This window comes from Talpa occidentalis, unplaced genomic scaffold (assembly GCF_014898055.3).
Source record: "Talpa occidentalis isolate TD23 unplaced genomic scaffold, MPIMG_talOcc4v2.1 talOcc4.4, whole genome shotgun sequence".
Taxonomy (NCBI): domain Eukaryota; kingdom Metazoa; phylum Chordata; class Mammalia; order Eulipotyphla; family Talpidae; genus Talpa; species Talpa occidentalis.
This window is the reverse complement of record NW_023604295.1, coordinates 102,179,522-102,321,112: the sequence shown is the minus strand read 5'-3', so window position 1 is coordinate 102,321,112 and position 141,591 is coordinate 102,179,522. Positions and strand designations below refer to the sequence as shown.

General features: G+C 41.4%; 2 protein-coding genes, 1 long non-coding RNA gene and 1 other non-coding gene across 16 annotated transcripts; 2 read left to right on the top strand and 2 right to left on the bottom strand.

Annotated features, from left to right (window-relative positions):
- The first annotated feature begins 59,170 nt into the window (after positions 1–59,170).
- LOC119256940 (uncharacterized) lies at positions 59,171–61,498 on the top strand. Its single transcript, XR_005127931.2, has 3 exons — positions 59,171–59,305; positions 60,199–60,250; positions 61,287–61,498. It is a non-coding gene; the product is annotated as an uncharacterized LOC119256940 (long non-coding RNA).
- Positions 61,499–67,361: 5,863 nt separating this feature from the next.
- On the bottom strand, positions 67,362–75,561 carry ANAPC13 (anaphase promoting complex subunit 13). 4 transcript variants are annotated; one of them, XM_037525954.2, is made up of 3 exons: positions 75,505–75,561; positions 73,187–73,312; positions 67,362–69,365 (listed from the first exon to the last, which is right to left on the bottom strand). In XM_037525954.2, the coding sequence occupies exons 2-3, from the start codon at positions 73,283–73,285 to the stop codon at positions 69,240–69,242; spliced, it is 225 nt and encodes a 74-aa protein (XP_037381851.1). In that variant the 5' UTR covers positions 73,286–73,312; positions 75,505–75,561; the 3' UTR covers positions 67,362–69,239. The 4 variants fall into 4 exon arrangements, with proteins under 4 accessions (XP_037381851.1, XP_037381852.1, XP_037381854.1 ...); XM_037525955.2 differs by lacking the exon at positions 75,505–75,561 and adding an exon at positions 75,152–75,256; XM_037525957.2 differs by lacking the exon at positions 75,505–75,561 and adding an exon at positions 75,102–75,145.
- CEP63 (centrosomal protein 63) lies at positions 75,290–120,512 on the top strand. Of its 10 annotated transcripts, none has more exons than XM_037525953.2 (15): positions 75,290–75,592; positions 88,724–88,792; positions 89,229–89,406; positions 97,160–97,255; positions 98,133–98,255; positions 100,594–100,707; positions 105,473–105,706; positions 105,935–106,080; positions 106,984–107,121; positions 109,813–109,927; positions 110,752–110,949; positions 112,640–112,726; positions 116,781–116,992; positions 117,822–118,101; positions 119,978–120,512. In XM_037525953.2, the coding sequence occupies exons 2-15, from the start codon at positions 88,749–88,751 to the stop codon at positions 120,134–120,136; spliced, it is 2,124 nt and encodes a 707-aa protein (XP_037381850.1). In that variant the 5' UTR covers positions 75,290–75,592; positions 88,724–88,748; the 3' UTR covers positions 120,137–120,512. The 10 variants fall into 10 exon arrangements, with proteins under 10 accessions (XP_037381850.1, XP_037381842.1, XP_037381846.1 ...); XM_037525945.2 differs by having other exon boundaries at positions 75,290–75,596; XM_037525949.2 differs by lacking the exon at positions 75,290–75,592 and adding an exon at positions 75,682–75,703.
- Positions 85,930–86,033, bottom strand: LOC119258318 (U6 spliceosomal RNA). The gene has a single exon (XR_005128189.1). It is a non-coding gene; the product is annotated as a U6 spliceosomal RNA (small nuclear RNA).
- Positions 120,513–141,591: the final 21,079 nt, after the last annotated feature.

Here is a 141,591-nt window from a genome sequence, read left to right as displayed (position 1 = left end):
CTGCAGGGGTACAGATAGGTTGGGGGCATCCTAATGTGGGTGACACAGAGAACTTATCCAGCCTGTGTCCCAAAGCCCTCCAATGTTCTTAGTTTCCTCACCATCCAATGTATAGAGTGTATGGATTTAAGGGGGTGTGTGTGTCCTGGAAGGGGTATGTGTGAGGTAGCAATAGTCCAGCAATGCATAAGCAGAATAAATTAAAAAAAATTTTTAAAGGTTTTCTTTTTAAAGATTTATTTATTTTTATGCATACAAGAACTAGGGTGTAAGCCAGAGATGTGGAGGGTGAGAGGATCCACCAGAGATAGAGTTGGAAACAGAACAGGCAGACTGACTGAAACACACTGCTGAGGGGAGCAGTGGGTGAGACAGGAGAGGTCTGCCTCACCATGTGGGTTTCTCTGTGGCTGGCTGGGGATTGAACTCATGCTGCAGAGGCTGCAGATTGCTTCATAGTGCAGTGCTTAATCCCCTGCTCCAACAGGGAGGCCCAATAAAAATTTTGTAATAAAACGCTCAGTATTTTTAATCACCCTCTCCTCAGCAAAGCAAATTGCAACATACTTTTCCCTAGAAAAACTCCTGCTATTTACACACAAAATATTTTAATCCATTGAATTTAAATTCACATAAGGAGCAACTTGATGTAGTTGCTTTTTTTTCTTAAGAGAAAGGTAGCAGTGATGGTTAATGTAATGTATTATCTTGGAGAGATCATGGTGTCCAGTTGTTTGGTCAAATACAAGTCTAAAGGTTGCTGTGAAGGCATTTTTAAAATGTGACTAATATTTAAGTCAGCAGACTTTTTAAAAATAGATTACTTTGCATTATGTGAGTGGGCCTCACCAAATCAGTTGAAGACCTTAAAAGAGGAAGGAATTCTTTCCTCAGGCTTGAGCTCTTACTGGAATTTCTAGTCTTCCAGTCTTCTAGCCTACAGATTTTAGATTTGTCAGCCCCCACAATTATTGTGTTAGCCAATTTCTTGTAACAAATCTCTCTTTTCTCTCTCTCTTTCTCTTGCATGAGCATGTATGCATGTATGCACACACACACACACACACACACACACACACACCCCTTATTGGTTCTGTTTACACTCTGACTAATACAGTAGCCTGGTACTGTAGCCTAGGTTATATTACGTGCAATCACCCCCACACCTCTGGGATTTTATGGAGAAAGGAATAGGTTTTTTGTTCTTTAAAACCCTGAAATCTTAGGGTCTATTTACTATAATGGCCTAGGCCACACTAACTAATACACATATTTACTATGTACCAGAACTTTTCCTAGGTGTTAGGGATAATAATATCCTTCTCAAATACTTGAGATACTTTTATGAAATCTCCCATGTGAGAGAGAGGCTTGGCTGGCCGGTGGGAGTCTCTTAAGATGTTAATTGGGGCCCAGTCTCCTGAGGTACTGACCAAGGCTGAAGGGTCCACTTCTAAGGCAAGTCATTCAACCTGGTGGCACATCAGGGACATGCGTTCTGTGTCCCTTCCTCTTACAATTTCTCTCCTTTGAATGTGCACCTCTGGGAGTACCCCAAGATCCTCCCTTCTCTGCTTTGGAGACCCAGTATTCCCCTCAGGACTCAGGTTGGTGGCCACTGGTGGGAAGTCTATTGCACACTTGGAAAAGCCAGTTGTCTATTGGGAGCAATTCCTTCCTTTAAGCTTCTAAATAGTTTCCCTGACAGTTTTTAGGTCGACATCAGAAACATCTGAGCCTTTGGCTCACACCAATTGTTTTCCTTGTAAAGGACACTTCTGGTTGCATGAGTATGCTCCACTGCATGGCCCTGAGTGTAACTGCAGGAACCATCACAGTAGGTGGAGGCCCGGGAGAGCCCTTGAGGATTCTCCTTAAGCTCCCATCTCACTGAGGTAGAGTTGATCACTCCCTTGTGGTCCCCTTGCAGGTTTCTGTCTCAAGACCCTGAATAGTCTTCAGTGAGCTTGTTTCTGTGACCATCTTCTCACTGATACTTTATGAAGTTAGGGATTTGGGTCTTATGCATGTCTTGGCACATGCACTTAAGAGGTGTACTCAGTAGATGCCTACTTCTTTCCACTTCTACTGCTTCTATTCTGGCCTGAACCTCCACCATCTCTCTCCTGGCTACTGTTCTTAAGTCCTCATACATTTTCCCACTTCCACAATTACTCCTTAATTCCAACTACTCTATCCTGCACCTGGAATGATCTTTCAGAAACACAAGTTACATTACATAGCTCCTCTTCTGAAAAACTTGCCACAGCTCTTGGAATGCCACCCAGCATCTTTTCTGTGTGGGCTTTCTCTGTACTCACGCCTCTTCTTCTGTTGCCTTCTCTCTTGCTCACTATGTCCCAGCTGCACTGGCCTTCTAGTCTCTCAAGACCAGAAGACCAAAATCCTCCCTACCCCAGGGCCTTTGCACCTGCAGCTCCCATGGCCTGGAACACACTAGCTCCACATCTACATGTGACTGGTTCCTTCTCTTCTTTTATGTCTGATCTCAAATATTAATCCCTCAAGAAGGCCATGCAGGATCATCAGCTTAAACCATCCCCCCTCGCCCGCTGATGCCCTCTGGCATGTCACTTTTATTCTCTTCATAGCAACAAGCTATTTCATTGCTACTTAATCCTTTATTTATGTCTTTGATTGTTTCCTTTTTGTTATTCTACCTGCAATTGAATGTGAACTTGACAGGGAAGGACTTTGTCTTTCTTCATAGCTTTATTCTCAGTGCCAAGCACACACCTGCACACAATAGGTTACTTATAAATACCTACTGGATCAATGAATACAAAGAGGAAAGGAAAGAGGAAGAAGGGGAGAAGACAGATGGAGGGACAGAAGATAAGAAAGGGGAAAGAGACTCTATCACGGTGTGGGTTTCTGTGAAGGTGTGAGAATGTGCCTGCCTCCCCTGACCCTTGTTCCACTTTGTGAAATGGGGAGGGGCTGTTCCAAGGCACAAGTGACTGAATGTATATTAAGTGCTACTGTGGTGCCTGGCACTTGATAAAGGGAGAGAGGAAAGAGAACCTTGGATCCCCTTGCTCTGCGGCTATTTGGGAACTCAACGTCTCTCCCTTCCATCCCTCCATTCAGGGGTGGGGAGATCTGACCAGGTATGCATGTCCTGGTGCATGTGGAGGTCCAGCCTCTGTCCCTATCCTGGTGACTAAGACATCCTGTCTGCCATGAGCAGACTGGAGAGACTGAGCTGCCCAACTTCTGCTGGGGTCCCTGAGAAAGCCAATGTCCCCCTGCACATTCTCGACCCCCCACCCCATGGGCCTTGGTCACTGCCAAGGCACCTGCCCACTTCCTCATTTTCTTAAGATACAATGGCCAAGGGTGTAAGGTCCAGGCATGGTGGTCTGGATGGAGGTGGGTGGGAGGGGAGGCATGGATGGGCACGAGGTATAGAGCCCTGGTCTCTGCAACTGTGAAGCCCTAATGCTGGAGTCCTGCTCCCTTCTCCCTTGTACATGCACCACCGCTGACTGCTGGGACCCACAACACCCGCTCAGTGCCACAGTCAGAGGAGGAGGGAAATGCTCAGTCCAGGGCTTGGGATGGGGCAGAGGTGGGCAAGAATCTTTGGGCTGCTTATTTTTAGTCATATATTCCTTTATTATATTTTTAGTACTCACTCTAGAGATTACAATATGTCCTTGTGCCTTATTAAAATTTATGCCCATTTACACTTTTACCACTTCAGGAACAATGTACATAATTTAAGACACATTAACTCCGTTTGCTTCCTTCCATCTGTTGTATTCTTGTTATCATATATTCTAATTCCAAATGCATTTTAAACCTCATAGACATTATTATTTTCTTTTGTATTGTCAGTATTTGTTTATCCTTTCATTGCTCTCTAGTCCTCCCTTTATCTCCTGGGCTCATTTTCCTTTTGCTCTCTAAGTGTCCCCTGGGTGGGTCTGCTCGTGACAAAAACTGCCCTTATTTATGGGGTGGAAGATGTCTTTATTTCATCCTTCTTTCCTGTCCATGAAGAAGCAGAGCACCCTTGGGTACATGGTAAGGCCCATGTAGGCCTGGGCTGTCCTTTTGGATAACACGGGCTGCATGGAAAGTACCTTCTTTCTTGGGTGTGAGAGGCACCAAGTGAAGCCTGTGTGTGACAGAAGCCAGAGGCAGTCATTCAATTCTGACTTGGGCCAGAGGATCAGATCAGGTTCTGGTCAGATTTCAGGAGAGCTGCTTTTGGTGCCTCCTCTCACCAATCAGCATTCATCACTGGGCAGCTATGGTGGGGGGCCTGCTCTGAGCAGGTGTCCTGGGAAACCTCCACTTTCACACACAATAGAAGAATTTTCTCAGGCAGTTTCTTTACAGGGCAACTCAAAGAGCATTAACCCCCCCTGAATTCCTCGTATAGGCCTGAGGCCTGTGCAGATGGACGTGAATGGTCCTTGTGCTGCTGTCTCCAACCAACTCTCAGCAGCCAGAGTGGCTGTGACTGGATTTCTTGACCCAGAGACAGAGAGTCTGACCCTCTGTTAACCGGGACCCTGAGGATTCCAGAGCAAATGAGACAGCTCCAGTCTTTTTCATGCTGCACCTCTGCCTGGGTTCTCAGCTGCGCAGTCCTCACATCTCCTGCTCTGCGTCATGCAGAAAAGCCACAGCAGGGCAGAGGGCAGGATAAAGAGCGGGAGGCAGTTTCCTCCCCTCAACTCCTCAAAATCACAGGAACCCCACCTACTAACATGAGGAACTGTCTATATTGAGGACACAGGAAACAAAACAGAAATACAGCTTACCTCTGTATCCCAGGCTGTCTTTGGGAGCAGGAGGAAAGTTGGAATGCACTTCTGGTGGGATGTCTATGTTTAGTTATTTTTCTACAGGCTGAAAAGAGAAGCCAAAGACCTTTCCTTCTCTGTATTTTATTTTGTGAGCAAAGTAAAAACTCATTCTAGACTGTTCTCTCCGTCTGGTTCACAGACAGAGCTCACGGCTCACACTCTTACTGTAAGGCTCTGCTTAAATGCCTTTCCTCTGAGGGGTCTTTCCAACCATTCTACTTAAAGTTACAGCCATTTCACCTCCACCTCACCACCCACTCTAGACCCTGTAATATCCTTTGTTTCTTATTTTTAATGGTCACCACATTTTATTCATCACCTGACTCCCCTCACTAGACTCTCAGCTACTTGAGGTTTGTGACGTATGTGTGTTTCATGCTCTGCTATATCCAGGGCTAAAAGCAATGTTTTGCATATACTTGGCGTAAAAGTTATTCATTGCTTCATAACAAATTACCCTCAAGGTGTAGTGACTTAGAACACCAACATGTATTTTTCCATTTTTTAATTAATTAATAAATTTTTATTGTTGTGGTTTCTATAGTTCTTCCGGTACTTTATCACCCATGAACCATCACCATATTCCCATGTGTTCATGCTCCCCTATTTGCCCCCCTCCCTGCCCCTCCTTTGCTGTATGCCTCAGTTCTATAGTCAGCTTGCTAGTTTTGACTTTTACTTGAACTTTCATTTGGTTTCTGTATATTCCACATGCAAGTGAAACCATCTGATATTTATCTTTTTTCTTCTGACTGATTTCAGCTAGCATAATCCCTTCCAGCTCCTCCCATGTTGCCACATATGATATGAGTTTGTCTTTTTTTGATTGCTGAGTAATATTCCATTGTATAAATATACCACAACTTTTTGATACATTTGTCTATTTGGGGGCATTTGGGTTTTTCCCATATCTTGGCTATTGTAAATAGTGCTACAATAAACATAGGAGTACAGGTTTCCTTGTGAATTAGTGTTTTTTTGTCCTTTGGGTAGACTCTTAGAAGTGGAATCACTGGATCACATGGTAAATCCATTTCTAGTAAACACCAACATTTATTATCATACAGCTGCTGTGGGTCTGGCATTTAGATGTGACTCTGCATCTCTCAGTGGGCTGCAGTCAGTGTTGGCCACCACTGCAGTCTCATCTGATGATTCTGTGGGGCTGCTCCCTCCAGTCTCACATGGTGGATGGTGATTTCTGTGTCTTGCAGACTATTGGACTGAGGGCCCCATTTTCTCACTGGCTGTCATCCACCCTCAGATTCTCAGCATGTGGCAACTCATGTGAGGCTGACCTGATCAGAGTGAGTAAACAAGAGCCACAGTGAGAGTATGAGTAAGGTGGAAGCTATAATCTTTTGTAAACTACTGCCCATGAGATCCTATCACTTTTGTAGTGTTTTCTGTTCATGAGAAGTAAGTGACTAGGTTGAGTGTACTCTCAAAAGACAAGACTACACAAGGGAGAAGTACTAAGAAATAGGATCATTGGGAGCCATTTTAGGATGTCAACCACCTTTGACTCTCAGTTTGTATTTTTCGAATGGATGAGTGAATGAGATTGAATAGATGGAGAGGAAGAGATGAGGGAGGCAGGGGCATACTGCTGTTGAGAAGTGGTTTCCTTAGGCAACTGTCTCCCATTGGGTGCTATGGCTGCCCTCAGACCTCTCAGAAAGCCCAAGATGGTCAAAAGCAGGACCTTGAAGTTTATTGGGCATCAGCCAGACTGACAATGCCCAGAGACACTGACAACAGGCTGCTCAGAAGGCTCTAGAGCCAGATCTTGGTGCCCAGTACTGGTGATAGGAGCAACAAACAGACAAAGCCGGTACTGCCGGGGGCTTCTACAAGTTCCTAGTGCACAACCTCAGGGAGCCCAAGTGCTGCTGGTGGGCGCACACCTTACTGTGCTGGGATTGCTCACCAGGGTCCTCCAAGAGTCACAGAGTCCTGTGGAAGGAGCAGCACAGCTGACCATCTGAGTCACACCCCCACCCCCCAACACCAGGCTGCGCAGTGAAGAGAATGAAAAGCCAGATGCCTGTGTATTGTGTTAATAAAACCTTAAAACTTCCTTCTGACATCACGCCCCCCACTGAAAAAAAAAAAAAAAAAGAAAAGAAAAGAAATAGCTTCCTTTGAACACTGGAAAGCTAGGGGACATGGGCATAGAAGACCTTGCCACTTGCTTCACTTTCCGGAGAGGTTGACTTCCACTCTGATTCTATCCTCCTCATTCACCAGCAAATGCCTGTGTGCATACAACATCCAAGCAGGAGGACAATCATTCTTCAGAGAGATGAAGAAACTGGTGTGCTTACATGCTGGGCTCACAAGCCTGTGAACTGCTTTCAGAGGAAAGGCTGGGGGAATTTGTTAATTTTGGGAAAAGCACATTTTTTCCCACTTGCACAACTCAAATAAGACTGAACATTCCCATGCTGGAATTTTCCAAACCATTTCCACTTCTCAGATGGAGAGGAGGAAATTTGGACAAAGCAAAGCCTTGTTTTTAAGGGAGAAATTAATTCTATCAGTGGTGTACCTTTTGTGTGAGCAGCAGAAGCTTACATCTCAGGGATATAGAAATGAATAAAGACACTGGACGAACAAAGACGGCTAGACAGTGGCATGATAACAGTGAAATATAGAGAAAACACTGCCTCAATTATGAGGCTCAGACATGGCGTGCTTTTGGGTTGGTGCTTTATCTTTGAACATGAAAGGTGTTTGGATTGGAGGGCATTCTAGGCAAGGAGCAGAAGAAACGGGAATTACAGGTCCAGAACAGAGAAATGGGCCTGAATCAATAGAAGGTACATGATAATAACTCAGAAAATAATGAAAGACTTAGAAAGGGGTAGAGCCTTTCTAAGTTTAGGAGAGGGGATTATGGGCACCAGTTCTTGAAAGGGAGATGAGGAAATTACTCAGCTGGGGGGTTATGAGCTCATCAAAACAGGGGGATGAGTCCCCCAGCCAGCAGCCTGGGATGGGCACAGGGGCTGGGGGCGGGGCTGCTCTGATGTCTTCCTTCTTTCCAGGAGAAGCTGCTGAGCATGTGAGTGGGCTTGGATGCAGCTGCCAGGGGAACAATAACATTCACCCAAATTCTTTGTGTTCTTCTGTAAGTTTAGGGAGAAATGTCCTCTCAAGAAAGAAAAGGACAAGGTCTTCTGTGCAATTCCACCCCCTCCTCTCCTGATTCTGCCCACAATCCTTCCTCTCTCCTTGTTTCCCTTCTCTGCTCCACTTTTTCTCCACGCTTTCTCTTACAGTCATCTGACACATTGTATGTTTACTTAGCAGTCTTCCATTTGGTCCATTTTCCCCACTAAAATGCCAGTTCCAAGAGGGCCAGGATTCGTAGAGACTGTGAAAGTGCCTGGCATATAGTAGACACTCAATATCTGTCCAAAGCAAGGAATAGATAAAACAATTGAGTCCTTGTTACAAAGTGACAAGTTCTGTTAATAGTGAGATCTGGTTAGGAAAGGGTGGCGAGGATGCATTTGCTGCTTTGCCCACAGTCTGGGCAACTGCATGGTGTGTTTGCCCTTTCTGAGAACAGCCCCCACCTCAGTGCCGGCACAATGGAAACTGTAGGTGACACACCCTCCATCAGGGTCACACCACTGTCCCTGCTCGGATGCCCCCAACAGCTTAAGTTCCTACCATCTCTCAGTGTGGGGCTTTTGCTGTCCTCTCCCATCTCCCCTGCAGGAGTTCCATCTCCTTGATGCTCCCTGCCAGCCTCAGTGGGCACCAGAACCACCTCTTGTAAAGGCTGGGCTGGAAAGGGCAGGCAGAGCTGGGCTTTTCTCTTTCTCACACTCATCCCCACCCCCTCCCTGGCCCCCATGAACGCCAAGAATGGGGATTGGTGGTGGTGTTTCAGAGGCTTCATGACCCCATAAAATATGCTTCATTTTTCTCAGAAAATGAGCCATTTTCTTCCCTTTTATGTTTTCATATGGTGCCCAGAAGTCCCTGGATTTCCTGGAATTTATACGAAGAATTCCAGCTATTTCAGTCGTTGTTTTCACACACATAGCTCCTGCCAACAGACTTTAGCCATCTGGGGGCAGCTTGTGAGGGCAGAGTGCATGCTAGCTCCCCAGCCCTAGAGGTCTGGCAAGAGCTACTTTGCTCACCCTCTACATGTTCTTAAGTAATTTTTTAAAAACACTTTACTGAGGTATCGTTAGCATATAATAAACTACATTGAACAATGTGTTCAGTTTTAACTTAGCATATATGCCCATGAAATTGCTACCACAATCAAGGTAGCAAACACACCTCCACCAGCAATTTCCTTGGTCCCCTTCCCATCTGTCCCTTCCTTCCCAGGCCATCACTGATCAGCCTTCTGTCTTTACATTAGTTTGCCTTTTCTCTAATTTTAAATGGAACCATCTCGTAGGTACTCTTGTTTGTTTGTTTGTTTTTTAAAGATTTATTTGTTTATGTATACAAGAGCTGGGATACAGGCCAGAGGCACGGGGTGGGGGTAGGGGGGTGAGAGGATTCTCCAGAGACAGAGTGGGGAACAGAACAGGCAGATTGACTGAAATACACTGCAGAGGGGAGCAGTGGGTGAGTCAGGAGAGGTCTGCTGCACCATGTGGGTTGCTCTTGTCTGGCGGGGAATTGAACTCATGCTGCAGTGGCTGCGGAATGTTTCATAGGGTGCGTCTTAACCCTTGTGCCACCTGGGAGGCCCCATACTCTTTAATTTTTTTTTGGTCTGACTTTTCTCACTCAGCACAATTCCACTGAGATTTATCCATGCTGTTGTATGTGTCAGTAGCTAATTTCTTTTTATTGCTAGATAGTATTCTATTGTATGGATTCCACATTTTGTCTGTTCACCTTTTGATGGGACACTTTTTGCCCCCAACTTTTACTATTACAAATAAAGCTTCTAGGCACATTCATGTATAAATTTTGTGTGGATGTATATTTCCTTTTCTCTTGGAGACCACTTAGGTAGCTACATATCCAACTTCTAAAGAAATGGTAAGGGCTTCCCTGGTGGCACAAGGGGTTAAACACAGCACTGTGAAGTTACCTGCAGCCTCTGTAGCATGAATTCCATCTCCCCCAGGGAGGTGACACACATGGCACAGCAGACCTCTCCAGACTTCTCCTGCTGCTCCCCTCAGCAGTGTATTTCAGTCAGTTTGCCTGTTCTGTTCCCCACTCTTTCTCTGTTGAATCCCCTCAACCCCTGCAACTCTGCCTGTACCCCAGCTCTTGTATGCGTAAATAAATAAATCTTTAAAAAAATAAAGAAATGTCAAACTGTTCTCCAAAGTGTTTCTCATATGCACAGGGCATGAGAACATAACTCCTTCCACATACGCATCCATGTCGGCACAGCCAGTCTTTTTCATTTGAGCCATCTTAATAGGCCCTCAGGGGTATCTCCCTGTGACTTTACTTTGAACTCCCCTAATGACTTTTGTTGTTGAACATTTTTTTATGTGCTTGTCTGCTAACCGTGTATCTTCTAAGAAATGTCTATCAAAATATAGGTAATTTGTTTTCTTATTGTTGACTTTGAGAATTCTGTATATATTCTGGTTACAAGTCCTTTATCAGACATATGTTTCATCAGTATTTTCTTCTAGTCTGTGACTTGTCTTTTCTTCCTTTGGAAGAGCAAATTTTAAATTTTGGTGAAGTTTAATTTATTCATTTATGGATTGTGCTTTTAGTGTCATATCTAAGAAAACTATGGATAACATAAGTCATGAAAGTAACTTTTTTTTCCTAGGAGTTGTCGACTTTTTACTTTTAATTATGGTCTATAGTCCACTGTGAATCTTTAAATTAATCTTCCCCCAGCAGACTCTTGCTTATTTCACATTTTCCTGCATAAGCTCACATGGCAACCAATAGATGTAAGGGAGTCTGGCTATGTGGGGAGTTCAGGGGTCAACATGTTCTCACCAATAGCTAGGATTCTACTAGATGTGGAAAATGGCTATTAGGTAATCAATAAATAGTACTTTTTGCACTTAATTCTCTCAACTAAAAATGGAGTTAATAATGAAATTGTTGTGGGATTAAACAAAGTGATGTATATAAGGTGCTTAATACCATACCTGGCCTATCCTAAGTGCTGAACAAATGGTATACATTACTTTTACTACAATTAATATCTCTCTTGACAAGATTCAAAGAATTCCTTCATTTCTCAAATGGCCCAGTTGGTGTCCTGTGTAATTAGCTCCTCACTCTGGGCAGAAAATTTTTTCACGTCTCTCTCCTCCTTTCCTGTCCACAAGGCATTGCTTTAGGAGATCTGTAAGAACATTCATGTGTGCTAGGCAATGGTGGTGCTGTAGCAACAAGACAGATTCAGCTCCTGCTCTCATGGGAAACAGGTAATAAATAAACAAACACATAAATAAACAGGGTCATTACAGTTAGTAATGAGTGGTATGCAGGAAATAAGCAAGGTGGAGAGCTGAGCTAGAGGGCCTGGAGGAAACCTCTTAGATAAGGCAGACCCAGGAAAGCCTCTCTGTGGACATATATTTGAACTTCAACTTGAAGGAAGAGCAGAAGCCTCCATAGGAAATGTATTCTGGGCCAAGACATTAGCAACAGCAAAGACAGAGAGGTACAAAGGTTAGTGGACCTGATGAGTCTGGAAGGGCTGGGCTGCCCTGAATCCATTGAGAGTGAAGGAAAAGGTCTGATGTGCTACAGACATGGGCCAGCAGAGGCAAGCTTTGTGGTCATGGTAAGGAGTTTAGATTTTGTTTCAAGTGCAATGTGGAACCATAGCAAAGTTTTTGTCACTAGAGAGGTGTGATCTGGTTTAAGTTTTTCAGAGGATCACTCTGGCTATTCATTCATTCAGCCATTATTTATTGAGTACCAGGTTTGTACTAAGCACCAGGAATAGAAACAGAGTAGTGAACAAAATAGAGAAAAGTCCCTGCCCTTTTTCATAAGCTACCCTCTTAATTTTCCAGGAATTTCCTGGAAACTCAGTGTTCAAATAAAGGCAGTACTGGGCAAACTAGGAAGTCATCCCACACAGAGCATACATGATTCCCACTGGGAGATGGAATATAAGCAAAGCAAACAAGTAAATTGCAATTTTTGGTTTGATAGTGACAAGGAAAAGGATCTGAAAGTTTGGGTAAGGGGCTGATGCTCTGGATGAGGAAGCTCATAGAAGTTTTCCTGGGAAGATGAAGCAAGGGTACTAGCAGTGTGAATTTTGGGGAACAGCATTCCAGGTAGAGGGACCAGCAAAGGCAAAGGTGCTGAGGTCAGCACACACCTCAGGGTGTATGCAGAGCACGAAGGAAGGCAGTGTGACCGGAGTAGAATATGTGAGGGCCAGAGTATCAAGGAGTGAAGTGAGAGGTTCAAAGGAGTGAGGTCAGGTCGTGGAACTTTGTAGAACATTCTAAGGACTTTGGCTTTTCTCTGGAATGGGCTCTATCAGAGGTTTGGATCAGAGGAGTGACATGATCTGATCTATAACTTGTGGTTATCACTCTGCTTGCTGTGCTGAAACAATAGTAAAGAGAGCAAAGGCAGAAACAGGGTGAACAGTTACAAAGCCAGGCTTCATACAGGTGAGAGATGTTCAGGGTTTGAACCAAGGAGGGACACATTTTGGAAGTGGATCGTGTTAACGGGTTGAACGTATTCTGGGCCAAGACAACAGCAACAGCAAAGGCCAAGAGGTATAAGGGTTGGTGGCTCTGATGAGACTGGAGTGTGTGTGTGGAGAAAGTGGGTGAAAGATGAACTTCTGCCTCTGGTATGAGAAGAGGGTAGGAGGGGCTACTGTTGACGCCAGGTTTGGGGCGAGGATAGGGAACGAAGATTTCCACTTGGACTAGTGTGTGATGTCTGAAAATGGGGCTACTGGAGAGAGGAGGTTGTGGGAACTCAGAGGTGTTTCGAATTTAGAAAACAGCTGTGAACTAGAATGTAAGTTAGGGGATCCTTAGCAAATACTGTGGGATGAGTATTACTTAGGAAGAGACTATAGAGAGGATAAACAGAAATGATGCTCCCGATTCTTTGCCACTATTTAAAAAAATATTTTTATTGATATATTTTTTCCTTCTCCTCTCAGGTGTTATCCCCATAAAATTACTACCCCCAAGACACCCGAGAACCTTCACCATAGTCTCTTTGCTCTTGCCTCCCCTGTTTGATCCCTCTCCCTCCTCCTCCCCTATAGAATGTCTCCGGTTTATAGTTTGCTTGCTAGTGCTGTCTTTTAAAAAATTTTTTTTCCTGACCCTTTGTTTGGTTTCGCTATAGCCCTCCTATAAGTAAAACCATCCCATATTTTTTCCTTTCCTTCTGGCTTATTTCACCGAGCATAATCCCTTCCAGTTCCATCCATGTTGCTGCAAATGGCATGAGTTTATCTATTTTGATTGCTGAATAGCATTCCATTGTGTATATATACCATATCTTTTTGATCCAGTCATCTGTTTTTGATTTGCTGCTATTTCATGGTCAGTAGAATGAACATTACTGCTCTTGACTTTGGGCCGTGTGATTTAATGTTGGCCAATGAGGTGTTACTGGATATCATGTCTACATTGTTCAGCTTGGTGCCTCATGCTTCTGCCATCACCAGAAGAGCACACAGCCTTGAAGAACACAGCCCCTCAGTCTAGCCCCACGATAAGACACCTGTAACAGAACCTGCCCTGCCACCACACAAATCCACAGGCTCCAGCAGAGCTGCTGCTGGGCTACTATTGCTGAGCAAGAAAGGGATGTTTGTTGTCATAGATATTTTGGGGTTGCTGTGCTGTGTAACCTGACAGAAACACCTTTCTGTAGCCTGATGTCACCATCATCTCTTAACTATGGCTCTCACACTGTAACAGCCTATTACCTCCCCCTGCTAAGCCTTTCATTTTTTTATTTAAGATCTTCAAATCCAATCTTGTGGGACTTTGATAGACAAGATGAAGGGATAGGATAGTTGTTTTTCTCTAATAGTGACAACTTGTGAGCACGTACCCCCCTCAGTGGACCTTGAAGCTTTTTACACATGCTCATTTGGTGCTAACCTCCCCATGTGGTGGATGTTCTTAACTTTGTCTTACTGAGAAGGCAGCCAAGTTCAGAGAGGAGGAGAGTCTTGCACAGTCCCACAGCTGGAGGCAACAGGAGCCCAGCAGCCAAGACGGAAGCCTAGGCCTTCTTGGAGCCAAGCAGGAACAGAAATCCAAACACTGGCATTCTGAGAACTGTGTGGAAGGGGATTTGTCCATTGAATAACCATTTGTTCTTTTTGAATTCTGTACCGTGTGTGTTACCTACACACACACACACACACACACACACACACACCAGGAATAATCAGTAATATTAACACACTCATAGATAGACCTTCTGTGAGTTGAAGGTGCTGGGAAACAGGATTCAGAAAGCACACCCCACACCCCCTTTCTAGCTTCACCCCAGGGAGGAGTGCCCTGAGTTATGGAATCAGGGCAAGACTGGCCCATTCCCTGTTCTGATTTCTCCCATTACTTTGAATGGAAGATTATGGGTAAGAAGCAATAAAAGTTCTAAAGGAGTACCCCACTGTGTTCGGGGTGCAATTCCTGTTGTGAAAACCCACTTCCTGGGCGTCTGGAACCTGGGGTGCCAGCACTTCCACTTACCCAGCAATAGAGGAGAGAATAGGAAGAACTAACTGGAGAACCCCATTGAGGTGCCATCCTAGGGAAGAGTGTACCAAATCTTTCCCTCCAGTGCCCATACCCCTCTTCTCACAGATATGCCTGCTAGGAACAGCAGCCCAAATTGAGTATGGGTGCCTTTTGCTTTAGATCCAGAGAGAGAATGTTCACATCTGTTGGCAGATCTTTCTGTCTCTGGCCTTCAGTTTCCTATTTCTGAAAAGGCTGAAGTGTTTGTTGTGTGTGTGGGTCCTGGGGTGGGTTTCAGCTCCAGGATGAGCTTCTTGAGGTTGGGATGGGTGCCCAAGGGGGAGCATGGACTGTAATCTTTGGGTGGTAGTTTGGAAGGCACACTCACCGCAGTTACAATGGCCATATGTTGTTTTGTTTTCATGAGATTGCTTTCCTTTGGGTCGGACTATACCCAAGTATTGGAAACTTCCAGCAAGTTAAAAGGTGTGAGATAATAAACAAATATGGGCGAAGGAAAGACTGCTGGGGCAGCAGGCTGGTAGGTAGGACGTGAAAAGGCTGCCTCGGAGGTTTAAGAAAAGAGACACTCTTCTTTCAACCCAGTATCCCCAGAGACCCAGACAACTGGCAGTCCGGTAATAATCTGAGGATCAGACCTGCAGACAAAACCAACATCTGCATTTGAAACGGGGCCCCGGGGCTTTTCAGGGAGGCTTGCGGCGGGATCTGCCCGCTGACAGTTCACTCTGAAGTTCAGATAACGTCCCAGAAATGCCCGACGCTGGGCTGGGGCTCAGATTGCGGACCCGAAGTTTCCGCCCTTCCCCCAGCAACTCTGCGCCCGAAGCCGGAGGGCGGGGGAGCGGGCGGATGCTCTAGGGCTTGGCTCTTTTGTTCAAGGTCACCTCCAAACGGGATTGGAAATAAACCCTCCTTGTTTGCCTCCCCCCCCCCCCCCCGAGCCTAAACCCCGGGTCCCGTTGGGTGTCATCCAGGACGCCAGGCGCGGCTGCTGACAATGGCGCTCAGACGACAGATGGCAGGCGGGGAGGGGTGCCGGCAGGTGCGCCGGGGAGACGCACCGCCCAGCGCCGGACGCCCGGCGGCCGAGTGAATAGAAGGCCGGCGGCTGCCGCTTTGCGCGGCGAACAATAACCGGATTCTCCCCAGCTGGCAGAAACCCCCGGGTTCGGCCACGCGCCAGCCTGGGCCAGAAGATCATTGTGCAGCGCGCCGGGCCTCAGCCACCCCAGTGTGCTCTGAGACCCCCCGGAGTCCCCAGGTCTGGGGCAAACTAGGCGGCAGTCTGGCCGGTGCTCCGCCACTGGCCATTCAGAGGGACCCAGCCTTTTTCGGGGAGCTCACTTGCCCACTCCGCTCCAGCCGACCGCTTCCACACTGCTGCTGCTGCATGTCTGTCCTCTCCATGCGATCGTCCGTCCTCAAAGGGAAGCAGAGCCCCGCAAGGCACACCTGCAACAGTCCTTTTTCTCATGCCCTCAGACCTGAGTCTTTCTCGAGGCCCTAGAGGCACCTTTGTAAGACCTCCCGTGGCCCCCGCCCCATCACCAGTTAAGTGGAGTCTCTAAGTCTTCAGGGGAGTCACCCTAAACCTCAGGAGACACTGGGCAATAGCGCAAGTCCAATGCGAGTGAAGTAGGACTGCCCTGCACTCCGTGCCGGGGCCCTTTGTAGCTGGAGAGCTCATGGCGGCTGGTTGATCTGGGGATGTGAATGCTTGAAGCGTGAATGCTTGTGTGTGCGTTTAAGTGTGTGTGTGTGTATGTGTGTGTGTGTGTGTTTGTGCCCAAGGGGCCTCTATGAGGTACCACACTGACCAACTCCCCCGTATGTTGTGTACAAGTAATGATAAACAAGTACAACAAAAGAAACCTGAGTTTCTTCTTTTGGAAGAAATTCCCCCTGTAGTAAAGGCAGTAAAGGCAGTAAAGGCAGATTGGCTCCCAGCTCCTCAATAACTCACACCCTTATATGGAAGGGGTGCCCAGCAGAGGAAGTCCTTATGCTGTCCTCCCTTTGTCTAATAGCCTTGAGGCTCTTCATCCTTGCTATTAACACTTAGCTGTTGTATATGGAAAACATTATAATTCCTATTCCTTTGTTTTTTTAATTATCTGCTTCCTCTTTGAGGTTGTCTATGCATATGGTGTACATATGATCAACTGTGTTTACAGACATATTTAAATACATACATATATTTATTTATATGCAGTATTTCTCAGACTGTCATTCACACACCACCTTTGTGATTTTTGTCATGTCATGTAACATTATTAATATTTTTCTGCAAATTCTCTTTTTAAATTTACATTTATTTTAAAAGGAAGTTTTAGTAGTGATTCTGGGGACATGGTAACCTGAATATGATTGCCTTCCTACCTACTTCCAAATGGATGTATGTGTGTCAACAGTTACAGGATTGGAGGAAAGCATGAGGATGAGTTGTCCTCCCCATCTGTTCATCAAATACCGGGGGGTTATTGAAAAAGGTCTGAGAAGCTATGGAAACCAGCGACAGTTGAGCCAGTGGGCTAACTTCACTTTTTCCTGAGGTAGGGATCAGGGATACTGTCCAGATACAGACAACGAGGCATTTTTCAGATGCTTCTGTAGGGGATGGGCAGCATGCCCATACAGACACTGCCGTCATTAGGACAGCCCTTCCCCAGTTTCCTCAGATGGGAGGTCCATCTCTCAGGGTGCTATAACACTTGGACCTAGGGCCCCAAAGAGAAGAATGACAAACAGAACACACATCTAGTGAAAATAGAACTGCTCAAAGAGGCAGATGACAACATGAATTTAAAAAAAAAAAACTGTAAAGAGACTTTGTGAAGTTAAAAAAAAAAAGTAATTTCCCAGCTGAAGAGTTTAATTGATGAATTCAAGTAGAAAATGATTATTATCAGGATTCAGGATTCAGGTAAGAAGCATGAAAAATCAAAGTCAGCAAATAGCTTAGAGATGAAAACAAGAAAACATAGATATGAAATTAAGGGAAAAATCAGTCCAGAAGAGCAGATTTAGTGGCCTAACATGAATAAAAGAACTTTTCCAGAAAGAGAAAAAGGAATAGATAAAAGAAATAGTAAACATAATAGAAAAATACAGACATACCTTAGAGATATTGCAGATTCAGTTCCAGAATCTGCAATAAAGTGAATATTACAATATGTGAATATTACAATAAAGTGAATATTACAATGCAATAAAGTGAATATTACAATAAAGCAAGGCACACAATTTCTTTGGTTGAGCAATGCATATAAAAGTTATGTGTCTATTAAGTGGGCAAGGGAATTCTGTCTGAAAAAAAGCCATCCATGCCTTAATTAAAAAATGCTTTATTGCTATAAAATGAAAAATGAAGTGATTATATGCTGTTGGAAAAATGGTATAATAGACTACTCAATGAAGGTTGTGTTTACAACACAGAGTTGAAGGTTTACAAACCCTCAATTTGTAGAAAATGCAATATCTGCAAAGTGTAATGAAGCAAAACACCATGAAACCAGTTATGCCTGTATTGCCCAGAGCTGAAGGAAGACTTGAGTCTGCAAGACTGAAAGGACTTTCTGCATTTCAGGCTGAATTGACAAGAAAATACCTAGACTTTTTTTTCCTGAATTCTAAATGGCATAAGGTTTAGGTAATGACCAACTAACCTACAAAGAGAAAAGAATCATGTTGGCATAGACTTCTCATCTAGTACTAGAAACTAGAAGCAAGTGAAATCGATAATGCTTGAGCAAGTGATCCATGTGTTAAAGAAAAAGAAATACATTGGAGGCTAACCCCATCTGATGAAAATATTCAAGAAAAGATCCTCCTCAAACATATGTGAGCCAGGAGCGGAAGAAATGGAAATGTAGAATAGAACTTTCAAATTGACAAGAAAAATGGAAACTAGCAAAAATAAGAAAAAGTAGTGAAGAAAATAATTGTAATCTATTCGCATCATTGTAGGAGTCCATATTTACAAATTCTAGATTTTTTCTAACCACAAATCAATATTGGGAAATGCAATATGTCAGGGAAAGCACACTATGCAGCTGCTTTAGAAAACAATTTGGTAGTTTCACACAAAACTAAATATACTCTAGCCATATAATCCAGTAATTGCATTCCTTAGTATTTACCCAAATTATTTGAAAATTCATATCCACACAAACACAGATGTTTAGGCAAATTTACCCATAATTGCCAAGACTTGGAAGCAACTAAGATGTCCATCAGTAGGTGAGTGGATGAAATAAACTGTGGTAAACCCAGATAATGGAATATTCTGCAATATTACTCAGTGCTAAAAAGAGATGAACCATTAAGCTACAAAAAGACATGGAGAGAAACTGAGAGCATATTTCTGAGTGAAAAAAGCCAATCTGAAAAAGATACATACTGTAATTCCAACTATATAGCTTTTCTGGAAAGGGCAACTTATGGCGACAATAAGAAAATGAGTAGTTTCAAGTAATTGGGAAGGGAACGTTGGATGAATACACAAAGCACAGATTTTTTTAGGCAGTGAATCTATTCTGTATGACATTGTAATGGTGGAGTCCATCTGTCAAAACCTAAAGGATATACACTAAAGGAAAACACTAAGGGTGAATTCTAATGTAAACTGTGGGTTTGGGTGATAATTACCAACCCAGGTCCATGAATGTAACAAATGTAGTGCTCCAGTTCCAGATGTTGAATGTGGGGGAAGCTATGTGTATAGGACAAGGGGATATATAGAAGCTCTCTGTACCTTTCGCTGAAAATTACTTTGAAACTAAAATTTCTCTATCTTTAAAAAATCTCTATTGCTATCTCTGTATCTATTCCTATCTATTATCTACCTATATATCTTGGATTAAAAAGAACATTACCTAGCAAACTATCTAAACAATAATGGAAAACTGGAAAACAAAGGAAATAAATATAAATCTTACAAATGAAAAAATCAAAATGAACCAAAAATGAAAACCAGACATTGGATCATAGTTAAAAAGAACAAAGCAATCAGGGAAAGGGAATGCAAAAAGAGAAAAGTGGAAACTAATGACATAGAAACAACAAAAATGTCAATGGACAAATAAATCCCAGAAAGGGTTCTTTGAAAGGATTAAGGAAGTGGACAAATTCTTATAAACCTCATCATAATCCTTAGGCCAAAGGTAAAGAAAGGGCAAAAACAAACATGATTTGGAATGAAAAAAGAAATACAACTACAGATGAGATTAAAACAATTAAAATGAATAATACATGCAAGTCTTTTAGCAACAAATTTGAAGACCTAGGGAAAAAGATGAGTCCCTAGAAATGTAAATTTCTAAAATTGACCCTAGAAAAAAATAGAAAGTTTGAAAAGACCAATTACCATCAATGATTAGAAACAAGATAAAAGATCTACCATTAAAACACCCCAGTACCAGATGGGTTAATAGTTGAATTATTTCTGATCTTTAAGGAAAATCAGGTCATAGAAAAAAGATGGAATGTTTCCAGTTCACTTAATAAAGCTAATTGTATCAGTCAAGTTTTGCTGCAATAATGTTGCATAACAGTGAAAAATTTGTGCAATGATTTTTAACACAGATCACTGGTCTGTGGGTCAACTCTGGCTTGGCTGGACTTCATTGCCTGGTTTCAGGCTATGGTTGCAGTTAGTTGTTGTTTTTTTTTTTTTAAAGATTTATTTAATTATGCATACAAGAGCTGGGGTACAGGCCAGAGGTGTGTGTGTGGGTGGGGGTGGTGGTGAGAGGATTCACCAGAGACAGAGTGGGAAATAGAACAGGCAGAATGACTAAAATACACTGCTGAGGGGAGCAGTGGGTGAGACAGGAGAGGTCTGCTGCACCATGTGGGTATCTCCCTGGCTGGGGATCAAACTGGTACTGTGGTAGTTGCAGATAGCTTCATAGTGCTGAAGCTTAACCACCAGGGAGGTCCCAGTTGCAGTTAGTTTTGTTGCACGTATTTCCTCCTTCAGGGGACAGTGACTACCAGGGAAGTGGTCTTCTCAAGGGAAGGATAGTATCGCAAGAAGCCAAGTCAAAGCATGGGTGAATGTGACAAATGTTATGTTTGTTCCACATTTTACTGACCAAAGCAACTCCCATGGTCCAGAGTCAATGGGGTGGTGAGGTATGCTCCATCATCCCTGAAACCTTGGCAAAGGTAGGGGTGAAAGAATTATGTACACATAGTACTATTTGCTTGCTGGTATAACTTGAGTATCAAAATTTACTGTTTAATGCAAATATTCCAAATAAAATATTGAATATAAAATTTAATAGCAAAAATATTCTCTATCTTGACCTGAGTGATGGGTATGTAATGATTGGGGCTACTCACTTAGGATTTGTGACTTTTTCTGGAAGTGTGATAGTTCTCAATAAAAAGTCTAAACTGTATCCTAGAAAATTAAACACAAGCCAGACAACCACAGACATGTGAGCAAGAAATAATTAGTTTTTATTAAAAGTCATTGATTTTTTTTAATAGCTTGCAAGAAGGTAAGCATCATGACATCAGGGATTTTGCTCCTTGGTCATTGTTGTGGATAGACAATGCCTACAAAATGATGATCATTTGTTTGTCAAATATGGGTTACTAATAGATATATTAAGTAGCAAATCCATGCAGCAAAATATCAAAGGAATAATATTTTTTAACTAAGTAGAATTTTATCAGGAACTCCATTCAATATAATTTATTGCATCAGCATGTTAAAGGTGAAACAATATGTGATCATATTATAGACACTGAACAGACCTGGTAAAATGCAAGAGCTCTCCTGAAAAAAGCATCTCATAGTAAACTTGAAATTCAGTAAGTCTGCTTAAACATTTAAACATATTATTCACTAAAATCAAACAGGAAGTGGTAATTTAAGTAGTGCAACACTGAGATAATTTTAATTAAAAATTGGGACATGCCAGGATCAATGGGCTTGCTATCACTATTGTTATTCAACATTACTCTGGGGGTTCAAAAATATGCAATAATAGAAGAATATTAAGTAATTTCTATAAACATTGGAAAAAGAGAATTAAAATATTGGGGTGTTTTGGTTGTTATATAGGTCACCCAGAAATTCCAAAGACTTAAAGGAAAAAACCCAACTGGAATGAATAGGATCATTTGGAAGGTGTCTTAATACATGATATATATCAAAATAGCTTTTCCTTATTTTAGCAGTAAACATCTAGTACAGAAGTAGGAAAAAGAATTCAATACTGAGGTGACAAAAGATATATAGTACTTAGAATAAATTTAGCATGAAAAGCACAAGGTCTATTTGTAGACAACTCTAAATTCTTATTGAAAGACATATTCTTGTTTGAGAAGGCAACATCATAAACTATCAGTTCTAAAATTAACATACAAATTTAACGCAATAAATTTCCACAGGAATTTTTTGAACTGGATAGCTATCATAATCATTATAAGGAACGATATAATGCCTAAAAAGTGGCCAAAATTTTACTATCTATAATATGCTAAGAGCTCTTGTAAGTTGATAAAGAAAAGATGATCCAATTTTAAAAAATGAATAAAGGATATGAACAGGATGTTTAGAATGGTCACAAAAAGCAAAAGGGAAGATGCTCAAAACATCAGCCATTAAAGAAATGCCAATAAACTAAAAATGAAATTTCACTTTTTTGTTCATTTCACACCAAAAATTTTAATGGTACGATGATTGCTGGAGTAAATTCAGGAAAAAAAAAAAACACTAACTTATCATCCTGGTGGAAATGTGTTTGTTTGTAGGTGGAATATAATCTTTGAGTATCTATTAAAATGAAAATCAGTTCTTCTTTGATTGGAATTCCCACTCCTCAGAGTTTACCCTTAGATATTAAACCATGAGTGTGTAAAGATATCTAGATCTAGATAATGTGTGAAAGGTTTTATATATTTTTACACACATACACATGTATATGTTTACAGCAACATTGCTTGCAAAGAGTAAAAATCGGAATCTGTGTGAATGTCCATCACTAGGGAATGGCTGCAAGATACCTGTTATATGTTCATAACATGGAAGACACAAGGTATAAATAGGTTCTAAATGAAATGAATTAGACCTTTAGCAGTAGATATGGAAGAATTTTTTAGTTTTTTTTGTATAAATAAAGAAAAATGCAGGACAGAATGTATAACATGATCCTATTCTTGTGAGCAAACAGTGCCCAAGTCCTTGTGTATATGAAATTTTTAAAAACTAGCGTGATTTTTTAAATAGCAAGAAAAAAGGAAAAGAAACTCTGATTCCCTGGTAACAGAAGTTTTATCTGCACTTCACTTTTTTTCTTGTCTGGGATAGAGAGCAAAACAATGTAAATCAGAGTTCATTTGGAGAGTGCATGCTCAAATGATCATCTTTAATTCAATAACACTTGAAGGTATATTCAATTTCTTTGGGCTATTTTCAAATATCTGGAAAGATTATTCCAGGTTTGTTTAAAGTACACTTCCTAACCCAACTCCTGCATCCTCCTCCTCCACCAATATTAAATCAGGAGGCCTTTCTAATATAAAACTAAAACAGATCTGTATTTTTATCATAAATAGAAAATTAGATAGAGTTAAAATAAATAGACGGTGGCAGAAAAAAATAAAAAAGAGTTATTCAATTTTCAGCTGCTAATGTTAATAAAGAGCTTGGACCCAAGACCTCTGCTGTGAAGAAAAATTGGGAAGTCATGAGAATCTCAGCACCAAACTGAGATTGTTCTACAGCACGAGAAGTCCAAAGGAAAACTTCAAGGGACAGAATTCTCTCAGTGCCTGCTTCATTGTCACTTAATGCTCTGCTCTTATGCCACCCAAATCCCTGGTGTCATAGCTCCAACATTTGAGCAAATACTTATTTACTCACATCCTGATTTTTCCAAGTGGAAAACCAACTTCAGGAAAGGTATGACCCATGCAAGACCAAACATCTGGATGGTAGTGGATCCTTTCTTCTGCACTGGGTTAGCTCTTTGTGGAGAAGCTAAATTCCCTCTATATATTTTTAAAAAGAGGCCAAATCATAAGATGACATTCGGTTCTATTCTTTGCTAGTCCTGGAAAATAACTCCTTACTACTTTCCTTTCAGCCACTAGGAAAAATAATCTCATGTGTATGAAAATTAAAATAGATGTTTGATGGTAACAGGGAATAGTCAAATGTCCTTGGAGGAGAAAAAATGTTCATCAAGAAACTATTTATAGTGCTTTGTCTTGTTTCTTAAGGCAGGGAAGGAATTTAAGAATAGAACTCACGGAAGTGAGGGTTTCAAATGGAAGAGAGTGGTGGTGGGTAATTACAATGTGATGGATAATTATGGTTTTCCAGGAAGTGCTGAAATTACAGGGCAAGTGTCATTTCCATGCTGCTTCCTCCTGAGAAAAATAATTCAGGCCAGAAAATCAAGGTCTGGCTGGTAGGCATTTGAAACCTGGGCACACCTTATCCCAGGCAAAGCAGCTTAATTTCAGGGTCTCACGGTGGCCCCCTTCTTCCTTCGGCCCTTGTCTTATCTCCCGGCCTGAGGTATATCCATCAGTGATTCTCGCTGCCTTTCCTGGCCACTCTCTGGAGTGAAGGTGGCTCTGCTTGCCAGTCTCCTCCCTGCCTTCTCTCTAGCTCCAGGAGAGTTGAAATGCTGAGAAAGTCAACATTGATGAGGTCATGGAGAACAGGCAGCCCTGAAATAGCAGGCTCTTTCCCTTCTCCCTGTACAAAGGCCACCTTTCATTCCCTTGGAAAAATCCACCATAGGCCCTCGTGAAGAAACGGTCTTCCCCAGTACTCCTGTTTACTTAGCTATCGCCTGGGAGGCCAGGACTGACTGACACAAATGCCACCCTTTTAAGCCATACTGACCTCAAATTGGCAGAGTGTAGAAGTGAGAGTTTGTATTAGGGGCTCCCACAGGGTAGGCCCATGGAATTTTCCTGCAGCCATTTTGATGGCAGCAGCAGCAGCTGTTTCACACACAGTTGTTTTGATGCGGGGACATTTTGACTCAGCCTAAAACCCAGCCACTAAATTTCAAACTTAAAAAAAAGGCCAAGTACACAGTAATTCCTATCCTATTCCTGAGCTTCATTCCTTGGGTGGGGTGGTTAGGACCAGAGCAAAGTTCTAAGAGTCTGTTGTGCACATTGATTCATTGTAAGAAAGTGTTTTTCACTTGGATAGGTCTGTCAAAGTGTCAAGAAGATGGCATCAGAGTGACTGCATGAAACACCCAGACCCTCTCTTGGTGGCTCACATGGCACCCCTTTTTCATACGGTCTCCTATGTTGGCTCTCAGCCAGCCCCACTGTTAACTCCACAGAGGCAAACACCACTCCTGAGACTCGAACAGTAACAGCTGCTCAGGGCAGGCTATTTGACCAATAAAATAAAATATGCTTATATTCAGTTGGGACTTTCCCACATTTCCAAAAATGAAAAGATAATAAATGAAGTAAGATCTCTAGACCTGTACTTTCTTTAAACTCTTTGACCAGAACCTGTAATATATAAAAAAAAAAAACATACTGTAGTGTAATCACGCACGCACGCACACTCACACACATTCAGTTTAATTTAATTTAATTAAACATACTATTTAATTAATATTCACTTTGAGTAATGCTCTTTACCATTTTCCACTTTATGTTATTTTGTTCTCTATTTCATTTTTTAATAATGCTTGAACATTCTACATTCAGTTGGTTTAGAGGACACTACTAGATAGCAATCCCTACCAGGAAAACAGCAGTCTTGGTACTTGCAGGACTGTTCCTGACAGTGCTCAGTAGGGCGCAAGGCTCACCCGTCAGTGCTCACTGCTGCCTCAGCTCCATAAGATGCACGAGGAGCTGCAGGGTGCCTCTGAGCCTGGGCCAACGCTGGCTCCCATGCCCTGGAGCTCCTCCAAGCTTTTCATGTAGCTGTACTCATTTGACTTCACGGGGTAGGTGGGTAGACAGCCTCTTGTTGCCAACATAGAGCTTAGGCCTGGTATGTCAGGCAGGGTGCAGTTGGGCAAAGGGAAACCACACTGGTTATTTCAACAGGGGGGAATTAACATAGGGACTTGCTACCACAATTGCTGGAAGGCTCACAAAAGTAAAAAGGCAACATGAGAGAATTCACAGGTAATGTCAAGAGGTCAGTGGTTCTTAAGATTTATGATGGCAGCAGCTAGGCTGGCATGTCACACATCTATAGGCTTGCCTGGCAAGGGGACAATGAGCTGAAATGAATATGGACAGTCTGTCACTCACAGTACCACATGAGAGCTTCAGGTATACATCAGTACCCCTTGATCCCCAAGTCCCATGGTGGCAGTGCAGAGTGGGCTAATCTACAAAGTGTGCTAAACACACAGTGAATCTATATCACAACTGAGGAACCCCGAGCTTGGGAAAGCCCAATCTACAAGGAGTTGCTAGCAAACCTGCGATATAAGTTTGCTAGGCCTGTGGCAACAAATCCATGGACCCTGTGTTTTAGCAACAGAAATGTATTTTCTCATGGTTCTGAAAGTTAGAATTCTAAGATCAGAGTGTTGGCAGGGTGATTTCGATTGAGACCTCTCTCCTTGGTGTATAGATAGCTGTCTTCTCCCTGTGTCTTTTTACAGTCCTCCCTCTGTATCTGAGTCCTAATTTTCACATCTTATGAGGAGACCAGTCATATTGGATTAGATCATACTCTAATCATCTCGTTTTAGCTTCATGGCCTCTTCAAAAGCCTTCTCTCCCAATACAGTCACATTCTGAGGTACTGGAGGGTTAACACTTCAACATATGACTGGTGTGTGTGGGGAGGGAGGGGTCAGGGGAGAGACAGAAATCAGCTCATAACACCTGCTCAAACTTTGCTCCAGAGGGAACAACTATCTCTTTTTTTTATTATAAATTTTATTTTTATATCCCCATACAATTGCAACCCCCTTATTTTGACCCCAATCCCTCCCCTCCCCTCCCCCACCCCCATAGAGAGTCTCTGGTTCATAATTGTTTGTTGATTTTGATTTTTACTTTCTTATAGTTATTCTTTTTCCTGGTCCCTTATTTAAGTTTTCTAGATTCCTGCTATGAGTGAGACCATCCGGTATTTTTCTTTTTCTTTCTGGCTTATTTCACTGAGCATGATCCCTTCCAGCGCCATCCATGTTGCTGCAAATTGCATGTGTTTATCTTTTTTGATTGCTGAGTAATATTCCATGGTGTATATGTACCACATCTTCTTGATCCAGTCATCTATTTTTGGGCATTTGGGTTGTTTCCAAAGCTTAGCTATTGTAAACAGTGCTGCTATAAACATAGGGGTGCAGGTGCTCTTTGGAATTGATGTTTCTGTGTCCTTTGGGTAAATACCTAGGAGTGGAATTGCTGGATCATATAGAAGCTCTATGTTTAGTAGGTCCAGAAATCTCCACACAGCTCTCCATAGTGGTTGAACCAGTTTGCACTCCCACCAACAGTGCAGGAGAGTTCCTTTTTCTCCACACCCTCGCCAACATTTGTTGTTGCTAGTTTTTTTAACATGTGCCATTCTCACTGGTATAAGATGGTACCTCATTGTAGTTTTGATTTGCATTTCCCTGATTACAAGTGATGTTGAACATTTTTTCATATGCCTGTTGACCATTTGCATTTCCTCTTCAGAGAAGTTTCTTTTTAGCTCTTCTGCCCATTTTTTGACTGGATTATTTTCTTTGTTTTTGTTGAGTCTCATCAGCTCTTTGTAGATTTTTGTGATCAGTCGTTTATCATTAGTGTTGTGTCAAAAATGTTCTCCCAGTTGATGGGGTTTCTCTTTGTTTTTGTTATCGTCTCTTTTGTTGAGGGAACAACTATCTCTTAATCTGGTCAGAGAACTGGCCCTGTGTCCCAGTAAAGATTTAGCTATACCTTCTGAGGTTGTTTGCTATATAAACTTTTTGAAAAAATAGTTCTGAACAAACTATCACAAAATGCAGGGCAAACTGGTTCCCAACAAATACTAAGTGCTGTGAAAAGATCCCACCTCTTGAGGTGGATAATGAAGAGAAGTTCTGAACTTTAGAACCTGGATGTGCAGCTGGGAAGCAGACCTCTGAAGCGGGGGTCCTACTAGGGACTTTCTCAGACCTCTGAAGGAGGTCACCTTGCGGCTGATTCTAGGGGGTTATAAAGGAAAAAAAAAGAAAGTGGGGCCTAGAATCCAAAGCTTCTGCATGGGTGAAAGGCCCTTTCTGAGACAGAAAACAAAGAGGAAGGAGCAAGTCCTGTCTCCACTATACCTCCTAACAGTGGAATCTAACAGAGGAACAAGTCAGCTAAAAGAAGAAAGAGTTCACAGAGTCTTAACCCCAGCAACAGAGAGCAGAATATAGGAAGATGGATTAGGGGCTGAGAGAAAATTACTTAATGACCAACTCAGGCTGTCCCTTTGATGACTCAGCATCGATATACATCCTCTAAAAATACTGTGACTCCCATACAACAGTCACAGTTGTAGATTTTTCTATGTCAACATGCTATTATCCTTCATAAAAATAAAGATGCTCTCACTCACCATCAGAATGAAAGAAAAATCAAAATTCCCACTAGTGTTGGATTTATCTTTGGACAGTAGTCAGAGTATCTATCTCTAGAGGGTTTAATTATTTCTCTAAATCAGGCATAGTTCCACCTGATTATTTTCAAACCTAAAGCCAAATTCTCCAGGTAATTACCAATAACAATTCTTACCTAAAATACATGAAAAGAGCACACAACACGCTTACACACACAGTAACATGCATAGCTACTATGGCCACCACTCATGTAGCTGGTCATGAGGTGATAGTTAATAGTTATTACTTCCTTCTCTGATCCATTCCATGTTAACAGATGGCTGTGCTGGGCTGACCCAAACTTTCACACTGGTATGATCCCCAGAAGCTCTGGTTTTGTTTGTTTGTTTGTTTGTTTGTTTGTTTGTTTGTTTGTTTTTGGGTTGCTGAAATTTTCCATTAACTTTAACTATTGGCCACAGATGAGCTGAGAGGCAGCCAGAACATCCTCCTCCTTCCCACTTCAGTGTAGCAATAACCCACTTCCCCCTTGGTATTTGGACCATCATCCCAGTCAGTAGAATAGCCCCCTTTTCTTCTACTGGCTAAGAGACAAGAGGATCCCCAAAATGGCTAGCCCCATCTTCCAGATGGGTGAAATCAGTGTGTTCCCTGGGACTAAGGCTTTAATTTGGTGGTAGGTGAAGTAAAATTTCTGAAAGGGCATGAATTGTAAGAGAAGTCATTCCCTGGCCTACCTAGTGGCCTATGGGTTAAGTCTCAGCCCTACCACCACAAAGTCCTGAGTTCAATCTCCCATCAGAGAACTAACCTGCATGGGGCAGCAGACCTCTTCTGTCTCGCCTGCTGCTCCCCTCAGCAGTGTATTTCAGTCAGTGCCTGTTCTGTTCCCCACTCTGTCTCTGGTGAATCCTCTCACTCCCCACACCTCTGGCCTACTCCCCAGTTTGTCTATGCGTAAATAAATAAATAAATAAATAAATCTTTTTATTTTTCTTTTTTTAAAGAGAAGTCATTCCCACTCTGTTCCTTGATTCCCAGACCTATGACTCCTGGTTATGGGAAAATCAGCATCATACATGTATTGGGTGCTGAGTCAAAGCACATGCTACATTCTGTAGGACATAACCCTATCATTCAGGATGTTATCTCCCAACTGGCAGTAACTGGTCTTCAGTAGGCCATCCTACTGTTCTACTTTTCTACTGTTCTACAGTGCTTGTGGGTGATGAGGCATGTAATAAGACCAGTGAAATCCATGGGCATGGGCCATCACTGTGTTTCTTTGCTATGAAGAGTCCTTGCTATACCTGAGTTCTGAAGAGGATGGGAGAGAAAAACAGAAGGGAAGTGGGGGAGTTGTGAGGTAGTGTTGCATTTCCTGGAAGAAAAAGTCTGTACCCCTTTAGCCCAGTCTTCGAGGTCCTTTTCTCCATCAGACAGGCCCTTTTTTCTAATCCTAGCTACCTTTCCCATATAACTATGCTCCTGCCATGTGATTACCTGACAAATTTCTCCGGTGTCTCACAGCCACTAGTTGCCTTTGTGGAAGGCCCCTTTCCTCCATACCCCACATCTGAGGCTGTTTCAGCTCTTTCAGCTGCCAAGCTTCTGCCTCACTGACCTGTCCTCTGCATTTCAGGGTCCAGTTCCTGGAAGGTATGCAACTGGGATCTGGGGCACCCAACAACTAGTCACCTCAAGAAAGTCTGTTGTTCAGGGACAGGGAGGCAGATTTGGAGCTGCCAGTGAGCTGATTGTGGGTGAGGGTTGTCAGCTCACACTTAGTCTGTTGTGCTGAAAATGAGGTCCATTTACCTGACTTGGAGTCTTCGCCCTGGAAGGTGACCTCTGTGATCAGATAGAAGGTAGATGGCAGGAAAGCCAGGTTCAGAGCAACATCTGCCCTTCAGTAAGGCCCTGGGTATGGGGGTGAAGCCCAGAACAGGCGGTATTGGCCAGGGACATACAGTCCCTTGTCCAGGTCAGCAAATTCTGAATCTCCAGCAAAAACCAAGGCTCATGAAAGGGGTCAGAAAGAGGAGAATGTGTAGTGTAGGAGGCAGTTGTCCATGGCTGTGCTTAATGGTGTTGGGGGAGGGCTCTGGTCCCCAGGCAAGGTGTCCCCTGTGAGCCCTCCCACAGGCATAGCCTCTTCATACAGTGTGGGGAGCTGTTGTGGCCAGGGGCCTCAGACACCAGGCACCCTGGTAGGAGTACACTTCCCTGCCAAGGATACTGCCCCACAAGGGAAAAAAAAACAGCAAGTCCACAGGCAGGAAAGTAGTCTTGAGAGAGCTATAGAAGCCACTCTCTTTTGCTCTAGAGAGCAAGGACCACCAAGTCTCTTTTAATTTTGGCTCCATATTCTGTCCTGTGGAATGGCGTGATGGAGAGTAACAAAAAAAGGGAAGGGAAAGGATTGCCTTCCTCAGAGGCTTGGTAAGGGTTTGAGAAAGAGTAGGAGACCACTCTTGGCCACTTACAGCCTCTCTGGCCGGACCGCAGAGCTCCTTCTGAGGCCCCTTCCCTCCTCCTATAATTCCTATCTGCCCTCCCTCATCACTCATTGTTGCCAGGCTTGCTGTGAGGTCCCACCTCACAGACCCTGATTACTTTTTAAGGTGTGAGGTATTCAGGGCATTGCTTACTCACTGGGGCCTTGTTCTCTCCTTGCTTCCTGGGACTGACAGTTTTTGATTTAGAAATTAAGAAATACTTGGAAAAGACACACTGATTATCCAGGATCAAGCCTCTCTCCCAAACTTATTTGAAATAATGAAGCTTAACATCATTAAATTAACTTATTTTTAAAAAATGCCAAAATACAGAGTAAAAACAAAGGGAAAAAATTTTTTTTAAATAAAAAATGATAAGGAAAGAAAATATTAAGTCCATCTGATTTTTTTCTTGTAAATATGTGCTCTGGCCTTTGTGAATTATGAATAATTCCAGGTTATTCATAACCAGTGAGTTCGTGAATTGCTTGTCTAGTTGTCAAGACTTCATGGTTGGGAATGTTCTTGAATAGTTTTGCTTGGGGTTTCAGAGGGACAAGTTACATTTTCTGGGGGAGAAGAGTCTAAAAACAATCTTCTTTTTATGGGAAGGCCTCTGTTTTGCCCTTTTCTTTCTTTCAGAATTCCAACTCTCAAGCCGCCTCTCTGGGGCAGGCACCATCTCTGAGCAAGGATCAGGCATTGGAGCCAGTGTAAGGTGCAGAGACAGGGCCCACCTTCAGGGACTTCTTGGGAAGAGCCCCCGCCTTTGGATCAGAAGCTCTATCTTCAGTTCCAGCTCAGCCTTCCAACATCAGTATGAGCCAGACCTCAGTTGCCCCATTTGTAAAATGAAGTGATGATTAACACTTCTCTAAGTGTTACCCACGTGCAGCAAGCAGTCCCATGAGATGCTCTGGGGGCAACTTGGGTCAGTCAGCTTGTGAGCTGCTGATGCCTGTAGGAGCATCCTAAGAAGTCCTGCGGGTTGAAGGTCAACTGTACTACACTATACCTGGTCAGGTACTGGCCCTGGAGGAAATACAGGGTGTTTTCTGGCTGCTGGGTGCCTGCAGGCAGCATTCTTGGAAAAGTCAGCTATGACTCTGAAGGTCTTTCCTTTCAGAGAGGTCTGAGGTACAAGAACACCTTACCGTGTTGGTGAGCGTCCCTGACCTGAGACCTGTGGTCACATCCCGCCTCTACTGAGCTCCAGTCGGGTCCCCTTCCTTGCAGGCTGGTGGTTAAGACCCGTCTGGGTGTACAGACATGGCCTGTTCAGGCACAGCCATGAGCAAGCAGGCGATTCACTGCCTGCAGCCTCAGACAGGGTGCCTCATCCTGGCCTTTCTCACACCCTCTCCCAGTTAATCCAAGATTCCCTGGGGCAAGTGAAACTCATGGTGAGGACACTATACAGAGGAGCAAGTCTGCCTTGCCTGCCTTCCCCAGAACACAGGGTCACCAGCAGGGACGTGGTGCCTAGCTTCTAGCAATGGAAGAGGGGCAGGACTATTAGATCAAGTAGTTAGTCTTCAGTTCCTTCCTCCTCTTTATGGTTCCTTTCCAGTCTAAGCGGCCTCTCTCCAGAAACAGGTGCAAATGAACTGTCCTTGGTGAAGGAAACAAAAGGACAAGGCACCCACCTTTCCATCCGCCTCCCCTGCCCCGCTCCTGCCCCGCTCCCGCCCCGTGACTGAGACAGTGGTGTGAAGGTCAGTCGGGGGAGACAGTGACCTCAGCCTCAGCCCGTGCCATGCCAGGGTCTGGGAGCCCAGCTGACATGGCAGCGGCAGGAGACGGCGGGAAGTCTGGCTGGAGTGCAGGCTGAGTCATCTGGGGATGGCGGAGTCCAGAGTAGTCACCCCCGTGAGTGATGAGCACCTTGAGGGAGGACAACAGCTCTGACGTGTCTGGAAGATGAGTCAGGGAGCCACAAGATAGAGGCTGTGCATTCCTGGGAATGCAGAGCCTTTCTCTTATGCCTTGATCTGATGTGTTTTCTCCTTATTGTCCTCGAAGGAAGGACTGATTTACAATCGGCGTTCCTACAGCAAAATGAGCCAGGGAGTATCAGCGCTCCAGAGGACAGATCTGTGGGATTTCAGAGTCAATAACTTCTCCCCTCCTCCCCCTTCCTCTTTCTTTCTGTTCTTCCATCATGTCCTAATTCATCTTTCTAATATTTACTGAACAAATGTTGCATGTCAGGCAATGTGGAATGAGACACAAATACTCTCTACCCTCTCACCCTCTAGATGGGTGGGAGGACACTAAACAAAAATCACAAATAATTACCTACAATTTCAGCTATGAATAAATAGTGCAGGGGGACCTGAATGCAGCTAACAGGGATTTTGGCCAGACCTTGGGGGCCAGGGGGGATTTTTCTGAGGACAGCTCACTTACGATGAGACAAATGATGACGAGTTCACAGGGAAGAACGTTCCAAGCAGAAGGAACAGAAAAGTACAGAACTTGGGCACTCTGGGAAGCAGTGGTCAGTATGGCCTGAGAGAGGAGATGGGAAGGCAGGAGTGGAGGCAGGCAGGGCAAGCAACACTGAGATGAGGAGCCCAGGCTTTATCCTAAGAACGCTTCATAGGCAGGGGAGGAGAACTAGGAATTGTGAGGTTCTGCTTGCGCAGTGTCCTGACACCCCCACCCCCTGGAAGTGCAGTGGTCACAGCTGCATACCCCAAGAGCCTGTGAGTCAGGCAGAGTCTCAGGACTAGCTCAGCTTTGCTCTAGGAGCATGGCTTCCAGGTGTCCTCCAGCTGGAGGACCCCAGGGGTCCTGGGACAGATGTTTCAGTTGCCCTTATTGTTAAATGGGTTAAACATGACTTGGATTAGTGTGTTGGGAATTTCTGAGGATGAACAATAGCAGAGGCTGGAGGGCAGCTTTATGCTTCTTTCATGGACAGGCCAGGCACAGATGGAAGCTCCTGAGTCCCTCCTCCAAGTCAGTGCACCCTGGGGTCACAGAAACAAAGCAGTCTCTTCACTGTGAGATGGCACCTTACTCAAGGAACTGGAAAAATCCCAAGGAAGTAATCAAGTAGCTCATAGGCACTCGGTACAGCAGGAGTCGTCCAGGCTTTGGAGCCAGAAGGATGGCCTTACTTTCAGCATCTGCTATTAGCTGTGTGGCCTTGGGCAAGTCATTAAAACTCTCTGAGCCTCATGTTTTCCCTTGTAACTAGGGGACAATTGTTGCCTTTATCCAAGTGTTTGATGAGCCGAAAGGGGGCTGTGTCCACATTTGGGTGAATGCACGGCTGGCCACACTCAGAAGCCAGGGATGTGGAATTCAGTGGGGACAGGAAACTGGAGCAAGCTGGCCAGGAGAAAGGAAAAGGCCCCAAGCCACTCAATGACACCATAGATAGATGGGAATGAGCCAATATGATGTCTGGAGGGGGTGGTGCTCCAGGTGGCCAACTTCTGGGTGACAAACAACAGAAATATGAAGGAGCGCTTACATCCAACTCTTCTCAAACAATATCCCCACCTGCTGAGGGAGGTGGCGGGAGGGCTGAGAATCCCGTGGGTTTAGGAAGAGAAGGCTCTGTGGAACGTGAGCGGGGCAGCGGAAAAGCTGCCCATGGCACTGGAAAGCAGCGGGCGCTATCTTGAGAGGTGGCCTCCAGGAACTCTCTCTCTGCACATCTCCAAGAGATTTCTGTGATCCCACACTGATGAGAGTTCAGAGGAGGCTGTGAGTGGCCCTTGGATAATTAGTCCTTATAGTCTTTCTTTCAAGGAGGTAGCCGCAGTGACTGTGATTAACTCACACAGACTGGGGATGTCGGGGAGATTAAAGGGAGGCTCAGGCACCTTTGAAGAAAAGGTGGCCATCTGGACGGTGCAGGTGCAAGGTGGCTGGGGCTGGAAGGTGGCAGATGGCCTGGTTTTCTGAAGACAAATTAAGGACACAGAAAACGACAGATGTTGGGTCACTGTGAAAGGGGTTCACTCAGGTGAAACAAAGGTGTTTTTTTTTCCTATTTAAATTTGAGCTGAGCACAGGATTTCATCACTATTTATTAATTGTCTTTCAAATTTGCCCTCAAATGCAGTAGGAATGTCTTTATGGCAGATTAGCTTGGGAAATAACTCAGGCACTAAAAAGAATAGAAGGAGAAGCCAGACCAACCTACGATCACTTTCCTGAAATTTCAAAAGCTAAAACAGTTTGAAAACTGGTTTTTAAATATTTGCTTATTTAAAGAAGTCAATTCTTCCCCAACTGATAAACAAAATTAACAAAATTCTTATCAAAGTCTGAAGATATTTTGTAGATATAGATAAGATGATTCTGACATGCCATTTGGCTTTCCCATCACGATCTTGACCTTTTTGCCCTCCCCCCAACTTCATAAACCTCACGTCATTTATTCGTGTCTGCCGTTTTTCATATTATTTTTGTTATAGAGCAACCCCGATATTAAACGGGTTCCTGGTTGTGGGTCCTCACCCGCGCGCTTTAAAGGGACTTATGAATACTCTACTACAGACACACACAAAAGGGTTAATAAAAGGTTTATTTACAAGAGAAAAAGAAATAAGGAAAATGTACAACTCAGGGAGAAAATAGGGAAATAAAGTCTTTAATGCGTCCTACCCGATCCGAGGACCTGGAAACTCAAAGTCACTCTCAGAGCTGGCCGGACGCTGCGAGCTGGTGGAGAGCCCAAAAATGGGGTCCCCCAAAGCCCACGTGTCTGCCTTTTCTATCCACCTGGCTGCTTAACCCCACCCTCAGGTCCCAGCCACCTTCCCTTTGGTGGTGATGGGATTTGGAGTTCCCAGTGTCTTTGGCTTTGACCTGGGGTGGGGGTGGAGTCCACAAAGCCTATATGGAATTTGCTTTGGGACATCCTTTTCCCCCTAACATTTTCACTTTGTCAAGTTATCCCCTAATAATGCCCAATATTTGTCTTTGTCATTCTGACTTGCTAAACACAATTCTCTTGAATTCCTTCCATTTTGTGGCAAAGGGCTGCATTTCATCTTTCCTGATGGGAACAATAGGATATCATTGTGTGGAAAGACCACTTCTGATCCAGTCTTCTGTGGATGGGCATTTAGGTTGTTTCCACATCCCAGCTATTGTAAATAGTGCTGTAATATTTACAGTAATATTTACTGCTGCAATATACGGAGCATATAATTTTTTGAATTGATGATTCTGTTTGGCTAGATGCTCAAGAGTGGGATTGCTGGGTCATATGGTATTTCCAATTTCAGGTTTTTAAGGTAAATCCAAGCACTTTCCACTATAGTTGCACCCATTTACATTCCCACCAATGGAAAACTACACATTAAAAACTCCTTTGGCAACCCAGCTGACCTGAATTGACCTGAAGCTCTTTGTCATCTTTACCCAGAGGTGTGACTTGGTGTGGAAATACTGATGCATTTGACTGCTAAGCACTGCCCCACCCCAACGGGGCTTTACATGGAACAGGTCATAGGAATTACATTACCTTTCTACCTTTCAAAAACTCTGGATTTGGAAATTTATCTTGCCTCCAGGGTTTGTAAATGGCCCCGCCCTCTTCCTGGGGCAGCTGAGAATGAATGCTCCACAGGAGCCTGGCTGGCCTCAGCATGGGACTCTGCTAAAGAATGGGAGGGGTGCTAAGGAAGGCTGCAGCTTTTCTTTTGGGGACACTTGGGGAGGAGGAGGGGTTACCCTTGGAGAGGGAGTACACTTGGATGCGGGGAGTACGGATATATTGGCAGAGGAGTAGGGTTGGGGAGGGGCCTACTCTTGGAGAAGGGGGAGCAGGGATGCATTTGGGGAAGGTGGGATCAGGGTACACTTTGGAGAGGGGAGGTATACCTGGAGTAGGGGAAGGGTTACACATGTAAGGGAGGGGTTACTCTTGGAGAGGGTTTCAGTTGGGGAAGGGGAGCAGGGGTACAACTGGGGTAGAAAGAATGGGGGTACACTTGGAAAGGGGGTACAAAGGGGATGGAGGAGTGGAGATACACATGGGGCAGGGAAAGCAGGGGCACAGTTTTGGAGTGGAGGTATAGGGAGAATTATGTGCCCAGGATGGTCCCAACAAAGAGGGAGAGGAGCCCTTAGGAAGCCATCTGCTGCCTAAGATGATAATTCACTTTGAGATAGTTAATAATGAAAATATTTAGTAGCAGCAGTTTTTAAAGATCCATTCGGTTAGGCCCGCCTGCAATGACACTGTCACTTCTTTTAAAATACATTTTAGAAATCTGGGGTGTGATTTTCCTCCCTTGACGAGCCTTTCTTGTCTCCATCAGGTGGGGCCCCAGTTCCATGATCCCCTCAGGGAGGCCATGAGGAGGAAAGCTGAGGCTGGAGGGAGGGGAGCCAGAAGCACGTCATAAGTGGATGCAGCATCCCCATTCTCACTCGGGAGCTGCTGAGCTTCCCCACACAGCAGAGGCAGCAGCACACAGCAGGGTGTCACCCAGGACAAGTGTCAGGTAAGAGAAGGAGCTGCTGCACAAGTGGGGGGAGGGGCAACAGCAAAGGTGCTTTAGCAGACTGACAAGAAAGGTTAACTAACCATTGTACACTCGCAGAGTTCTCACAAGAAAGGAGGAAGCATATTCGTTTCTGTGACAATGAAAAGAAATCGAGCTTGATTTAAAAAGAAATCTGTTGTGTAGGGTTTAGAAAGACAACCCTGTGTGACTTGCGGCTTTAAAAATGGATTTGCCATAGATTCAAAAGTTTTCTTTTTTTTTTTAAGATTTATTTTTATTTATTTATACAAGCACTGGGTACAGTCAGAAGTGCGGGAGGGTGAGAGAATTCACCAGAGCCAGAGCAGGGAGCAGAGCAGGCAGAAGGACCGAAGTACACTGCTGAGGGGAGCAGTGGGCAGCAGGAGAGGTCTGCGCGCCATGTGGGACCCTCCTCCTGTGGCCTGGGAGCAGCTGGGGATCGAACCAACGCTGCAGAGGCTGCAGGCAGCTTCACAACCCAGTGCTCAACCGCTGCGCCACCGGGGAGGCCCTAGATACAAAGTTTTAATGATTTTTTTTTTTATTGTTGTTGTCGTTGCTCTCACCAAAAATAGAAGACTTTATATGAGGCTTAAGTGATTTGGTGAGCAACACTGGTAAGCGCCTATTTATAAGCACAGAGGACACGGGAGCCAGGTGTGCTAGGGACTCCTTTGTAAGATATAAAAGGATGCTGACCTAGGAGGGCTTTCTGGGTAGGGGAGGAAGACTCTGGATGTGGAACCTGGGGTCCTCTTCACAGATATGAGGAACTTCCAAAAGGAGACAGCAACAGGGAACTGGGACCAAAGAAAGGAGTTGGGGGGGCCTCCATAGTCACGCTGACTCCACCGAAGGAACAATGATTCCCAGTCTTGGAATGGGCTGTGGCAGGAAGTAATGAGTTTCTCATCACTGGAGGTGTTCAAAGCAGACACTAGCATCTCATTGACAGACATGCTATAGAGGGGCTTCCAGGGATTAGATGAGGAGTTAAAATAGACAATTATGCTCACCAGGAAAGATGGGAGAGAGGGTTTTCAAGAGGTGGAGGTGGGTAGCAAATTATTGTCTTTTGGAGCCATTGACCTACCTCCCCACACATCTCAGATTTTATGGTAGTTGAGTCAGTGGACAAGCGCCATGTCCTGCAAGCCATTGGGAAGAGGGAGTTGAGGACCTCTGGACTGATGCTCTCAGCTAAGGCACTTGGAGAAACAAAAGGTATTTAGGCAGTTGTAAGCAGTAGAGAAATACTGAGCAAAAGTTTTCTGTGAATTTTTGCCAGAAAGGCAAACTGAATTCATGTTTGACAAAATGCAGACTTTCCAGGGCAGGGATAAGCTATTTTTTTCCCATGCAGGCAGGACCCTCACATCCCACTGTGTCCACCTTGCCTGGATCCAGGCTGCTTCTGGTTTGTAGGTGATGGAATATGAGACTGTGATGTCAGCAAGTATTTAGAACCAGGAGAAATGTGGAAGGGCCCAAGTTATGTCTACTCCTACCACCTGTCTTCATGCCCATACTACCCAATGTAATTTTCCATCTGGTGGAAATGTTCTCTGCTGCTCAATATGATAACCTCTGCACACAGGGTGACTCATGCGAACAAAGAACTGAATTTTTTGTTTCATTTAATTTTCATGAAACGAAGTTAAATGGCTAAATTCTGCTATACTGGTCAGTGCAATCTAGACTATATAGTCTTTGAGAATGGAAATTGTCTTTTGACAAATTGTTGCATCTCCAGCTTTTCATATATTGCTCATAAGGCAGATAATTGATAAATAAACAATGAATGAAGTTGAGGATGTTCCAGGAGGTTGTGGTTGAAATCTGAAGGCTGAAGGACTATTTTTAGTGGATGAGTGGGGGAAGCAAATCACTGGATTGTGGCTGGTTTGTCTGCAGTTTTGTACTTTTCAATGATCTGGGGAATTTCTGTCATTTTAATCCTACTTTGATGTGTTTTGACAAATGTACACAAACATGTAGCCATCACCAGTATGGAACATTTTCATCACCCCCCAAAATCCCCAGAGTCAGTTTCATGGCTGTGCACATTAAGGGGTTCATGCTCAGAAGGAGCCTGCACTTGGTTAATGCTCTGCTGCCTTGAAATTCTTAATGATTTTAAACAAGAGGCTCCACATTCTCATTTTGCACTGTACACCACAAGTTATGTAGCCAAACACCTTTGCAGTTGACCCTCTCTGACTCCCCCAATCTCTTGCAACTGCAGATCTACTCTACCACTGTAGACTGAATGTCTTTAGAGTTTCATACAAGTGGACTCAAAGAATGCAGTACTTTCTGTCTGATTTCTTTTATTCAGAGCAATATTTCTGAGTCTTCCTTTTTTTTTTTTTTGATGGCTAGCAATAGTTTGTCCCTTTTTTATTGCTCAGTAGTATTCTCTTGTGTAGATATACCACAAAAAACTTGTCCATTCATTTGTTGATGGACATTTAGATCATTGACAGCATTTGTCTGCTATGAACAAACTGTTGTAAACTTTTTTGTGTAAGTCTTTGTGTGGATATGTTTTTATTTCTTTGGGGGCAAATGCTTAGAGATGGGATTGCTGAATTGAAGGATGAGTATGGCTAACTTTTCAGACAACTGCCAAAGTATTTCATTTAACATTGCTAAATGTTCATAGTATTTAACATTCTCATCAGCAATGGAGAAGAGTTTCATTTGCACCAGTTTTTGCTTGCTGTTTGTGTTGCCAATCCTTTAAACCTTAGCTATTTCGATAGGCAAGTTGTATGTCTTCTTATGGGTCTTCTCTGCATTTCCCTAATAACTAATGATGCTGAACATCATTTAATGTGCTTTTGACTCTTTGATATCTTCTTTTGTGGTACCTTTTAAAATCTTTTGTTGATATTTTTGTGTTTATTTTCTCATTTTTGAGTTCTTTATATATTCTAGACATATCAATAAGTCTTTGGACAGGTATGTGTGTGTGTGTGTAGGATGTTTAATCTGCTAGCAATTCCATCTAATTAATTTTTCATTTCAGATATTGTATTAAAAATGATGTCATCATGGCTTATGGCATTGTCTATGTTCTCACCTTTTAAAATGTATGCTACACCCCATACCCATCACCAAAGCACCAAATAATCCTCCACCTTAGTTCACTGGCCCCCCTCAACATTTTGTTCCCCACCTATGAACCTCTTTCTCTGATAGCCTCAGTTCTGCAGTCAGATTTCCAGGATCTATTTTGATTTAGTTTGTTTGGTCCTTTGCTTTGCTTCTTTATATACATATATTGTTTATATCTGGTATTTGTCTTTCTCCCTCTGGCTTAGTTCACTTACCCTCTATCTTCTGCCCGTTTTTTTGATTGGATGTTTTGTTTCCTTGTTACTGAGTTGTATGTGTTCTTTGTATATCTTGGATGTCATCCCCTTGTTAGATATATGATGTGCAAATATTTCCTCCCATCTCGCAAGGGGTCATTTTGTTTTACTGATAGTGTCTTTCACTGTGCAGAAGTCATTTAGCCTGATGTAGTCCCACTTGTTTATTTTTGCCTTTGTTTCCCTTGATGTTGTATTGAAGTCCCCAAAGATATCACCGAAGCCAATGTTGTGGGGTGTTTTGCCCTTGTTTTTTCCCTATGTATTTCAAATATTGTATTTTTTACACTGAAATTTCTATTTGCTTTCATTTATGCCTTCCATTTCTTTAGTCCTTTTGTATTAGCATATTTGTAATGGCTGTCTTTACATATGTATTTGGCTTATTTCAAAATCTGTCATTTCTGGGTATGTTTCTACTGACTGATTTTTCTCCCAGTGTTGATCACATTTTCCTGGGTATTTTTATGTCTAGTTTTTTATTCGTTGAGAAACATTGTCACAGCTACCTTTTTGAGTGCATTTTTTTTTTTATTTTTCTCTTTAAAGAATATCAGATTTTGTTTTGCCATAGACTTAAGGAACTTAGGGTCTGTTTGATTTTGTGAAAGTTTGTGTTTAAGTTTTGCTAAGGCAGGTCTAGAGTAGACTTGACTTTAGGACAATTTTAGCCCTGCCACTAAGACATACCTCTTGGGTCTCTATCAAATGCCTTGGGTGTCCAGTGAGGTCTCTCTTCTATGACCGACTATCTACTATCTCACAGCCTGTGTAAATGCTGGGCATTGTACACATCCAGATTCCTAGTACTTCTTCCATTCTCACTTAGAATTTCACCCTAAACATTCACAGTTTAATTTCCAGCAACATGCTGAGACACCCCATATATATTAGTGGAACTCGTCCTTTCTTCTCAGTGCTCTTGCCCATGAATCCACCTGCCTTAGCCTCTCTGAAATTCTTATCTCTTAAGTTGGCCTGGAAAACTAAAGTGGTGCTTCTTCTGCCCCACTGTCTAGAAAAATGGCAGAAAGCCAGGCCATCCTAAGGCTGCTTTGTTTGTTTCCTGACACTCCTTGAATGGAGTCCTACACTGTTCACTGTCCAGTATTTGGAAACAGCTGTTTCATACATTTTGTCCAATTTTCTCATTTTTTTTATAGTGAGAGGACGAGTCTGTACCAGTTACTCTATCATGACTAGAATGGAAAGATAGGCTCTTTTTTTTTCAAGATTTATTTATGCATACAAGAACTGGGGTACAGGTCAAAGCTGCAGGGGGTGAGTAGAGTCACCAGAGACAGAGTGACTGGGGGAACAGGGGAACAAAACAGGCAGATTGACTGAAATACACTGCTGCAGGGAATAGTGGGTGAGACAGGAAAGGTCAGCTCTGCCATGTGAGTTAGGTGGCCAGGGATTGAACTCATGCTGCAGTGGCTGCGGATAGCTTCATAGTATTGAGACTTAACCCCTTGCGCCTCCAGGAAGGCCCGGAAAGGTGGATTCTTTTAAAGATCACATTCACAGCAGTGGCATCACTAAAAATTTTTCATAGAACCGCACTCAGGGAGACTTTGAGAGTGGAAAAGAACTTTGAAGAATCTGAGGTGCGGAGATTGAACAGTGGTAGCAAAGACCCAGGGTGCCAGGGAAGGGAATTCAGTGGGACCTCAGTCTCAGGTCTGACCCACCACCCAGTTGTGACCCAATGCTCCCAGGTGCTGCACCACCGGCATGGGGCTGGAGACTTTCCTCCCTGGAGACCTGCATCAGATTTCTGACAGTTCAGTCTAGAACAATTGTAATTTCTTGTGTATGGGCTGTGAATAGGGTGGGACAAGGATTTGCTTTTTCTTTAAGCAGAGAGCCCAATGTAAGATGGGGCAGGCTCCTTTCTTCTGAGAACTGGAGTTAAAGTTGGTTACACATTAGAATACTCAAGGGAGCTTTTACAAATCCTGATCTCAGATTATATTGAAAAAATAAACCAGTATCTAGATGCACCCAGACATCTTTAAATTTTTTTTTTAAGATTTATTTATTTATTTATGCAAGCACTGGCTACAGTCAGAAGCACAGGAGGGTGAGAGAATTTACCAGAGCCAGAGCAGGGAACAGAACAGGCAGGCTGACAAAGTACACTGCTGAGGGGAGCAGCGGGTGCGGCAGGAGAGGTCTGCCATGCCATGTGGGACCCTCGCCCGGTGGCTGGGGATTGAACCGGCACTGTAGAGGCAGCTTCGCAGCCCAGCGCTCAACCACTGCGCCACCAGGGGAGACCCTTTAAATTTTTTTTAAGGTTCCTTAGGCATTTCCTTATCTCCTAGTTGAGACCCACTGCTCCCAGGTGCTGTACCACCAGCTTGGGGCTGGAGACCTTCCTCCCTGGAGACCTGCATCAGGTGTGCTCTCTCCAGATGCATATCTCACATACTCACACCCCCTTCCTTTACATTCCTGAGCATCTTCTCACCTGGCTCTTGTCCTGCCAGAAGGAGGCCCAGGGTGGGAAGCCCAGGCAGGGTGCATTGCAGAGGCTGGGGGAGTCCCCAGGACCCCTCTCCGTCCTGCTCTCATACTTCCTTCCTCTGCTCTGGGCCGCAACAAGTCTGGAGCGAGCCAGCTCATTGGCGGCTCTCCAAGGTCTTCTGCCCACACTTCCTGGCCACAATCTTCCTTTGAGGTGACAAAAAAAGGTACTGAAAATCCCTTCCTATTTATCATGGAAGCGTGGGCTTGTCTCCTGGGAACAGAGTCCACAGACTCTGTCATGGAAAGTTGTGGGGCCGAGTTCCTGCCCTGCCCCTGACTCCTAGTGACCAGGTCAGTCAGTCGCTTCTCCTCAGGTTCTCCACCTGTACAACAGAGAACCAAGCTGCATCGTTTTGCTCCTCCGTCTCTGACAGTTTGACATGTGTAGCAGCCATGCCTCCCTTTGGGAAGGCCCCAGAACTGGCCTCTGAGGACTTTTCTCCTCAGAGATGTGTGACCCCTGGTGGGTGTCAGCTCTGACCTCTCCTCTGAGCATGTTCAACTAAGGTTGGAAAGGGAGATCTGTGACCACTGGCAGGTGCACTGTTAGATGTTGAACAATCCATACAGTGGAATTCAACCTTAGCATGCTCTCTTTATAATTTCCTTTTCCTTTACAACTGAGAAAAATGACTATTTTGAAAGGGTCATTTTGGGGGCTGGTTAAGTGTTTATTTTGAAAGGGACAAACTAAGCACAACCCTTGGTGGCGTAAGAAGGAAAAGGCCTGCTTTCTCTGGGCTGAGGGTATGCCATGGAGATTCCTGGAGGATGGATCAGATGGATCAGGGAAGAAGGTGGACAGTCAGATGGAAGATGTTGCAAGAAGACCCAGTCCTTGGAGGACTGTCAGGCCTGGGAGAAGGTCAGGTAACAAAGGAATCTGTGGAAGGACGAGCCTGGGCACTCTGTGAGGAGGGGCTTGGAGCAGCAGTGGAACAGGGATTTCTGTGCCTAGAACAAGGGGACAAGGGAAATCCAGGTCCCCAGGCAGGCCCTGCAACAGTGTCCTGGTGGGGTCAGCCCAGTCCGCCACCAAGAGTTGTCCTCTCAGGACACTGGGAAGAAGTGACAGCAGTGCTGGGTCTGAGGGTGAGTGAGGAGGCTGTCTAGAGTCAGTCTCTGTCTGACTCTAGCACCCACATGGGATAACACCTGGGAACCTCCTAGAAATATCTGAGGAACAGACTATTGGACAGCCCAGATCCCTTCCTTGGGAGGGTGAGAACTGGCAGAAAACAAGAGTGGTCCTTCCTCTCCAACTAGGGGCCATCAAAACAGGGGGTGAAGGTGGTGAGTGCTGCTTCCCTGGTGGCATGATGATACCATACAGAACAAGACCAAGAGCTGGTAAACAGGGCAAAAATGTGTAGGACCTAGTGCCTTCAGGTGTTTAAGGAAGTGCTGCTAATGATCCCTCATGGGAATGTTTTAATAAACTGTGACCCAATTTACATTAGAAGTTCTTTTGTTGACTTCTGCTTGGTAACCAGGGCACTACTGTCCAGGCCTGTCCCTCACATTTGTGGGGAGCAAACCAGATGAGGGCCTACACACTTAAACATCATACATTCAGTTAACAATCAAGTTTAATAGCAATGTGCATTATTTAATATGGCAAAATGTCCTACAGCACTGATTGAGGAGGGTATTGGGAAGTGCACATTGGAACATGGACAGAAAGAAGAAAATGGCTGCTCAGCGCTACTGGGAAGCCCTGGTTGCTCTGCCGTCATCTGGTGCGTTCGCGCTCTCTGAGAGGAAGGACTGCGTAGGTGAATTTTTCTTCCTGATCTAAGCACTTTCATCTCCTCCTTAACACATTGCTGATGCTGCTCCTTCATGCAGGGGGTCACCTTCATCGAGGAGTCAAAGCAAAATGTGTGGAAATGGGTTTTCCTTGGCTCCAGCTGATGCTCCTCAAGAGGGTGGGTGGGTGCTCAAAGGCATGAAGCCCCTCTTTCTGGGTCAGCATTGTTTTATTTCATTGTATTTTATTTTTTGACCTTAGATATGGGGACTTTATTTAATTCAGCATATTCCTCGGTTATGATAGAATATAATCTTTGGTGTGTCCAAGGGCCTCTTAATAGCGAAGTGAAATTCAGCATGAGTTCTCAAGAGTACTATCAAATTAGACTAAATGTACTGTGAAGAGGATGGTTCTCATCTGTCTTGAGAAATACAATTTAAAATTAGTTTATGATAAGCTCAATTCTGTTCTTGGATTTTTAAAAAATGAAAACAATATTTAGGTTTTTTTCTTTAGTGTCATTTAATAGCCTGTTGAGAATCAGAAGCATTGATGCCACTGGACATAATAAGTGTTTATGGGGGCAGGTTTCTAGATTTCCAATGAAGAGGATAGAAGGAACTAGAGGCACTAAAATTGTGGGCTGCTATTTGCTAGAAACATGCAGCACAGCTTGTCCTGCCTGGCTTGTCCCCTGTGACTGTCCCTGGCAGCAGGCGATGTCCCATCTCCCTGGCCAGCACTCTCTGGGGCAGGCCTGCTGGCTTTTCCAATGACTGGATTTTGTGCCCCCAGCCGCCCATTCAGCCATTGTAACTGGAATTCTTCAAGCCTTGACAATGTTTGTGGTATCTCTTCAAATACCAAGGGCCTTTCTGTGACCTGCTGTGCCCCCTCTACACCTCACCTCCAGTCATCCCTGGAGGCCAAAGTCTCTGCTATGGAAACCCTCCCTTAGCTGTCAATCATAGCAATGGAGAAAGTGCATTGTAGGTGAGGTCACCACCACAGGTGAGCGAGTGTGTGGCAGCCATGAGAGTGTGTTGCTCAGTTCTCCCTTCAGGAGGGAACATGTCCACAGGAGGACAGTGAGCTGCTGACCTCCAGCTGCAGTGCCTTCAGGAAGCTTTGATGTGTATGAGCAGTGGCTACACTCTCTTAGGGAGCAACAAACAAGGACTGTGAATAGCAGGGGGGCTGGGGAATGGCAATTTCTGTCCAATGCAGGCAGGACTCTAGCAGACAATTTTTATTCTAGAACGTTCCACTGGTCAAGATTTTCTTGGGATTTTATCCCTCTGAGACTCTTCCTACCTAATTCTCCTTCCTCCCTTTCTCCTTCCACAGGGGTCAGAGCAGCACTGTGGTCTGAAGACTTTCCCTAACCACTCCTGCTCCCTCTTCAACTTCCTTTTTCACGTTGTCTTCCCCAAGAAAACTCTAGAACTTCTAAGTCCATCTTGATGTCTGCTTCCTGGAGGATGTGAACTGACATAACTTGTAAGAAAGTTTGTGTTAGAAGAATGTTGTCTGACTTTTTAGCTATTAGCAGAGAGGGGATAAAACCAGTTTGAGCGTCTGGTGACCATTAGGGGCCACAGCTGCTTCCTCGCAAGAGCATGGCTTGAGCAGGAAGTGAAATGGGGGAAGGTGTGGGCCCTTGGGTTCTGGGTTTGCCTGGATCCAGATTCCTTTCTATACAGTGTAACGAGGCCCTGGGATCCAGCTCTGTACATACCTCCCTCCTTTGGCCATTAGTTGTAGGGTCTTTCATAGGTGGAGTGCAATGGAGGAAAACTGCAGCAAGGCCCTCTTTTCACTTGGTTGGCTTTCCTACATTCATATCTGCTATTTGAATTAACATACCTATTAATTACCATATCTGTTAGTTGCTTGTGCAAATGTTTCTTCAATGCCTTTCTTCACCTATAGAATATGTTACTTATGAGTGAAAAGGCCCTTTCTCTCCTATTGAGAACTGATTCCCTAGAACCAAAACTAGTGTCTGAAACATAACAGCTATTCCTTAATATGGGTTGATAAAAAATAAATGACAAATAAGTAAATATTTGCTAGTTGTTCTTATGCTTCCATACACTATAAAAGAGAACCAAGAAATAAAAGGCATCCCAACAGTTTAGTGTTCTAGCCAAAAAATACACTTCCTGTGGCTTAGTCTTGTGGTGTGTCTGTTCAGCCTCTCATTTCATCACTGAGCAATCCTTCCCTCCCTAATATCTGTCACTGTCTTAGAGATGCCATTCCCGTAGTCAAGATTTTTAAGATTCCTTGTAGGAAGACTGTTTCCCCACCCCCTGCACCCAGACTTCCCCAAGAGGCAAAAGCCAGTTCTATCTGTATTGGCCAACATGTTTAGGGTGCCCTGAGATTACTCCTAACTCGTGAAAGCCTGTGAGATGACATTCCAAAGAGTCCTCCTCCCATCTTTCATTTAAATAATTACAGGTCTCTTCCTGCCAAGGTTCTGAAAGTTCCCCATGGGGCAAAGTCCTGTGGAAGGTGATCCAAGCCCAGCTTCGGGGATGTGTACTCATACTTTAAAAGCCATCCTCTATCAATGATCTCAGGCATTGGGCAAGCTGGCAAGTAATTATTTGTCTATATGAAGAGGAAATACAATAGCCACACTCAAGAGCTGAGTTTGATTCAAGACTCACTGGACATTCATAAAGGAGAGACAAGGGGTTGAAGAGGCAGTGAGCCTCCCATGGGCTGGTTGTTGCTGAGCCATGACTTTTAAAAAATTAGGTGAACTTGCTCTTGCAGAGTTTGTTAAATGCGCTCCCAGAGGGAACTGGGATCTGTATAGAGTCCTGTGTTCCTTCCTTCTTGGTCTGCTGAGGACACTGAGCCAATTAAAGGGCAAGTTGCCACACCAAGACTGAGTCCTTTCAACAAAGACTCTTTCTGAGTCTCACTCACTCACTCACTTGTTTTGTCTTCCAGAAAACATTGTATTATATAGGAGGAAATTTCTTCAAGATTAAAGTAGGAAATAGTATGTTTGCTAACTCATTTATTCATTCAACAAACATCAAATGTGTACCATGTACCAGGAATTGTGCTAAGAGCTGAGAACGTGGCAATGGACAGAGCAGACATGATCACTGCTCTCACAGAGCTTATGCTCCAATGAAGAGGAAAGACTCAACAAACTGAAAGTAAATGAGCAAGATAATTTCCAACATTCACTTCTGGGAAGTCAGTAAAATAGATAATGGATGAAGAGGATGGGCAAGGGCACATGTTGGGGACAGAGTTGCTAATTTAGGTTGGTAAGGAGGTGCCATTTGCGCTGTCCGGGTAGATGGAAGAGCAAAATCAAGGATCTAAGATGAAAATGACTGAGGTGTTTGAAGAATCAAAAGAAAGTCCAGCTGGCTCATGTATAATGAACTGGGGGGGAAAGAAAACAGTTAGAGAAGTATACTATGTGAAAAAAATAACCACCCTGTCATACCAAGGAAAACTTGAACCGTTACATGCCCATCTTCATTTCTAGGTTGGCATAGGATCACTGATTGGTAATAGGATGTGGGACTTGAAGATCTGGCCATTTCCACAGTGACACATATATGCAGGTATATCTGAATCCTTCAGTTTTCACCAAGTTTCTGGCTAGTCTCTTTCATATTTTACTCTCATCTTGGTCAAGTCAACAGAAGTGACCTTGCAAACCCACTACAGAAGTGCCATTTAGAGACCTGATGCTAGTAGTTTTGGTGCTGAAATTAAATAACTTTCAACTCTTGGGCCTCTCTGGTGGCGCAAGGAGTTAAGACACAACCTATGAAACTATCCGCAGCCACTGCAGCACAAGTTTGATCCCTGGCCAGGGAGCAACCCACATGGTGCAGCAGACCTCTCCTTACTCGCCCGCTGCTCCCCTCAGCAGTGTATTTCACTCAGTCTGCCTGTTCTGCTCCCCACTCTGTCTCTGGTGAATCCTCTCACCCCCCCACCTCTGGCCTGTACCCCAGTTCTTGTATGCTAAATCAATTTTTTAAAATAAATAAATAACTTTCAACTCTTAAAAAAAAAAATAGAGACCTGATGCTACATGAGGGGGAAGTGGTTAGTCTTCTATGCTTTTCACTGCTACCTCTGACTTCCACATTCATTCTCTTACTATGATGCATCAGGTACTACCCAAGTCCAATTCAAAGGGTCAAAGCTTCACTGGTCAAGCCAGGGCTTCCCAGAGTTTTGCAGAACCTCTGCTTGTTTTTCCTAGTGATCGTCTCTTCTCTTAATTTCTATGGACTTGTTAGAGTAAGAAGAGTAATTTAAGATTCACACTTAACAGCCACTAAAGGATTTCAGTGTCAACATCCTTGTCAGGTGGTCACCCATCCTTGACAGGATTGCTCTTCTAATGGGGAGTTTACTTTCATCAGCCTCTTTGTTGGACCACTTTAGTTCTCCTTATCTGCCTATTGAGTGGAATTTATCATCTGGTAATCATCAACGTGATATTGGAAGACAGTTATCTTATTGTCTTAGTCTTCTAGAATTGTATCACCAATTCTTCAGCTGCTCTCCCTGGTGAAGTTTCCAGATCCTACTAAGCCCTCAGATACATTTGCATCAATTAAGACCCTGTTGGTAACAAATGACTGACAATCCAAGTCAAATTAATCTAAGCCCCAATGGTTCACATAAATGAGAAGTCCAGACCATGCTCCAGGACTGTAATGGTCTAGGAGCTAGTTTCTCCCCAAGTAACCAGCAGGCTCAGCCTTTCTTTGTGTTGGGTTCATGCTATTGTCACACATGGTGGCCCTCACAGTTCAGGCTCACATCACTGTGGGACACCACTGGTCCTGGGTAAACTGTTATGCTTGGGACTGAGTCTTCTATTCAGGTGCTGTCTCTGGCAAAAGCCAGGGATCCTCAGGTTGGATGGAGGCTGATTTCTCACTCCCCTCTCTCCCTATAACTGCTTCCACAGGCTCAGTCAACAGGGTTCTCTATAAAGTATGGCATGTGCTAAACAATTCTTTAATGTTTGAGGGTTTTGGGGGAAGGAGATGAATTCCTGAACTTTGTTTAACCAATATTCCAAATTTTTCAAATGATTAACATTCCATTAACTTTAAACATTCCATATTTCTCTACCTATTCACATAATACTTACATAGTTATATATCAAAACTCATTGACTAACAAATAAAATTTCCCCAGTCATTTTTCCATTTGATGGAAAAATCTTTAATCTTCTAAACCCTTATCATATTCAAAATTACAAATCCATTATATCAAACTTTTTAAAATGCCTTCAATACTTTAAGAAATAAAAACACTCCCAATATCAGTTATTACAAAACTGAGAACCTATTAAAATCATTTACAAAAGCACTATTCCCTGTATTTGTTTATTATATCCATTCTGATCTTCATTCATCTTTTATGCTAATATCTTAGCAGTGCTGAATAGAACTCATGAGTTGTGAGTTCTTCAGCAAAATCAAGGAACTGGTCCCTTAATTCCCAGCCCCTGAGGGTAAGGCTGAGTCTTTTGGTAATTTAATTTCATTTTTAATGCCCTGGAGTTAATGGAGACTTCAATTTTCTGACGGGGGGTGTCTTTTTCAGAAATGATGGACTCATTGTGCTTTGCACACTGGCGCAGTGACCTATTTGCCTTGCCACCGTGGTGCTTCCAGCTGTCCAGATCCCTGTGGGTGTGCCTTTATGACTGTCCCATTGGGATCCCTTGGAGGAGTGGAATCTGGAAGTTAGCAAGACTTCCAGATATGGCCTCTCTGCTATTTTGGAACCCACTATTTACACTTTTTGCTATTGTGTGTAATCACCAAGGTTGGTCATTTTCAGACTTTTCTCCACCACCGTTGCCTCTGATCCTGGCCAGCTAGTTCTAGTGGCATAGCAACTACTTTTTCCAGCTATACTTGACTTAGTCACAAGTTCTGTGTTTTAAAATGGTATGCTTGAAGTACATGTCTTTTAAAAAAAAGATTATTTATGTATAGAAGAACTGGGGTACAGGCCAGAGGTGAGGGCCGTGAGAGGATTCACCAGAGACAGAGCAGGGAACAGAACAGGCAGATTGACTGAAATACACTGCTGAGGGGACCAGTGGGCGAGGCAGGAGAGGTCTGCTGCACCATGTGAGTAGCTCCCTGGCCAGCCGGAGAATCGAACTCATGCCGCAGAGGCTGCGGACAGCTTCACAGTGCTGTGCTTAACCCCTTGTGCCACCAGGGAGGCCCTTGATGTACATATCTTATAAAGATTATCTAATAGAAAAAAATGGTAAAATCACTGAAAGTAGAAATTACCATATTATGTAGTTATCCTTTTTTAATTGCAACTACATCATTTATAATGTTTATATTAATTTTGAGTGTTATTATAAACTCAACTTCTGGTCTTTCACAATTTCTCAAATTGTTTTAATCAGCCATATTGTCTTCCCCTTTTGATGCTCAGAGTGTTCCAGAACTGCTGGCAAGAGATCCTCCAGGTGTCTCCTTGTCCTATCAGCGCTGCCTCGGAGCTCAGACATCCTTGAAAGCATCCTTGTCTTCTGAAAGTAACTAGAGAATATTCCAGACCTTCCTGATTATTCCTTCCCTTTTAGTGGATAGGATAATATTATAATATTATAAAAATATGGGCACTAGGAATGCACAGGAGAACAGCGGGAGATCAAAAGTTGTATCATTCTTGCAAAAAGAAGTAAAAATAAAGGAATGGGTTCACGCTGGTTTTTCCAGTATAATGTATTAAGTTACCAAGCTCTTTTTTTTCCCACCTTGACAATAATAGCTCCTTTTTTTAAAAAAAAAAAGATTTATTTATTTATGCATACTAGAGCTGGAGTACAGACCAGAGATGGCAGGGTGGGGGAGGGGGAGAGAATTCACCAGAGACAGAGTAGGGAACAGAACAGGCAGACTGATGAAATACACTGCTGCGGGGAGCAGCGAGAGGCCTGTACCTGGGAAGACTGGGCCAGGACAGGCTCCAGTGTCCTCTCTACCTCAGATTTCCAACCCATTTCTTCTTTGAGCTTTTAACTCACTGCACAGTCCAGGCCACAGGTCCCACCTCTACTACCTCCCTTTAAAATGACACCGTCCTATGGAAGGATCACTGGGTCTTTCACTTCTGCTTTATTAGAAATCTGTTTCCTAAAACTGTCCTTTTTATTTTATTATTCGGAAAAGAATATGCTTATTAAAGGTAACTTGGTAAAGTCATTTGATTATAATGAAGAAAATAAAACCAGTTCTGTTTCTAGCTTTATCTTTAAAGACTGCTTGAAGCAAAGGATATTTCTAGCAAATTCAGCTTCAAACAGGGGGAAGTCTGACTTATTTCACAATGTTAATAGAGCATACACCTGGGGACTGGCAGTGGGAGGAAAAACAGAAGCTTAAGTTTTTACTTCAAATACATATGTGTTGTTGGAATATCTTGCTATCAAGCATTTACTGCCTGTTGGTAATAAATACAATTTTAAGTGCTGTGAATAATAAAAACTAAGCCTCCCATGGTAAGCAGTGAAAATACTTTTTGTGCTTCCTTCTGGTCTTTTGTTTTATCCTGAGGCATCTATTTCTTTTTGCAAAATTAGAACCATGATCCATTTTTAATTTTTTCTTCCTACTTTTAGTTTAACAAAGTGTCACAAGTACTTTTTCATGTTATCGAATATTCTTGGGAAATACAGGACTTGTAACAGCTGCGTGATACTCTATTATGAAGATGCACCATAATTCATTGAGTCATTCTCTATTGTTGGCAGAGTTACTTCAGATCTGGGGAGAACAGGAAGGATCATCCTGTTTGAGTTTCTTATTTTCCAGATGAGAAAACTGCATGCCCTGAAGCTAGTAATTCATCCACACACGGCCATCTGGACAGAGGCTTGGCTGGACCTGGCACTCTCGGCTGGCCTCTGCTCTGCTGTCATCACGAGCTGCTTCCTGGGCCTCTGCAAGGCACTTTGGGGAATCTAACTGAGGGCACTGCCTACATTCTTTCTAAATTACATTTTGTAATTTGGGGCCCATTATTCCTGCCTGTCAAGATCATTTTTTATCTTCTGTCATATAACCATTGGCTAATGAGGGACACTGTAGCCAACCAGAGAAATTGTGACTTTTTCCTCTATCCGGATGTGCTTCCTAAATCAGGTCTGTGCCAAGGCAGGGGAAATATTGTCATAACTTTTATCAGATAATTCCAATAGTCACCAGCAATTACAGAGATGGATGTTAATTAGCATACCTTGGTCCATGTTTCTCAGGGATTCCCTGGGTTCTGATATTCTGGGATCAGCATTCTGGTGGATGCCTGGACTCTGCCCACAGGCCAATGCTCACAAGATGGAATAGGAATAATTATTAGGTGGGGTAAAAAGAGGAGTGAAGGGAACTAACATTTGTAACCAACTCTGCCCAGCTCTGGATAACAGGGCGTGGATGACAGAAGCATTACACACTGAAGGATGACACTGGTATGGTTTGGGGGGGACAGCAAGCAGATGAGGGGTGTACCCCTTTAACTCAAAATGTCTCACCCTGTGGCTGCATTATTAAGCTCTAGATGGAGGAAATCATCATGGCAGAGGAATTACTCTTAGAGGGCTGGGGCTTACTCTGCTTTTTCCTTCATATTTTATGAAACACATTTTATCCAGATTTCACAAATGAGTCTTTGACATCAGTGTCTGTCATCACTAGAACCACTTGTTGAGTCATCTAATACAGTTTTTTTCCAGAATGTCATGTTTACTCCTACCTAAGTTACTTAATTCCCTTCAAAATCTGTCTTTGGAGATGTTGTGGCTTGAATTTATTCTGCATTAATATTTTTTGTTTATTGCTTTTCAGAAAATGCTTGATTCATACAAATGCGATTGACAGGCACCATGGAGTGTGGTGGTTTCTATTTGTGGCTAATGCTAATCCATTGACCATATGGTAGTTTAAATTTCTGGTACAAATTCCTTTCGCGTGATGCTATAGCTCCTTCTGAACTGCTATAATTGTATAATTTATCAATGTGAAAAATGGACTTTGAAATGTAATGGTCCGGGGCAGCAAGGGAATTCAGTGTACCTAGGGACGAGCTGTTTCCATGGAAACTAAATCCTGTAAGCAAGACCCTGAGTGCCAGGACTGCAGTGTGAGTTGTGCTTCCAGGTGGCAGGACAGGGTTCATAGCCAGGTGTCATGCGCAAGCACCCTGACCTCATTGGGACTTAACACTCATTTGTGACGTGAATAAGTCAGACTAGTTCAATGCTTACTAGATTTTGGAGTATTAGTGACCACCAGGCCACCAGGCAGGGGGCCCCACCTTCAGTGTAACTGTATTATTCTATTAGTATATTACTTAAATATAATGTATTTTTCCAAGCATTTTAAAATCACAGAGAAGTTGAAAAGATAGTACAGTGTTAGTTCTCCTAGTGTTAATACTTTACAAATCATAGCATAGTTGTGATAAGAAATTATCCAAGGGGTAATATTATTAACTAAGCTGCAGACTTCATTTGGAGGCTCCTAGTTTTTTGTTTGTTTGTTTTTACTAATACCATTTTCCTGTTCCATGACTCAATCCAGGACAACAGGTGACTTTTAGCTCTCATATCTCCTTAGTCTCCTCCAATCTGTGATTGTTTCTTGCTCTTTGTTTATCATGACTTTGTCAATTTTCAAGAGTACTGGGGAAGATTACTGCAGAATGTCCCAACTAGTGATATTTAAAAAAAAAAAAAAAAAACACAACAAAGCAGAATTGGAGGCAAGTGTTAGGTTGTAAAAGTTATACAAGTAAACGCTATGAGTAAGGTCACTGTGTTGTAAGTACAGAAAACCCACTCTGAGCTATCCTGTCAAGCAGAATTTATTGGTTCATGGAACTAAGAAGGCCAAGGGCACATATGGACTCGGAATAGCATTCATTCATGTCCTGTTTTGCCGTGTCTCGTGTCTTAATTCTTCTCTCCTCTGAAATGTCAGGTATTTGTCAGACAAGCACTTACTACTTACAAGATGGCTGCCTGCAGCCCACATGACTATATCCATCCTATGCGCACATGCACATGTGTGTTTGTGTGTGTGTGTGTGAGAGAGAGAGAGACAGAGAGAGAGAGACAGAGACAGAGACCGAGACAAAGACAGAGAGAGACTGAGACTTCTCCTTGTTCCGGTTTTCCCGCTAAGTTCTCCTTGGCTCTGATTCTATCATCTACCTATCCTTAAACCAATGGGAAAATATAACCCCCTTTCTGCTTCCTATGTGAGGTTGTGTTATCTAGAATTGAGGACATCATCTTGTGACCATGAGAGGAGCAAACTGACAGCTGACAAGGACATAAGAATCTTTTTTAAATAAAGATTTATTTTTATTTGTTTGTGCATAGAAGAATTGGGGTATAGGCCAGAGGTGCGGGGGGTGGTGGTGAGAGGATTCACCAGAGACAGAGTGGGGAGCAGAACAGGAAGATTGAAATACACTGCTGAGGGGAGCAGCCGGTGAGGCAGGAGAGTCTGCTGCACCATGTGGGTTAAGTCCTTGGTGGGGGATCAAACTCATGCCTCAGTGGCTAGTGATAGCTTCATAGCACTGAGACTTTAACCCCTGCACCACCAGGGAGGTCCCAGACTCAAGAATCTTTTCTTTTTTTTAATTTTATTTTATCTATATTTTACATCATTTTTCTTTTTGTACATTGTATGCTTTCTCCTCTTAGGTGTAGTCCCTGTAAAATTCCCACCACCAGTTCACTCATGCACCATAGTCCCTTGTGCTGTTCCCTCCCCTGTTTTGATCCCTTTCCCTCCCCCAACCCCCAATAGCCCTGATTTTGTTTTTTAATTTATTATGATTTTTTTTTCCTGATCCCTTATTTGGTTCCCTTACATTCCTTCTGTAAGTGAAACCATTCAATTTTTCTTTTTGTTTCTGGTTTATTTCACTGAGCATAACCCCTTCCAGCTCCATCCATGTTGCTGCAAATGGCAAGAGTTTGTCTTTTTTCACTGAGAAATAATATTCCATTGTGTATACATACCACATCTTCTTGATCCAGTCATCAATTTTTGGGCATTTGTGTTGTTTGCATGTCTTGCCTATCATAAATAGTGCTGCAATAAAGGTAGGGATACAGGTATCCTTTTGAATTTATGTTTTTATGCCCAGACACAAGACACAAGATTCTTAAAGGTAGATAAGAATGTCTTTTCTGAATAATATCAATTAATCAGGGAATTAAACAATCCTGGATTTGAGTTGGTTATATAAAATAATAAATTCCTTTATTACTTAAGCTTCTTTTAGCTGAGTTTCCTATTACTTGCAACCAAAAGTTTCTCTTTCTCAAATGATACAATGGTATTACAGGTTTCTCTGTTAGATATAGGCTATTACCTTGAAACAGGGTTTTTTGGGGTGGGAGAAGGACTTCTGTATTTGACAGCACAATACAAAATGAAGTTCAATATATTCTGGTTCATAGTTTTCATCAGAGTCATTACTGAAAAATACAGCTTCATGTAGGCATTTTGGCAAAACAGAAGCTATACACTTTTATTTCCCATAATATAGGGTTTATGAGTAATAGCTGCAACATTTCTGGTTGCTTATTCTCCTGAAGGCTAGCAGCAAGTTGTGGAGACAGGCCAAGGAAGGGACAGAAAGAGGTGGGGGGGGTGTTTTGTGTGGGGAGCTCCTCACTCAGAACTCATCCAGTATGTAGGCCTCTCTCCTCCAAGGGGTACAGTCTGGGTTGGTCCAGCAGGGATACCCTGCCTGGAGAACACTTTCTCAGGAGAAATATCTAGGGGCCCTAGGCTGAGATGAACTTATCTATGGCCCTTTCAACTCAATCAGGCTAGTTCTGTGGTACAAAAGGTAGAGACCACCAGTAGGGCCCCTTCCTTCTGCTATAATTATCACTGAGATAATGAAAACCTGAGTGCTAAAGCTCTTTTTAAAAGAAATAAAGGTTCTTAAAATAATAATTAAAAAAACTTTAAAAATCAGAGATTTAAAATATGTAATTATCACTGAGAAAATAAAAACCAGTCCATGGTTTCCCACTAAAGAGAACTTTTCAAGGGCTAAAGGAACGATAATTTGGAAATGAACTGGCTTCTCCCACCTTTATGCCCTCTGCACTCACTGCTTTAATGATGTATATGAAGAGTTTTGCTTGTCCCTCTAGCTTTTTAAAATGAAAAGTTTCTACTCTTCTACTGCTTCCATGCCTCCCACACACACTTTCTCACGAGCAGATACATACTTACATGAATACTCTCAGACCTCTTGTGGATCCACATATTTTGGGCATGTACATAAAGTCATTTATGGGGGTTTGCTCCATGAATCATAAACAGAAGATTCTCATTAGGAATGGGCAGTGGCCTCTTTAAGCCCGCATAGTATTTGAAGGTGGAAAACTCTCAACATTTTATGGGAGGTTCATAGATTCACAGCAGACTCTGCATTTTAATATTCAGAACTTAGATCTGCTACTAAGCCCAAGAGGTGACAACGTGACATAATAGCAGCATTGTATTCGGGATCTGATGTAGATGAAGCTGTCAAAATTATGCACTAAGAAAATGAATGACACATTCTCCCATTTTTAAGGACTGCATAAGGGAAACAGAATAACGAGTTACAAAGCAGCGCTTTAGGTAAAAATTAATGACTTCAGGATAAACAGTAAGTATTGCTGGATTTAGTGCTGATATAAGTCTTAAGTTTCCCTGTAATAAGTAAACTTCAACAGGGTCGTGGTCAGTCGTGTGGAGATCTGTTATTTTTTAGGGAATGACATTTCACCTTTAGTGTAAAACTGGCTCCATTTCTGAGCCTTCTTGGGGGTTGTTGTTTTCAGCAGCCCACACAGCCCTCCTGCCTGGGCACTCACTCCCTGAGAGGCTTGTTCTTTGCCTCTTGCTCTCAAATTAGTTTTACTGAAATCCTATCTTTATGTGGGTCAGGGCTTCCTTTTTCCTTAAAAACTTTTTTCCACTTTAAAAACAAACACAATAACACCCTCCCATTTCCAGAAATTCCTTGCACTTCTTATTTCCTGTTGGCTTATTTAGGGGCATTTTTTGCTGATGAAGTTTCAAGATGATTTCTTCAAACTGTTATAAAGTTATGTAACTTTGCTGATTTTAAAGTATCTTCTTTGCTAAACTCTTAACTGTTGAGCCTCTTTCACTTTTTGAAACAAGCTCCTTCTTAGTTACCACTAGCTCCAACCGTTAAACTAGAGTGAAGTTTATGTCCTGTTGATCTTGGTTTTGAAGAATGCCAATCCCCATTTTCTGATACCAGAATCAATGCTCCTCTACTCTGTAATAATCATTATTATCTCCTATTTTAATCCTGCCGATTCATACTACTTCCTTGTGGACCCCAAGGGTCAAGTATGGACCTGCTTCTGGGTTCCTGCCCTGATTCTGCCCGGTCTCCCCTTCTGCCAACCAAGGAGCCTACAGTGGATGTCTTTATGGTCACTTTGGTCCAGGCCCTGACTCTGTCCAGGCATGATACTAAATCATTGTATTTCTAACAACCTCAGAAAATTCTGGAATCACTGGGTTATTTTCTTTTATTTTTCTGCCCAGTAGCTCTAAAAATTTCTTCCTTTCATTACATGAATCTTTTCCCATTCCATTAAGGCTCTCTTCTTCACTCATAAGAATAGCTACATTTGCCTGTGATGGATGTAGAATGCTTCTTTTATTTATAAATGCTGTCTGCCCTAAAAATTCATTTTTTTTTCCAGAACAAAGCTTTCACACACAATGACATGGTGCAAGAAGGATGGGGTTGCTTTGAGGCAGACAGACTCATTTGCTGGGTGATCTTGGCTCTTGGATTTGCCTTTTCCCCATCTGTAAGGTGGGGACCTGGTGACCCCAGCCCCAGGGCTGTTGTGCGGCAGCATTGCTGTCATGCACCGGAATCCTGCTCAAGGTGGCTGTCCTCATAGTATGTACATCATTATGTTGCAGCCTGTTGCAGCTACGCAAGGTCAGCAATCTGGCTGTGCTCGGCACCCTCAGGAGTAGCTTTAGACCCCAATGGAATCCTTGCTGGCATGAAGCAGGCTATAAATAAATGAAAAGAATAAAGTGAAAATAGAGAGAACCTAGCTCCCCTTGATTGCGCTATGATGCTGGGCAGACAGCATTCATTCCGAACACTGTGGCTTCTTCCTCTCCTTCCTCTCCCCAACAAGCGCCCCCCACCCCCCAACACCTCACACTACCCCCTCCTCCGTTTAAAACAAAAAAACTTTCCTGAACTTTCCCATTCCTCTGTGGCCTGGCTGAGAATGCTGAAATTCCATCTTGTGTTTGTTGTCACCCGCGGGCCCATTTCCATGGTTACCCAGATTCCAGGCGCTGGCCCAGGGCCCACCACAACCCATCCCTCAAAGTCTCCTTGGCTGAGGAGACACATTCCTCCTCACTGCAGACGCCAGCGCGAGACGTGCTCTCCTCCTGACCACAGCCCCACCCGGCCCCTGTTGTGTGTCATGTGCGCGTTCTAGATGGTTCAGTATCTTTGGGGAGGGGGGCGGAGGAGGGGAGTAAGCACAATGTAATAATTTCCTTCATTTCTCTTTTGCTCATTTAAGCTGAGGAATTACTTTCTTGTACCAAATATTGCATCCTTGGCAAATTGTCCAGATGGTTCTCATTAAAATTCCAATTCCTTTTTCTGCAATTCCATCCCCCAACCTCCCTCCAGTTCAAACTACTCTCTCAAAAATAAACACCAGGTTGAGGACTGAGTGAGGGGTTCTAAGTGTACCGGTTGGAATGAATGAAATCTTTCCTAGCCCCCTGATGGGACCCTGAAGGAGCTCCCACCTCTTCCTCTTACCCAGTGGCCACCTCACCCGCTCATGGAACTGACATAGAAATTCACCTTGGGTGGGGGGGAGCATACTTGATGTTGCCATGGGTTTAGCCATGGTTTCCTGCCTCTGCAGGAAGAGCAGGGACAGTTGGGTTCCTGCTCCTCAGCAAGCCCAGGCCCTGAGCCTGCAGAGGGACCAGGGAGTTGGTCACCTTCCCCTAGTTAGCGCACATGGAGGTCTCTGCAGGCTGCTCATGACTCTGGTCACAGAAGTGAGAGACACTTGCTCTCAGAAGCCAGCGGGAAGGACGGCCAATGCCTTTTGGCCATAATTGCAGCTGAGCAAGCCATAGGCTTTGCTCCCACATCTGGAAAAATCTGCTTGCATAGGAAAAGTGTGTGTGTGTCAAAGGATGTGTATTTGATGTGCTTTTACTTCTAGTTTTATATTACAAAAAAAAATGACTAACTACAGAAAAGTTGAAAGAATAGTATAATTAAAGCCCTGTCCCTCCACTTAGATTCAACAGGTTACATTTTTGTCACATTTGCTTTCTTTCTCTTTCTAGATAGATGATAGATCGATGAATCCATCTCTTCTTTTTGCTCAGACATTTGAAGGTTGGACTCTTGCCTATATAGTGTTTTATAGCCTTTTAATTTATGTAGTAATATAATTATAGGACATATAAATATATTCTTGTAAAATATTCAAACATTGAAACAGAATAGAAAATTAGAGAGTAGAAGCAAAAAAAAAAAAAAAAAGCCTTGCACAGGCCCTCCTCAGCCCACCTTCCCGGCCTGAAGCATAGCTGTTTTGTGTCCTTCCCTCCTTTGTCTGTTTATGCAGACGTAGGGCCCTGTTTATGCAGGCGTAGATCTCTGTTTAAATAGAAACATATACTTTTGTTATATGTGTTTTTAAACATAATTGAGATCACACTACACACAATGTTTTGCAGTTTGTTCTTTGCTTGGAAATAAGTTTGAGAGCTTTCCATGTTAGTACTTGGAACTCTGCCTTATTCTTTGACTACTCCAGAGTATTCCAGAGAATAGCTGTATAATCAGTTTCTTAACTATTTCCTCTTGATTTCAGCTATTTAATATTATTTTTCCATTATTCATAATGAGGTAGTTAATATCTGTGGAAAATATTTCTTTAAGGTTATGTAGTAGTATTTTTCTTTGACAGATGCCTAGAGGTGGAATGCTGGCTTGGATGCCATGCACGTTTTACATTTGCGTAAATACTGCCAAACTGCTCTTTAACACACACAAACTGCTGCTTCAACACACATAAGCCCCAAGAGAGCCCAATTCCCACCACCTTCACCAACGGTGAATTTTATCAATCTTTTTAAGTGTTCACATTCTGATGAATGAGAAATGATTTCATTGTTCATTTAATTTGCATTTCTTTGATTATTAGTAAGGTTAGTTATAGTGTTGGAATTCATGTACAGATGACAATGAAAGCCACTCTGGATAGTTTCTGTAGCTTAACAAGTAGAAAGAAGGTGGGGAAACTGCTAGAATCGGGAAATGTCAGATCATGTGGAAGAGCAGGTACTAGGTTAAGATTCTAGAACTGATTCCCAGAACTCCCAATGAAGCCATTTATCAAAGGAGCTGCCTCTTCTGCCATGACCAGGAAATGGGATTCTGGAATTTGTGCCCCAATTGCTGACTTGGCAATGTGAAAGAAAGGAAGATCTCCAGGACCACACTGCCTCAGCTGCCTGATGAATGCCAAGTTCTGCCCATGACACCCACAAAGCTGGAGCCAGCATCCAGACACCAAGATTTCGCCTATGTTGATGCAAGAAAAAAAAAAATAAAGCCCAAATCAAATTAAAAATTAAGAACTCCCTTAATGCATGTGCTATCAGAGTCTGATTTCTTGAGAGGAAGCTAGGTCCCATGCAGAAGCTCAGCTCTAAGGGGGCCTGGGATTTGTAGGTATTAGTTTTTCAGGCTTGAGCATGCAGGTAAGCAAGCTAGAGGTAGTAGGCATGGAGTGAATCAATCTGAAATGTCTGCCAGAATCATATTTTCATGTTTTATGTCTTTTTTCCCTTGTGAATTATCTGATGATAACTATTGCCTTTTTTTCTGTTTGGGTTATCTTTTTCTTATTAATTTATAGAAGCTTGATGGATTTTCTGAAAAGTAACATTTTATATTATATTAATATCCCCTTCTATTCTTTGTATACATTAAGGCTACCTTCTTTCAATGTTATAAGTTTCATCATATAGAAATCTCAAGTATATATATTTTTATATTTTCTGGTTACTAGATTTTGTAGCTTAAATAAGAAGGCCTCCCTTATTTCAAGATTCCTAAAGTATCCAACTACAATTTTCTCCTAACACCTTTATTTGTTTATATTTAATTCTTTAAATCATCTCTAACGTGGTGTGAGATAGGGCTCTAACCTAATTTTTGTTTTCCCAAATGGAAAACCAAGTGTCCCAGCATAATTTATTGAATGAACATATTTGATCGTACATTAATTTTGCAGAAATTTAAAAAATATAGTGACAGTTTAGCTTTTTTGATGCAAAATCGAGGTAAAGCTTAAAAGGATTAAATTGTCACTTCACACTTTGTTTCTCTTTAAAATAGGGCTTGCCATTTCCTAAAGGAGATATATGACAAGTTAATTCCCCTAATAAAAAAGGGACCTTGATTTAATTAAGGTTTAATTAATCTCTGTTGACTAGCCCTCTGTCTCCTCAGCATCCCTGCCTTGGGCCTTTCCAATCTTAAATCCTTGCTTCTTTCCTAGAAGGGAGGGCACATAATTTGGTTTGGCTGACAAAAGCAGAAAACATGTGCGGCTATCTTTGTCAGCATTTTCTTTATGACATTGTAATAATCTATTTAAGATGCTTCTCTCACCTACTGGCATTTTCCAATGTGGTCACTATTAGAATTTTGTATGGAACAATTCTTTATTGCAGTATATTAAAAAGCTCTGGCCATTAAATGAAGAGTGTACTCTGACACCCCCCCCCTTCTTTACTATCCCAGTCATTGTGACTACCAAAAAAATTTCCCACACTTTCCGAACATACCAGCTCTGCCTCTTAGTTGGAAGGAAGGGAGAGAGGGGGTGGGAAACTGGGAATGAATCAGAAATGACAGGACATCATCACCAGAAGACACCTTCCCAACTTTTTGTTTAATCTCTACTTGGCTTTCAGAGACTATCTTTTCCACAAAGTTTCCCCAAATTCCTTTAGCTGTAGTTCTATTCTTTTTCTAATTCCCCTCCTCCATGGCATTATCTTTGTATCTCCAACCATCCAGTCATCCATCTGCCTGTCCATGCATCCATTTGTCCATCTATAGTACTTATTTACTAAGGAATTACTGTGCCCCAGGCACACTGGCCTCTTTCTTGGATATGGCCCCATGCCTAAGTGTCTTAACTGGTTTAACATATTGTTATCGCAAGTAAAAATCTCATGTCTGATCTACTTTGTATCTCCCAGAGTGCTTTGCATGAGCCTGTATTCCTGCTGAATGCTGGTGGAATGAAAGCTGCTGAATACTAACAGAAGTTTTAATGTACATTCCAAACCTTTATTCAAAGGCAGTAAAAAATTTTTTAAAAGTGCTATTCTGATCTTCACAATATTTACATTATTATTTAAAGACAATTACCCATCATCACACCACCTTTTCAGAGAAAGATAAGGATGTGACAATTTTCCTCTCAGCTATTCGAATCTTGTTTCTAGAGGTGATAATGGCTGGCAGTAGTTTGTGGTGTTTCCTTCAATGAAAAAAAAAAATGTTTTTTTTCAAATTTACATCCAGATATGCCTATTTGCACCATAATTATAAGAAAGTTAACACATATTTTAAGAGCTGGATGAAACATGAATTTGAGAATAAACTACAAATATACACGTAAAAATTATGATGTTTAAGTCTATGCAGTTTTTTTATAACTATCAAATATATTTTTTAAAGATTTATTTATTTATACATACAAGAATCGGGGTACAGGCCAGAGTTTTTTTGGGGGACGAGAAGATTCACCAGAGACAGAGTGGGAAATAGAACAGGCAGATCAACTGAAATACACTGCTGAGGGGAGCAGCAGGTGAGTCAGGGGAGGTCTGCTGCGCCATGTGGGTCACCTCCTTGGCCGGGGATTGAACTTGTGCAGTAGTGGCTGTGGGGAGCTTCATAGGTTGCATCCTAACCCCTTGTGCCACCAGGGAGGCCCGTACCAAATACTTTTAAACACGTTGTATTCATCTCACTTTCTAGCCCTTTGAAGTAAGCTTTGAGAGGTTGATAGTCAGGCTCCTGGCCATGCTGCAGTAAGGGGATAGCTAGAACTGGAACCTACATTTTCTGCATCCTAATTCATTCTGTTTCTACTGTACAAAATAACCCTTGAGGATTATTTAGCAATGATTGTTTACATAATAAAATTATTTTTTTGTTTGGCTTCAGAGTCTCAATGTAGAATTTCTTTGAAATGCTTAAGTGTTTTATTACGTTGAAAACAAAAATGATTATTATTTATCAGGTGATCACCATGTGCCAAAACTGATCTGTGCACTTTGCTGGCATTATCTCACTTAATCCTCTAATAACCCTATCACATAAGCAATATTAGCAGCCCTATTTTCAATGAGGAAACCGAGGTTCAGAAAGGTAAATAACTTGTTGAGGGATGGGCAGCTGGTACACACTACGCTTTTTTTAAAAAAAGATTTATTTATTATTCATGCATACATATACTTGGGTACAGGCCAGAGATGTGGGGGGTGAAAGGATTCACCAGAGACAGAGTGGGAAACAGAACAGGTAGACTGACTGAAATACACTGCTAAGGGAAGTAGCAGGCGAGCCAGGAGAAGTATGCTGCACCACGTGGGTAGCTCCCTGGCCGGGGATCAAACTCATACTGTAGTGGCTGCGGACAGCCTCATAGGTTGCGTCTTAACCCCTTGCGCCACCAGGGAGGCCCTACACTGGATTTTGAACCTAGGTCCTTCTGTCTCCCAAGTCTGTAATCTAACCACTCTATGTTGCAGCAATCGTGTATTTTGCTTGTGTGTAACTTTATTCTGTAGAGTAAGAAAAGATGCAAACTTGATATGTGTTCCTCAGATAAAGTAGTTGCAATATGAATGAAGAAAAATAAGTCAACTGTATGAACTATCAATGTAATATTTAGATACATGCTTGAATTAAGAGAGGGAAAACAGCAAGAGAAATAGGAACATGCAAAAAGATTGATTGATTGCGCAAGTGAAAAAGAGAAACTGGGTGAGAGGTAGGCAGCAGTGAATGGGAGGAGGGCACTAGAACTGCAGCCCCCTCCACTTCGGCTGGGTCCAGACTACCTGGGGATCTCCCATGCAACCTGGGACTCATTATTCTTGTACTCTGGAGCTGCCCGTACTCCTCTGTTGCTAGCACCTAATCTCCCCAAGCACAAAGCTGTGAGTGGAGAGGAGGGAGTATGTCAACATCACAACATCTCCATAGTCCTGAGTGTGAGTCCCTGAGGGGAATTGGAGGACAACTGAGAACACACACACCAGGGAGATGGGAACGGACAGAAGGTTCTCAGCGGGCAGGCTGTTTCTCTCCGGGTCGGGTTAGGGGCGGTTATGTGGGTCTTAGTTGATGACAGATGTTAGGACATGCCTGTTGGGAAAGAGGCGAGCAAGAGGCTGCCACCTTGCTCATCCTCAAGAAGTCCTGCACAGTTAGATTGTGTGCCAGTGAGTACCAACTATGAGTGTGGTGGCAGGGACAAGGGAATTGCTTTGAGACTAAGATGCCAGGTGGGGAAGAAGTAAGGACAGAGATGCCAAGAGAGTGGAGGCAAGATCACGGCCTGGTTGGAGGAAAACCCCTTTTGCCCTTGGGAGGTGGCACCACGATAAAGGGGATCTGAGTCACCAGGGAAGGCTTGGAATAACTGGGATGGGTTTATACATCAACCTCCCTCACTTCCTTTCCAGTCATTTTGTTGTTTTCAAATTCTCCACCCTTTGCCGGCTCCTCGCCTGCCCATTAGATCCGGTTTGTGTTTGTGTTGTGTGTATATGTGCACAATTGGCTCTAGGTAAGAATAATATTAGCTAAAGACATAGGAAATTATGACTGATGATTTTTGACCAATTAAAATATTTTTTTTCACATGGTTCGACACAAAAGAGTTAACTAAAATAAAAGCCTAGGTAGAACCCTTCACGAATGCATGTCTTGACCCCTGTTCCCCACTCTGTAATTGTCTTGTATCTTATTTCAGTAAGCGCATGACTGAGACAACAGTCGCTTGTACCCAGAGCTGTGGTAGTTGACTAAGAGCCAGATGAAATTTAGCAAGGCCATATCTGGAGAATGGGTGAGATTCTTGCTTCAAGTTTTTAGATGTCCAGAGAACTTGTCTTACTGCTTGCCAGTGTTTCTACATCTATCCCTTACCCTGTGGGTCAGTTAGGTTAGTGTACAGGTGGCGAGATCTTCATAGAACTCAGCTGAGCTCAGAAAACAATTTCAGCAACTGCACTGTAAGGTTTTGTAAGGAACCAGGGGAATTCAGGAGGCCTCAGCAAGCCTGGAGGGCTGCTCCAACTCTCCACCTGCCACTCCCCTGGATCTGCCTGCTTTTCTGCCACCGCCAAGGCCAACACTCACAGTACCTTGAATTCTCACTCCCAAGGTGAGGGCACCTGCTGGGCCAAGTGAGTTACCATTCAACATGGATAACTGTGGGTGGATGACAGACATTCAAGGACCAGCTGCAGAGTTTATGGGGTCAGGAGCAAAATGAAAACATGGGCCCTTATTCAAAAATCTAAGATTATGAGCTACAAGACAGTTACAGCAGGCTTCTGAGTGCAGAGTCCTGTGTGATTACACAGGGGAAGAGGCCATGAAGCCAGTCCTAGCTGGCTTAGGGGCAGAGGCCACAGAGACAAGCTATGTAGTCTCCTTAAGAGACCACCCAACTGTCTTGCCAGTCCTTAATCCCTCACTACTTTCCACAGGAACTCATTAATTGGGTGTGACATGACAAAAAACTGGTGAATCAATTGTGAGTAAATCAGGGTCAAATAAAGAAAGGGAGCTTTGGGAAATGTCTTTCTGGAGCCTAGTGGATTATTCCAGCGTGATGCCTCAATTATCCCAATTACTTAACACAAATATCTGGGAAATGGCTTACTGAAAAAGTCCCCAGACCTTATCATGAGCTTAAGTTAGTGTCACAGGCAGGCAAAATTCCTGATTCTAGCTACTTTTTTATGTAACCAAAGTTTTGAACTGGCTCCCCACATAGCACAAGAGAGGAGTCCACAAGGTGCACTGTCCTGAATCCAAAAAATTCACACAAACCCCTATCCAGCTCTTTGGGCAACCCACATATGAAGAATCACTTCCAAGTAGTAACATCTTTATTCAGGAGCTTGTTTCAGAATTTACTACAGGCTCTGCGGCAATTCAAACTTTCTCAAAGGAATTGAGTGCCCTCTGCTGGTGACTATATAGCATTGCTATTGTTTTACTCCCGATGCACAGACTCTGAAAACACATCACGTGACACCACTGTGGTTCATGGAAGTAGTTATTTTATACAGGCACTGGGATTGGTTGAATTTTTAAATGTTTCATGATTCCTGGGTTCTTAATAAAAAATTATTTTTTAGTTATTTCTCTCAATTATAAAAACTAAGGAAACATTTTGAAGCTCTGAATGTACTGAGAGGATTTTCTTCCCATTTCAGAATGGAGTGGTCATGGAGTGTCACCGGGGAGGTCACATGGCCCGGGGAGAGGACACGGTTTGGAATCCACTGACTACTTGAGTGATTTAGAACAAGTTTTTAACTTGAAACAAATTAACTTTAACTTGGAACAAGTCATACACAGTCACAAAGGACAGTAATATCTAACTAAAAAGTGAACTGCAGGGCTAGAGACCACTCCTCTGAAACACACAGAAGGGTTCGGTTAGCCATGGCTGTCACTACTATCACTTATATTCTTATGAAGTGGGTAGATCCTCAACCCAGATTCTCTGTGTCCAGAGGACAGAGGCTGCCTCTCTATTAGCGTCTGGCTTGGCCTGAGTCACAAAGGCAGCACTTGCACTGGGCACCCTAGTCTAAAACCACACCATGATCAATGATGCTGGCTTCATGAAATATACTTCTCACTGGGTGCATCTGGACAATTTTAAGTTATCAAAGTCCCCTTACATCCATCTTGCTAATCCTAGCCACCACTGTATTTTCCTTGAGCCAGTGCAAAGCTTTCCAAATTAAACCTTTTCAGTTCTACTGCGCTGTATTGCAGCTGCAATTAGAAATATGTGGACACTGGGGTGTCCTTTGTCTCTTAAGGAGACTCACAAGCATTAGCACACTCATGAATGACTTCAAGTGGGTGAGGACCTCTACTCTTCAGTCCTTCTGGGTCGCTATTGCTAGCCTTAGATGCCAACAGGGCCCTTGAAGGTGGTGGCCCCAATGCATGGGTGTCTTTGCCACAGCTGGAAGACTCAGTGTCAGCTTCAGGTCTAGGACTGGGCTGTTTTTTCCTTCAGTTATCAAAGGACAGGCACTGTGGGGTCTTTATTCTGAGATGAATGATTCTAGGCAGGATATTGATGTGTAGTAAGATTGGCCTGCATATTTCTGGATTACCGAAGAGTTGTTACAACTGTTTCTGGTTGAAAACCAAAAATCAGTTAATTTGTTTTTTATGCATTTTTCAATGAGGGATATAGAAATATAAGGCATGAACTCTTCCTGCAGAGTTTACAATCTGGGTAGAGGACAAGAAAGACACTACTTTACCCAGGCAAACAATTCCAGGAGATAAACGTCTGTGAATGTGTTTTGCAAAATACAAATTCTTAGACAAATGTATAACCACTGAGTTCACAGTGTTTCAGTTATATCTTCAAGGGCTGTATCATGTCACTGGATAAAACCAGTGTTCCAAGTAGTCAAAGATCTTATTCCAGGGGCACCAAAGGAGGCTGTAGGGACATAGGGCAGAGGTAACTATCAGACAATTTTTTAATGGGTAAACGTATTCAAAGTTTGAAAATACCTTGGGGAATCTTAGGAATCCTAGCAGTCAATGAGTGGGTTCTTTACATATCCATTATATCTACAAGCTCCACTCACATTCACTTAGATTGCTTCTTAGGGCGGGGTACACAGGAAGTCAATAATTCTTGTATCAGCTCCTCTTTGCCTTTTCCTCTCATATCTTTAATCACCTGTGTCACAGGACACACATAAGTAGTGTGCTAAACTCTGATAGTAAAGCAAAACTAGAATTAAAGGCAAATATTTATCCAAATCATGTTCAAATACAAGCTAGTGAATGAAAAACTTAGGTTCAAAGAGCCAAATACGCTGCATTCCTAAGAAGTATCAAATCAGTTTCTCCCTCTGTAAGGATTTCTACATTGTACTTTTTCGCTACAAACTAAGCAGGCATGCATTTTCTGATCTACCACTAAAAGATCTGAATTAGGAGACAGAAAAAAATTTTTGCATCTATGTATTTTTTTTTCCAAATCCATCAATGAAAAAGGAGTCAGGGATCAGTTCCCTATGGGGGGAACATTCTCATGGAGGTACTGTAAGGCTAAGTCTGTCCACTTCATTTCTTGTTCTTTAACAGATTCTGTGGTGCCACCGTTGTCCTGTTCAGGTTCAGGAAGCTCGTTCTGAAAAGGTACAATGGCCAATCAGAATGATGGTATACTTTACATTAACAAACCCCTTAAAACTCAAGCGCTCTTAGATTGAAAGTCTGCTCAGTCCTAGAAACAAAGGGCATAAGTGAAAGAAGGGCATTCTGAAGGAAGAGCTAGAATAAAAAGATATGAGGAGAAATCAGAAGCAGCTCTCAAAGTGTACCCTGGTCCATGTCCAGTAGGGGATGACAATGTGATGACTCCAGCACTTGCGCAGAAGGCAGTGTGGCAGAGGTGAAAGGTACAAACTCCCAGAAGTGACTGGGATTTGAGTGTATGACTCCACCATTTAATGGGTAACCTGGGCAAGATACTCAAACTCTTGGAGTCTTCGTTTCTTCTTGAGAGAAAAATAGTAGCCATCGCCATGAAGGACTGCTATCAGTACTAAACAGGTAGTTTAGTCAAGGGTAAGTATAGTTTTCAGTATTCTGCATCCATTACTCAAGGTATATTTGTTTTTATTACTACTGAGTAGGAACACTGAAATAAGCTGACACTAAATCTTTTTTTGGGTGGGAGGCTGCTTTAACACAATACTACATTGGCTGGTATATTCCTTAAGTACAAGAAATGTATTCAGAAACTATCTTGTACTCAACATGCCTATATAATAAAAGAGGTAAGTGGGGCACACTAAAAAGAAACAGAATAGCGATCTCTCCCTGGTGGTGAAGCAGAGTAACATGCAATATCGTAAATGGCCATCCCATGTTGTTTTAGCCGTTTTCTTAAAATGGTAAACCATGGGCCACACTTAAAAAGAGTAAAATCTGGAATAGTTTCCTTATATATTGATTTGCAAACTTTATTGAGAAATTTTCATATAACATTGTGTAAGTTTAAGGTGTACAACATGATGATCTGAATCTTAGGTTACAAAATGATTACCACAGTAAGGTTAGTTAATACATTCATCACCCCACTCAGTTACCTTTTTTGTGCGTGTGATGAGAACTTTTCCCCTGATATTTTAAATTTAAATTTATTACTACCAGGACTCTGGACCAGAGTTCACAGATACATAAAATCATGAGATAAATAGCTGTTTTAATTAACTATATTACTTTTTTTTAGGTTAGCAAACTATTACTTAATATCCATACTTACCATTTCTCACTAGATTCCAATTTACAGTTCATGTATATATACATATATAGAATTTAAAATCATGCTCAATATATATGAAGCAATTTACTTAAAATATGCACAAGTATATCTGAATCACATACATCGTGCTCTACAAACAGAAGACTGAGATTCAAACAGAACAAATTAAAAAAAAATCATTTATTACAAAGCGATAAAACAATCAAACTTAAAGTTTGGCTCCAAAACTTACTTACAGCTGACAAAACATAAACAGGACCTTGGTTAATTAATTGTTTAAATCAGAGGTAGCAAGTTTGCTTCATTTCGTCCCATTTGTGGTAAGCTTTCTACAATACAGTTTTCATATTGTAATGCCAACAAAAAAAATTACATGTGCTTGGGAAATAATGTATCATAAACATAACCATCTGTTATGGTATACTACAAAAAGGGTTGTAATTCTTTGCAACTACTCCTATGAAAAGGTCCAGTCTATTTCCCCCATCTTGGATTTGAGTAGCCATGTGGCTTGCTTTGGCAGAAAGAAAGCAGCTGCAGTGCCCGTGGGCCAGGTCCTAACCTAACCTAGGCTCCATGTGGCTTCAGTTTCTTCTTACGCTACTCCTACAACCTGGGAGGCCATATGAAGAAGTCTGGACTAATCTGCTGGCTGGCTGAGAGACAGTGGCCGTAGTCACCTCATCATGCCAGCTCACTGTCTGCTAATTGCCAGGTGTGTTCAAGTGTCCTGAGTTACCTCCAACCAGCCTGCTCCTGGCTGACTACAAAACACAACCATCCAGCAGAGACTGGCAAAGCTGGTGAGGACCAGCAGACCCTATTAGTTAAGCTATAAAATCATGAGATAAATAGCTGTTTCAAGCCACTACATTTTAGGATGATTTGCTATGCAGCAGAAGCTGATATACCGCTCAGAATCACAAGACATGGGAAAAGCCAGGGATTAGCTGCAGAACCAGGCTATACTGGAAGTCAACACACTCACTCTCCAAGTCCTGTCATAAACATACCCAGAGTTTGGCAATTCCCCTCCACTTTCTCACTTTTGTTCAGGTCCCTCTTGCTTGCCTAGACTACTGCAATAACTGGTGTCACTATCCTGTCACTTACCCCTTTCTCCATATCAAACATTCTCTGATAATGCTGCAAAACTTACTTACTGAAACAAAATTTCACCCCGGCAGACTTCTATTCTGAAGACCCCTCATTCCTGGATGTCCCCAGGATGAGGTCTAAGTATGGGAAAAACACTCCTTTTGAAATCTGGTTCACACCCAACTTACCTGCCTCCTTCTGTGACAAATATTCTCCCTGTCCACACTGAATGCCTCATCAGGTCCCAAAGTATTTCAAAACTCTAAGCCTTTGCACATATGTCCTTTCTGCTGGAGTGTCCCTGTCTACCCCCACTAAACTTCTGGGTTTCCCTTATAACCAGTATAAGTATGACATTTCTCCAAAGCCATCCCTAATGCTCAACAGACAATTAGCCACTTCCTTTACTATGTAGTTGTTCACAAGTACTACTTAGAGCACTTATTATAATTTTTATTTATATATGCTGCCTCGCTAGACCCCAGGGGCAGAAACTGTTATTTTATGTTCACCTAGTCCTATGGCACACAGTAGATTTAAAAAAAAAAAATGCCTGTCTAATGAAAGGGCAAATGTTTGTCAAATGAACAAAAGTTCTCAGCATCTATAATCTCACAGACCTAGGTGTAAAGTCCAAGTTATCAGTTACCAGCCTCTTGGGCACATGCCCCTCTGATCCTATCTCCTCCCTATAAAATGGAATTTTCGGGTTTTTTTGCAAGGTTGTTTTAAGGAATAGAGATTCAATGTCAGATTTCAACATTGGTGTATGGTATAAAACTGTTATTGAATAAATGGCAGTTATAATTCTTAATATACTCTTTTTTGGGTATTATTTTCCTAAACTAAGTTGTGACTTATTCGTTGAACACATTATTATCTCTTATTCTGAAATGAAAATGTGGGTGAGTTGAATTTTATTTCTCTATAAATAGTAGAAGCATCAGTCTACCAGCAAGCTTTTATTAACAGCTCTTTTCAGGGCAATAGGCATGCTTTAAAGAAAAACAGTCCCTAGGGTCTATTCTCCTTGTTCTATGACATAAATAGGACTTTTAATAAGCATTCATACAAGCAAAACTTAACCTTCTTGCAGGACAGTTTTCCAAAGTTTAGGAAAAAAGAGTATTCCAGGAGACTATTGGTCTAAATGCAAAAGAAAAGCCAGGTATGTTCCCTGAATGTGAACTTCTAGAAAAATGCCAACAGACTGACAAGCCACAGGTAGAGAAGAAACATAGCTTATATGCCTCCGTTTTTTTCTCCTTACCACTTTATGCATTAAACTCTCATCAGGCTTACTAGTTTTGGCATGGTGGACAGAACATACCATGGTTCAGAAAACTTGGGTTCCAGTCATGGTAGGATCTCTAAGTGAGCCAGTCATGTCAACTGTCTGAACCACATTTCATATCTCAAGTAAAAGACTGTGCTAGATGCTCTCCAGTGGTCTCTAGAGTTAAGAGGACACCACAGCTTTCATTCCTTGGTTTTAATAGTTTATCTGTTCATTAATATCCCACCTCTATGAGGGTCTCCCAGATGATACATTTAACCTATTCTCAGCACAAATCATAACCTACCAGTGGTATGGCAACATCTTCATAAGGCAGCTTGTCTTCTCGCCAAGCATCATCAATCAAATCCAAGATCCTTCCATCTCTTTGTACTTCACTGTCCATTCTCTTGCAGTTTCAATCTTGTCAGATCTATAAATCAAATAGATTATATCTTAAATATGAGGACTGAGGAGATGGTATAATCCAGAACTAGGATTCCTTAGGATTTTTTAGCCAGGAGGTGTCTTTTGGCATAACATCACTAGGGTTAAGACTCCTCTGGTCACTTGACAACTTAATTATAAGAGCATGATCTCTCTTCCTCTCAAGCAGAAGTATAGACCAGACAAACACAGTGAAGCTAATAGACCAGTCTCAGAGTATGACAAGGGGCAACACATCTGAGGGCCTTGTTTACCAGACCACAGTAGATCTGGAATGCAGCTTTTCTCTCCTAATTTTCACATTCAACTTTCCTGTTCCAGATGCTTATGATGTGTCTCTGATTCATAACTAAGTCACTTTTCTGGCCCCTCTAGCCTCTTCTGCACCATTTTACAAAGGTTTCCACCTGCCTTGGCTCCTATCTTGGTGCTCTTAAAGGCAGGAGCTAATGAACATTCTGAATATGCCAAGTGATCAACCACAGACACAAATCCTCAAGACAAGATGTTGGCAATTATACTTGTTAGGCAACTGGTTCCCTTCTTAATATAGCAGCCAAGTTGAGCTCTGAAAGGATCACCTCCGGGTGAATAATAGTGGAAAGAACCCAGTTTCTGTGCGCCATTGGGGTTCCTTCCCAATTCTTAATGCTGTCCTGGTTTCAGTGCCTAACCCAAGTGGTCTAGATGCTTACTTAGCTCCTTGATCATGGCCGATTCCCTGTTGTTCTCCTAAACTGCTGCAGATAGCTTGGAAGGTAGCTCTGGGTTCCCTGAATCTGACTGCAAGATGGCCAGAATACTTGGGTCATAATTATATAGGTTGGGGTGGAAGAAGGATTTTTATGCCCACTAAAGAAAAAAGTGCCCAGCTACTTGTGCCAGTAATGAGCCAAATGAGGCCTGTTTCACTCAAGAATTAATCCAGTACTTTCTGGTATAATTCAAAGTGAAACAACCCGTCATTAGGAAAGATACACACCAGGTGTCCTACTCTCAGCTTCAGATACAATTTTGGAATTTTTGTTCTACAAACAAAAATTTCCTGCTGCCCTCCTTTTTCCTACTGCCAGTCCTCTGTCCTCGATGCTCTGAAATAACCTTCTCCCTGCTCAAACCTGCTGATTTTCCCAGGACTACACAGATTTCATCTTTTTGTAATTTTCTCAAATCACTCCATCTGTCCTGGAAAGCTTCGTGTTTTTATGATCCATAAATAACTTAAGCCAGTTTTGCGACCAAATGTTCAGGTATTACTGTCTCCAACGGTAATGTGTACATTTTGTGTGAGTGATTCTTTAGCACACCTTTCCCCAATTTGACTTCAATCTTTTTTCACCTGCCCCTCTTCCAAACACTTCTGTCACCCTTCCCAGCCTTTGCGCTTAAGTCTCTTTCCCCCAACACTAAAACCTGCTTTTCCTTCCAAATTCAACACAGGCATCAGCGCAGGGGTCCACATCATATTTCCAGAGTTAAGGTGCCGAAAGGCTAGGCTGTTACTAGACAGGCAGAACACCGTCACTGTTCCAAGCACTTGTCAGGCTTGGCAGACTAAACCACCCACCCATTTCCTGAACACACGCCTTACACATGTGGCAGTCCCAGAGTCTGGAAGTCTCTTTATTCTTCCTTTTCCCCCAGCTAACTCCTCGTCAGTCTAAAAACGTAGCTCTTGGGTCGCCTCCTTCCCCAAATCTTCTCCTAGACCCAGGCGGAGCGCGGTTACCCGTCTCTCCGCCCACCCCGCGCTGGCCTGGGCGCAGTAAACGGACCCAAAGGGGAGCTCGTGACACTGCCCGAGGCAGGCGCAAGTTTTATCCACCTCTGTGCTTTCAAGCTCTGTAAACACAAATTTACACGATGAAAACAGGAAGGCCTTGGCCCCGCACTAGAATTGACCCTCGCAGGCCACCACCCTCCGTCCAGGTGCGTGAGCCCGCCCCCCGCCGCGGCTTCCGGCCCGAGGCTGGCTAAACCAAACGTGGAGGCGGGGGAGGTCCCGGGCCGCCGCTCCAGTCCCTTTCCGTCCGACCCTACGGGAGGTCAAAGAAGCGATCATGAGCGCGCAGTGAAGACCCCGGCCTCCGCGACGGGAGTGGGAGCAGTCCGCCGCTGAGGAAGCACGCGTGCCCGCTCCTTCAAGAGCCGTAGGCTTGGCGCGCGGGAAACCCTTACCGGCACCCGGCCCAGCGCCGCACCCGCTGACGCCAAGCCCCGCCTTCAGCGTCATGTGACTCGCCCGCCTACGCGTCGATGCCCGGATGTGGGTGAGCCCATCGGCTTGCGCGGGGGGGCAGTCTGGGAAGACGTTTCAATTAAAAGTGAGAGGGCGGTGGGCGGAACGAACGTGCCGACGCCAGAGCCTGGACGTCAGGTTGGCGCTGACGCGCGTGCGCGCCGCCGGGGGCGGGGGAGGTAACGGCGGGAAGGCTCGGGGGCGCGCTCGCGGCGGCGCTGTAACCGCATGTGCGCACGTAGGACTGTCGAGGGCTGGGCATGCCCTGGGCCCGGGGCCGCCGAGGCTCCGGGGATGCCGCCCGCCGTGCGGCGGTGTGGGCCCGGGCTGCTGGCCACCGCCGCCCGCTGGCCTTCGGCCCGCCCCCGCCGGCCCGGGTCCGCTCTGGCTCTCCGCCCGCCGGCCTCGCCGCGTACGCCCAGCCCACCTGCGGAGGCGGACGTGGCCCTCCCCGGCGCGCCAACCGGGCCCGCCAGGTGGTCAGCCTCTCCCGGGAGGGAGGGCGTCGGGGGGGCGAGCTGCCTTCATGGCCTCATCGTCCCCGGCGGAGCGAGCCGCGGGCCTGCCTTCCTCTTCAGGGGAGGGACTGTCGGCACAGCCCTCCCGCCTAGGCTGCCATATCTGGTTAGCTTCCTAGCCTTGTTGCGATTTAGGTCGTTGACGGCAGGTGATAGTGATCCGTGTATGGCGAGGAGTTCAGCAGTTTTTTAAAAGTGGGTTGGTTTAAAAACTTGTAATGTTGGCACAGGCGGCACAGACATGTGGCAGACATCGCGAAGGACTGAAGTTGGGGAATCCCGAACTGACAGATCGCCCCACACAAATCAGGGATTGGAAATAAAAAGTGGGCTTCAAAGGACGGTTCCTTAGGAACATTTTTATTATGAAGATATTTGAAGAGCGTAAATCTAGAATGTGGTTTTTCTTAAGTCCCTGATGAGCCTGATGTCAGCGACTGGCCTACATTTGTGGTGATAGTAGTTATTTGCACAAGGTAGTTTCCTTGAGCTTTGCAGCTGATTCCTTAAACCAGTTTATTATTATTATTTATTATTTATTTATTTATTTATTTATTTATTTATTTATTTATTTATTTATTTTGTGGGCCCCTCGCCGGCGGCTGGGGAACGAACCGGCGCTGCAGAGGCTGCGGGCAGCCTCGCAGCCCGGTGCTCAACCGCTGCGCCACCAGGGGAGGCCCAACCAGTTTTTTATTTTTTAATTATTCCTTTTAATAAAGTATGTGTTGGGTAGGTGCCCCCCCAATGCTTACTTTGCTTTATAGACAAAAGAGATCATAGGGCTCATCCCATGAGCTTCAATATTTACATTTATATTTAGCTGTGCGTATATATTTTCTTGAGTGTTTATCCCTAGCTTGCCCTTTGACTATCATTATCAGTGATCAGTACAGTAAAAAAAGGCTGACATTAAAATGGGTTAGAGATTTGTAAACCTTCAGATAGCGTTAGGACCTCTTTACGTGTGTAGACTCATAATTTTTAAATTATTGGTAATTGTTATACTGATGCCATTTTCCTCTCATTGGAAGGTAGAAGACCTTTACTTAGTCCTGGTTCTCATGTGGTGTGGTGACTGATGATGACAGCAGCCAGTCTATTATGTCAGTTTCCGGCTTTAAAAAAAGAAGTCAACTTGATTTGAAATTCACCTAAAGCTGACATTGACATAGATCTCGAGAATTGAGATTTTGATTTTTTATGTTACTTTAGGATTTTTCCCTCTCCAAGGACCTAATTTTTTTTTCATTAGAAAATCCATAGTGCTGTCATCACAGATACACAGATTAATATAAAATCTGTAAATGTCAGTATTCAGTCTATGTTCAGAGTTACCCAGTTACACCATTATCTTCTTATAAGTTTACTTGTTTGGATCAAAAGCCTGTAGAAATCCACGTGTGGAATTTAGTTGGTATACCTTTTAAGTCTTTTAATATGGCAGTTCCTGACCTCCCATTTCTCCCCTGAATATTCTAAATTTAAGTGCATTTTCTCTCTAGTTAGATCTAGAATTGCAATGTCCTGTATAGTAACCATCAGTTATCTGTGGCTATTTAAATGAATTAAAATAATATTCCATTGGTAGATAAATATTCAGCTGGTCCCCTATTGATAGACAGTTGTGTTTTCCTACAATTATAAATAGTGCTACAACATACAGCCTTGTGCATGGTGATTTTGTATTTTTGCTGTGTATCTTTGGGATAGATTCCTGGGATCAAAGGGTAAATGCATAGATATTAGTTGTTAGGTATTGCCCAGATCTCTATAGTAGTTGTGTCATTTTGCACTCCCACCCACCATGTATGTGAGTGCCTGTTTTCCCCTAGCCTAGTCGTCAGAGTAAATTGTCCAACTTCTAATTTTTGATTAATCTAATACAGAAGAAAGAATAACCCAGTGTAGTTTCAATTAGTATTTTCTAATGTGAAGCAAGGTTGAGCATCCTTTTCAATGTTTAAGATCATTTGCATTTTTTTTTTTTCTGGGCAATGGTAACATTTATTGTTTATTCGAGCAGCCACAGTTTATTAGTCATAATATATCTGTCAGTCCAGGGTGTGTGTTTGCAATAACACCAAGACCAGTAGAGGGCAGAGCATTGCTATCTTCTTTTAAACAATTCTTGCTAGGTAGGCACATCCCATCTTTCAGCATACATTTATTCATAATTCTATCCAGAGTTTTAATTTTCTCTCACTGTCCTATTTTATGAGTAATTTGATCACGCTCATATAATATGAATATTTTTCCTGATCTGTAAAACAAAAAAAGGTTAAATTGGAGACTGTTAGGTCCTTTCTAGCTCTTAAGTTCCAATTCGTTAATGAATTTCAAAGATTTGTCCATTATCAGATAATCCTGTTTGGACTCTTTTCCCTCTAAGATATAAAGTATGTTTTTCCTTGCTTCTTACACTTGGTGAAAAAGGCCTGTATTTCTTTTAATCATTCTAGACCAGATTTCACTGATTTAAAAGTCTTCATTCCAAAGGACCATTACAATAAATAATGTCTGTTGATATGCTTGTGTAACTACGGAAATACTCAGATTGTCCTATATTAATTGTAGAGCTACAGTTTCCATTTAATGTTAGTAGCAATTGGTAGCGGATCATCAGGCTGTAATTACTTAAATATGTATTTAATATGAAAAAAGAATGTCTAACTGCAGAATTATCACATGGTGCAGGCAAAGAAGAATATAGAATGACATACTACATATAGTTGAATGAGGGTCAGCTTGGTCAGGAAAGGAATCACTGATGTAGCTATGACAAACTCAGAAAAATCAGTCCTTTATTTACCTGATCCTGAAGGGGCACTGATGGTGTTGGTGTTTGGCAGCTACTCAAGCAGCCTTCTGGTATTGTTAAACACCTCACATTAGTAAGATTAACTTTACCCTCCCCCTTTGCCTTTAAAAAAATAAATATAGAGGGCGGAGCAACATGGCGGCGAGGAGACGCTGCGAGTAAGATCTCCCATTAAAAAAAGTTAATAGGGAGGAAAAGCGGCAGGTCCCAGTGAGAACTGGGACACGGAAGATAAACGGACGACTCCAGCAAACTGCCCGAAGAAGAAAGTGGCCATAAAAGAGGACTAGAAGGGAGGGAAGCGCAGAACCCTGCTCCCCTCCCCCGCCCACAGAGGCAGCACTCTCCGACCGGCAGAGAGGAGAAAAACAACAAACCAAAACGGCCAACAAGAAAAACGGACACAGCAAGCGGGACTGTGAGTGGAAAGGAACTATTGCAGCCACCACACCCCGCGAACGGGAGCTGAGGCGAACCCTGCAGGATCCGCCGCGGAGGTGAGCTCCAGGTGCCATTAAAGAGAGCCCCGCCCCCCCAGGAGGAGACCAGCCCCAGCACACAGCCCCGGCCGCCCGGTAAGCTTGCGCGGAAAGTGGCGCGGATCCAGACCGGATCGCAGCTGCCCAGGTCCCCGCGCCTGCGACCTAGGCTTGCGGGGAGACGGCGGAGGCCCTCCCTGAGTGAGCAGGAACAAGGCGCCCAGGCAGGGGAGCGGGATTCAAAAGGCGCCATTCCCGCGCCACTGATCTGGGCTACAGCCCGCGTCCTGGAACTGAGGGCTTTGGAACTGAGACCCGGGGCACGAAATTAGGGGCGTGGGTTCCCCACGACGGTGGGGCACAAGGCAGACACAGCACCCCAAAGCCTTTGAGGTGTACCCTACCATCCCCGCTCTGCTCCCTGTCCCACGGGGTGGAAAATCAGCTCCCCAAGGGCTCTAGGAGAGATCTCTGGCGCCACCTAGCGACTTGACCCCAGCACAGGCTACTGAAGGAGCTAGTGGCCAGCTGGGGAGTTAGCCCACACCTGGCTCCTTCCGAACAAGTAGTCTGAGCCCACAGGGAGAGCGAGCACCCACAGCCGGGGCAGACCAGGCGCGCAGAAGAGTGTGCCTGAGACCAGACGCGCAGGGAGTGTGTCCCACATCACCATTTTAGAACAGGGACATTTCTTCAGTAAAGACTACCTGCAGAAGGCTTCCTCAGGAGCCAGAGGTGAGCGGGGGAAGTTCGCCCACGCCAGACCCCCTCTGGCCTGCAGTCCAAGCCCAGAGGGGAGCAGGAACCCACCGCCGGGGCAGACCAGGCGCACAGGGGAGTGTGTCCCCACATCGGCATTTTAGAACAGGGACCTTTCTCCATTAAAGGCTGCTTGAAACTGACAGATGACTCCTGGAAGAACCAGAGGGGAACAGAGAAGCCCACCCAAGATGCCGGCAAGTCCCAACAAACACAGTGTCCCAACGCATACGGCAAATTAGAAAACAGACAGTAGGGAGGAGAAGAACCACACGCAACCTAGCAACTCTCCAGAGAAAAAGCACACCACAAAAAGAAAGCCAGCCCCCAGATTGCAAAGACAATAACTTGGAAGAATTTCTGAGCCTTCCAGAAAGAGAATTTAAAATTGCCGTGATTAAAAAACTGACAGAAGTCATAAAGGAAAACAATGATAAGGGAAAAATAATCAACGATCAGAAGAATGCAATTGAGTCCCTAGAGAGGGAAAACAATGGTCAGAAGAAAGAAATTGAGTCCCTAAAGAGGGAAGTAAAAGAAATGCAGGAGATCAAAGAATTAATGGAAGAACTAAAGAATTCTGGGAAAAGCAATGAAAGCAGAATAGATGAAATGGAAGAACGAATAAGTAATCTTGAAGACACAGAAATAAAAAGAACCAAAACAGAAAAGGAAAGAGAAGTACAAAGGAAAAAGAACGAAGAAAGACTTCGGGAACTATCTGACTCCATGAGGAAAGGAAATATAAGAGTTATAGGAATACCAGAAGGAGAGGAGAGAGATGTAGGAACAGAGAAAATATTCAAAGAGATAATTGAAGAGAACTTCCCAAATGTGAAGAAGGAGCTGAAAATTGATATACAAGAAGCAAGAAGAACACCAAACTTCCACGACGAAAGGGAAAATACAGCAAGACACATAATAGTAAAGCTCCCAAGAATCCAGGACAAGGAAAAAATAATGAAGCTGGCAAGAGGGAAGAAACAGATTAACATTCAAAGGAAAACCAATCAGGCTGACATCAGACTTCTCTGAAGAAACACTACGGGCAAGGAGAGAGTGGAGGGACATAGTCAACAGACTCCAAGAAAACAGATGCCAACCAAGAATACTCTATCCCGCAAAGCTCTCCTTCCTCTTTGAAGAAAGAATATGGACCTTCCCAGACAAACAGAAACTCCGGAATTTCATTGCAACTAAACCCCCACTCCAAAAAATACTACAAGGAGTCCTAAAGCCAGAACCTCAGAGGGACGAATAACAATGAAAGAAGGCCAAAAAAAAAAAAAAAGTTATTAAAAGAATAAATAAATAAAATCAAAGGAAAGACAAACACAATGGCAAATACAGATGTTAACATATCAATATTAACTCTAAATGTAAATGGACTAAACTCTTCAATAAAAAGACACAGAGTGGCAGCCTGGATTAAGAAACAAAACCCAACCTTTTGCTGTCTCCAGGAAACACATTTAGCTACAAAAGATAAAAATAGGCTCAAAGTTAAAGGATGGAAAACAATCCTACAAGCAAATGGACCAAAAAAGAAAGCAGGAACAGCTATACTTATATCAGATAAAACAGATTTCAAACTCAAAAAGATAAAAAGAGACCCCAATGGTCACTACATTATGATCAAGGGGACAATACTTCAAGAAGAAATAACACTCATTAACATATACTCACCAAACGAAGGAGCACCAAAATATATCAGAAAACTGTTGTCCTCTCTGAAAACAGACATCAGAGAAAACACATACGTAGTGGGAGACTTCAACACACCACTATCAACAATGGATAGATCAACAAGACAAAAAATAAGTAAAGAAACCAAAGCTCTAAATAAGGACCTAGAGCAATTAGGCTTAACAGACATCTATAGAACACTAAACCCCAAAAAAACGGAGTACACATTTTTCTCAAGCGCACACGGATCATTCTCCAGGATCGATCACATACTGGGGCACAAGACAAACATCAACAGATACACCAAGATTGAAATCATATCAACCATCTTTTCTGACCATGAAGGCATCAAATTAGAAATAAACCATAAAAAGAAGGCAAGGAACTTTCCTACCTCATGGAGATTAAAAACCACACTACTGGAAGACCATTGGACTAATGAGGAGATCAAAGAAGAAATTAAAAAATTTTTTGAATTGAACGACAAGGAGGACACTAATATCCTAAATGTATGGGATGCAGCAAAAGCAGTAATAAGAGGAAAATATATAGCAATAGAAGCTCACATCAAAAAACAAGAAAGAACGCAAAGAAACAACCTCATCTCGAAGCTCAAAGATCTAGAAAAAGAACAACAAAAAAACCCCAAAACCAGTAGAAGAAAAGAAATAATAAAAACCAAAGCAGAAATAAATGAAATTGAAACTAAAAAAACAATCCAAAAGATCAATGAAACCAAGAGCTGGTTTTTTGAAAAAATCAATAAAATAGACAAACCCCTAGCCAGGCTCACAAAGGAAAAAAGGGAGAAAGCACAAATAAACAGGATCATCAATGAAAGAGGAGAAATCACAACGGACACAGCAGAAATCAAAAGAATAATCAGTAACTACTATGAACAGTTATATGGAAACAAGTTTAACAATCTAGAGGAGATGGACAAATTCCTACAACTCTACAATCACCCAAAGCTAGATAAAGAAGAAATAGAACACCTAAACAGACCAATTACAATTAGCGAAATTGAAATGGTAATAAAAACCTCCCCAAAACAAAAGCCCAGGACCTGATGGATTTACAAATGAATTCTACCAAACATTCAGAGACGAATTAGTGCCTATCCTTCACAAACTCTTCCAAAAAATTGAGAAGGAAGGGACAATACCAAACACGTTTTATGAAGCCAACATTACACTAATACCAAAACCGAACAAGGACAACACAAAAAAGGAAAACTACAGGCCAATCTCCCTAATGAACACTGATGCAAAAATCCTCAATAAAATTTTAGCTATCAGAATCCAACAATGTATCCATAAGATAATTCACCACGACCAAGTTGGATTCATTCCAGGGGCACAAGGATGGTTTAACATCCGAAAATCAATCAACGTTATCCAACACATCAACAAAAAGAAATATAAAAACCATATGATAATATCAATAGATGCTGAGAAAGCTTTCGACAAAGTGCAACACCCATTCATGATAAAAGCCCTTGAAATTCTGGGGATACAAGGAACATACCTCAACATCATAAAGGCCATCTATGACAAGCCAACAGCCAGTATCATTCTCAATGGTGAAAAGCTGAAAGCAATTCCATTAAGATCTGGAACAAGACAAGGATGTCCACTCTCACCATTGCTTTTCAATATAATACTGGAAGTCCTAGCCAGGGCAATAAGACAAGAGAAAGACATCCAAGGAATCCAAATAGGAAAAGAAGAAGTCAAACTATCACTATTTGCAGACGATATGATATTATACATAGAGAACCCCAAAAACTCCACAGAAAAGCTAATTCAACTCATCAATCAGTTCAGTAAAGTGGCAGGATACAAAATCAACACGCAAAAGTCAGTAGCCTTCCTATACACAAACAATAAATCTGAAGAAGAAGAAATCAAAAAGACCATCCCTTTTGTTATTGAAACAAAAAAAATCAAATATTTGGGAATAAATCTAACAAAAGAGGTAAAGGACCTATACAAAGAAAACTATAAAACACTGTTAAAAGAAATAGAAGAAGACACAAAGAAATGGAGAGACATCCCCTGCTCATGGATTGGAAGAATAAACATTATTAAAATGGCCATCCTACCAAAAGCAATATACAGATTCAATGCTATTCCAATCAAAATTTCAATGTCATTCTTCAAAGAAATAGAACAATTATTGATGAAGTTCATATGGAATCACCAAAAACCCCGAATAGCCAAAGCTCTCCTGAAAAAAAAAGAAGGGAATGGAGGCATCAGACTCCCAGACTTCAAACTATACTACAAAGCCATAATCATCAAAACTGCATGGTATTGGAACAAGAACAGACATACAGACCAATGGAATCGAATAGAAAATCCAGAAATAAACCCACAGATTTATGGTCAACTAATCTTTGACAAAGGAGCAAAGAATATGCATTGGAGCAAAGAAAGTTTGTTCAATAAATGGTGCTGGGAAAACTGGGTCGCTACATGCAAAAGAATGAAGCTTGACCACCACCTCACACCATACACAAAAATCAACTCAAAATGGATTAAAGAACTAGACATAAGACCTGAAACCATAAAATATATAGAAGGAAATATAGGCGAAACACTACGTGATTTGCACATCAAAGACATCTTTACAGACACATCACCCAAAGCAGTGATAGTGAAGGCAAAGATAAACAGCTGGGACTACATCAAATTAAAGAGCTTTTGCACAGCAAAAGAGACAATAACAAAAACAAAGAGAAACCCCACCAACTGGGAGAACATTTTTGCACCCAACACTAATGATAAAGGACTGATCACAAAAATCTGCAAAGAGCTGATGAGACTCAGCAACAACAAAGAAAATAATCCAGTCAAAAAATGGGCAGAAGAGCTTAAAAGAAACTTCTCTGAAGAGGAAATGCAAATGGCCAACAGGCATATGAAAAAATGTTCAACATCACTTGTCATCAGGGAAATGCAAATCAAAACTACCATGAGATACCATCTTACACCAGTGAGAATGGCACATATTAAAAAAACTAGCAACAACAAATGTTGGCGAGGGTGTGGAGAAAAAGGAACGCTTCTGCACTGTTGGTGGGAGTGCAAACTGGTCCAACCACTGTGGAAAGCTGTATGGAGATTTCTGGACCTACTAAACATAGAGCTTCCATATGATCCAGCAATTCCACTCCTAGGTATTTACCCAAAGGACACAGAAACATCAATTCCAAAGAACACCTGCACCCCTATGTTTATAGCAGCACTGTTTACAATAGCTAAGCTTTGGAAACAACCCAAATGCCCAAAAATAGATGACTGGATCAAGAAGATGTGGTACATATATACCATGGAATATTACTCAGCATTCAAAAAAGATAAACACATGCAATTTGCAGCAACATGGATGGCGCTGGAAGGGATCATGCTCAGCGAAATAAGCCAAAAAGAAAAAGAAAAATACCGGATGGTCTCACTCATAGCAGGAATCTAGAAAACTTAAATAAGGGACCAGGAAAATGAATAACTATAAGAAAGTGAAAATCAAAATCAACAAAAAACTATGAACCAGAGACACTTTTAGGGGGGCGGGGGTGGGAGGGGAGGGATTGGGGTCAGAATGGGGGGGCTGCAATTGTATGGGGAATATAACAATAAAATTTATTAAAAAAAAAATAATTAAAATTAAAAAAAAAAAATAAAAAAATAAATAAATAACAGAGATCTCAGTCTTAGTCTGAGAGCATTATTTTGATTCCTGAAATGGCATCTTGCCCAGGTGTAGACTATGCATCTTCACTACTGTACTGCTGCCACCAGGTGGACATGGTGACAATATACTTCACTTTATATTTTTTCTTGTGTTAGGACTTTCTGATTTGGTTTGATTTTTGCTGCCAAGCGGCAGCTACTAACTAGAGAAGTCTGTGCTGATAATTAAAGATATGGAATATTGTAAAATATCTGAATATTTTACATTGGCTGAGGCTGTGAAGTCACACCACCTAGGTTTGAATCTGAGGATTACAATTCACAACCTATTTGGATTAGTTTACCAAATAGGTTACTGAACCCTTCAAGTCTCAATTTCCTGAGAGTAATGGTATCTGTATTTTTTTTAAATCTGGAACATTTCACGAATTTTCACATCATCCTTGTGCAGGGGCCATGCTAATCTCTTTGTTGCTCCGTTTTTAGTGTAAGTGCTGCCTTAACGAGCACAAGTGTCTTTTATGAGTGTTGAAGAGATTGAACTAGACAATATAATAAAGACAGAACAGATTCAATGACTTTTAGCTTTTATTCTAAATATTGCTAATTATTAAAGAATATCTGGAATACATAATGCATTATATATTACCAAATGTGTATTACTAGTGTATATTACTAAATGTATCAATGTCTAATGTGACCTAAGGAAGTATAATTTTATTAATAGTATTTTTTAATAACTAGTTCCAATGCCTTTAGGAATAGCACTTTCCTACATATTGAATAAATGTCCATCTATAGTTATTAGAAGCATGCTATTTATAGTATACATTTAATTGGCTATTAGAATACCATGCAAAAACTGGAAGGCACCTTGGAGAGCATAGTTCATGCTCCTCATTTTACAGATGCAAAAACTTAAGTTCAAAGACACAAAGCTACTTAGTTGCAGAGCAGGACTATGTCCTGGCTCCCCATCTACACAGTACTGTGAACCTCGTACTGCCGCTCAGTTGCCATACAGTGGACCAAAACATGGGCTCTGCAATGTCTTATAATTGTATCCTGATTTGGCAAAGTGGAGTGAAACAAAATTTTTTTCTTTAGGTGTTTATTTTATCTAATATTGGTGTGATATGAAGGATAACCTGACTGGGGAAAAAAAAAAAAAAACTTCTCTGGCATATATATTTTTTTTAATAGAGTCATGTTTTATTTATTTGTTTGTTTGTTTGTTTGTTTTGTTTATACATGCACTGGGTACAGTCAGAAGCGCGGGAGGGTGAGAGAATTCAGAGCCAGAGCGGGGAGCAGAGCAGGCAGAAGGACTGAAGTACACTGCTGAGGGGAGCAGCCGGCGGCAGGAGAGGTCTGTGCGCCATGTGGGACCCTCCTCTGGTGGCTGGGGAGCAGCTGGGGATTGAACCAGCGCCGCAGAGGCCTCGGGCAGCTTCGCAACCCAGCGCTCAATCGCTGCGCCACCGGGGAGGCCCTCTCTGGCATATTTATGCATGGATAGCGAAATACTCCTGTTAGTAAATTGAGAAATAAATGCAAATAACATGTAGTGTTATTTTCCAGTCAGTTCTCTGTGTCTCTGGGACACCCTCTGTGTGCCTCTGTCACTGCATTTATCACACTTGGGGGACATTTTTGGTTAATTTTTTTCTGTACCTAACTGGACTCTTAGTTCTGTGAGAAGGGCCACATCTTTTATCACTATATATCTAGTGATTGGTACAATCTGGAATTCTTTTTTGATGAAAGAATCCCCTTTTCAAAACAATGTAATTTGTAGAGAAGGCATTAGGGCAGTGGGGTGGGACCACACTATAGTCCAAGACCATTATTCATTCAGGGTTGAGCCTTTGAAGACTGGGGGGGGGAAGGGGAGGCGGGGGGTGGGGGGTGGGGGGAGGCTGTTTCTCAGGAGTGAGAAGTGGTTTGACATTGATTAGCATTTCAAAGATCTACGGTAGGTGCTACTCATCTTGGCCTTAGAAATATATTTTTTAAAAGATTTATTTATTTATGCATACGAGAGCTGGGGTAAGGCCAGAGATGTGGGGGGTGAGAGGATTCACCAGAGACAGAGTGGGGAACAGAACAGGCAGACCAACTGAAATACACTGCTGAGGGGAGCAGCAGGCGAGACAGAAGAGGTCTGCTGTGCCATGTGGGTTGCTCCCTGGCCAGCGGGGGTATCACACTCCTGCTGCAGAGGCTGCGGATTGCTTCATAGTGCAGTGCTTAACCCCTTGCACCACCAGGGAGGCCCTTGGCCTTAGGAATTTAAGGGTGGTCTTTCCTCGGTCTAATTTTCCTGTCATTATGGTGTGTCTTTCCCTTTTTATGGCACTCTGTTCTGTCTCCCTTCCCTTTCTCTGCTGGGCTCTGCTCTGCAGTTCTCCAACTATGACTAGCCTGGGGTGGGGCGGGGGGGGGGAGCGGGGGTGGGGGCACGGAGGGCAAGTAATTGGAAGGGGAGTTGAGATAATTTTAGCCCAAAGCATCCAGCATTTGCCATGGTGAATTGCTACACTAATTTACGGGGCTGCAGGAATGACTGAAATTGTTTTTTTATTCTTGAGGGATGAATGTAAGGAATAAGGGTATGAAAAAAACTCATTTCTGATGTAGTATAGCCCCTCTGAATGAACTGTTAAACACTAGGAGCAATGAGGTGCAGAAGAGAGGAGGGCCCACACAGCAGCATTTTAGGAGTTGGGGTTTTTTTAAGAAGATTCACAGGCCTGTCATCTCAAGGGTGAATAGGATCTCCTGTGATGGACCACAGACTTCAAGCTACTTCAAGCTCTGATGTGTAAGACACCTAAGTTCCTCTCATTTTGTAAGAGGGGTTTGTGTCAGTGCCCTCTGCTTCTAGTGCCCTACCTCCTCCCTGGCCCACCATTACATTAGGAAGTGGGATACAACAATGAGGTGTTTGTTTTCAATCATGTGGGGAGAGTACCAACAACAATTTAGCTAATTTTAAGTAATTTTTTTGAGTCTGAAACGTATTTGATCCTAATATTTCTTGAAGTAATAATACCCCTTGACAGTTTCTGTAGTTATCCTCAGCAGTGCTGCATTTTCTTGTTAATTATATGCTTTCATTCACATTCTTAGGCTTATAAGTTGGCATGTTAGAACTTAAAACATGAATTTTCTCTGATTGATTCTTTTCGTTTTCCCAGTTGCCAAAACAAAGGGGATTTGGTGATGGAGGCTTTATTGGAAGGAATGCAAAACCGGGGACATGATGGGTAAGTTTGCTTTTGACCATAAGCTTCTCACTTAAATTTGTAAAATCGTTTCCCAGCTAGCTTACTTGCTTCCCACGCTTTTTATTTTGGCCACCTGAGAATATGGTATAAACTTACTTAGATTTTTCCTGAAGCCTTCCCTAAAATATTACAAAAGAGCTAGTTGTTGATTATGGAAGTCTTTCTCATAGTTCAGCTTATGACTTTATTCCTGTGTTTGATGAAATGACTTAGGCTTTTGATTGGCTAATTAGAGGAAGACAATATTATTGATATGAACATTAAAAAGAAAAGTTCAGAAATCCTATTCTTTACTTCTTATAGTTTGTTTATTCACAGTGTTCTACCTTCGTTAAGTTTATCTGCTGTATGTTTATGTGTGTTAGATGAAAAGCCACTTGGACAGATGATCTTAAGTTTCTGTTCTTATTTATAGTGGATTTTTGACATCCTGCGAAGCAGAACTACAGGAGCTTATGAAACAGATTGATATAATGGTGGCTCATAAAAAATCTGAATGGGAAGGGCAGACACATGCTCTAGAAACTTGCTTGGATATTCGTGAACGGGAACTTAAGTCTCTTAGGGGTCAGTTGGATGAGAAACACAAAGAGGTAAAGCAGTTGATTCACTTCTCTTTTAGATACTTTGACCTTGACTTTTATATTAAATGTTTCTTAAATATTTGTTGAAGAAAACATTTGTTTGTCAAGTTAGTTTTTATATTGTCTTTTTGTCTGATGGTTTCTTGTAGAAGGAAATTTCATTGTGAAAATGCATAAAAATATGAATATTTAAGGATCTTGTTACCTTGATCACATATAACACTTGCATAACCCCTTTAAGAAAATGCAGAGGGTGTCACAGGATCTTTATGTAACCCCCATCCTATTATGTGTCTATATTAACATTCAATTTAGTGAAAGTTATTTTTTATCTTATTGTAGCTTGTAACTAATGCAAAAAGCAATGTTAAGGTCAAAATTCAAGAATTTGCTTTTTTAAGTTAAATTTAAATCAAAATTTAGAAGAACACTTCAAAGGCTTGTATGTACCCTTGTTGAAAATTAAAAGAAAAGGAAAAAAAGAGGAAAATAAAAATTACTTGCAATCTCACCATATAGATTTTGGAGTTTTGGGGGGAAGGTTTAATAATTGCTAATTAGTAAGAAGCAACACACTGATATTAGAAGGGAAGCAGAAAACATTTACAAACGCAAGCATTGCCCTTAAGTTTCTGGCATGAATGTCCATCTCAGAATGACTGGAAGGATTGTAGGGAAATAATGGTTCCAAGCCCTACCCTAAGGGACTTTGTAGTCCCTAGACTTGCTAGTAGGATTGTGCTCATAAGTGCTGTCAGTCAGGATATCCAGATACACTTTCGTGGGTCGTACACTTTGAGATTGTGAGTCTGGTTATGGCACTTCTCAGGAAAATTTAGAAATGTTTCATGAAACAAGGGAAGAGTTTTGGTTGATAAAAATGTTTTTATGTTTTTCAAGAGATTTTCGATTGTAGGCTATTTATACTTTGTGTCAAAGTAAAACATAGTAATATTGGCCATGGATATCATCTACTAAACTGGAATTTATTTTAAAATTCGTGTAGACCTCTTAGTATTTTAAAATTTGTGTAGACCTCTTAGTATTTTAAAATTGCACCGCAAACAATGATAATTGCATGAGATGATAATCATATTTGATTTTTTAAAATAATCACAATTTAGGTAGGGTCAGTGCTCCTTCTCCTACTGTAGCTTCCATCTCTTTATTTCTTCTAGGGTAAAACAAAAGTAGTTTTGCTTATTAAGTTAACATGATAATGGCTTCCTACTTAAGAAAAGCACTGTGAATATACATTATGCATATACAGTATACACTGTGAATATCTAAATCATTACTTGTGTTAGAAATACATTGAAGAAATTCCTGTGTGTTTTTGTGTGTGTGATCATGACCATATTTAGTCACTCTTGAGTCTGTTTGAACTTATTCCTGTACGTTAGTTTTGATGTCAGGGCCATTATTACCATTATTTAATACCCTAAAGAGAAATTAAAGGCATGGAATGGATAGGTTTGATGGTAAGGACTTGAAGATTACACATTTGGCCTGGGGACATAAAAGAAAATTTGAAATTGCATCTGTCTGGCCTATTTGCTGCTTCATTGATTGGCTGCTGAAAGTTGATTAAATTCCTCAAAGTAAAATGCTTTTACCAAACCTAGTAATGGGAAACTATTCTGTAGAATTTGTCTGTGAAATAGTATTGGTAATACTATGTTCATAACCTACTTTGAACAGTACCTGATATAAGGTCTAGAAAATAAGACTTTTAGTTTTTGTCATTCTTATTTATTTGAAAGTTACAAGTCTACAGGCAGGCACTCTGTGGTATAAACCAGTGCTGCTCAAATGATAGATACATGATGAGATAAAAGTTTGCACCAGAATGTAAATCAGTACATTGCAGCTCCTTCATTTCATAGAAAGTTTTGCTACATAAAATTGTCAGTTGCACTAAACAGTGTGTTTCATCACATAGTTGATTTACATTCTACCTCATGCTCCTTATCTGCTACTGGATTGCTGTTTGTGATCAGCTCTAGCTTGCCTGCAGATCATACCATACAGACAGAGTACTAGGATACACAACTCATTTTGTGAGTGAGTGCTTTATGTGTTTTCTGATTACACTGTTGGGATTGGGTGGATTTTAATGGACATTTTTGCTGCTCTTACCTTTTAAACATCCTACAGAACAGGTAGACCTAATGAGATGAGCGAGGAATTTGGTTGAATGGCCTTGGACAAATAATTTTCAGTTGAATGGCCTTGGACAAATAATTTAACCTCTCTGAGCCCCTGTTTCATCATGAGTAAAATTAGGATATAATCTCCATGTCCTGTGTTGTTATCAAGGAGTTGCTATTTAAGAAACTTTGAAAACTATAAATAGTATTTAAAATAATCAGTAATTTCAGCATTTTTCCTTCCATCACCAATAATGACAATTTCAATCTTTGGCTCCCTTTCTCTGTCAAATGCTTGTGTTTAGTATTACTCTTAGTATTTAACCTTTTTTGTCTCTTCTCTTCTTGAAGAAATTTAAATCTTGTTGCGTGTCCATTATAAGCCAGAAACTGGTACATAAATAAAATTAAGTAGTCTTTTCTTCATATTTATGTTTGCCACATATAGTAGCTAAAAAGAAAAATGACTCTACAAGACTAAACAACAACAAAAAGTAGTATAGGCTTCCCCAGTTATCAGAGTGTAGGAATGTGTCTGTTCAGATGAGATGACAGATTATTTTGGGACTCTAGGAACACTATTGTCATTAATTTAGAGGGAAAAAAATTTCGAGCATTTCCTAAACTGAAAAATAACCTACTAAATAGGTTGTTCCACTTTGGATAGCTGAGGAACAGTGGGGTGATCTGCCCTACCCCACTGAACCTAGGGTTCTTCCTTCCTTCATTTCAGTTTATTTAACTGTTTCCTTTGCTCTTCTCCCTGTGTTTCTGAAAGTAACATTTTATACTGATACTTCTTAACTTTCAGTTTTGGCTCTGTATGGTAAGTCTTGTATATCTTAATTTTCAGTTGGATGTTTTTCAGTATTTACCTCGTTGAGATGGTAAATATTATTAACAGTTGAGCCTGATAATATAACAATAATCATACTTATATTTTGTACCTTTTTTTTGTTTTCCCAGGAATTAGTAATTGTCTAATTTTCTTGTGCTTTAAAAAAAATGTACCTGCTATTGATTTTTCCCAAGTCTGACACAAGTGTAAGCCTTCTTTCAGTATATTCATTCATTGTAGGTAATCTTTCCTGTTTTGGTTTTCCCCTGTGAAGACATCTTATTTGGAGCTCATTCTCAAATAAGGATAAGTTACTCTTTATGTAGCTGTCAACCTGGGAACTCCCTTCACCATTATTCTGGAAATTTCTATGCTTTTCTCTTTTTTTGCTTTGTATTCTCTCCCATCTTCTTTATAAGTTTACTTCTCCATTTTGGTAGAGCATACTTTTGAGAGCTTACATATCTGAAAATATTTATCCTCTTCCAAAGTTTAATTGGCCATGGAATTCTGCTTTAGAAGGAAACTTCACCCAGGATATTTTTGGTTAAGTGTGACCCTTTCAGATTTTAACATTTAGTAACGACAAACTAGTTTGCCCCGCCCCCCCTTCACTGAAGACAACTAGGTAAGTTTTCAATTAAAAAAAAAAATCTACTTGAAGAGAGTGCTAACAAAGTAGTGAAAGAATGATCAGTCCAGAATCTGGATTAGGCTACAGGTTCAGGAGGGGAGCCCAGGGTTTGGGGCAGTAATTAGCTGAAGCTAGAGTAGGCAGCTGAGAGGTTGAGAGGCTGAATGGGATTTTTGATAACCTCAAGGAGCTAAGAGAATAAAGGACTTAGTGTCTATCTAAGGTGGCTCTTGAAGACAGAAACTGACTCAGGGCAAATCTAAATATTAGCATTATCATACTCAGACTTTATAATATCTGTTTCCTGTGCTCAAGGAGATAAAATATAAGATAGAGCATCTCAAGAAAGAATTGAAAGCTGTTTTTAAAATGTATGAAAATTATAATATTGAAAAATAGGAAAACTGAAGTTAAAACCTTAAAGATGAGACATAATTCGTGAACTGGAAGATAGAACAGAAAAAATATTCAGAGTACAGAACAGATAAAATAACAGAAAAGATGAAAGAGAATAAGAAAAAGATGACACAGTGAGAAGGTCTGAAATGTTTTTGGAAACCCTGAAGTAGAAAAAAGTGAGAATTGACAGAAGCAGTATTTGAAGATAAGTTGACTGAGCTTTTGACAAAAATGAGGATGACCAAGTATTTAAGAGGTACAAGAATCTCAGGCAAGATAAATAATAAAAAGAAATATTTGCTTAGGCTGAAAACTACAGATAAAACAGAAATCTGAAAAACAGTCAAAGGGGACAAAAAGGTTATATACCAAGAAAAAAAAAAAAGATATTTTATCTATAAACAGATCCTAACAGTGGATAAAACAGTGAAAGCTAGAGGACAGCAAATTATCTATTATGGCTTTTTCCCCTTGCCCAATCAGAAGTACATACCCAGAATAAAATGGAATTAAAATGACATCTCAGTTTGACAAAAATTAAAAGAATTTGTTACTAGAAGACATGAGCTAAGGAAATAGGAAGGAATGAAAGACAACAGTAAACGAGCGGGTAAATCTAAGTGACTATTGACTCTATAAAACAGTGGCCTTGTAAGTTTCATTTATATATAAAATTTTGATGGTATTTAAAACGGACTGCTAAATGAGTTGAAGTATTTCTGTAGTCCTTGGGTTGCATGTCAGTTGATAAAAATACTAATTGACTTTGGATTTAAGTTAGATCCATGTTTTAATCTTGAGAGAAACATTAACAGTACATAGAGTATATATCTTCCAAGCTCATGGGAGAAAAATGGAATAAGAAAAGAAAGTCCCAAAAAAAGACAAGAAAGGAGAGTAAAGGAGCATAGAGCTTGAGTATAAATAATGATGGGCTTCAGATGAATGGGTTCAGATGTTGGGGTTCAGTGTGTGAGTGAGTGAGGTCCTTAGTTTCCCTCTGAGAAGTTTCAGTAGAGTTTCCCATTCAGTGGCACATGGTGAGATTACTAAGGAAGAAAGATACTTGCATAGAGACAAATGCAGGCAAAGGTTTATTAGGAAAAAGATGCCTGCATAGACACAGGCAGGTTAAGAGCTGCCTTAGAAAGGATCAGGTTTAAGAAAGAGACATCTGCATAGATGCAGGCAGTCTTGGGGACAAGACCTATGTTTTGCCTGGGCAAGGGGCATTTTATAGGTTTCTTTGGGAGAGATTCATTCCTTTGTAGAATTTTATCTCTTTGGGGTGAGGTTGGGTTGGTTTACGGATAATCCTTTTTGGCCCTGCCTCAGATTCCTGGAAGATTCCATAACTGGTATAACAACTGGTTAATCATCCTTACTTCCATCACTGGCTTTTGTTCTTGTGGGACCTTCCATCTAAATTTTTCTACTCTAAGCTTCCATCAGTGGCACTTAATAAGAGATTTAAGTCCAAACAAGTCTGTCATGTGTAAATGTATTAAATAGCCTAGTTAAAAGATAACAGTTGTCCTACTAGGTAACAATAATTAATCCCAGTTATTTAGTTTTTATAGATACAGCCAAGTGAGAAGTAAATACTAAAATAAAAATATATACCACACAGACATTCTGAATAAAAAGATGGTGTAATTATATTCACATTTGAAAAAGTATTCCTGAAGCAGAGTCAGTGACCATAACTGAAGGTGAACAGAGAAGTGTTTCATATGAAATTGCAGGTTACATGACCATAGCAGACAGTCTTGGTGGTGGCCTGTGTCTTATCCTTTTTGCTCCCTGATTTCATCTTGCTGTTACATATAGGTCCCTGATAATGCCAGCACCCACTGCGCTGTCCCTGCCTTACTCCCCTACCCCTTTCTGTTCCCTTTCTCTTTCTCTCCACACCCTCTCCAAAACAAAAACAAGAACAAAAACAAAACCCTGGAATTGCTGGGCAAGCCTCAAGCAGTAGGAGGACTAGAATTGATGGAAAAATTCTGCAGTTTCTCATCCCTTACAGGAAGAATTCTGTAATACCTTCCATTTGATTCCTTGGTGAGTTTCCAGTGGAATTTTAGCCCCTGCCGCTTACTGCAAAAAACAGCTAAATTATAACCCACTTCCCTGGGTCACTTGCTCATGCTTCCTGTGATTATGTCCAATTATAAGCTCCAAAGTTCATGCCTCAGGCTATCCTTTCTGGGGAACTTAAGCCAAAATAAAATCTGAATTTGTAAGTATCTAATAAAATAGTCTTCAAAGAAATTTCTCTTTATCTGTATGTAAAAAGTGGCAGAACTACAAGGAGAAACAAATGAAGCACCAAAGGTAGTTGGGGATTTTAATCCACTTTTCTTAGTGGAACAAGCAATAAACATAGTAAGCATATAGATATGAAAAAATTCCAGATTTGACCTAATTTATACATACAGAGCATTGCACGACAGGGCTGCAGGAGTGTATGTTCTTTTCTGTCACAAAACTCTTTCCAAAATTGTCCATGGTCTGGTCCATAAAATAAATATTGACATAGTTCAAATACTCACAGAGTATATTCTCTGAACATAGTGGAAACAAGTTAGAAAAAGACACCTAGAGGGCCTCCCCTGGTGGCGCAGTGGTTTAGCGCTGCTGCCAGCAGCCTCTGCAGTGCCAGTTCGTTCCCTGGCCACTGGCGAGGGTCCCACAAAAAAAAAAAAAAAAAAAAAAGACACCTAGAAATTAAAAATCTTTTCATGCATTTCTGTAAATGTTTTTCTAAGTTTATTCACTTTAACTATAATGGAATTTTTTAAAGAGAAGTTTTGCATTTTTACATAGTTAATATATCATTTTAAATGATTTTTCATTAATTTTAAGGTTAAAATTTTTCTCCTATCCAGAAATCCACTTAGATTTTTTTAAAAAGTAGTTTTCTTTTTCCTATTTCACTGATTATATTTATTCTTCTAGCTTAAACTTCAGAATCAATTTTTCAAATTTCAAAAAAAATCCTACCAGAATTTTTAATTGGAATTGTATTAACTCCTTGTTTTATAAGACGTTTATTTCTACTTTTTAAACAATCACCATTTTTTATTGTGATTGAGATTACTTCCTCCTATTCCCCATCCTTTTTCCCCCTATTCACTCATCAATAGATGAAATTCTAGCTGGTTATGGCGAGGTTTGGAAAAATACTGATGGATACTGATGGAAGTGAGGACTCAACCTGAACTAGCTATGGCTGGTACCAAATCACTGAGAAATGGGTTAGGACAGTCTTTACTCTGGTTGGTAGAACTGGTTTATCTCAAATGAGGTAAATGGTAAAGCAGGTATAAGCCTCCTACTGTCTTTCCACCTGTCATTACTATTCTGCACTTTGACCTAATGAACTTACTCTTGAAGTCACATTTTGGTTTAATATTGCATTTCCAAGGTTCTTACAACTTTTTAGCTTAGGTTTTTCATGAGTTGTTTAGAATAAAGGATTGAGGAAAATAAATCAGACAGTGAGAGCAAGTTTTCACCTAAGCCTAGAAATTCTGTAACAATTATTTGTCTTCCTCTGTTTGGTAGTATAGTAAATTATTAAATAAGTAGATAATTCACTACCTGAAAAGTGGGTTACTATATGCTTTTAAAAACTTGTGTTTACAAATAAGTACAGAGGTTATTTACTATTCTTACGTTTCAGGGATATTGTTTCACTGCTAATAATAAAAAATACTACCATCTCTCTGTTTCTAGGTTGGAATGTTACATCAGCAATTAGGAGAACAAGAAAAAATTAAGCAAGAGATGGCCATAGAGTACAAGCAGGAGTTAAAGAAACTACATGAAGAAGTAAGATTTTAATTTTATTATATGTTGTATAATTCTCTCTTTAACCTTTATGAATTTTGTTGATGGACCCATTTCTACTTTGTAAAGTAGGAAGAATATATTATATGGGAAGGGATCAGGGGTGGAAATCTATTTCTCTGTTCTTAAATCCAGGCAAAGAATCTTGCCTAATTATGTTTATACCTAGCACAGGGATTATAAATGTGTTTCTTGGTTGAGGACCTGAAAGAAATAGAGCTGTTTTTTTTGTATAATGCAGGAATTATTGATATCAAAACTTATATTAAATATTTTAATTTAGAGGTAAATCAGTTGCTAGATTTTAAATATCGGAGAATTGAAAGATGTTAGAAACATTTTGACATAATTAAGAGAAATATAAAAAATTATGTCTATCAACTTAATTTTATTCTTCAGATGGGGGAAAAAGTTGCATTTATTTTTATTTTATTCCAAAGTATTCCTTTCTGCTTACTGAATATCAAAGTTCCATACATAGGAGAATGATTCAAGAACCACAGACCTAGAGAGAAAAGAGGCACTTTATCTGTTGCTTTCATTTTAGGGGTGGGCTGTGGGGCCATGAAATATAAGGCTATTGTAATAAAAATTGAAGTTTTATTTAAAACTTTGTTCAAACTTTTTTTTCTAAACTCTGTTTTTCTCCTTTTTTTTTCTTTGATTCAATATATTTGTTTTCTAATGTTTATTTTTATATGTTGTTTTGAATTGCATTTTAATTTGCGAATTAACTTAGCCTTGTTCTCTTTTCAGTAGTACTATTTAGCAATGCTTTTGCTTTCATAATGTCAATTTGTTCTGCCATCACTGTTTACAAATTCTTGAATTTTAAGTCTAGAAATATCTGTGTCTACAGTTAGGCAGATTGAAGAAAAGCTATGAAAAGCTACAGAAAAAGCATATAAGGGACTTCAGAGGAAACACCAAAAATCACAGGGAAGATCGGTCTGAAATTGAGAGGTTAACTGGAAAAATAGAGGTATGTTCATAGTAATAATTTGTTCCTAGTGATTGTCAGCCTTCATGCAAGAAAATGCTCTTTGTAATAGCGCTATTTCCTAAAACCAATTTTCTGCCATCTCCAGGACTACCTCTGAGTTATTTCAAAGGTGGGAGACCAATCTGCTGTACATAGTGTCATCAACTGGTTCCAGGGGTTGATGGGGTTACTAGCTATCAGTAGTTCTCAACAGGATGGTATCACCCTTAGAGGGTTTTTAGAAATAAATGGAGATGTTTTGATTTTTTAAATGATTGGTAGTGAAACTGGTTTAGGTGCCAGGGGCCAGGCATGCTAAACCTGCCTGAGATTGTTCTACATAGGAAGGATTAATGTGTCCCAAATACCAATATTGAGAAATAGTGACCAGCAGTTACTAGTCGTTCTCTGTGGGCAGTGTCCTTCTCTTATTTATTACTTTATAGAATAGGGGTTTAGTAAATGTTGAAATTTCATGGCTTTTTTTTGTACAAAGAAGTCTGCATATCAGTTTGTTTCCTCAGTTTTCACTTACATACAGTAAGTCATTTGCCTCGCTCTTTGCTGACTTAGTTTTTACTAAGAGTGAGTAACTCCATGAATGTTATATGTATTGATTGTCTTGTGGTCTTAAGGGGAGGTGTTGGTTCCATACTACCAAGAGTAGGAGGAGCAGCAGCATAAGGCTGTCACTCTTTTCCCTTTGAGTGCACCACTTTCCTCCTGTGTCTGTGCCACTGGTTCTCCAGTGTAACTGGTTCTCCTAGGGTCCTATCTAGACTCTGAGGCATATGGCACCCAACAGTATGGCATGGGACTTAAGAACCTGCATTTATCCAGCTCCCCTAGCTGAATTCAACAAGCATTGTTTGACATCTTTGTATGATTACTTATAATTTTTTTACTCAGAATGACAAATTTCCCACAAATGCCAATATATTATTACAACTTAGATTCTGATTTCTGTATTTAGTATTCTTTTACATCTCAATATTTTTATATATTTGAAGAATTTAGAATCTGAGCACTACACAGCTACCGTTTCCCTTCCAGCCCTCTTCAGTGATACCTGGGTGTTTATCCCCAAACCCTTCATCTTCTTGCTTTTCTTTTCATTCTACTTCAAAACCCCATCTTTGATTTCATTCATCAGCCTACATCACCAACCAGTGTACATACAAGCATAGTAGTTGTATTCTGAGCCATGCATTACTTCTTCCTCAAATTTTAGCTTCCAATTCATTGTTTCTCTCTCTTCAATGTAATTCTTACCATAATTCTTCAGGATTTCAGTATCCTACTCTTTGCTACAGAATTATTTCCAACCTCCTATCTCACATCTCCACTTTGATGTTTAAAGCTGTCTCAAACTTAAAATGTCCAAATAAAGGTCCTGATTTTCTCTTCCCTATCTTCTAGGCACTGTTCCTGCTTGATCTAATGGTAGCTCTGCTCCTCAGTTTTCTAAAACCTAAAACCCTGATTCTCTTTTTTTCTACACAATAGGCAAAATGATTCTGTTGTGGATGAGTGAATGAGCGAATGACTATCAGCAAGTTGGTTAACTAAATTATCTGAATTACCTGAAGCTAACAGGAGACTTCTATAGTTGAGGATCTGGGAGGAGAGTGATAGAAACACTAAGTTTCCGTCTCCTTTGATTTGCTTTGTTTTCATAAATATTGGACTCATTTTTCTTGATCATGTGCTTAAAGTAACTACTATTTGACTTTGGGTTATAAATATCTATTAAAATTTAATGCAGATTTCTCTTGCTGTTAAAGTTTTTGCAATTCTGTTGAGAGTAAAACTTTAAATATCAAAGAATATTGTATTACCTGAATCTGCTTGGTTTCTGAGTATTAGAAACTGAAAAGTAAGAATTGGGCTACTGAGGGGCTTTACTGAATATTTATTTGAGGCTGTTCGCTTACTGGGTTAGAATATCAAGAATTTGGATGATGAGAGATATCTATAATCCTATACTGAAATTTCAGTTACATTAGCATCAGTTTTCTTTAAAAAGAAAATTGCTGAAATATTTAACAACCTTTAGGTGGCAGCAAGTCTATGAGAATCATCATGGGCTCAGTATTTAGCATCTGTGTTTCATATGCTTCACCATTAGGGTGTTAAATTTAGGTGTCTAGAGGCAGTGTGTAAGGAATCCAGTGTACCTCTCCAGCTCCGTCAGCTAAGTGAGTAATGGGGCTCCTGCTGTGGAGAAAGGTGCCTGTGCACCCAGGGACATGGGGAAAAATTAAAGTAAAAGTGAATCTCAAAATAGTGACAGCAAGGGGAAGCACTTAGAAGTTAAGTACCTTAATTGCCTCTTCAGGAATTTCGTCAGAAATCATTGGACTGGGAGAAGCAACGCTTGATTTATCAGCAACAGGTATCATCTCTGGAGGCACAAAGGAAGGCCCTGGCTGAACAATCAGAGATAATTCAGGTAGGTTAAGACATTTTAAAATAATAAGAGGCAGAGAGGTCTTGATTAAATTTGAACTACCTTAATGTAGTACACGTTTGCTCTTTCATATCACTCATGTCCTCACACCCACTTGCTTATTCTCCTACCTGGCTCCCTGGCACCCTGAGTCCCTGGCTCCCTCATTCATGCTCTCTTTATTGCTCTCTCACTCTCTTCACTGTCTTGCCTTCTTATGCGCATTCCAGCTTAAGTCATGTTCATTCTCTTCATTTTGGATTCTGCCTCTCTGCCTTCCTTTCTCTCTCTGTCGGCTTTTCCATTTCTTTCTGGCTCCGTTATTGAGTCTCTGGCTTCCTTGTTCTGACTATTTCTGACTCTTGCCTTGATCTACTTCTGTCTGTGTCTTGCTCCATTTCTGTGATAGCTGAGTACCTTGATTGAGGTGCCTCATTTGGCCTGGGAGCAGCTAGTCTGCTTTGTTTGCACACAGATATGGAGTGATTCACACTACATTGGTGTGCACACTAACTAAAAGCATGCAGGTTAAGGTGACGTTGGGGAGGTTCAGCAAGCTGGGTTCCAGCTTTTTCTCTCTCACCCAGTTTCTGTTCTACACAGGATTCTGTATAAATTTTCCTCTTGGGAAGAAAGTTTACATTGTATATTAAAAGTTTGGAGACAGTTGAGTGCCTCACAGTTATTGTTGTGGATCTAGACCTACACAGTGTCCCTTCACACTATTGTAGGAATCTGATTTTTAAAAAAATTGGTTCTTTATGCAGGAATCTTGATTTGTAGTTTATACAGACACTGTTTGTCTTTTTGCCTTCTCCCCGTAGTGGGCATTGTGGAGCATGTACTTAATGTGACCGTAATACAGAATTTGGGTTCTATACTACATACAATTACAGATTTAAATCTGCAGCAGATAGGCTTGCCAGAGACATTACAGCTTATGTTTTAAAAATAAAATTGTGTACCTTTAAAAAATATTTAGATTAAGAGAAATTATAAAACAGTGCCAAGTTGGGGGACAGGTCACTGTGCGTTCTCACCCGTGTGCTCACAATTACAAGACCACTCAGGCTTAGGCTGCTCTAGTGGGGTTTATTTGCAAAGGCTGTCTCACCATACATAGTGTCCACAGTGTCCAGCAGTCCAAAACAAAGGCCATTTAAGCAAGATGGCACTATCCTGTCAATGAGGGAGTTGGTAGCACACTGGTAAGCAGTGTGCCAGGATCTAATTCATCGTAGCTGCTGGAGGTGATCACTGGTGAAGTTGCTGAGGTGACACCACAGCAGCCCACAGCCATAGTGTAAAGACTGGGCTGAACACACTGGATTCTGGTGCAGACAGTGCCAGACTCAACAGCATCAGGAGGTGGTGCTCAATGATCCAGAAGTAGTGGACAGCTCTCAAAGGTGGCCAGACACAACGCGCTGGTCAGTTGTGCCAGTCAGCACCTATCACCAGACGGCGGCATCAGAGACACCAGCATTACAGCTCTTTGTGGGATATTGGCGTAATTCAATAGCAAACAGCTCTTTGAGACAGTGGACTTAGGCCTAGGGTGCTCTTTATAGGCCATATAACTGGCAAGGCCAGAGGCAGGTGCAGCAGTGAGGTCTCTGCAAAGGTCTGTGGAGGTCTGAAAGTCTATGAAGGTCTGAAAGATTTGTGAAGGGTCTGCAGACATCCTCTGAATCCTCTTCTGAAGCTGTCTAATGAAACCTTTTCACAGACTGTCTGCTAAATGTCTCATGCTTGCTCTTATCCTGCTTATATCCTCTTCAGGGTCCCCATCTTATAAGCCTGATGGACTGTTTTTCAGTCTTGGTGCCAGTTAAGCACCAGTCACCTGGCTCCATTTTCAGTTCATGCAATGAACTCAAAGGCTTGAGTGAACCCAGAGAGCTGGAATCTGATTGATTAGTCCATTGGACTTTGTATTCAATTGATCCATTTAATGGGTTCCAGGGGATGCAGAACAGGCTACTGTTGGTAGTCCACCCTGTTGGACTGCCTCTCTCCCTTCAGCTTCTGGGAGTCATATGACTGGAGCTGCCCCACCGGAGGCCAGTGCTTCTGTGGCTCTGAACCAGCAGCTATAGGGCTTGGGGATTGCCTCCACTGCCAGAGCCCCAGGGTTAGCTTACTGTGGGGTGAGAAACCAATACTACTTACTGTTGGAGTGACCTTGGGGCTGCCTGCAGGTGGTGAATGTTGGGGCCAGGGCAGGGGCTGTCTGCAGGTAGTGGGCTGAGGCAACATGTGTCAGCACCAACAAAGATGCCATGCCCTGCCTTGCAGGCAGCATGGCCCAGGTGGAGACCCTGTAACAATTTTACTTACACACTTGATTTATGTCCATATTCAGTGTGTAGATGCTGGATTAGAATTTATGAACACTAGAGTTGGCAGCTAAAGACCAGTATGGCTAGAGTAGCCTAAAAATATCTGAGTCTATAGGAGCTATAGCCTATAGGTCTATGGGATAGCTACTAAAGTAGTTTTTTTGTATGCACTTCGGTAGATATATCATTGAATGAAACTAATTTGAGATGCACTATGTTTGACTAAATTTTCTAGCTCAGGAAACATCCAGAAATTGATGACAGAACCAATCCTTCCTTTTTCCAAGCACCGCTTTCCTTAACAAAATTTCACTATTCCTCTGTCGCCTGGTACCCACCCTCAGTGTAAAATCCCTTTTTCTAATAGAGTTATTTTCTTTTTGTTGAATTTTAAGTGTTTTTTAATTTTTGTGTAATAGTCTTTATCAGGTATGTCTTGTGCAGATATTTTTTCCCAGTCTGTCTTGTCTTCTCATTCTCTTGACATTGACAGAGCAGAAGTTTTTAATTTAATTTTCAGTCTATCATTTATTTCTTTCAAGGAGCATGCCTTTAGTGTTGTATATAAAAAGTCTTCTCCATACCCAAAGTCATCTAGGTTTTCTGTTGTACTCTGGAGTTTTATACTTTTACATTCTGTATTTAGGTCTATGATCCATTTATTTATTTATTTATTTATTTATTTTAAATAATAAATTTTATTTTTATATTCCCCCATACAACTGCACATGCCCCATTCTGACCCCAATCCCTCCCCTCCCGGCCCCCACCCCCCAAAAAGTGTCTCTGGTTCATAGTTTTTTGTTGATTTTGATTTTCACTTTCTTATAGTTATTCATTTTCCTGATCCCTTATTTAAGTTTTCTAGATTCCTGCTATGAGTGAGACCATCCGGTATTTTTCTTTTTCTTTCTGGCTTATTTCGCTGAGCATGATCCCTTCCAGCGCCATCCATGTTGCTGCAAATTGCATGTGCTTATCTTTTTTGAAGGCTGAGTAATATTCCATGGTATATATGTACCACATCTTCTTGATCCAGTCATCTATTTTTGGGCATTTGGGCTGTTTCCAAAGCTTAGCTATTGTAAATAGTGCTGCTATAAACATAGGGGTGCAGGTGTTCTTTGGAATTGATGTTTCTGTGTCCTTTGGGTAAATACCTAGGAGTGGAATTGCTGGACTATGATCCATTTAGAGTTAATTTTTATGAAGGTTCTAAGTTCTGTGTAGATTCATTTTTTTTGCATGTAGATGACCACTTGTTCCAGTACCATTTGTTCCAGAAACTGTCTTTGCTCCATTGTGTTGCCTTTACTCCTTTATAAAAGATCAGTTTTCTGTATTCATAGGGCTCTACTTCCAGCTTCTTTATTGTGTCCCATTGATCCATGTGTCTATTCTTTTTTGCCATTGTCTTAAGTACTGTAACTTCATACAAATCATGATGTCAGGTAGTCATTCAGCTTTGTTCTTTGCATTCAATATTGTGTTGACTATTCTGGTCTTTTGCTTCTTCATATAAGCTTTAGAATCAATTTGTCAATATCTATAAAGTTACTAGCTGGGATTTTGGTTGGTATTGTGTCGAATCTGTAGATTACATTGGGAAGAACTGATCTTGACGATATTGAGTTTTCTAACAATGAACAAGGAACATCTCTTTCTTTATTTAGTGCTTTGTAGTTTACCTCAAAAATCTTGTACATATTTTGTTAGATTTATACTTAAATATTCCAGTTTTTCAATTAATGTAAATGATATTGTTTTTAATTTCTAATTCCAGATGTTCATTGTTGGTATATAAGAGATTCACTTGTCTATATTAACCTTGTATCCTGCAACCTTGATGAAACTGCTTATTAATTCCACAACTCTTTTTTGGTGGTTTTTGTAGATTTTCTACATAGATGATTATATTAGCTGTGAACAAAGACAGTTTTATGTCTTCCTTCACAATCTGATTGATTACCTTTTATTTCCTTTTCTTTCTTTTTTTTTTTTTTTTTTTGTGGGACCCTCGCCGGCGGCCGGGGAACGAACCGGCGCTGCAGAGGCTGAGGGCAGCCTCGCAGCCCAGTGCTCAACTGCTGCACCACCAGGGGAGGCCCCATTATTTCCTTTTCTTGCCGTATTGGACAAGCAAGGACATCAGTGTGATGTTGAAAAGGAACCAACAAGAGGATACATCCTTGTCTTGTTCCTGATCTTAGTGGGAAAACTTCAAGTTTACGATGCTAGTTATAGGGATTTTGTAGAATTTTTTTTATTGAGTTGAGAATGTTCCCCTTTATTACTAGGTTTTATCATCAATGGATTATTATATATATTTTCATAAGATAATGTTTTATGTTTTTATGGAAGTACAACTCAGTTTCCTTATTCGTTCCTTATTCTTTTATTTCAATTCTACCAATTTGTGTTTCAAGGCTCAGCTTGCCAATCGGAAACAGAAATTAGAGTCTGTGGAGCTATCTAGCCAGTCAGAAATTCAACACCTGAGCAGTAAGCTACAGCGGGCCAATGACACTATCTGTGCCAATGAATTGGAAATAGAGCGCCTCACCATGAGGGTCAATGACTTGGTTGGAACTAATATGACTGTTATGCATGATCAGCAACAAAAAGAAGAAAAATTGAGGGAATCAGAAAAACTGTTAGAGGTGTGCTTTAAAATTACTACAGATGGGGGAATCTGTATATGAGTGTTTTAAGAGAGACTGATTAACCTAGAATTAGGTTCTGAACTCTATGGTTTCTACCCTAATCTGTAGCCAGTGGATCAAATATTAGTAACTTTATTAATATTGTGCCTATTACATAACTTGCTTCCTTTTCTCATGAAATAGATAAATGGAAATAAATATGACATTTTTCTGAATATTTTGTAGGTTCTGCAGGAAGAAAAGAGAGAACTAAAGGCAGCTCTTCAGTCTCAGGAAAATTTCACCCGTGAGGCAAGAGTGCAAAAGGAGAAGCTACAAGCTAAAGCTAAATTAAAAACAACTGATACTCAACATACAGTAGAGATAATGAGGTATATCTAATCTTAAATATTATTAATCCTAACCATTTGGTAGTTTGACATAAATATCATTTTTAATATTGCATAATTGTAATTTTGTGTTTGATCATATTATAAATTTTCTTATTCAGTTTTAATTACTGTGTTAAATTTTTTATTTAATTTTAATTTTATTGATGTGATATTGATTTACAATACTGTATGTGATTTAGAGGTACAGGATCAAATTACATATGGTTAGTTTTTTTTGCTTCCAATTGTGTCTCTAACCAAGAGACTGATATTTAGAAAGTTAAAATTCCCTAGTTTAGTCTGTACCCTTGGTGAAACTTCAAATGTGAATGGAATTGTATTTCACATCTCCTGGAAGGCCTATCTTCCTTGATAGAATAGAATAGCTCATGATTAGTAGCTGCTTATCATCAGTGACAGCCATTTATTGAGATAGCCCTTTTAGAAAAAATTGCTAAAACTAATTTTATTTCTACATAAAATTATTGCTAAGGTTTGTTATAAAAGGTAACAGAGGAGCTACATTCCTTTTTTTTTTTTTTTTTTTTTTTTTGGTTTAACTCTAACGCACATTTTTATTCTTGCCAGAACTCTCCTGTAACTTTTAGTTTCTTTTAACTCTAGTTATCAAGTGTCGACACGGTAATTTTTGTCATTTTACACTTCTCCTTTGGAAAACAGGCCAAGTTCCAGTTGAGGAAGGAGTAAACTGCTGCTGACTTTTCTGAGAAGCATCATCTCGTCTTTTTTACTTTCCCAGTGTTCTTTTTTGTAGAGCAAGAGAGAAACTGAAGACTTCCAACGATTTCATTAAAAACAGTTGGGAAATATAAACTGGTATGTGTATTGTTTCTGTTTTCAAAGATGAAAAACCTTTAACTGTCTTCTTATGTCCCTCCATAGGTCACTGGAGGAGTCTCAGACAGAAAGGAAATACATCTCTCAAGGGCAGGGGAGTTTAGAAAATGTGTTGTCCCAGCTGGACTTTACCCACACTAGTGAAGAACTTCTGCAGGCAGAGGTGACTCGTCTGGAAGGCAGGTAGGCAATTATACAAACAATTAATGTTCAAGTTAGTACAGGGAATTTTTGATCATATTGGAAAACTTAATAGTCTTAGTGAAAAAATAAATATTTTCTCTAGCTTCCACAAATGTCTAAGTTCTTACTTCATTGAGAAAACAGAAACAGTTAAAAGACTATTTCTTAATCTTTCTATCACCATATTGACCAGTCTGACTTCATTTATGCATATCTGTTACTTTGGTGAATTGACAGATTATATGTCTGTTCAGACTCCTGGGACTCTCCTCATGTACTGTTTTTGCTGGTTTTTCTTCTCTTTCTAGGTCATTTCCACTGGTTTAAAATATGATTTAATATTTCCCATCTTGAGGGGGAAATCACTCCTTTAATCCAACATCCCCATTAAGTTTCTTCCATAATTCTTGCTCTCTTTCAAAATCAGATTCTTCCAAAGAGTTGTCTATACTGACCATACTTCTCCCATTTCACCTGTGCAATGCCTTCAATACCACCTCCCTCACGGGACTGGACGCATGGTATTCTGTCCTTCTGTTCTGAAATGTTGATATTTCTTTGGGTTTTAATAGATTCCTGTCTTATGAGATAAACAACCACTCACATATACCGTTATCATACTTAAGGATCATTTTTGTCTTTCATAGCTATAACCTTCTTAACTGGAAAGAATATGATATTTTGTTTTAAATACGAATCATGATTACTCTTTTTTTTTTTTAAGATTTATTTATTTATACAAACACTGGGTACAGTTAGAAGCACGGGAGGGTGAGAGAATTCACCAGAGCCAGAGCGGGGAGCAGAACAGGCAGACTGATGAAGTACACTGCTGAGGGGAGCAGCGGGCGTGGCAGGAGAGGTCTGTGTGCCATGTGGGACCTTCGCTGGCGGCCGGGGATAGAACTGGTGCTGCAGAGGCTGCGGGCAGCTTCGCAGCCCAGTGCTCAACCGCTGCGCCACCGGGGAGGCCCAGAATCATGATTACTCTTACACTAACATTTTCTGTATGTAAAAGATAAAAATATAAAAACTGTTATCTTTTAGGCAAACAACAAAAATATTGCCATTTTTATCCCTTTTAGTTTATCTTTAAATAATAACATTTTTTTCATGTTTATTTCTGTTCTTGTAAACCACTAAGTATATTCTTTACATATTAACTATATGTGCACACACACATTTTTGTTTTTTTACCTTGGAATACTTAGGGTATTCTTGGTTATTATTATTGAGATATACATGCATACTTTAGGGTGAATAAAATAAAGCTTATGCTTTTTGACAGAACTAAAACTTACATTTTTATCATGGATTTTCCACTGATTTGCTTTTGGTAACCTTTTACATGTATGTAATGTACTCCCATCAGGATTCTGAAGATTTGCCTCTTGTTTCTGACTAAACAGTATGACTTGTACACCTTTGCCACTTTAGGCCCTAGTCTTCCTATTTGCTGTTAGGACAAGATCACCTCTAATTTGTCTTTTCTCTCTCCCTCATGTTTTGACACATATAATCACATACTAAGGAATAAATAAATGAGATTCTGGGATTTTCATAAATAAGTGATGCTGGATTAAATATAAATACCAGTGTTCAGTAATAAAGCAATGACTTTAAAGATTATTATTTTTTTGTATCAAAAGGCAAATAGAGAAGGAGCCCTTTAAGAAAGTGTATTCATGTTATTCAATTTAAACAAAGTATGTCCTAAAACAGCATTGTTGTAGTGTCAAGATGGTATTTTTGAATCATAGCTTATCTGAAAGTTGGTTATGTTGGGGAAACAATCTAGGTGTAGTTATTAAGTATTTCTTGAACAGTTTAGAACCAAGTGATGCAGGACTAAGGGCATGATAAGCAAGGTTGGAGGGAAATATGTAAAAAATATTATTTTAATCACAGAATTTATAGTTTGAGTGGCAAAATATACACGATAAAGAACCCTAGAACAATTTAAAGTAGAAAGTTCTAGAAAATTTCTACACTCAAGCTATAAACATTGAAATTAACTTGTTTTTAAGGTAGTTAGGGGGAGAGAGGTGGGGTGACTCTACCAGGTAAATGCTCATTCTGATTCTTGAAAGGATGTTGACCATCCTTTCCCAGGAAAGGAGAGGAAGGTGCTTTGTGGTCAAGGTGATGGTATATCAAGAGATAAGAGTCAGGCAAAGCAAATGGCATATTACAGACAGTAAAGCCTATCGATTTAGAAGCAAGAAGATTTTATTAGTAGAAATAAGCAGTGTGAGATAAGAGGGGTATGTTGCCCCTGAGGATCTTATAGCTGAAGAGGGATTAATTCTTAAGTAAGGGTGACAAGTTGGAAACCCTTTAAAGAAGATTATTCTGGCAGCTATATATAGGATGGAATTGTAATTAAGTGTGACGAAGACTGAACTTGTGATGGTAGCTTCTGTACAACTGGATAGAACAAATTAGCTAAATCACTGTTAATTTTTATAATATTGTAACCTGTTACATTTTAAGCAGAGGTAAAGATATAGGTAAACACAGAAATCAATAGTATCTCCAGAAGTTTGAATTGAATTTATCTGCCTCTGCTGATAAGGAAATTGAAAATGAATTTTAATGTGTACATTACGAAGGTAAGTTAGATAATTCAATTTGTGGGTTTTCAGGGGCTTTATTTTGTCTTAAATATGTGATCTTATTTATGTTCTATAGCTTGGAATCTGTGGGTACCACATGTAAACAGCTGAGCCAAGAACTAATGGAAAAATATGAAGAATTAAAGAAGATGGAAGTGCATAACAATGAGTATAGGGCAGAGATTAAGAAGGTAAAAATCCTCATGCCTGGGATTGCAAAGTTACGTGTATTTATGGACCGGGCAATGGATTGGGAAGTTATAGGAGTTCTTTTTAGAGCACTTGGAATGTGCTACGGCCAAGTGTCATCTTTCTTTGGCACTCTCTGGCCCCAAATATATATTTGCAACATACCTGAAGCCTACCCCTTTTGAACTCTTAAACTTTATTTTAATCATGTTTTGATGTCTAAGATACACTTTCTTGCTTTCAAAAAGATATATGGGCTAGTGTTAATATTTTCTTACTGACTAGAGATGAATATGGGTATATAATTTCTCCTGTTGTAGTGCCCACATTGACTATTAAGGTTTGCAGAACTTTTGTCTCTGCTCTATGGACCCTACCTGTCCTATTTGTTGACTCATATTTTTTATTATGTCTTTGCGATTTCTTCTAGAAGGCTTTTTTTCCTCTTGCCTATTATCTTCTGTAGACCAAGAAGGCATATAAGCAAACTTTTTAGATTTTGCAACTAAAAAAAGTGATGGTCCCAGGTGCTGCCATCTAAATACTGTATGCCTGGATGTTGGCACTGGTTTTCCACACTGGAGAATAACCATCTTTTCCTGTTTTTAGATCAAGTAAGACTGTAGGTCTGTATACCTAACTTTTAATACAATTGTGCAACTTGGTAAATTGCCAGTTTCCTGCACATTGAATTTAGAAAAAAATTCATGTCTTGAGGTAAAAAGGCAAAACTGCTATTATTTTAACTATTAATGTATTTTCTATCTACCTGCTTTAATTTTTGTACCTCTTAATTTGTTGGGTTTTCCTTTCTATTTCTTTGTAGTTAAAAGAGCAGATTTTACAGACTGACCAGAGCTATAGTTCTGCACTAGAAGGAATGAAGTTGGAGATCTCCCAGCTAACTCGGGAGTTACATCAACGAGATATCACTATTGCTTCTGCCAAAAGTTCCTCCTCTGACATGGAAAAGCGACTCAAAGCAGAGATACAAAAGGCAGAAGAAAAAGCAGTAGAGCATAAGGTAAAGCTTGACCAAAAACTCTATTTATTAGAAGTTTGTTTTTGAGGATTGAATTTATTAAAGATATAATTTCTGTGTTATTTAATTCAGTACGTTTTTAGACATCTGCTTTGGGTTCAGGGTATGCGGGGTAACAATCATTCCAGCGAGGATTGGTGGGGAGGTGAGAATACAATAGAGACTGTTTCCATGGTGTATGGTGAAAGTGTGACATGTTCACTGTGACAAACTAGAGTCCAAGTGGGGTGAGTGCCAAGGGACGAGACTGGGAAGCAGGGACAAGCTCCTGAAGGGCCCCCAGCCTTGTTAAGGAGCTTTAGTGTTATCTTTTTTTTTTTTTTTTTTAATAGCGGCATGCTTTATTTATTTGTTTGCTGGTTTGTTTGTTTTGTTTATACATGCACTGGGTACAGTCAGAAGTGCGGGAGGGTGAGAGAATTCACCAGAGCCAGAGCGGGGAGCAGAGCAGGCAGAAGGACCGAAGTACACTGCTGAGGGGAGCAGCGGGCGGCAGGAGAGGTCTGCACGCCATGTGGGACCCTCCTCCAGTGGCCGGGGAGCAGCCGGGGATCGAACCGGCGCCGCAGAGGCCGCGCGCAGTTTCGCAACCCAGCGCTCAACCGCTGCGCCACCGGGGAGGCCCTTTAGCGTTATCTTGAGGTCAGTAGAGAATGTCTTAGGCCAGAGTAGCCATCACATGGGAGTAAGCGAGGAGGCAGCCTGCTGCTTCAGCAGTGCAGTGGTGGTCAGCAGGGGCAGGGGAGGTGTGGGCAGGGGATAGAGAAGGAAGTGAATGAATTTTGGAGATAGTTGACTAGTAAAACTAACTGAACTTTGTATTTGATTAGACAGGGAGAGTGAATTAGAGTGAAAAAAAGCTGTTAATCAGGATGTAAGCTTGAGCAACTAAATGGAACCTGATGTTCTTTAGTGAAATAGAGAAAAGATAGGAAGCAGCTTGGGGAAGGTAATGAATTTCTATGCAAGTAAACAAAATGGGGAATATGGTAGAGGGGATACTGGTTTGATACATTTGAATTGAGATAAAAACTGGACTTTCATATGGAAATATCTAATAGTCCATTCTACAGGAGACCTAGAGTTCAAGTTTAAAATCAAGGTAAGATATTTAGCTACTGAAGTCTTTGTGTCTTTGCATGAATTTGACATTTGAAATACCCTGAGAGACTTAGACCTTATCATGAGAAAGCATGGAGTATGAAGAGCAGGGACTTGAACTCAAACTTAGGATACTCCTCATTTAGGGTAAAAAGGTATTGGAATGGGGTTATAAAATTAAATAGCAATAAGGAAGGAAATCAAATAGTTTTTACTGAGGAATCAAGAACCTTAGGAGGGCATTAATCTTTTCAAGTAGGAATGGTCAAGCAGAAAAACAAAAGAGAATGAGAACTGAAAACAAGTTATTACTTTGTGAATGGAGTACAAGCCACTTGATGGAAGTAGAAGCCACCTTAGAGGAGAGAGAGGTTAGGAATTCACCAGAAACTGACTCACCTTAGAACAATATTTTAATGACGTGTATTAATTCATCTTGAAATACCTTAAAAAATCTTTTATGAAAGTATATTTGTATGTGTGTGTGTGTATACGAATTACATGTGGAAAATTTGGAAGGTGAGTTTGATTTACTTATTATATTTATTTTTTTATGATTTTCCCTTCTTAGGAGATTTTGGATCAACTGGAGTCACTCAAATTAGAAAATCGTCATCTTTCTGAAATGGTGATGAAATTAGAATTGGGTTTACATGAGGTATATAAATATTTGTCTACTACCCAAACCCTTAAACAGTTACCTTATAGAGACAGTTATTGTAAAGATAAAGATCAAACTGTGGAATAATTTTTCTGCAGAAACTCTCACATTAGAAGAAGTCAAGACAGTGATGGAAGTGAGCAAAATATGATTCTACTCCAGCAATTGAAAGATAATTTTTGTATTATTTACATGATAAAAATACATGTACAGTCTGTTTCTCAATAGGGAGAATGTATATAAAGGGCTTAGTACAGAGCCTGGTATTTAGTAAGTACAAAATACATTTTTAGATGCTGTTATAATTATTGATTTCAATATATTTTCACTATAAAGTATATCTTTTAAGTAATATAATTTTAATTATATTTCTACAAGTCAGAAATACAAGATTCTTGAATCTTGTATGTTTAGGGCATTTTAGTAGACAATGTCATGGAGACAGGATGACTAAGATAGGATTCTTGCCTTAAGAGACTGAGAATAATATAGCAGGGAGGTAAGAAATGTATACTGTGAAACCAGAAAGAGCTTCTTTAGTTCACAGTAAATTATAAATACTGTGTGTTCTCTTTTAATTATTTTGTTATGAAATTCTCATAATTTGCAAAATGACCCATCTGTGCTTCCATCTTTTCTTGGTATATGTCAAATGCCCCAGGTTGTAGAAATTCTTTTTTTCTGTCCCTCCAAAGAGTGTGTGCCTCTAAAGATGCATAGTTATACAGTGCCCCTGTTGCCCCTAAGCAGCTTAATTTTATAGTCATGGATTTTTGAGACTGGGGTAAGAGAAAATAGAAAACAGTAGATGAATACTTCTTTCAACTACAAGAAAATATGGGAACTATTTTTTTTTTTTAAAGATTTTTATTTTATTTATTTATACAAGCACTGGGTACAGTCAGAAGCGTGGGAGGGTGAGAGAATTTACCAGAGCGGGGAACAGAACAGGCAGACTGACGAAATACACTACTGAGGGGAGCAGCGGGTGCGGCAGGAGAGGTCTGTGCACCATGTGGGACCCTTGCGGGTGGCCAGGGATAGAACAGGTGCTGCAGAGGTTGCAGGAGCTTCACAACCCAGTGCTCAACCGCTGCGCCACCAGGGGAGGCCCGGGGAACTATTTTTATAATCTTTTGGAAGGGTGAGAGTCTCTGTAAGCATCATAAAACCATAAAGAATTTTATAATATAAAAACTTTCTGGATGGCAAATAAGGCCCATTAAAAAAGAAAGCCTAATAGGCTGGTGGAAAACATTCTATAAACAGACAAAATGTTAATATAAAATATTAATACATGAACTTTCCTATAAAGATAATAAAAAGATAAACCAGTAGAAAAATGGGCAAAGGACATAAATAGGTAATTTGTAGAAGTAATAAAAAAAATCCAGGGAGCAAGGAAAGCTGTTAAACCTCCCTAATAATCAAAACAAAATAAACAAATAGTCTTTGCCAGTTGTATTTACAGTGATTTTTAAAAACTAATAGAACCAGTGCTGGTAAGGATGTAAGGAAGCAGGCACTGTTATGCTCTGTTAATGAGAAAATAAATTGATAGAGCCTTTCAAAGGACAGTTTAGCAATATCCATCAAACCTACAAATATATATAACCTATAAACTCTGGGTCATGTGCATTTCTGACTTTGATGGTTTTTGCTGAATAGTTCCCCATAAAGGTCATAACAGTTTTCATTCCCAAAGAACCCATCCTATAGGAGCAAATGTATAAAAATGGTCATTTCACTGTTGTTTGCAATATTCAAAATTTTGAAATGAACTCAATGTCAGTTTATAGATTTGTTAATTTGTGACTTTCAGTATGAAGTGTTATGCTGTCATTTAAAGTGGCAGATAAAAGTACGCATTTAATCATGCACCCTCTTCTAATCCCTCCAAAAATGAAAGGACTTTTTTTTAAGTACAAGGAAGATTTTAAAAATCTTTAAAAGGCTCAGTATATGGCAATCCCTGACTAAGAGAATCTTAACTTCTGTTGGGAACTCTGCTGTATTCTGACCAGAGATTTTGTTCAACTTAATTTCTTCTGACACTTCCATCTAACAGTGATAGAACTATCCTTTCTTTACATACCTAGGTGTCTGTTATGCAGGTTTTGTATTAACCTTCATACTCACTTATCTGTAATTGTTGTTAATAGAATAGTAACTTTGAGAAAAACTTAAAAAGATGCCTGGCAAAGGCAATCATTATCTTTTTAAAAAAGTGTATTTAATGATATCAGACATCAAACTCTGACTAGTGAAAATCCTGTCAGCAGTGTAAACTTCCTTTGGTTTTGAAGTTATAGTGTGACCATGTTATGTTGATCATTATTATGAATAATTATTAGAAAGTGCCTTTTTTCCATTTTACCACCTAGCAAGGTGGAATTACTCTTTCATATTAAAGCTTGGCTTCAATATCTTTTTCAAATAAGATTAATTATCTCAATAACAAAAGCAAAAACTCTGATAAAATAATTTACCCCATTACTGACAGATGTTTTCAAGTTAACTTATATGACCTGCAAATGGGTTTTTTTTGTTTGAGATTTTATCTGGCACTGACAACTTGTTAAAATGTTTTGTAACTGATCGTCACTACTGATAGGTAGTTGTATTTTAAAGTTTATATTTTATTAAGTAAATCTGTTGTTGAGACCACTGTTGGCTAACTTTACAGGGAATTCTTTACAGAAAAGACCAAGCTAAATAATGTATTAAACTCCAAAGAAGATTACCATAATTTTTCAGAATGCTAATTCAAATATTTTGTCACTAGAAAAATATGGTTCAGACTACTGTTTTTTCATGTACTGTATTACTGGGAAACACCTTGAATTGAAGAACAATTAAATTTATGATCACAGAATATTAATTCTCACCCTGTACTTGCATGCTGCTTTAGCATGTCCAGATTCATTTCACACACAAGAATGGGTGCCAATGTTACGTGAAAGTATTTAAAACCAGAGAGTATTTATTTAAAATTTGGCCCTGCCAGTCAGAACTCCTTTTCAGAATATTCTGTTCACATTTCTCTTTTTTTATTTTTTTTCAAGATTTATTTATTTATTTATTTATACAAGCACTGGGTACAGTCAGAAGCGCAGGAGGGTGAGAGAATTCACCAGAGCCAGAGGGGAGAGCAGAGCAGGCAGACTGACGAAGTACACTGCTGAGGGGAGCAGCGGGCGACAGGAGAGGTCTGCACACCATGTGGGACCCTTGCCCTGTGACTGGGGATCGAACTGGCGCTGCAGAGGCTGCGGGCAGCTTCGTAGTCCAGCGTTCAACCGCTGCGCCACCAGGGGAGGCCCTCACATTTCTTTTTTTGAAGTAGGACTGTTGATTTTCTTCTACAGATGTTCTGGGTGCTACTGGGTGCTAGTCAATCTTCTCTTTCCTGAGAAAGAACCCATGGCTGCTACCTTTCCCCCGTTTCTGATTCTCACTCATAACTTTCCTCCATCCTAGTTCCATCCTTCCACCAGCTCTTTGAATATTTATGCCTTGGCACAATGGGGATTCTCACTGTGCTTTGAACTTTTCATCCCCATTTGCTGTAAGAAATAGAACACTTTTGCTTAGTCTCAAGGTCCAAAAACAGGACTTCCCTGGTGGTGCAGGGGTTGAGGAAGCAGCACTGTTGGGCTATCACCAGCCACTGTGGCATGAGTTCAGTCCCAGGCCACCTGGCCCACATGGCACAGCAGACTTCTCCTGTCTCGCCCACTGCTCCCCTTAGCAGTATATTTCAGTGACTCTACCTGTTCTGTTCCCCACTCTGTTCCTGGTGAGTCCTCTTACCCCTTCCTACCCTCCCCCCACAGATACCTCTGGCCTACACTCCAGTTCTTGTATGCATAAATAAATAAATAAATAAATAATAAAAAAGCCCCAAAACAAATCCTGGAAAAGCAAAGTAAAGCCATAGATGAACTAATTACAACTGAAAAAAGTAAATAAATCTAATTTTCTACCGGTAGTATCACAGATCACAAGTATACTTATGCAAATGAAGTGACTCTAGTATTCTTTTTATTAGGCAAAAGATATTTCACTAGCAGACCTTCAGGAGAATTATATTGAGACATTAAGTAAATTAGTGTCTGAAAATCAACAACTACAGAAAGATTTGATGGATACTAAATCTAAGCTGGAGATTTCTGTTTCTGCTCACATGTGCAAAAAAACCCATGACAGAGCCTTTAAACCGACACACAGCAGAGCAACAGAGTTCAAGAATACAGATTTCAAGTAAAATTTCTTTGCAGTATATCTAAAGTGTGTATCATTGTAATAGAATTTTTTTGAAAATAATTTCCAATTAAATTTTTATCAGAGGACTCTCTAAATCCGAAGTATAGTGTGCACAAGTAAAGCTCCTGTCAGGTCTGTGTTAGGCACTCTGGGTGTATGAACACTGTCCTTATTCCACTGAGCCTTTCTGTGCTGCCTTCCACTTCCCCAATTCCACATGCCCCGTAACAAGTAGAAGTTGTTTTTTTTGTTTTTTTTATAAAAAGCTTTCTTTGTATTTTTGGTCAATTAATTATAGGCTGTTGCCATTAGAAGTCAACATTGAATGAAAAAGCACCTGGCTCTACTCTGACTATGACTTACAGGTTTTCCTACCAAAAGCCTTTGCTGACCCACATCCCTACTCCTCATTCCCCACCCAGATGAGGTTTTAAGTACCCTTTGTAAAATGTGTATTATTGCAATAGAATTCTCCTTTCTTTGGGAGTGATTTCCAATTAAATCTTCATCAGAGGACTCTCTAATTCTGAAGTACAGTGTGCACAAAAAGCTGGGACACGAATTCCCAGCACTAACCCCATGAGGTTACACTGACAGCTTGTCTATTTTCCTTGCTGTGTGTGAGGGCAGGGGTCTGGCAGTAGGGATTGAATATTTGGGGTCTGAATGAATGAAATAACCCCTGGACTAAGTGGGCGGCTCATTGTATAAATTACAGTCTTAGTAGTTAGCCTGTTTATTTGTAAATAAAGTACAAAGTTTCTGTTAGGAAAGAGGAAAGTTGCTACAATTTTTTATTTATTTTGTTTTCTAATCTGCTATCCAGTCCAACCCATGGCCAGCACAGACATGATGGAATAAATACTGAGCACTACAAAAAAGATCTTCATTCTCCAAGAGGACAAGCATCGGATAGTATAGAACCCATGATCAGGGTCCTCACCCCCCTGAGTCCTCAAATCAGTACTGACAGCTCTACCATCTCTTTGCCTTCCAACTTTCAGTGTAAAACTCACTCTTTGCCTTCAATGCTAGATACAAATGAAGCCAACTTTTCTGACTCTGTCTCTGAGAGTGTAAATGACCAAGAAGAGTTTATATTTTCGGTATGGAAACTGAATGATCTTACTAGTTTATTAAGTTTGATTTAATTTTTTATTGTAAAGGTGAGGAGGGTGATGGTTTTGTTTTTCTTACCATCCTATACAGACTCTCTTGATTATTCTCATGTGTTTCTCTCTTATGGTTTTGCTTGTGATGATACAGCTATTAATTACTTTTCAATATATCTTAGTTCTGAAATAGAACATAAGTGACAGTTACAAATTCTCTGCCAGCCTTTTTCAGAGAAGGGCAGTTTTGTATTGGAATGGTTGGTTCAGGGAGTTTCTCTCAATGCTGGGACAGTTCTGATGCATAGATGGTGAAGGAAAATAGCAACTGTTGGAGAAAAGCGGGGTGGTTGAAGGTGGAGAAAGGAACTGCACCCAACACATCCAGGACAGGGTCTGGTGCCACACCCAGACGGTGGCCTTGGGGCAGAGGTTGCCCTTTGCCTCTGTGCTGCCTCCTTATTCCTGCAGCTTCCAGGCAGATGCCACCATCTTTGGTATTGGAGCACTTGCATGGCACGGGGTCATTATTTCCCACCATCCTTTATATGATCCTATACTTGCAAAAGTTCGGTATTTTTGACTTCTTACTGTGTCAACAAGTCCATGGAAAGATTTCCTTTAGTTTTCAAATTAAGTCTCCACTCACTTATATATAATTCTAGAATCCAAAGAAATAAAAAAAACTAACTTTCTTCCCTGAGTTTGGCAACAATTATTTGGCAATAAACCCGACCTGAACTGAACTGATGTGATAGTATGAATAGACTTTATTTATCCCACTTAGCATTTTACTCAGAAATAACCAGTATGTTTGATTATGGGATGGTAACTCAGATTCCGCTAGGGTGATACACTCAATCTTCATGAGTTATGGATTCTGTTTTGTGAATTCGCATACCCGCTAACTCAGGTGTGACCCCTGCCCAGGACTTGCAGCATATCTGCACTCATTCACCGCCCTGTGCAGAGCTGTGAGAAGTTTGAGTCAGTGGACTTGCACCTTCCTAGCTGAGGTCAACTGGGCTCTGCCCACTCATTTCAGCTCCCACACAGAGATGACCAGAGGATGAAGCTGCTGGTGGGGGCAGGGCAGTGCCATACAAGAAACCCAGACTCTCAGGCCATAGGACAGGATTGGAATCCCAACTTACCTGGGGAAGCCTCGGAGAAGTCACGAAACACTTCTGAACCTCTTTTCTCTTTGTGAAATAAATAAATGAATTGGTTCTAGGATGACAATCAAAAAGAGAGAGAGATTGATTCTCGTAAGAGCAATGCTTCTGTATTCACTAATTCACTGTTTTGAGGTGACTTAATAGAAAATACTGCAAGTGAGGATTGATGATATATATTGTATATCTTATGTTACCTTTCTAAAATCTGAATTCTAAAATAACACTTGCCCCAAGGGTTTCAACAAAGGAACCGTGGACTGACATTTTAGAAGAGGGAAAATAATGATTATAACTAGTATCTTATTTATTATTGGTAGATTTTCTGTGCCTTAAAATTAAAGTAACATATTTTAAAAGTGAATGAAATAACAGGCACTAGATATATATTCCTTTGGAGCGTAGAAGTATCTAAATTGAGATGCTTTTCAGACCAATAACAAATATCTCATATTTATATGACACTTTACATTTTACAACTTGAGCTGGAAAGGAAGAGATCTCTGTTATTTTTTTGCAAAACTTACATTTTTCTTCTGCTGTTATTATTAGGATAAAAACAGAGAAACCTCTCTTTAGATGTAAAAAGTGATTTTAAAAAACTTTTAGAGTACTGCATGTTAGAAAATACCGTGACTAATGTGTCCTAGAAATATATTCAGTTTACTTATGTCAAATTTTATTTTTTCTTCTAGTGTCCCTTGCCTGTGTCTCCTCTTGGTTCAATAGCTACAAGATTTTTGGAAGAGGAGGAACTGAGGTCTCATCATATTCTAGAGCGCCTGGATGCCCATATTGAAGAACTAAAGAGAGAGAGTGAAAAGACAGTGAAACAATTCACAACCCTAAAGTAGCCTCTTATAAAATCACAAACTTGGAAATAAACACCAAAGAGTTACTATCACGTGGAGTAGCAGCTCTTTAAACACATGAACTGTATAAAAATTATAAAGATGAGACATACTAAAGTAGTTATTAAGAAATCTGTTACTTCTCTCAGGGAATGTTACTACACAGGTTTGCTAGAAGGACTTTTTCTAGCAATAACTTGTAAGAATAAACCACTTTGCTAGACTTTCCACTCATATTAATACTTATACTGGGATACTTTCTCTTGCTGACTTAAATATGAATAATTATAGACTAAAGATTTTATGATATATGTTGAAAATAAAGTAACTACAGGTGCTTAAGGGAAGTATGTAGTAGAGGTGTGGCTTTCAGAGTGGAAGTGATCTGGGTTGGTGTGCTGGGTTTGCTCTTAGTGCACTGGTTATTTGCTGGGTTGGTAGCCATTTGCTTGCCATTTGGGCTGGTCATGTGCATAGTCTGACTGGCAGTGATTAGAGGGGCCTTGCTACAGAACCCTGACAAGCCCTCTCTTGCTCAAAACTCAAGAGAGAGGTGGGGAGGGAATCAGCTAGTTTTGGGGTGTGGTGACTGGGCAAGTCAATGGAAATGTTCAGCTGCATTTCTGAGGAGACAAATCTCAATGTGCACTAGTAGGCACTGGAAAATGTGGAGAGTTGATGAGCTCTACTGAGGGGGGCATGGAAGAAGAGAAGAGCAGAATTCAGGTCTTGGGGCCCTGAAGGAGGCCAGCATGTGAGGATCGTAGGAAATAGATCTACCAGAGAAGCTGGTAGAGGATCTGGTACTTAGTGACAGGAAGATGAAATGTAGCAGATTTGCCAGCTGGAAGATGAGGCGCCAGCAATTCTCCCCACTGGATCTTTCCCATCAGCATACAAACATCCTGTTATTTCTTCTCCCTGTAAAGCAAAAGCACACCTCAATTTCATATGCCTCTTAATGCGCCATATATTGGCTCACCCAAACATTTCTGGCAATAGTGTAGGCACTGGCTTTTTCCAATTCCTTACCCACCTCAGCCCCACTTCCCCCCCACTCCATGAAAATGCTCTCTCATTCTTGAGGTCCCCGGACATCATTTTACATAGTAGGTCTCTTCCTCCTCCCCTTTTGACTTCTGGGACTTGACACTCCTAGTTTCACTCCTAGTTGGAGGTCATTCCCCTGTCTCTACTTTCCTGGCTTTTCCTCTCCTAAAGGCCCCCTAGGGCTTTGAGGTGGGTTTTCTTACTCAGCATCCTCTTCCCTAGAATATTCCATTTGTTTGACAAGCTTTTAATACCATCTATAGTCCAGTGGTAGCTTTTGATACCATCTATAGGCCAGTGGTACCTATGTTGAGACCTTGCTCTCCTCTTGGAGCTGCTTTGATCTCTGACTGCTTGTGGGAGATCTTCACCTGAATGTGGTATTTTGTGTTCAACATCCCCAAGAGAGCACTCTTGATTCTCTCTCTCGCTAAAATTCCATGTCAGGACTGCATCCCATTTGGGTTTGCCAGTTGCTACAAGTTATCCTTTTCAAACTTCTTTGAAATTACAAGATTTATTACAGGTCCCAGAAGGAGAGTACAGTGAGATGGGTGAAAGGCAACCCTCGTCTCCAGCTCACAGATGAGTAGAAGATAGAGAATGGAAAAGCAGGCACCTATTATTACTTGCAAGGTGATTGGGGCAGAGGTCGCTGTTAGTGGGCTCAACTCTTAAAAAGCTGCAGCAAATGTGGCACTTTGGGGGCAGGAATGGTAGCTCAGGTTCTTTTCTAAATGTCCAGACTCTGGGTGTGAGTGGACACTGTAAAAGACCTAGGCAGCATCTCCAAATAGCTGCTCTCTCATCGTAGGACGGTATAGCTTTTGCATGCGTAGGTGAGGGATCTTAGTAAAGAAAATTTCTTGGAACACTTTCCCCCTTTTGTGCTTCTGGCTTTAATGGCCATTCACCACCTGCCTGAATTCTTCACTGGGCCTGGCACATTGGCCTCCGTTGCTACCAGGAGCCATGTTTCCCTGGGCGGTTTGCCTGACTGCAGTTGGGTCATCTTCATACTCTCCCACACTGCTCTCTGCCCTTCTTCATTCATGCCATAGTGTGTCCCAGTTGTCGCCTTCCATTGGTTCCATTGTGCATCTCAGCTGTCAATCAAGTTTTGGAGCACTTGAAGCTGTCCCCAAGAAAGAGCAGTTGGGAAGAGTGAAGGATTCAAATTTCAAAAATCTGCAGCAGGTAAAGGAAGGTCCTGAGGTTTTTGATGCCCTAGGAGTATCTTTATCTACTTCCTTCTCCATACTGCATATGCAGGCCACTGGAAGGTCCTGTCAAGACCTATCTTCAGATCCGACCATTGCTGACCTCCACAGCTGACATCCTGACCCAAAGAACCCAATCTCACCTAGTAGCATCTTACTCATGACACTGATAATTCATTCCTCACAGTGCCTCCAGAGTTATCCTTCAGAAATGTAAATGAAACAATGTCACCACTGCCTCCTTTAAAAACTTTTAAGGGACTCTTGTACTTGGAATAAATGCGAATTGCTTGCCAGAGCCCACAAGGTCTAGATGATCTGGGCCTGCTTCTCATCCACTGCATCATATTTCATTGTGCTCCAGTCACACAGACTTTCTGTTTGAGTGCAGCCAACTTGAACTTGTGAGGGTCTTTGCTGACGGTTTACCTGGAGTCCCTCTACCCCATGTCTGCACTAAAATGTCCCCTCTTGAGAAAACGTCCCTGATGCTCTTTCTAAATCTGCTTCTCTAAGGTACCCTAGCTCTGCTGTGTTATTTTCTTCATAAGGATTCACTATGACTCTATAGTAATAATTTTGCTATGTGACTTGTGTTGTTTTGTCTGTTTCTACCTTTAGAATTATGTTCCTTGAGGACAACGACTTTGCCTGTTTGGGGTCCATCATCCACCCAAGGTGCTCAGGACAATGTCCTTCCTCAGATGCACTGCATTTCTCCTTTGCAGCTTTGTATGTGCTGTTTCTTGGGTCAGCCTGCTCTTCTCACATATTTTCATCGGCACCTAGCTTGGCAAACATCTGTTGATCCAACTCAGGGAGTTTCTCCTCATTTCTCACAGCAGCCTGTTTGCCCCTCTCAAAACACTGTCCACACTGTGTGTAGGGTAAATGAATTAATCAGGCTTTCTGTGCCACTAGCCTCTGGCTACTACCTGCCGCCATGATCATGTTAATGCATAAGGCACTTGGGAGCGCGGGCACGGGGCACGAGTGCCTGACTGGCCACCCCGAGCATGAGTGTGCACACCTGAACCTACAGGAGGGATAAAAGTGGTGGCAGTGAGGACCAGCGGCATGACTACAGGAGAGGTAAGACCAGGAGACTATGTAGGAGTCTGCAGGAGAGGTTAGACCAGGAGACTATGTACAAGAGAGAATGCCAGAGAGACCAGAGAAAGAGTGTAAAGATTCGTGGGGATGGGCGGGGGTTGGAAGGTTTGGTTGCCTGCCTGCCTCCCAACTCCCCTGCCCACCCTGCCACCCGGTTGCCCCACCACACTGTGCTATCTCTAAATGCTGTCTTTCCCACTAAACTTAAAGCCCCTTAAAAATGGAGGCCAGGCCCTGCCAATACCCTTAATGAGCTGCCTAACTCATAATAGATACTAAGCAAATACTGCATAGATGAAAATCACTACTATTGAGGTTTTGATTGGGGATATTACCTCATGGGGTTCAGAGGATTTGCTGAAAACACGTTTCTGGAAGGGCTTTGCAGACTAGAAACACTGTGTCTGTGTATGAGGGAATTTCTCAGTTTCAGACAGTCCCCAAGCTTGTATTTAAAATATGTTGGGTACAACCTCTGCTTTGAAGTTTTTATTATACATATTGACTGGGAGGAAAAAGACTCTGTAGCACTGGAGATACTTAAGAACTCACAAGGTACGTACTTTCTTAAATTTATACTGTGCTGAAGGAGTTAACTACTTCAATTTGAACATTTGATTTTAATTTAATCTCAACTTCATTTTTCAAAATATGCCAAGTGTTAAAATCTGGCAAAGCTAACTTTGAGTTAGTGTCTCAATGCACAGTTTACAAATTCTCAGTGATCAGGGTATCTAAATGCGATGAAAGATGAAGGGGATCTAGTCTGGTTTTGGTGTTTGCGGATTTGATGTTCATGTCATGTGAGTATCTCATTCCTCTTTGCCTGTATTCCCTGTGAAGTTTTGTCTGGTTTTATATGTGAATTTTAGCTGAAGGGGACTGTAGGGGCAGGAATGACACAGTGCAGGTTTTCTGATCCAGCAGACCGGGTAAAGGAGGAGTCAGTTCTGGAGCCCTCAGTGGCTTTTGCAGGCTTTTTATTGGGATTACCAGGTACACAGCAGGCAGGAGTGCTGGGGGGCCAGTAGACTGGCAGGCCTCCCAGCCCCCAGCAGGTCTTCTTCATTCTGGGCTCTACAGCCTTCTCTTGGCTACTGCTTCTCTTGCTTCTCTCTCGGCTTCTGCTGCTCCTTTCTTGGTTTCCTGGCTTCTACTGGCATCCTCATGATGCCGCCCTTAAAAGCCCAGTCTTAGCCCAGGTGAATCCTATCTACATCTGCCCACACCCTATTCCAGGTGCCCGCCATCAGGCATGCACTCAGGACTGCAAGGATCCATCATCTATCCTGATGGTGGGAGGGCAGAAAAGCCTGACATTTTTCCTTACCTTACAGGGACAAAGTTGAGTTCCCAGTGTGGGTTGGACACTGACTTTCTGTGGAGCCTCAGTTGATCTCCAGATATCTAGGAGGCAGTGGGTATCACTGTTCCCATTTGGTAGGAGGATTTAAGTGACTTGTCAGGGTCTCCAAACCAGGGCTCTTTCCAGCAGAGCTTAGGGAGACAGTGTGTAAGCAGACAGCCCTGTTCCTAACGGTTCCTCTGCCATTTATTAGCTGGGTGACCTTGGTTGAGTTAATTAACCTCTCCTTGTCTCATTTTCTTAACTATAAAGTGGGGGAAATAAAATTGTCCTCCCTCATAGAATTTCCTTGTATTTGTAAACCTTGGAGTGCCTGGTCGAGCAAGCACTTTGAAAGTAATCTGAATAGAAAAAACGCTCTGTTTCTGCCACGTCTACTTACCTGCAAAAAAATTCAACTTTTCATCTCATACACAGACAGGTAGCACCTGGTGAACTATGAGTGATTGTCATCTGTTTGCAAGACACCCTTGAGTCCAGCACCTAAAAGTTACAGGCGAGAAAAAAACTAGAAAATAAGCTCTGTCTATGTCACTGAGAACAGAGCTTCAGCAAACAGTTGTGAGGACAACATTCAGGTGCAGAACAGCAAGATTAGAGTAAGAGATGTGTTGACTTGGAAACAGTTTGAGATATGAAAATATACCAAAAAGTGACAGTGGAATCAGGGCAAAGGGAAAATGAGCACTGTAAATGTTGATTCACATTTAGCCCACTCCAGTTGCTAGAGGCAGGCAACAATTACTTGTGAACTTGTTAAGGACAAAAACAGAGGGAAAACATATAAAAGCTCTGTGGTACCCACAAGATCAAAACATATCATGGGCTCAAGGGGACACATCTCTTTCTGCTGCTTATGTGAGCATTTGGCTAGGGCAGTGAGCACTGGGAGAGGGCCTGCCACAACTTCATTACTGGTAAGCAGCGACTGCGCAGCACCAGGCAGCATGCCTCGGTGCTGGCGTGGGCAAAAGGATAAAGTGAGATTCAGAGAAGCCAGTTCTTGCAGAGTCCGGAACATGCTGGTTAAAGCTAACATGGCCTGGCTTGATCAAAGGGGACAGTTTAGGGGAGTGATGGGCCTCCTGTAAAGCAATCTTCTGTGAAAGCTGTTTCTCCACAGTGAGATTTTGATAATTACAACAACAGTTCACTCTTTTTTTTTTTTCCTCTGAGGGAATCTAGAACTTGGGAATTTTGTGTTGCCCATTAAGGCCAGGTTCAAATGATTTGCCAATCCAGTCAAAAGTGGGTCTGCGCTCTTCTGATGAAAAGAACCTGATCAAGGCCATGTTTGAATGGTGGAAGGTCTCAGAACTTCCTGATATTAAATGCAAAATATGCAAATATGCATATGTACTTTTTTTTTGGGGGGGGGTGTCCATAGTTCATCAGCCTCTCAAAGATGAGCTAAAAAGAGATTAAGAATCACAATTTAGGGGACTAGAATTGTCCCAGAATGGTGTTCTATTTCCTGGGGGAGAGATACAAAATTAGAGGAACCTAACCGATTCCTATCGAGGTTGAGTTTTAAAGTACAGTTGATATGTCACTAAAAATTCAATCTTATAGAAAACAAAAAGCCAATCCAATTTAAGTGACCAAAGATTCTGAATAGACGTTTGTCTAAAGGAGATATACAAAATGGCTAATAAGCACATAAAAAGATGTCCAACATCATTAGCCATCAGGGATATGCAACTTGAAAATACGTGGTACCACGTCACACCTAATAAAAAAAGATGGACAACAGCAAGTGTTTTTTTTTTGTTTTTTTTTTTATTTTTTTTTAATTAATAAATTTTATTTTTATATTCCCCATACAATTTCAACCCCCCCATTCTGACCCCAATCCCTCCCCTCCCGCCCCCCACCCCCCAAAAAGTGTCTCTGGTTCATAGTTTTTGTTGATTTTGATTTTCACTTTCTTATAGTTATTCATTTTCCTGGTCCCTTATTTAAGTATTCTAGATTCCTGCTATGAGTGAGACCATCCGGTATTTTTCTTTTTCTTTTTTGATGAGGATGTGGAGAGAATGGAAATCCTACGCTCCTGATGGGGTTGCAAAATGGTGCAGTCACTTTGGAAAACAGTTTGATAGTTCCTCAAAAAGGTAAACTTATAGTTATTGTGGTATTACCCGGTAATACCATTCCTAGGTATATACCCCCCAAAATCACTACTTATGTCCGTGCAAAAAGTTGCCCATAGTAAGTAGCATCATTCATAAGAGCCCCCAAGTGGAAACAACCTGAAGGCCCATCAGTAGATGAATGAATAAAGGGAATATTTGAGAATAAAAAGTGAAATGCTGCTACATGCTACAACATGGATGGACCTTGAACATATTATGCTAAGAGAAAAAGGCCAGTCACAAAGCCCATACATGTATGATACCATTTCTAGGAAATGTCCACCCCAGGTAAATCTATAGAGACAGAAAGTTGATTGGTGGTTTCCTGGCATTGAGGGGGGTGGAGAAGTTGGGGGAGGAAGACTGAAGGGCCCAGGGTTTCTTTTTGGATCATCAGTATGCTCTAAAATTGATTATGATGATAGTTGCCCAATTCTCACAGCCAAAAATCATTGAATTATATAAATAGGTGAATTATATGGTATATGAATGATATCTTTTATGTGTTTTTTACATCATTTTTCATTTTTATACAATGTATGCATTTTCATCTTGGTTATAGTCTCCATGAAATTCCCACCCCCCTTGTTTTGATCCTACTCCCTTCTCCCCCCCTGTAGTGTTGTCTCTGGTTTATAGTTGCTTGTTGATTTTGATTTTTACTGTATAATAATTAGTCTTTTTCCTGATCCCTTATTTAGGTTTTCTAAATTCCTGCTATGAGTGAGACCATCCGGTATTTTTCTTTTTCTTTCTGGCTTATTTTACTGAGCATGATCCCTTCCAGCTCCATCCATGCTGCTACAAATTGCATGAGTTTATCTTTTTTTTATTGCTGAGTAATATGGAGCTTCCATATGATCCAGCAATTCCCCTCCTAGGTATTTACCCAAAGGACATAAAAACAATGATTCAAAAGGGCACCTGCACCCCTATGTTTATAGCAGCACTATTTACAATAGGTTAGCTATGGAAACAACCCAACTGCCCAAAAATAGATGACTGGAGCAAGAAGATGTGGTACATATACATATGAATTATATCTTAATGAAACTTTTACCAAAAAAAAAAAGTGATGTATAACAACCCCTAAGAATTTCAAGTTTATATTCAGAAAACAACATGGTACATATACCACATGCTATTCTGAAATTTCATGTCCTCTGCTCTCAATTTCCACTCACTGGTAGCACAATTTCGAGGGTGGATCAGCTCTGTGAGTAACTATGGGCAGCACAGTTCTGGGCCTGAGAGCCCATGGGTTAGGGCTTTGCTAGGAGTCAGCACTCCACAGGAGTGCTGCCTCCGAGGGGAGCCATTCCCAGGTGCTGGCAGCAAAATCCATAATAATCAGCCAGCCAGAGCTGCTTAGCTGAATGTAATGTGTGGGCTGCAGGAATGCTTGGTACTAACCTCAGTGTTTGTGAATCTGGAACCCTTCAGCCCACGACCTGCCCTGACGTCAGGGTGAGAACCCATAAAGACCTGTCCTCCACCTTGGCTCTGTCCCTTGGCGCTCTTTCTAGTACTCTTTAGACACTGTTTTAGTTAGAGGAGGACTGTTTATGAAATGCTTTCGGGAGGGTTACAGACCACTGATAGGGAAATGTGGGGATAGGGGACTGTCCCTGACCCTGCTTAACAAGTCCTCCAATAGCTGTACAAGCATGCCTGGCAAAACAAAGGAAAGGCAAGTCCATAAGCCAAGTCCACTGCTTACTTCTTCAGTGATGAAGACAGATGGCTAAGTCCCTTTCTACCCTGGTTTGCCACAGCCTATATGGAACAGTCATTCCCTGGAGAGGTGTCTGGTGTGGATGAGCAACTTGCACTCCCCAGAGCTGCTCTGATTCCCACACTGCTGACTGGGGACACAAGAGCCTCTCGGTGGACCATCTCTGGACCCTGATATAGAGCAGTAACTAAAAACAACCCACCGATTCTTGACTCTTACTGTAATCTAGGGCATGCATTTCAAATCCCCAGCCCAAATTAAATGCTATAAACATAGCAACAAGTTCTACTCCCTAGCCCCTCTGCCTTGGTTAGCTAGCTGCAGCGGGCACATGAACTCCAAATGTACAAGTCCTGGTAAAAGCAAGAGTGACTACTGGCAGGAGCCCAGGGACTTCTCAGGGATCCCCATCCTGATGCGCAGCGCGAATCCTAGCAGCGGCTTTTTCATATTCATAAGTGCTGGGCCTGTGAGCAAAGGGTGGGAAACATTCTAGATCACTAATAGTTCAACCTGCTACCTCACAAATGCTACAAATTTTAGATAAGAAGGCATCCCTGCTTCTGTTTATTTTGCTCCCAAAAAGTTTGACATTAAAACATTATTTAACACAACCAAGAAATTCCAGTATCTTCCTAGGCTAAGTTATTACTTAAATCCACATTTCTTAAACTGTTCTCACAAATCTGAAAATTTTCAGTGTTATTAAGTATTCCTTATAAAAATGCTAAAGCAGGGCCTCCCTGGTGGCACAAGGGGTTAAGATGCAACCTGTGAAACTATCTGCAGCCACTGCAGCACGAGTTTGATCCCTGGCCAGGGAGCAACCCACATGGCACAGCAGACCTCTCCTGACTCGGCTGCTGCTCCCCTCAGCTGTGTACTTGAGTCAATCTGCCTGTTCTGCTCCCCACTCTGTCTCTTGTGAATCCTCACCCTCCACACCTCTGCCCTGCACCCCAGTTCCTGTATACATAAATAAATAAATCTTTTTAAAAAATGCTCAAGCAGAATAGGAACCACTGCATTCAGATGCCCCCAGGGCCAGGATGGAAGTGGAAGATCTGCCTTTCTTTCTCCTACTGGCCACCAATTCCTGATCCTGCTCCTTGATGATCTTCCCTATATCTTCCCCGTGTCACTGGGAGTTGGGTGACCTTAGGCACTTAGAGGTATAAGGGGGGCTGAAGGGCAAGACTGCAGCCAAAGGCTGTTACAGCTTTAGTGCCCAGTAACAGGTTCTTAACCTTTTGTGTGCCAGGGACTTCTTTGGCAGAGTGGTGAGTCCTATGGACACCTCAGAATTGTAAGTTCATAAAGTAAAATATATAATGTTAAAAGGAAAGCCAATTACATTGACAAACAGTTATCAAAACTGAAGAAAAAAGAGATTTGTGATAGGGTATTATATATGCATCTTTATTAACTCATTAAATAACAAGACTGAAAGGCAGGTCTGTTACCTACTATGCTTTTGAAACAGTGGTGCATGAAAATAATATTTTGAGATGTGTGCAACAACTACAATGAGATATGAAAATATCTGTGATTTCTACTGGAATAAAGCTGCAGGTACTGCCAGCACTGCTGTGGTTTATGGCTTGTATTTCTAATGAAATCAAAACTAAATCTTAGTTTGAGTCAATTGAGAATAAGAATGTCAATTTTTCTTGCCTGAGTACATGGAGCCCTAAATTCTATCCTTGGTCGGGGATCCATGAGCCCAGGTTGAGAATTTAGAGACTTGGAAGTTCCTTGCACTTACTTGTGCCTGGTCAATCTGTCCTTTGCAAATATTCACTGTGTGGAAGGGGCAGTATTTGTGCTTAGTGTCACATGTGATGCTAGAACATAGTCTCTAATGGATGAGCTCACAGACTTAGACAAGGGAAGTTTTGTTAAATGATTATTCATGTTGTACCTTTGGGCAACTTGGAGAACTAGGTTGTGCACATGACAGGTTGGAGCATTCCACCTGGGGTACCATGGGGTCTCTTGGAATCTTTGTGCCAGATACATGCCCTATTTCCTTTCTAGCTTACCCTAGAGGGCTGGTGCAAATAACCTCATCATGGGAAATTCTCTCTTATGATTTAACCATGAGTGAAAGGCCCTTGGTGGTAAAGGCTTGTTGTATTTTGAGCCATTGTAGGCCAGACCTTCTCTCCCTTTATGCCTCAGCTTGAATATATCTGCAGTTAAAATCTATTTTGATTAATGGTTAAACATATGTGGGCTACTCAGATGACAATTCATTTATTAATTCATCCATCAAACACCTAATTAGGCCAACCCCTCATCTTCGAAGACTGAGTTACTGCTGTTCCCTGAAGATGCCAGCACAGGGAACACAGACTCCTGCTCCCAGAACCTCTGATAAGTAAGCCTTATGGGCCTTAGCAATTTGTATCACCAATGCTTAAAGACAATGCTGTATCCAGCACCATGGGCCCTGTTGAAATAAGTCTGAAAGCAGGGAGGAAGGGCCTCAAAGTCACCTCTCCACTTAGCAGCTGTACGCCCTTGGGCTGTTTCTTCACATGCAGAATGTGGGCTCTGATCTTTGCTCAGCAAGGCTGTCATGTGGCCAGGTGAAACACAGGGAAGAGAATAAAAAATCTGTAGATGGGACCTTGCTGGTAACATCAGTCACTAAAGAGGGGGATCGGGAGACAGAGAGGCAAGAAATGGGGTGACCTGGACTTCCCATCTGTCCAAAGAGGGTGCTGCCACTCTCCTTGTGAAGTTATTCACTGGCTTCTCAAGAAAAGCAGATCTTTCAGACTTTAATTCAGTTCTCCTGATTTTTAAATGTTGGCACTGGTTAACTCTGTTTTGTTTCATTTTTTAATACTGTGCAGGCTGAACAGTCAAGTTCACAACCTCTGCCTACACCAGTATTGGGGTAATAAGGATCACCTTATACCATGGTCCATTACTGTAGGCAAAGCCCCCAGGTAATACGGTGGGGAGGGCAAAAAGCAGGCAGCAATCTTCCTTTGCCTGCAGGGTTCCAGAGACACATACCATAGAGGTTGGTTATCCACATGTCTTTGTTTCACTCTACAGGAAGAATGGGCTCATTTTGTAAGAGTGACTTCCACTTAGAACTAAAACCATAAAACCTCTAGAAGAAAACAAAAGAAAATATTTGCAGTCCTGGATTAGACAAAGATTCATTTTTTAAAAAATAGTGGCAGGAATAATTTCTCTCCCCCTGGATTTAACAAATTTAACATTTAGTCACGTATCATGTCTTACATAGAGTAAAAGATTACTATGGCTGATTCCAATTCCATGCCCTTTTTACTGTCTCTGGAAGCAAGTACTATCCTGATGATGTTGTTAACACTTTACAACAATAATTTTATATTTGTATATGCTCACAAAGAACACATAGCATGATTTAATATATTATAAAAAGTATATATGGCAAGACCATACATAAAATTTGTAGTGAGGTAATGAGTATCTTGTGTGTTTACTTATACGCCCAGGGGTAAGATTTGGTTCATACAGATTTGGTTCTTGCCCTTTTCCTGGAATGCTGTGTTGAATTTCTGGGTTTATGGTGAACTTTTTAAAATACCAAGCTATTTTCAAAGGGAAAAAGCAACTTTATATTCTCTTCAGCAACATATGAGAATTCTAGTTTAACCATATCCTCACTGATGCTTGCTAGTCATCAGTCTTTTGGATTATAGCTAGTCTAGTGTATGTGTAGTAAGAACACATTGCAGGACTAATTCGTATTTCTCTATTGGCTAAATATGTTGAGATCTTTTCATATGTATGTTAACTTCATTTATATTTTCTATGGTGTAACATTTAAAAAAATTTCTGTGCATTTTTTCCTGGTATGTGAAAATTTATTGCTACCATCAAAATTTATGATCTTGGTCTTCTTGCTTTTGTATATAGCCAAAAGTGAGACATTGGCTACTCTGACAACTTTACAGCAGACTTCAGGAATGTCACCAACGACATGAACTTTGCAACCAAATTCAGCAACCAGAACTGTTGTCAGTAACAGCTGGTTTGTGTGCTCAGTGTGGAGCAGAAAATCAACGAATGAATGCCAAGTGTTTGAAGCAGGGAGAGAGAGAGAGAGAGGTAGATCTGGACTTGTTGGCAGTCCACATGAGGAACACTGACCACATGTGTTCTGGCTTTTAAACTTTAATGGCTGCTCTTCTCTTTCCCCTTTCCAGAGAGCCTCACTTGGGACATCAGTGGGAAGATTTAGACTAGGCCATTGTGCTTTTGGTATCCTGTCCTACTTGGGAGCATCTGGTCATCAGGGGGAAGAGTTTAGCCCTTTGACCTCTTGGGAAAATCTTGAAATTCAGACCATACTGTCCAGCCAGAAGGTATCACTGGCTTTCCTGAGGTTCTGGGGATGCAAAGGTCTAGCCACTTCAGGCCATTCCTCCCAGTTGGACAGCTCCAACAGATTGAGGGCCTGGAAAAGAACTAAATATACAAGTCCATGAAGCTGAAAGGACACCTAGTTACCTAAATTTAACGAGACCCACACCAAGACAAATAGTAGTGAGACTTCCAAAAATTCAAGAGAAAGAAAAAATATTGAAGTTGGCTAGGGAAAGAAGCAAATAACCAATAAAGGTATCCCTGTCAGCTTTACATCTGACTTCTCTGAGGAAACAATATGATTAAGGAGAGGACTGAATGATATGATAAAAACACAAAGATTAAAAACTGCCAGCCAAGAATATGTTATACTGCCAGGCTCTCTTTCACATATGAGAGAGAAATAAAGTCCTTCTTAGATAAATAGAAGCTGAAAGAGTTTCCCCTTCAAGAAATGTTGAGAGAGGCTCTTGTATCTAAATCAAAGAGAAGAACATCCACAAAGAACTGAAGAAGGAAATAAAACCAGAAAACTAAAGACAAAATGGAAGTAACAGTCCCTCTTACATCAATAATCACCCTAAATGTAAATGTAATGAACTCACCAATCAAAAGTCACAGTGTCTGGTTGGATCAGAAAACAAAATCTGCTGTCTCCAGGAAACACACCTGAGCTCCAAAGATGAACACAGGTTAGAGTAAAGGATTGGAAAACAATCCTAACAGCAAATGGGACCCAAAGGAAGGCAGGAACAGCAAACCTTAAATGAGAAAAATAGACTTCCAGTTTAAAAAGGTAATGAGTGACAGGGATGGATACTATATAATGAGTAAGGGGACAATACATATACACACCTTTCACCAAAGAGTCCTCCAACTCCCCAGTGTCACTATAAAATTCCTTCAATAAAATCAACTGCATCAGTTTACCAATTTGTTGATCCCAGTTAATTTTTTTCCTATGATATACCTCCTAGACCAGCCTGTCCTTTTCCTTTCTAGGCTTTGTTCAGCCCGTTCACTGCAGTTTTCTCTAGACATCCCATTACCATCCTTCTAGGTATTCCTTTCTCTCTCTTTTGTGTAGGAGTTTTGGTCCTAAGAGGGCTTGGTTCTTGACTTATTTTCCTCATTAGGTAGAACACTCCTTCAGAGAAATGGCATATAGGACGTAGATTATTTTGAGACCTTGACTGTCTCTAAATATTGTTATTCTGGCTCTCACCTTAGGATGTCTTGAACGACTCTAGAACTCCAGGTTGAAGTCATTTTCCTGCAGGATGTTTAAGGCATTGCTCAACTCTATTTTCACTTTCAGGATTGTTGTGAAGTATGAAAACATTTTTATTTCTAATCCTTTGCAGGTCACTTGTTTTATCTCTCCTCTGGAGGACCTGTTTGTCCCTAGTGATCATTAGTTCATAATCATGAGCCTTTGAATGAGTGTTTTCATTCATTGTTCTGTGTGTGTCCCACCATCCTGGGAAATTTTCTTTATGTTTTTAATAATTTAATCCTCAGGAGTTCCTGGCACAAAATAGGCACTATACTAGTGTTTGCTAGTATTAGCTTTTGCTTCCTGGCACTCTTAGTCAGACATTTTCCTCAAGTCTGGGGATCTTTGAAAGTTCTTTTGTTTGAAATATTGAGAGACTAAAATGCTATGCGCATTATCTATTATCTATTATTATGTAACAAATTCTTATGTAACAAATTCTTATGTAACAAATTACCCCTAGTACTATTCCCAGTATGACAGCTTTAAAGAACAAACTTTTGTTCTCTCACAATTTCTATGGGTCAGAAGTTTAGGAATGGGGTGAATGGGTATCTCAGGGGGCTCCAGTAGCAGTCAGATAGGCTGCAGAATCTGCAGAAGGATCAGCTGCCAAGATGGCTCACTCCCATAACTGTTGGTTGGAGGCTTCAGTTCCTTTCCACATGACCCTCACCATGGGGCTCTTGGGAGTCTTTACAACCTGATAGCTTGCTTTCCCTGTGATCTGAGAAAGAAACTAGGAAGAAGTGATAATGCCTTCCATATCCTAATCTTGAATATCACAAGTTGTCATTCTGCCATATTCTGCTTGTTCGAACGTAGTCCTTAAATGTTGCTAACACTTACAGGCATGGGAATTATGAAGGGAAGAGTGAATATAATTTAAGCCACTACAGATGCCATTTGCAATCCAACGTGATAATGTCAAATCCTGATCCTTTCACTGGAGTGCTGCCCACAGCATTGTGGATCTTTGTCTTGGGTTGGTCAGTTTTCTTGGAGAGGAATTCTCCAGTCTTTGCTTGGAAGATATAAGCCAGCCAGCCCGGTTTGGGCAATATGTGGAATAAAGACTGGGGATGGTCTCACCATAGAGTATACAGATTGCACTTTTTTTAAAACTATACAAAAATAATTTATTGAAACCAATCAAATTCTTTAAGAAAAACTTCTTGGGCCTCCCTGGTGGCACAAGGGGTTAAGATGCAACCTATGAAGCTATCCACCGCCACTGCAGCACGAGTTTGATCCCCAGCCAGGGAGATACCCACATGGCACAGCAGACCTCTCCTGACTCGCCTGCTGCTCCCCTCAGCAGTGTATTTCAGTCAGTCTGTCTGTTCTGTTGCCCGCTCTGTCTCTGTTGAATCCTCTCACCCCCCACATCTCTGGCTTGCACCCCATTTCTTGTATGCATAAGTAAATAAGTCTTTAAAAAAAAGAAAAACTTATTGAAGTAGCATTGGTTTATAAATTTATATAGGTTTCGGGTATATATCATTATCAACAGTAAGATCATCACTAGAAGTCCAATTGGTCCTTCGTCATACAATTGTCCCCTTAAACTGATTTACTTATACTCTTTCCCCCTCCTTTTCTGGTCACCACTGATTTGATCTTATAGCCTAAATATTTATTTTTATATTATTTAGTTCATTCATTTGTTTCTTTATTAGCCACATATAAGTGAACTCACAGACTATTTTGTTTAACAATTATTTTTCTTCATGTGGTTTCAGATGTTGGTTTGCGCTCTCTCGAGTAGAGATTTTCCTCTCTTTTGAATGCCTTACTGTCTAGGTATATTGCAGCTGTTTGGCTCAGTTCCCTGAACTACCAGATTAGAGCCAGTCTTTGCACTGGTGGCTTAGAACTCCTACCATACGGGGACCCTGGAATATGTAGATAATGCATGAATCACGGGCAGATTGGCTTGAGTGCTGAAATTTAAGGCTGTTATATATATGGCAGGGCCTTTTAACAGAGATGTCCAAGAACAGAATGACTGCCCCATGGAATGGTGAACTCTGGCCCCAGCAAGGATTCTGGGTGAGGCAGGGCTGTGTGTTGGGAGAGAATTGCTAGTGTAAGAGGCTGGAATGGGTGACTGCTATGATTTTATGAGAAGTCTGTGACCTTTGGATTCTTCAGGGAGCACCGCACAGGAGGTCAATCATCTTCATAAGGCTGACAACTCCTATGGAACACTTAGTATGTGCCAGGGACTGCTCACTGTATTCCTGTTAACTCATTTGATCTCTATAAGAAACATACATAGCAGGTGTTGATTATCCCCATTTTACTGCTGAGGAAACTAAGACAGGAAGTTCAGTAATTTGCCAAAGGCAGCTGGGAAGTGGCAGAGCTGGGGTGGCACCTAGGGGGCTGGCTGCAGGGTCTGCTCTCCTAACTATTATATCCTCCTGCCTTTATCTAACAGGGTCTAAGCCATGGATCTCACAATAGACTGAATCTGCAAGGAGGGGTCTCCAGTTAGCCACAGGGCTTCCCCTAGTCAAATCAATGTTTATGGAGGGACATGGAGGCTTCAATCATACACTAATGGCTCCTGACCGGGCAAGACAGCTTTCAGTTAAACAGGGGACTAGCGGCTAAGAGGCCATCTTTCCAGGAAGGAGCCCATTTGCTTCTTTTTAAAATGGACTTTTTACACTCTTGTTGAGCTTTAAAAGTGTCAAATGAAGCTTTTACTCAGAAAGTGGATTTCCTCCTGTGATCAGGTTAACATGTTCTTTCTGCTGTTTCTTCTGGGAGATGGAAGGGGAGCTGATGAAATGATTGTAAATGTTCATGGTGCCCACGCTCTCCCCAGTCCCAAGGGGGGATTATCATAAAGGCTATGGGGGTAGGGGACAGCCTCCAAATGCCTCTGGCAACCTGGCTACATTGAATTTGTTTGTAATATAATTAAATGTTAATTTTCAGCTCCCCATGGTGTTCACAAGCAAACAATACATGTACCTATCAGCAGAGCGTTCACCTAGCAATCTTTAATCCCACAGTCATTTTGTTATAGGACTCCTTCTCCCTCTAACAATTTCATTTTAAATAATGGATTCCTCATTTCCCCTTATCCACAGACTTTGCCCGTATGGGAGCTGCCAGGGCCCCCTCACTCCTAGCATCTGTACCTCATTAGTCATGCAACCCAATTGTTCTTGGCCATTCATGGTTATGGCGGTCCCTCTGCCCTCCTGCCACCAGCCTCTCTATAGTCCTCCCTGCCACCCGGGGGCAGGACTTCACTCTCTCAGTCCGCACATAGCCAGAGTGAAATGATGGCTGATTCCTTGTGTCATGGAGGGGGTCAGCATGCCCTGATGGATGCAAAGCAATCTCACCACAAGCTGAAGGCGGTGGGTCTCCCGAGATGAAGGACACTCCTGCCATCGATCGGTTGCCCTGATTGCTTCCCGGAGGCAAACACCCAGAGTGTCCCCAGCCAGGTGGCGATTTTTCTCTTCCTGTAAATATACATTTCCCACAGGGGCGAGGAGTCTGTAGACAGGGATATTCTTTCCTAGTTAGTTGGAAGCGACTATTTTATATGTCGTAATTTAACAGTCTTCTTGGTCAACAGTCACATTAAGAAACTCAGCCCTCTATTATTTTGCCTTTGAAAGGACTGATTGATGGCCATTTCAAAAATTTACCGATCACTTATTCTATGTGCAGGATACATTTTAATCAGGAGGAACCAAGAGGGGAAGTAAGGAGGAAGCTGCTTTCTATCAAAGTAGTCACAGCACTATGAAGGCTGACTTTGGGGCACACACCCCTTCTGTGCAGAGGCAGCCAAGCCTGGAAACTGCCCCTGTCCCTTGGACAAGCTGTTTGGAGAAAGCTCACCAGTGATCACTGGATTCCAGATGGCTGTGGGATGAGCTAGCCTCACCCCCAGAATCTTTTCCCAGCCAGTCTTTTCTGAATCCTCAGTGACACAGCCAAACGCACACCTTTGTGGCAGACCTGGATATATCCTGCACAGATTTCCCTTCAAGAGAAAACTTGCTGATTGCCTGCAAGGAGAGCAGGGACTGCCTTAGCTTTTATGCATTGTTGGGTTTGATTAGCTAATATTTTTGTGAAGGATTTCTACCTCTATGTTTATGAGAGATATTAGTCTGTTTTTTTCTTTCCTTGTAATGTTTTTGTGTGGTTTTGGTATTAAGGTAATGCTGGCCTCAGAATGAGGACATAATCTCTCTGCTTCTATCTACTGAAAGAGACTGTAGAGAATTCATATGATTTTTTTTTTCCTTAAATGTTTGCTATAATTCACCATCTGGACCTGGGCTTTCTGTGTAGAATGTTATTAAATATTGATTCTATTTCTTTAACAGATATAAGCCTATTCAAATCACCCATTCTTTCTTGTGTGAGTTTTGGTAGATTGTTGTCTTTCAAGAAATTGGACCACTTCACATAAAGTTATCAGATTTGTGGGCATAGAGTTATTCAGTGTATTCCTTGATTATCCATGGTATCTGTAGTCCCCTGGTTTATTTCTGATATTAGTATTTTTTGTCCTCTCTCTTTTTTTTCTTAACCTGTCTAGATAGAGGCTTATTGGTTTTATTGATCCTTTCAAAGAACCAGCTTTTGATTTTGTTGACTTTCCACTACTGATTTCCTGTTTTAATTTCATTGATTTTGTTCTAATTTTTATTTCTTTTCTTTTGTTTACTTTGCATTTACTTTGTTCTTCTTTTTCTAGCTTCTTAAAGTGGGAGCTTATTGATTTTAGATCTGTCTTTTTTTCCTAGTAAGTGCATTCAATACTATAAATGTCCCTCTAAGCACAACTTTCACTGCACCCGGCAAATTTTGGTAAGTTGTGTTTTCATTTTCATGTAGTTCAAAATATTTTAAAATTTCCCTTGAGATTTCCTTTTTGACCCATGTATTAGTTAGAAATGTGTTTTTGAGATCCAAGTTTTTTTGGATTTTCCAACTATCTTTCTGTTATTGACTACTAGTCTATGTCTATTGTAGACAGAGAGCACGTTCCATTCTTTTAAATTGATTGCGGAATATATTTTGGCCCAGAATGTTATGGAACTTGATGACTATTCCACGTGAGTTTGGGAAGATTGTGTACTCTGTTGTCAGTAGTCTAAAAATGTCAATTATATACAGTTGATTGGTGGTACTGTCCTTACTGATTCTCTGCCTATAGGTTTATTTCCCCACCTTGCCACTAAAACCATGAGGGATTTTTTTCCTCTTTTGCTCAGATGTTCACCGTGAGAACCAGGTATAGATCCAGGAACTAAAACTAAAATGTGGGGTCTCCCTGATGAGTGGATCCCCTTGGAGTTTTTAACTCTCAAAGTTGTTCACACTGAGCCTCCACCAATCCATCAGTTACAGTTCAGGTTTTTCTACCCAGATATTGGTTCCCATGGAGATTTCTCCACAATGAGTTGTGAGTCTCTGTATTTGCCTGTTTGTGTCTCTAGTTTTGTGGGTTGGAACCTCACTTCTCTTACAGACCTAACAAGAATTTTTAATTTTTCAGTTGGTCCACCTTTTGATATGTTCAGAATGGAGTAATGCCTTCTGAGCTTCTTGAATGCTAGACTTAAAACCAGAAGTCTGCCTTAGTTTTTTAACTGAGGCAAAGTTCTTCCTAGGCTGATCCCAGCCACTGACTAAGTAGAGTTGGTTCACAAGGGCCTGGCTGTTTCTGTACAACTCGGGACTCTTAGGTTGGCCAAGATGTGCATCACTGTCTGAGGTTCTCTCTGCCTAATCCTGCTTTCTTCCTCTTTATTTGTTATATATTAGCCTCTAATGTACTGTGTGCATTACCAAGCTGGTCTCAGCACCTTCTTCCTAGGGAATCCAATTGGCACACTTGAAAAATGATCAATACTGTTGTAGGTTCCAGGACAATGGAGAAATCATCTGTGAGCTATGGATGTGGATAAACTGATTTACCAGGTATAACTTGCTCACCTTCAGTCCAGACTTCACCACTCACCCTGTCACAAGTCCCTATGCGACTTACAGCCACCCTATATACTAGCATCTTTGACTGCAGACCTCAGCCTCTTGCCTTTTTAAGAGTCCAGAAAAAGGGAGAGACTATGAACTTCTTCCTGATTCCCTGTTAAGACCAGTTTTTGTTCGAATACCTAACTTTTTGACTAGTGCCTGACACAAATTTGTCTTCTGCAGAGATGGCATGCCTCTTTTGGAAGGCCTTCATGGATATCTTGTCTTAACATAACTAATAGTCCTGGTATACATACAGAAGAACGTAGAGAGTCATGAGTCAGTGGGGGGCTCTTGTCATCACAGGAAGCAATCATAACGGTGTATCTGAATTATAGCAAAGGCTGTGGTGATGGAGTGGACAAGAGTTTGAAAAGTAGGTCAGGTATGAGACAAGACATAATGGATCAGATTTCACCATTACAAAGAAAGAAGGAGTCACTCCTGGCTGCCATGAACCTGACTTAGCTACCTGGGGATGGGGATGCATTTACTGCATTGGGGGCCAGAAAGGGATGTGTTTACTGCACTGGGGGCCAGGAGGGGATGCATTTACTGGGGGCCAGGAGGTGTTGGATGGGACTTGAGGGGAGAAAAGTGAGTTAGGTTCGGGCTTCGGGCTTTGGAAGGCCTGTGGATATCCAAGTGAGGTATTGCTGTTGCTTGACTTTTAATTTTCTTTATTTTTTCTTGCAAATCAGAGAAAAGCAGCATCCTGTCAGGCCTGGTGCTTCCCTCTGGTCCCTCTGCTGGGTTTTCTCCAGCCCCTTGCCCTCAGGCAAGAGAGAAGCCAGCAGCGCAGGCTGCTGGGGGCTGCAGGGCAGGCTCTTAACACAGCAGGGCCCTTCACATGTTCCACATCTGACAATCCCAGGTCTACCGCCTGCTAGCATCTGTTCACGAAGACACAGCATCACAAACTCTCTGGACTGGAAGGGACGTTAGAGGTCATCCCTTCCATTCCAGCCTCGGGGGTGGCGTTTTCAGTTTGTTCTAATGAGTCAAGATCCTTCTTCTCTTAAGTGAGGGACTATTTCTTCTACTTCCTCTTACTATGTTGTTAAAGATAGGGTCCGCTGTTGGCCTTCTTCCTGAGGAAGCCTCTTGAGTCTTGTGTTTGTGGATGGAGCAGCAAGGGACAAGATGAGGGCAGATTTGGGGACAAAGT

Excerpts from the sequence above, each read along its gene's own strand:
- ANAPC13 (XM_037525954.2), bottom strand. The coding sequence starts at position 73,285 with ATGGACAGTGAAGTACAAAGAGATGGAAGGATCTTGGATTTGATTGAT. Across the intron at positions 69,366-73,186 it reads AAGATGTTGCCATACCACTG|AACGAGCTTCCTGAACCTGA; the intron begins GTAGGTTATGAT and ends GTACCTTTTCAG.
- CEP63 (XM_037525944.2), top strand. The coding sequence starts at position 88,310 with ATGGACCACAGACTTCAAGCTACTTCAAGCTCTGATGT. Across the intron at positions 97,256-98,132 it reads TAAAGAAACTACATGAAGAA|TTAGGCAGATTGAAGAAAAG; the intron begins GTAAGATTTTAA and ends CTGTGTCTACAG. Across the intron at positions 116,993-117,821 it reads TTCAAGAATACAGATTTCAA|TCCAACCCATGGCCAGCACA; the intron begins GTAAAATTTCTT and ends TCTGCTATCCAG.